General features: G+C 43.8%; 2 protein-coding genes across 2 annotated transcripts; one reads left to right on the top strand and one right to left on the bottom strand.

Annotated features, from left to right (window-relative positions):
- The first annotated feature begins 26787 nt into the window (after positions 1-26787).
- eif2s2 (eukaryotic translation initiation factor 2, subunit 2 beta) lies at positions 26788-65766 on the top strand. Its single transcript, XM_078554852.1, has 9 exons — positions 26788-26945; positions 35824-36007; positions 39681-39775; positions 44790-44916; positions 46498-46598; positions 52225-52373; positions 56623-56679; positions 64076-64161; positions 64814-65766. The coding sequence occupies exons 1-9, from the start codon at positions 26931-26933 to the stop codon at positions 64987-64989; spliced, it is 990 nt and encodes a 329-aa protein (XP_078410978.1). The 5' UTR covers positions 26788-26930; the 3' UTR covers positions 64990-65766.
- A 10258-nt stretch (positions 65767-76024) lies between these two features.
- Positions 76025-121496, bottom strand: raly (RALY heterogeneous nuclear ribonucleoprotein). Its single transcript, XM_078554853.1, has 8 exons — positions 121234-121496; positions 115884-115956; positions 114828-114878; positions 110458-110618; positions 103618-103731; positions 94966-95129; positions 80284-80328; positions 76025-77874 (listed from the first exon to the last, which is right to left on the bottom strand). Exons 1-7 carry the CDS (start codon positions 121487-121489, stop codon positions 80287-80289), a joined length of 861 nt encoding a protein of 286 aa, XP_078410979.1. The 5' UTR covers positions 121490-121496; the 3' UTR covers positions 76025-77874; positions 80284-80286.
- Between the last annotated feature and the right edge of the window lie 3185 nt (positions 121497-124681).

Below are 124681 nucleotides of genomic sequence, written 5' to 3' on the forward strand. Positions count from 1 at the left end.
CAGCCAGTGAAGCCCACATCCCATGAATAAATATTGTGTTTTTAAAAAAAGTAGGTTCTCTTTAAACAGTTCAATACGTCTAGTTAGCTGGTGAAGTTATAGGTAGATCTCACACAGTCACAATTTCCTGGCATCATGACACGGTCATGGCTCAGTTGGTAACACTCTTGCCTCTGAATCACAAGGTTTTGGATTCAAGTCCCACTCCAGTGCTTGTGCACAAAAATTAAGGTTGACATTCCAGTGCAATAATGAAGGAGTGTTACATTGTTGGAGATGAGATGTTAAACCAAACCCCAAACATCCTGTGGCATTATTTCAAAGGCTGCATTTGCTGATGTTGCAACTGCAGAGGTCACATGCAATTACAGTGCCTGTGATGTCACTGACAGCAATGTCCCAGCAGCCACCTGCATCAAAAATGCTGCAAACCTAACAAAGACAGTAAAGAACATACAATGATCTTCTCATCTCTCCTGTTTTCCCTTCTACTTGCTGCAGTGGAGGAAGCAGAAGGGAGTAGCGGTGGGTGACAGACAATGATCGTACAACAATGACTTTAGTGGTGGGAGAAACCCACGTGCACCAGTGAATGGAATGGGTGCCAAGTTCCTGTTCCTGTTCCAAGGCAGTGTTTGAAAAAGAACAAAAAAAGAATTTGAAGGAAAGCAGGGGAATTATCTCCAGTGCCCTGGCCAATATTTATCCCTTGGTCAACATCTCCAAATAAAACAGATAGTCTGGTCATTATCATATTGCTGTTGTGAGAGTTGGCTGTCATGTTTCCTATATTACAACAGTGACTACACTTCAAAAAGTACTCCATTGGCTGCAAAATGCTTTGAGATATCCGATGGTCATGAAATATATTAATACAAGTCTTTCTTTTGTTTTAACATTTTCAGTGACAGGCAGCAGACCAGCACTGAATAGTGGAAATGTGTAGCTTGGTGAATGTTTAGGAGTTTCATTTGATCAGCTTTGGGAATCAGGGATTTTTAATGATGAACATTCCCTTGGGAGGATGGGCTATACTGAAAAATTTATGTCTATATAACACATTACAAGTTTTGCATTTAATGTGCATTTTCTACACATGTCTCATTTACTTCCTATCACATTGCAGACTTCACACTGCACAATGGCACCTGAGATCTGCTCGCATCTAATGTGGATATTTGACAACATTACACAATTCATTTGTTAATTCAGCTGAAATAAAGGGAACAGGTTATAAAAGATCACTTTCCAAAATTCAGTGCAGTTTTCTCAAAATAAATGTTATGCCTCAGTGAAGCAGGTCTGCCTGAAATGATTTTATATAATGCCAATTGATTTCAAGTAAGTGCAGGCCTCAATCTTCTAAACTCAACGGAATACAAGCCAAATTTGTGCAATCTCTCCTAATAATCTAACCATCTAAGCCCCAGTCACAGCCTGGTGAATCTGCGCTGCGCCCCCTCTAAGGCCAAGAAAGCGGCCAGGATTTTCTGGTCCCACCCTGGCAGGAAATTTGGAGAGCAGCCAAAAGTCCTAGCAGGACTGGAAAATCCAGCCTGTTGCTTCCTGAAGTGCGGTTTCCAAAACTAAATGTAGTACTCCAGAAACCAGAGCTTTGTACAAGTAAAACATAACTTCCTCCCTTTGTATTCCAGCTTTCTAGGGTTGAGTGCGTTTTAATTGTTTTTGTACCTGTGTCCACTAGCTTTAAATGATTTGTATACTTGGAGCTCAGAAAATGATGACTGAACCCGCTTCCCACGCAGCTCATGCAGCATGCCATTATTGTAAGAGTGCTATGTCGGGTGTGCCGCCTGCAATCACTGGTGGCTTGCTGAGTGAGCAGATCATGATGTCAAAGCAGGGTTTAACACTGGCTTGGTGAATGACCTGCCATTTTGGACCTCACAGGTCCAGTTGATGTCCCCTCTTAAACACTCCCACCTGAATATGTGTTCAGCTATATAAAGGATGTCCCACCATTTAAAGGGATCACAATGGGGCTTCCAGATGAGGTGCTTTTGATTTCCCTTTACTGCTGCAAAAAACAAGTAGAAGTGTGTTCAGTGCTGTTGGACCAGTTTGAGAAAGTGCTTGGATTCAGGTAGTAATGCAGCACTTTGACAGCAGGTCAGACGTGTTTTGATGCCTGTCAGCAGAAAGCCTGCTTTCACAAAAGAGGGCTACAGTTGCTCTTGAGCTGCAGCATGACAAGGGCATGGAGCACAGGCAACAGAAATGGAAAGCTGTGCGCAGAGGGAAAGGGAGAGGGACTTTCAATAGTCTATCACCAAGAGAGTTCAGGGAGAACCTTTCCTACCTCTACCTCAGCCATAAGCTGTGTCTGATGTGGCTACGTTTCACCAAGGAGGTGGTCACTGAGTGATGTGACCTTCTGTGACTAAATCTACAGCCACACAACGGGGTATGGATGGCACTGCTAGTGGTTGTGAAGATCACTGTGGCTCTCAATTTCAACACCAGGGAAACATTCCAGGTGGGAGCATTGCTGCATCAAGGAGGTGACAGAGGCTTTGTACACGAGGAGAGGGGACTTCAGAGTCTTCTGTCTTACCAGAAAGAGACAGGAGGAGCAGGCATGTAGCTTTGCCAGGCTAGCAGGATTCCCATTGGTGCAGGATGCTATCAACTGTACATGCATGGCTCAGCAGGCCCCGCGTATTAACAGGGAAATATACCTTAACCTTAAACTCCCTGAACTTGCACAGAACATCATTTTGGTGAATGATCAATATCCTGACAGCAGCTACGTGCTTTCAACCTGTGCCAGTCAGCCATACCCGTAATATTTGAGCTACTGTGACAAGCCAGAGGCTGACTGCTTGGTGACAAAGGCTACACCTGGCTCTTGATTCCCCTCTGCCATTGAACTACGTGTGAACAGTGCGCCTATAATGAGAGCATTGTATGTGGTAATGCACAGACATTTCAGTGTGTCGATCAGTGTTCTTAATAATGTCACGCCATCAAAATCCACATCTGAGTCCTCTGCAACAGAATTCATCTGCAACCCCATCATCCGGCATGCTGGCACACAGGATATCTTTCCTTCCTGCCCTACCTGTAGGCCACTCATACCTGGTGACTCATTACGTGCTATATTACCCTCTAAATTGCATGCAGTACCAGTGTTTGAGCTGCTGGTTGCAAGTGTCAGATCAATGACTGTCCTTCTTCGTCGCATACCTGCTGAAGCTTGTTCTCCATGGTGTGTCCACACTGGCAGGCCAGGTGACATTTCTTAGGCCAGAATTTTCACATCGGCGTATGGGGGTGGGCCCCGCACGCTGACACATAAAATGACATGCGGTGACATCGGGCGAGCGTCCCAACATCACCGTGCTCCATCGCGATATTTCAGCAGGCAGGTGATGATCTCTGGCCCGCTGTTAATTAACGGGCCACTTAAGGCCCTTGAGGCAGCAATTAACGCTGATTTTTCAGGGCCCCGTGCGATCTTCAGGTTGTCGCACAGACACAACGGGCAGGCGGGTAGGCCATATTTTTATAAACCTCATCCACGGGCGGGATAAGAGGGGTGAGTGGGGTCGCAAATGTTATTTGTCAGACATTTATTGCTTAAAGTTACTGCTGCTTGCCTGTGTGAGCAGGAATACTTCAAAACTCTTCACAGCTGCTTGGACTGGAGTAACAGGCTTCAGGTCAGGACTCTGGAGGAAACATCATTTCTGGGGCCTTGCTGGTTTCAGGAAGCCTTCCCTTAGCCTGGGGATGGGAGTTATGCTCTCCATTGGAGGCACCTCCTCTGAGGAGAAAGGGAGGGCCAGAAGGGGGAGGAGGCCAGGAGTCCACATTCGGCCTCCAGAGGAGCCACCTTTGGGGGGAGAGGCGCAGGCACAAGGAGCGCAGGGCCAACAGGAAGTCCAAGGTGGAAGGGGCTGCAGAAGACGCCACTATCCTGCTGCCAAGGTTTAGAGGCGGCGAAGCAGCTACCTCAATATGTCTGAGGTCCAGTGCCGAAGGAGGCTCCGTCTCTCAAGGGAGACAGTGACCTTCATTTGTCAGATGATAGGTCCTGAGATCTGCGCCAACTGCGTGGATGAGCACCCCATGCTAGTGGTAGCCTTCAACTTCTATGCCTCCGGCTCTTTCCAGGGGTCAGTGGGTGATCTTTGCGGAGTCTCACAGTCAGCTGTCCACAGTTGCGTCAAGCAGGTGACAGACGCTCTGTTCAGGCTTGCATTGACTTTCATCCACTACCGCTGGGACAAGGCTTCGCAGCAATTGCTGGCTTCCCCCGTGTCCAGGGTGCAATAGACTGTACACATGTGGCCATCAAGGCGCCAACAGGTGAGCCCGGTGCCTTCGTCAACAGGAAGGGATTCCCCTCCATGAACGTGCAGATAGTGTGTGATCACAGGATGCTGATTCTACAAGTCTGTGCAAGGTACCCAGGCAGCTCCCACAATGCCTACATACTCAGACACTCCCAGGTGCCGAGGCTCTTCAGTGCTCCTGCCTGGCTGGCTGGATGGCTGCTGGATGACAAGGGCTATCCCCTCAGAAGGTGGCTCATGACGCCCGTCCGCCATCCAAGAACAGAAGCTGAGCAGCGGTACAATAGGAGCCACGTCTTCTCAAGATGCGCTTCCGATGCTTGGATCATTCAGGGGGCGCACTCCAATACACCCCCCAGATCGTGTGTCACTGATAGTGGTTGCATGCTGCGCTCTCCACAATCTGGTGCTGGAAAGGGGTGACGCAGTGCAGAAAGAAGACGTAGACACAGTTTATCCGGCTGCACACGATGAGTCCAGTAGGGAGTCCGTGGATGAGCACGCACAGGAGAATGCTGAGAGGGTAGACGCTGACCCGGGCATCCTCCAGGAAGGCAGGGACACCTGGGAGGCTCTAATCCAATGAACCTTCAGCTAGCCCACCACAGATGGACCTTCAACTCAAGCAATGGCTGAAAGGCTCCATACTCGACACCTGAGAGCAACATCTGCCTGGTTAGGAACATTAACTATGTGCCTGGTCAATAAAACTCAATGACAAACAAGTCACTCATAACACCATGGGTTCCTGTCCACCTGCAGAAGTAAAGAATCACCCTGAATCATGCTCACACATCAAAATTTAATGAATTAACAAAATGAAGGATAAAATGGAATGAATGCAAAGGTGTAACTCATCACACCAACTTGTCATCAACTAATAGCGGGGCAACATAAAACCACCAGTGAGAAGCCCATGGTGTGCCTAAGGTGCTTTAGGTTTATGTTTCCGGGTGCTACGTCTAGGTGCTCCCCCCTCACTGGCACTGGCATCTGAGACAGCCTGCTCACTATGCTGTCCTGTTGGCCTCGATGACCTTGGCAGGCGTCTTCTGGCCCGTGGAGCCTTTGATGGTCCTGCCTGGGAGGGAGCAGCCAGTTCCATGGCTGGCAGCCTCATCGAATCCCACGGTCATTGGCATAGGGGCGGAGGAGCTGCTACCCTCATCTGGAGCGCCCTGAGAGGAGCCCGCAGAGACAACAGGCAGCTCCTGCACCGACGTGAGGTCACTTTGGACCTCCCTGCTCACCATTGGATGGATGGACACTGAGCTTGGATACTTGGTGCCCAATCCATCTCCCACACTGGCACTTACCAGCTGAGGCCACTGCCGCTGTGAGGGCTTGCAGGTCTGTGGGCAACATCAGGAAGCCCCGATTGTTCTGGAGGAGTCTCTCCATGAGATTCACCACTCTCTCCATGGAGGAAGCATGGTGCTCGGCCATGAGGCTCATTGCATCAGTGATGCTCTGCATGGACTCCTCCAGCACAAGCACCATGCCATGCATTGCCTCATGTATCTCTGCCAGATCCTCCCGCATACCCTGCTGCACTTCCAGCGTCTGCGGCCTCACGGACAACTCCAGAAGCATATTATCAGCCACCGACTGAGCATGTGCCTGGTCCCCAGCAGTCCTCCGACTGCCGGCACCATGGGCACTCTCTGTCTCCGCCTGCACCTCAAGCGAGTATGAAGTGCCCTCACCACTGTGCCCCGGGACACTAGTCGACGATTTAATTCCTACCAAGGTGCTAGTATCTGTGCTGGTGCCCACCTGGCAGAGATGGTGTGATGCTGGTGTGTCCAATTGTTCAGGGCCCTCAGGTGTCAGAGGTGGCCCCTCTGCCTCCTCCTTCCCGCCCTGCTCCGGTGATGCTGAAAGGAAGATCAAGGACATTTGATTAGTTCAAATGGAAACAATGTCAATATGCATGCCTGTCCCCTGGATCAGTATGCGCTCATCCTTCCATAATCAATGGTCGACCCATGTTGGAAGCTTCAATCACTGAACATTCAATAGTGGGATGGCTGCTGGGACACACATGATGACCTCAGTGCACAGCAATCTTACCTCCTTGTGGCACCCCAGCCTCACTGCCACCAGTGGACCTGGGCGCATGGCGCCTCTCCAGATCCATCGTCTCCTGCTCGTATTTCGTACCTGGACTCCATCAGTCCGCATCTGCTTGGCAGCGTTGTGTGCTGACTTCTCCTGAAAAGGAGAGAGGAGCAGTGATTAGTCCACCCTGTAACTGGATTCCCATCGCATCCCTGCCACTGCAACCAGAGCGGGACATTGCAGGGCTCCAGTGAATCGTCACCCTGCAGCTGCCGCACACTCACACTAAGAAGCCAGGGCTGACCCCCCTTGCCCACATGCTGCCTCCATCACATTTGCCACCACATGGTCTAACCTTGCAAAGCAAGGATGCACAAGCACGTGGAACGCCAAGGGCAGCAGATGGACGGGTGCCCCGCCACCTGGAAGCTCCCAGCATGTCAGCAGCCTGATTTTGACATGTTTTGCAGCTCCAGCACTGTACCTAGGTGCAGATCCTTGAGCTTGCCCCCAAAACAGTACTCTGGATGTCAGTCTAACACATGCTGCAGGTGCAGAACCCATCTCAGCACAACCCTCTCGGGGTGAACTAGGCATGAACTAGCAATGAAAGATCCAATGCTGTAACTGCACTCAGAGTTGGGGGGAGTGGGGCTGGGGGGAAAGCTTACCTGCTGTACTAAGTGGCCTTTACCAACATGGTACTCATCTTTCCCGAGTGCAAGAGGTCGTTAAAATGTTTGTGGCACTGGACCCACGTGTGTCGCACCATGTCATGGGAACTGACTATCTCCACCACCTCCTCCCAGGCACGTTTGCTCAGGTGGGGGGGCCTCCTCCTCCCGTCCCTAGGAACGAGGACCTCCCGCCGCACTGCCACCTCCTCCAGGAGGGCAGCTAGGCACTCGTCAGAAAACAGGGGCACAGCGCGCCCCTCTCTCTGCCCTACCCTCCTGCCTGGCCTGCTCTTGAGCAGCGCTCTGGGGAACCCTTCTGTTGGCCATGATCAACAGCTTTTGGAAGGCTGCCTGCGCTCTATATGAACAGGCCACCGGGTTGCCATTGGACCTGGCAGTCATTGCAGTCCTGCTGCCGCCCTTCAATTCCCGCTATCCTTCATGCACTTCACGCTGGGTGGGCCTTAATTGGCCCACCTATGTACAATGGCAGTGCAGAGCTGATCGCGGGTGGTGATCAGTTCTGCGCCCACCCATGCCCGCTCCTGAACGGCCTGCCCGACGGGGAGAAAATTCTCCCCTTAGTATCTGAAAGCATAGTTTGGGATGGGGGATGGAGTGGAAAGCATGAGGTCAATGGTCAAACCATCTGCAGCTTGCACTTAATATTAGATAGCAGGATGAGGGTGGTGAGATTTGAGAAGGTGCAAAAGGAGAGAATATACCATCATCCTAAATGTTCTCAGTGATTCTGAATGCAATGGTTCAGTCACTAGCAGCCCCATAATATGGAGCACTGTCTCCTCCAAAGGGCTAAGGAAATGCAGACATACCTGTTCTCTCCCTCAAGTGCCCAACAAATTTCTTTTGAAATTATTGTAGGCAGCAAATTCCAGGTCATTAGAAATTATCAATTATCAATCTGACTATGCATGGGGTAATCGCACATCACTTGATTAAATTTTTAGCCCCAAAAGGCAAAATCTATGGATGAGACTATAACCAAAATGAAAATTACTTCTGAGACTGACAAATTCAATTTGCACACTATGGTTTGGCAGGAGGTCCCTGTCATAGGAACAGTACTGAAGAAAGCTTTTCTTAATTAATTCATGGGTCATTACAGTCACTGGTAAAGCCATCATTTATTGCACATCCCTGACCTTGAGAAGGTGGTAGTGAGCTGTCTTTTTGAACCGCTGCAGTCAATGTACTCCCACAGTTTTGTTAGAAGGGGACCTGCAGGTTTCTTACCCAGTGACAATGAAGGAACAGTGGTATATTTTTAGGGTAGTGTGTGAAATAGAGGGAAAACTGGAGGTGATGGTGTTCCCATGTACGTGCTGCCCTTCTCCTTCCAGGTGGCAGATTTGGGCAATATTATACAGCTTGTTTCTAGCAGAGCAGATTAACCCTCTCACCCAGCTCTGCAAAGCTGAGTGAAAAACAAGCTTTTGCTAACCTGGCATGCTGACCAATCTGCCTCCATCCCAGTGTTTTCCTGTTCATCAGGGGATAAGTATCCTGCCATACTGTTGGTTACCAATCTGAAATGTAGTCAGAGTGAGGTAGTGGATTATCTGACTGTGTGGTCAGTCAGGTAGGGGATTATCATTGATAGAATCTCACTTGAATTTGTGGCCTGTCTTCTGTCTCACATGATGACAGATCTACTCTACATCTCCAGTATTTTCAGCTTCCATGCCTGACTCTCAGTATCAACAGATTTTATTCTGTTATCCAAAGCCACATTTAGCTTAAGTATTCAGTAGAGTTATGAAGCTCTGCTGAAAGACCTAAAATTGTGAATTACTTGTTTAGGGATTACTTGCTTCCCCTTAGCGAAAACTGCAGCACTTTGCAAAAGTGGTGGCATACATTGCACAAGAACTATTGTTTCTTTCAAGTAATACTTTATAAAACAGTCTTTTTAATTCTCTCGGGAAGCCTTCAGTCAGTGTTGCACAGTTTGGCGGTGAAATTCATCTTTTAACAAAAAACAGAGCCTTAATGTTTTTCCGTCATTCCCAGGATTGTGCGGGTCTGGAACACATGATTTCTGAGAATGTGATTTTGTAGCCAATTGCAAACTATATAAGAAAAATAAACATTCTCCTGTTCCTGATTAAAACAGGAATCTTTCTCCTTTAACGTTAATGGAAACATGGTTAACATTTAGATCAGGACACTCTTTTGCTCTCTGTTTGATGAACCATGGTGACACCGAGGCTGATGGAAGTTGATGAATTGCCCAGACAGACCCAATTTAGTCATTAACCTTGAGTTAACCAGGACCCCGATAGTTTGCAGAAGCTAAATTACCATCAGTCATTAACCTGTCAGGACAGTAATACCTGTGAATTCAGCTCCATTCTCACTCCCAGCATATTTAACTGTTCAACCAGTTTTCCTGAGGAAAATTCGCAATGGGCACTCACTGTTTAAACAAGAAATAGTCAAAAAAGAAAAGACCTTTTTAAATTTAATGTAAAAAAATGAATGTATTGTATCACTGTGAGGTAGATTATGTAGATTATAAAGTCATTTTTTGTGCGGGGATCATTTTGCAACAGTTGATTCCACCTCTCTGCCTCCTATCAGCCAAAGTGATAATCTAGACAGTAATCCTGTCATGTTTGTCAAAATCCAGTATGGTGCCTGGGGAACAGGGATAAACTGGAGATGACTTTGGAACTGCAGTAAAAAAAAATGGCAGCCGTCAATCTGCTTGGAATATTTGGCAAAAAGTCAGCCTTCTAAATTCTGCTGTTTGCAAACTGCAGTGCAGGAACCCACAGCTTAATGGCTTTTTAAAATATATATATGTAATATATATATATATATGTGTGTGTATATATAGATACACGCACACATATATATATATAAACTTGTTTCATGGAAGTTCATTTTTGCCAAACAACCTGTTCCCTTTGTTGGGTAAAAACAAACAAAAAAATACTTATCTTAAATCAGGTTGCAGAACAAAAACAGTAAAATGTGGGGATTTTGAGGGCATTTTGGGGGTTTGTAAAGGCCACTGACGTTCAAATTATTTTTGAAGAACAAAATAGCTGTGCAAAGCGCAGTTCAGTTGTAGCACTCTCAAGCCAGAAGATTGAGGGTTCAAATTCCACTCCAGGGGGTTGAGGACAAAAGCCAGGAAAGGGAGCAGTAACAAAGACTGTTCTAAAGAGTGTATAGGGACAGAGGACCCTGGGCATTCACATGCATGGATCTCTGAAGGTGGCAGACAATTGAGAGGCTAGTTGGCAACATATATGGGACCTTGGGCTTCATAAATGGAGACATTAAATGCAAAAACAGGGAAGTTATAATGAACCTTTACAAAGCTCTGTTTAGGCCACAGCTACAGTTCTGGTCACCACACTTTAGGAAAGTTGTGGGGGTCCTTGAGAAGGTGCAGAGGAGATTTATTAGAATGGTTCCAGGGATGAAGGATTTTAGCTACAAGGTTAGGTTGGAGAAACTGGTATTGTTTTCCTTGGAGCCTCCTTTTGTGCTGTAGGATTCTCTGATACTCCAGTGCAGTCCTGAGGGAGTGCTGCACTATCAGAGGTGACATCTTTCAGTTAAAACTTTAAACATATATTCTGCCTGTTCTCTCAGGTGAATGTAAAAGACCCCAAGGCATTATTTCAAAGAAAAGCCATTATTTTATAGAAGAGCATGGGAGTTCTCCCCAATGACCTGGTCAATATTTATCCTTTGAGTAACATCATTAAAATAGGTTATTTGGTTATTTATAAATTAGTTGCCGTACTTCCTACATTATAGCAGTGACAACACTTTAAAAAATTACCTCATTGGCTGTACAGAACTTCTGGTATGTCCTGAGCTTGTGATAGGATCCAAAAAATCTTGTGATAGGTGCAAGTTCTCCCTTTCTTGTCAATTTACCACTTTTAATTGTGTGTGGGAACAGGGTAGAGCTTTGTTGTGATTCCCTTTATGCCAAATAGTATCCAAATGCTCACTATTGCACAAATACACAGTCTTACTCAAGGAATGGCTATGTGGGGCGGGGAGGTGGTACAAAAGAATGCTCAGATTTGCATTTAGGAGGAAAAGTGAATAAAAGCAACACGTCCTGTTCATCTGAACTCACACACCAAGTGAGCTCAGAGCCAGTATTAAGGCATTTAAAATGTTAAGAGGATTCAATAGGGTAGATACACCAAAACTATTTCCTCTGGTGGGGAATCCCAAATAGAGGGCACAATCTTAAAATTAGAGCTAGGCTACTTAGTGCTCCAAAGACTATACCAGAATGGCCTTTCCTGAATCTTTTTTCTCTCTCTCTTGGTCTCACACACCATAAGGAATTGCCTAACCATTTCCATGGCACCTTCCCACAGTGATGCATTGCGAAGATGGGATCAAAATTTTGTTGATAGTGAAGAGCTAAAATGAAAATCTTCCTTCTGCATCAAATGAGGGAATCAACCCACCATCGGAGGGGTTGCAGCGTAGAATTACCAGGGCCTGGAAGCTTCAAATATGAGAACAGGTTGGCTTGAGTGTAGAAGATTGTTATATTTAAAATGTTAAAAGGATTCAATAGGATAGACACACCAAAACTATTTCCTTGGGTGGGGGAATCCCAAATAAAGGGACACAATCTTAAAATTAGAGCTAGGCTACTTTGGAGGGAAATCAGGAAATAGCTTTTCAGACAAAGGATAGTGGAATTTTTTTTTAAATTTGATCACAGGATTTGGGTGGCTCTGGCTAGCATTAATTGCCCATCTTCAGAGGGCATTTTACAAGTTAACCACATTGCTGTGGGTCTGGAGTCATATGTAGGTCAGCAGATTTCCTTCCCTAAAGGGCATTAGTGAACCAGATGTTTTTTTTAAAACCAATCGACAATGGTTTCACGGTCATCATTAGACTTTCAATTCCAGATTTTTTTTTTTCATTGAATTCAAATTCCACCACCTGCCATGGTGGGATTCAAACCCTCAAAGCTTTACTCCTGAGTTTCTAGATTACCAGTCCAGTCACAATACCAGTACACCACTGCTTCCCCATGGAATTCTCTCCCCAAAAGGCTGTGAATATTGGGCTCAATTGGAATTTTCCAGACTGTAAGGTAAGGTCATCAAGGGATATGGAACAAAAGTTGGTAAATGGAATTAAAGTAAATGTCAGCCATGATTGAGGGGCTGAACAGCCTCCTCCTATTCCGATGTTAGCATTCGCTGAAAACCAGCACTTTTAAAATTGGTTCGATTTAAAGGAGCCCAGAATTTCTGAAAAAGCTGCTTGCCTGACATTTACTTTTTGCCTATTTACTGCAAGTGACATTATAAAAGGTGTCCTGCAAAACATGATTTGTTTGTTTGTGCATTGAGATGAAAAGGTCACCTGAGCAATGAACAAATGATCCTGCCAAGTCAGAGAAACAAGAAAGTGGAAAATAAATTTTGAGGTTCAGCACCAAGAGCCCTATGAATTTTCCCCCAACGATTCCAAAGTTAGTTGCTCAATAGTGCCTTCCCTAAGAGCTAGACAAGAATCACAACCTTTGAGCTGAAGGTTTTCTTTTTGTTGGGGTTTGAGGGTGGTGCAGGGGGCGGGGTCAAAACTCAGTCACTGAGTTAAAAGATAAAAATGCCATGGAATTTTCAAATCTCTTGGGAGGTACTTGAAGCCTGTTTTAACTAATTAATTCCTGAAGTTCATCTTAAAGGCACTCATTTAAAACAAAAATGGTTTTAATTCTCGGCTTTCTTACTTTCCATCTGCACCTTGTGACCCTTGTACCTTATAGCACAATCCATAGGGACTAAACATTAACTTCAACCCCATGGAGAAAGATGCAACCAACGGGCAAGTGGCACTAGGGATTGCTTACAACTTTAATAGACTGTGATAGAACAAAACATTGTCAGCCAAAAGGCAAATATAATTCTCTAACAATCTATTATAAATAACGAGACTTTTGGTTTGTTTAAATGATTGCAGGTTTATATGACTTGAAATATCCGGTTGAGTGCATTAAAAGAAATAAGGTTGATTATCATAGACGAAAGGAAGTACATCACCCTGGGCATTTTTATGTTGGAATAGTCGATAACTTTAAGCATTTGGACCTCATTACTTATGTGGCAGTATGTATTCGGATTGCAACAGATAGCCTGTTTAAGAGACGCAATATTATTGGTACAATGATATTTTCCTTAATCTTTCATATACGGATAAGAGAATTATGGGCGTTCAGCAAAAAAATGGTTAAATATCAGTAAGTCTTCTTAGACCAAAGGGCTTTTAGAATTAAGAGTCAGGCGATTTCTGCAGAACAGCTGCCGTTTTCGTACATATTTATGTCGTGGAATATAACTGATGAGCTTATTTGTATTCAGTACCTAGCCAAATTAAATTAAAGGAGGGCATTTTCTATGAAACTTCTGGATTTTTAATGCACTTATTTTTCCCTCCAAAACAATTTATTTCCACGTATCCCAGGAACCACCCATCGGAGAAACGAGTAAATTTAAGACCTTGCGTGATTCAAGCTCACAAACAAATCCTTCTGGTGTCCAGAAGTGTATTGCATGATAATTGGAAAGTATGGAGGGGGTGATAGCGGAGATTGGCAGAAAGCAGGGCTTAATTGAGTGCAGCTGAATTATGGGATGGGTGTTGTGGGCTGTTTATTTTCATGTCAATATGGGATGAGATTTAAATGATGTTATCATGCCCCTTGATGAATAGATGCAAAATTTTGCTTTAAGAATTATTTTTTAACTCTGTGATATGAGATTATTCACATTGAAAACATAATGAAAATAATAAAATTTCAAATTTGATGATGGAATTCTCCGCTGTGTACTGGTTGGATTCAGCATTATACATCCTTTAGAGATAGGGTCTAGATCCTTGGTTATTACTTAGAGCATTTCAACCTTAAATCTGCAGTAATTTACTGTTCCTGCTTTAAGTTCTATTTTGGCAAAGGACTGTTCAGAGACTAGTTAGATATTATTTATTTCCACAGAGATAATGAGGGGATTGCAGGGAAATTTTAACTGCAACAAGTGATTGGGTTTGTAAGCAAATGGATGGTAAAAAGGACTCGAGGTGCTGGCATGTCACCCACCAAATTCCACCTTTAACCTGAGCACAATCTGCTACACATCTGTTGCCCTGTGAGACAAGTAAGTTGGCAACTGTAATACATAAAGTGCCTATTAAAAGATGTTTCAACATAGGTTGAACTTTAACTGTAGGCGCATGGGTTTCCCAGGCTTCGTGGTATTCGCCAGGGATATCCAGGTGAGATGATAATGAGATTTGAGGGGGATAAACAATGACAGACAAGAAATACTTTAAACGCAGAGATCCTACATCTACTTTGTTACCTGAGAGTGTGCATTCACTGCTTTGGAAGTGATTTCCACTACTTTAGAGGTATTTTCTACTGCTTTGGAGTTAAATAAGAACTAGGAGCAGGAGTAGACTTTCCAGCCCGTCGAGCCTACTCTGCCATTCAATGTGCTCATGGATAATAGAACCATAGAAAAGTTACAGCACAGAAGGAGGCCATTCGGCCCATCTTGTCCATGCCAGCCTGAGGACACCCAGGTGCCCTTTTTAATCCCACCTTCCTGCACCCAGCCCATAGCCCTGCAGCTTACAGCACTTAAGGTGCAGATCCAGGCACTTTTTAAAAGAGTTTAGAGTTTCTGCCTCTACCACCAACTTGGGCAGTGAATTCCAGACACCCACTACCCTCTGTGTAAAAAAGTTCTTCCTCATGTCCCCCTGACACCTTCTGCCACTTATCTTGAATCTATGTCCCCTGGTTCTAGAATTCTCCACCAAGGGCAACAATTTTATCCTGTCCACTCTATCTATTCCCCTCATAATTTTGTACACCTCAATCAAGTCACCTCTCAGCCTTCTTTGTTCTAAGGAAAATAACCCCAACCTATCCAAAACAAAAATAAGAATACCTGGAAAAACTCAGCAGGTCTGGCAGCATCTGCGGAGAGGAACACAGTTAACGTTTCGAGTCCATATGACTCTTCAACAGAACTAAGTAAAAAAGAGGTGAAATATAAGCTGGTTTAAGCTTGGGGGGGGTGGGGGGCGGGTAGAGCTGGATAGAGGGCCAGTAATAGGTGGAGATAACCAAAAGATGTCACAGACAAAAGGACAAAGAGGTGTTGAAGGTGGTGATATTATCTAAGGAATGTGCTAATTAAGGGTAGAAAGCAGGACAAGCAAGGTACAGATAGCCCTAGTTGGGGTGGGGTGGGATGAAGGGAAGGGATCGAAATAGGCTAAAAGGTAGAGATAAAACAATGGATGGAAATACATTTAAAAATAATGGAAATAGGTGGGGAAAGAAAAATATATATAAATTATTGGGAAAAAAAATGGGGGGGATCGGAAAGGGGGTGGGGATGGAGGAGAGAGTTCATGATCTAAAATTGTTGAACTCAATATTCAGTCCGGAAGGCTGTAAAGTGCCTAGTCGGAAGATGAGGTGCTGTTCCCCCAGTTTGTGTTGAGCTTCACTGGAACAATGCAGCAGGCCAAGGACGGACATGTGGGCATGAGAGCAGGGTGGAGTGTTGAAATGGCAAGCGACAGGGAGGTCTGGGTCATGCTTGCGGACAGACCGAAGGTGTTCTGCAAAGCGGTCACCCAGTCTGCGTTTGGTCTCTCCAATGTAGAGGAAACTGCATTGGGAGCAATGAATGCAGTAGACTGGGACATCCCCCCACTGAGGGGCAGAAGTCCCACTCTCACCTAGCTTAGCCCGCCAGCAGCATGTTACGGCTACGTGGCAGGTATCTTTCCGGTGAGTTGGCTGCTGATCGACTTTCCTTTGTGGGGGGGAGGGAGCGTATGGTAAACAGTTCTTGAATTGGACTTTGGGTATGCTGCTGGTCTCTTGACACAGACTACCTCCCCATATAGCATATCCTTGGGGATGCAGCCAATTCCTATCCTGTGCACATGCCCAAGCCAGTGAAGCTGCCTTTGCTTGATTAGTGCAAGCATGCTCAGCATGATTTCCCTATAAAGGGCTGCTTCATTGGTGACTTTGTCAATTCATATGATGCTTAAGATGCATTATATATACCGAAGATGGAAGTTACTGAGCTTTTTCTCTTGGTTGGTGTAAGTTGTCCAAGCTTCGCTGCCACACAGCAATATGCTGAGGATATAGGCCTTGTAATAAGTATCGTGTTCCTGCAGATCAGTTTTTCCATGCCTGTTTTGTTAGTTGGCTAAAGTTGGTGGCTGCCTTTCTAATGCATGTGCTGAGCTCTTCATCTAGAGACAGATTGTCTGCCACTGCAGATCGAAGGTAGCAGGATTTGCTGGCTGCTTCCAGTAGTGTGTTATTGAGTCTGATCACAGTCAGAGCCACAGCTGGACTTTTATTTTATTTATTGGTTCATAAGATGTGGGAGTTGCTGGCTAGGCCAGCATTTATTGCCCATCCCTAATTGCCCTTGAGAAGGTGGTGGTGAGCCACCTTCTTGAACCGATGCAGTCCATGTGTTGTACGAACACCACAGTGCTGTTAGGAAGGGAGTTCCAGGATTTTTGATCCAGCGACAGTGAAGCAACGACAATATAGTTCCAAGTCAGGATGGTGTGTAGCTTGGAGAGGAACTTGAAGGTAGTGGTATTCCCATGCATCTGCTGCCCCTGTCCTTCTAGGTGGTAGAGGTCACGGGTTTGGAAGATGCTGTTGAAGGAACCTTGGTGAGTTGCTGCAGTGCATCCTATAGATGGTACATACTGCTGCCACTGTGTGTTGGTGGTGGAGGGAGTGAATGTGGATGAAATGCCAATCAAGCGGGCTGCTTTGTCCTAAACGGTGTTGAGCTTCATGAGTATTGATGGAGTTGCATTCATCCAGGCAAGTGGAGAGTATTCCGTCACACTCCTGACTTGTGCTTTGTAGATGGTGGACAGTCTTCGGAGTGTCAGGATGTGAGTTGCTCGCCACAGAATTCCCAGCCTTTGCCATATTCTTATAGCTACAGTATTTATATGGCTAGCCCAGTTCAGTTTCTGGTCAATGGTAACCCCCTGGATGTTGATAGTGGGGGATTCAGCGATGGTAATGTCATTGTATATTCAGGGAAAATGGCTAGATTCTCTTTTGTTGGAGATGGCCATTGCCTGGCACTTGTGTGGCACAAATGTTACTTGCCACTTACCAGCCCAAGCCTGAATACTGTATAACTCTTGCTGCATATGGGCACAGACAGCTTCAGTATCTGAGGAGTGGTGAATGGTGCTTAACATTGTGCAATCATCAGCGAACATCCCCATTTCTGTCCTTATGGTGAAGGGGAGGTCATTGTCTAGGACACTACACTGAAGAACTCATGCAGCGATATTCTGGGACTGAAATGATTGACCTCCAACAACCACAACCACTTCCTTTGTGCTAAATATGAATCCAAATAGTGGAGAGTTTTTCCCCCTGATTCCCACTGACTTCCGTTTTTCCAGGGCTCCTTGATGCCACACCCGGTCAAATGTGGCTTTGATCTCAAAGGCACTCTCACCTCACCTCTTTTTTCCATGTTTGGACCAAGGCTTTATTGAGGTCAGGAGCTGATGGCCCTGGCAGAACCCAAACTAAATTTCAATGAGCAGGTTATTGCTGAGTAAGTGCCATTTGATAGCACTGATAATGACACTTTCCATCACTCTACTGATGATCAAGAGTAGACTGATGGAGCGGTAATTGGCCGGGTTGGATTTGTCCTGCTTTTTGTGGCAGGACGTACCTGGACGATTTTCCACTTTGCTGGGTAGATGCCAGTGTTGTAACTGTACTGGAACAGCTTGGCTAGGGCCACGGCAAGTTCTGGAGCACATACCTTAGGTACTATTGCCGGAATATTGTCAAGGCCCATAGCCTTTGCAGTATCCAGTGCCTTCGCCCGTTTCTTGATATCAAATTGACTGAAGACTGGCATCTTTTATGCTGGGGATCTCAGGAGGAGGCCAAGATGAATCGTCCATTCGGCACTTCTGGCTGAAGCTTGTTGCAAATACTTCAGCCTTGTCTTGTGTACCAATGTGCTGGACTCCCCCATCATTGAGGATGGGGATATTTGTGCAGCCTCTTCCTCTAGCCAGCTGTTTAATTGTCCACCACTATTCATGACTGGATGTGGCAGGACTGCAGAGCTTAGAACTGATCAGTTGGTTGTGAGATTAGCCCTGTCTATTGCATGCTACGTCTGCTGTTTGGCATGCCCTGAGTTGTAGCTTCACCAGGTTGACACCTCATTTTTAGTTATGCCTAGTGCTTCTCCTGGCATGCCCTCCTGTTCTCTTCATTGAACCAGGGTTGATCCCCTGGCTTGATTGTAATGGTCAAGTTTTTAAAAAATTCATTCATGGGATATGGGCATCGCTGGCTAGGTCAGCATTTATTGCCTACCCTAATTGCCCTTAAGAAGGCGGTGGTGAGCTGCCTTCTTGAACCACTGCAGTCCATGTGATGTATGTACGCCCACAGTCCTGTTAGGGAGGTTAGGGAGGGAGTTCCAAGATTTTGACCCAGCGGCAGTGAAGGAACGGTGATATATTTCCAAGTCAGGATGGTGTATGGCTTGGAGGTGAACTTGCAGGTGGTGGTGTTCTTTTGTGTCTGCTGCCCTTGTCTTTCCAGATGGTAGCAGTCATGTGTTTAGAAGGTGCTGCTTAAGGGGCCTTGGTGAGTTCCTGCTGTGGACCTTGTAGATGGTACACACTGTGAGTTGGTGGTGGAGGGAATGAATGTTTGTGGATGGGGTGCCAATCAAGCGGGCTGCTTTATCCTGGATGTTGTCCAACTTCTTGAGTGTTGTTGGAGCTGCATTCATCCAGGCAAGTGGAGGGTATTCCATCACACTCATGACTTGTGCCTTGGAGAAGCCAGGTTTTGGGAAGTCAGGAGGTGAGTTTCTTGCCAGAGGAATCCTAGCCTCTGACCTTCTCTTGTAGCCACAGTATTTATATGGCTAGTCCAGCTCAGTTTCTGATCACTAGTAACCCCAAGGATGTTGATAGTGGGGGATTCAGCAATGGTAATGCCATTGAATATCAAGGTGCGATGGTTAGATTCTCTCTTATTGGAGATGGTCATTGCCTGACACTTGTGTGGTACGAATGTTACTTACTGCTTGTCAGCCTAAGCTTGGATATTGTCCAACTCTTGCTGCATTTGGACATGGACTGTATCAGTATCTGAGGAGTCGTGAATGGTGCTGAACATTGTGTAATCATCAGCGAACATTATGATGGAAGGAAAGTCATTGATGAAGCAGCTGAAGATGGTTGGGCCTAGGACACTACCCTGAGGAACTCCTGCAGTGATGTTCTGGAACTGAGATGATTGATCTCCAACAACCACCACCATCTTCCTTTGTGCTAGGTGGTGCAGTGATGTTATGGAATTGAGATGATTGATCTCCAACAACCACCACCATCTTCCTTTGTGCTAGGTGGGGATATGCTGGGCTATGAGGTTATAGATTGTGGTTGAATACAATTCTGCTGCCGCTGATGGCCCACAGCGCCTCATAGATGCCCGGCTTTGAGCTTCTAGATCTGTTCAAAATCTATCCCGATGGTAGTGCCACACAACACGATGTAGGGTTTCCTTAATGTGAAGATGGGACTTTGTCTCCACAAGGACCCAGTGGTGGTCACTCCTAACAATACTCTCAAGGACAGATGCACCCACTACAGGTAAACTGGTAAGGACGAATTCAAGTAAGTTTTTCCCTCTTGATGTTTCCCTCACCACTGCCGCAGACCCAGTCTAGCAGCTACTTCCTTTAGTATTTGGCCAGTAGTCAAGCTACCAAGCCACTCTTGGTAATGGACTTTAAAGTCTCCAACCCAGAGCACATTCTGTGCCATTGCCACCCTCAGTGCATCTTCCAATTGAATTTAAATTCCACAAACCATGGTGGGATTTGTACCCATTCCTCTGAGTATTAGTTTGGGCCTCTGGATTACTAGTTAGTGACTTTACCACTACACCACTGCCTCCCCAATATATGTCCAACAATGTACTGACCCACCCTCTAGCAATAACCCCAAAAAATGCCAGGGACAGTGAGATGGTACCTTGTTTTCATGGAGCAGGTGGGACTATATGCCAATTTTTGCACAGCTTTGGCATCCAACTGTCTTATGCCCAGTAACATAGCTTCCCACTCATAGTGGGGGCTTGGGGAGTAGGCTGAGGCTTCTCCCCTCTTCATCCTCAGCATTATTCTGATTTCAACATATTAAAATTCCCTACCACTACTATTGTGGGAACACGATTATCACATAAACTGCAGTGGTTTGTGCAGGACATGTGACTTTGGCTATGTCACTCATTGCCTGAGAATAACAAGAGCAGAGCTCAAGTTATAAAATCATATCTATTATTTTATATGCAGCCTGGAAAGCTGGTTTGGGTTGTTTGGCTTGAAGTAGTTTTCTACTTTAGCTTCCCAAATTATGGAGCATGTGCAGAACAGTGGATATTTTATTTTGGATATTCACTTTAGATTGCTAAAATAATAATTCTTTCCAAAAAGCATGAATAAGCTTTGACCTACAGACTGCAGATTGAGTGCTACGAATTATAGATCAATCTGAGTTTGGAGAATGTGTTCTCGGGCTAATCCATTTATGCCAAGACAAAGTATTAATTCAAAAACAAAAATACCTGGAAAAACTCAGCAGGTCTGACAGCATCTGCGGAGAGGAACACGGTTAACGTTTCGAGTCTGTATGACTCTTCAACAGAACTAAGGAAAAATAGAAAAGAGGTGAAATATAAGCTGGTTTAGGGGGGGTAGGACAGGTAGAGCTGGATAGAGGGCCAGTGATAGGTGGAGATAACCAAAAGATGTCATAGGCAAAAGGACAAAGAGGTGTTGAAGCTGGTGACATTATCTAAGGAATGTGATAATAAAGGTACAGATAGCCCTAGTGGGGGTGGGGTGGGGGGAAGGGATCGAAATAGGCTAAAAGGCAGAGATAAAACAATGGATGGAAATACATTTAAAAATAATGGAAATAGGTGGGAAAAGAAAAATCTATATAAATTATTGGGAAAAGGGGGGATCGGAAAGTGGGTGGGGATGGAGGAGAGAGTTCATGATCTAAAATTGTTGAACTCAATATTCAGTCCGGAAGGCTGTAAAGTGCCTAATCGGAAGATGAGGCGCTGTTCCTCCAGTTTGCATTGAGCTTGCAATTATATATAATATAAAGTATTTGTTGTGTGAGACAAGATAAGAATCATTTCTCATCAAATGATCCTATATTCAAGTTATTCTACTGTGTCTTTGATCTGGCTTGATTGACAGCTGTATGCAGAGAGACCTCATAGGCTACCACATGTACTATACCTACAATATCTTGCATTTCTATAGCACCATTAATGTAGTAAAATGTCTCAAGGCATTTCACAGATGTGTGATCACACAAAATTTGTCACTGGATCACATAAGAAGATATTAGCACAGGTGAGGTTATGCAGATGAGGAACTTTAGTTACGTGGACGGATTGGAGAAGCTGGGGCTGTTCTCCTTGGAGAAGAGAAGATTAAGGAGTGATTTTATAGAGGTATTCAAGATCATGAGGGATCTGGACAGAATAGATAGGACAAACTGTTGGCAGAAGAATCAATGACCAAAGGATTTAAAGTGATTTGCAAAAGAAGCAATGATGACATGAATAAAATCTTTTTATGCAGTGAGTGGTTAGGATCTGGAATGCACTGCCTGAGAACGTGATGGAGGCAGGTTCAACTGAGGCCTTCAAAAGAGAGTGAGTTGCTCTTGAAGATAGTTGATATGGAGCTGACGGGTCAAAAGGCCTCCCTACATCCTGTAACCATTCTATGATTCTATAATAGAAAGGAGCATACTAATAAGTACTATGGGGAATAAAAGGACAGGTTTAGAATGCATGTATGTAAATGCACAAAGTGTGGTGAGTAAAGTTGGTGAGCTACAAGCACAAATAGCCGTATGGAAATATGATAAAATAGCTATAATAGAAACATAGCTTTAAAATGGTGAGGATTGGGCACTTAATATTCAAGGATATAAAGTGTTCAGAAAAGATAGGGAAGGAAAAAGGAGAAGTGGGGTGGTAGTACTGATTAGAGAAGACATTGTAATTTTGGAAAGAAAAGATATCTTTGAGGAAGCAAAGATGGAATCTGTTTGGTTAGATTTGAGAAACAAGAAAGGAATGACCATACAATGGGGAGTAATCTATAGGCTTTCAAATAGAGAGAGAAATAGAAGAACAAAATCACAGAGTTATGCAAGAACATAGAATGGTGATATTGGGGGATTTTCATTACTCAAATATCGATTGGGATAAGGTTAGAGTAAAGGAAAGGGAGGGGGAGGGAAGAATTTCTGAAATGTGTTCAGGTGAACTTCCTTGACTTCTTGGTCCAACTAGGAAGGAGACATTGATGGATCTGGTGTTGGGGAATGATTTAGATCAAGTGTCTGTGGGACAACACTTGAGTAAGAGTGATCATCATATCATGAGGTTTATGTTGGTAATGGAGAAGAGCAAGGAACAATCTAAAGTAGAATTTCCAAGTTGGAAGATCAGCTAAAATCCAGACTGTCCAGTACAAAACCGGACAGCTGGCCACATTATCCCCTGCCATTGCTGCTACCTTCAGTGTGATGCTAGCATCAAACATGGCTTCCCCTCCCCATTTTCTGTTTTTATTCATATTTCCAGGTTCTGCAGTATATTGCTCTTGTATTTTTAAAGGAATGAGGGCAAAGTTGGCTGGATTGGACTGGGAAAGGAGTTTAGCAGAAAAGACAGTTGATGAACAATGGTAGACATTTAAGAAAATAGTTCATGACTCACAACAAAGATATATCCCAGTGAGAAAGAAGGATTGCAGGAAGGAGATAAACCAACCATGGTTAACCAAGGAAGTTAAAGATAGTATTGAATTGAAAGAAAAAACAGACAGCGTGGCAAAGATTAGTGGTAAGCCAGAGGATTGAGAAAGTTTTAAAAACCAACAGAAGATGACCAAAAAAATGAAGAGGGAGAAAATAAACTTTGAGGGTAATCTAGCAAGTAATATAAAAACAGACAGTAAGGGCTTCTTTAAATATATAAAAAGGAACAGTGAGGCCAAAGTGAACATAGGCCCCTTACAGAATGAGGCTGGGGAAACAATAATGGGGAACCAGGAAATGGCAGAGGAATTGAATAAATACTTTACATCTGTCTTCACGGTAGAAGACACTAATAGCATTCCAAAAATACTAAATAATCAAGGGGCAAAAGTGGGGAAGGAAATAAATACAATAACTATCAGAGAAAAAGTACTAGGGAAACTAATGGGGCTAAAAGCTGAAAAGTCCCCTGGACCTGATGGGTTGCATCCTAGAATATTAAAGGGTGTAGCTACAGAGATAGTGGATGCATTGGTAGTAATCTTTCAAGAAATTTAGGTTCTAGAAAAGTCCCAGAAGATTGGAAAACTGCCAATGTAACACCCTTATTCAAAAAGGGAGGGAGACAGAAAACAGGTAACCATAAGCCAATTAGCTTAACATCTGTCATTGGGAAAATGTTAGAGTGTATTAAAAAAGATGTAATAACAAAGCATTTAGAAATACATGATGTAATCAAGCAGAGTCAGCATGGCTTCATGAAGGGGAAATCATGCCTAACAAATTTATTAGAATTCTTTGAGGATGTAACAAGCAGGATAAAGGGGAACTAGAAGAGGTAATATATTTGGATTTCCAAAAGGCTTCCAATAAGGTACCGCACATAGGGCTACTTAATAGGATATAAGCCCATGGTGTTAGGTGTAGCATATTAGCATGGATAGAGGATTGGCTGACTAATAGAAGACAGGGAGTTGGGATAAGGGGGGCAATTTCAGGATGGCAACCTGTAACTAGTGGAGTGCCACAGGGATCAATGCTGGGGCCACAATTATTTAGAATATATATTAGTCACTTGGATAAGTGAAGTGAATGTGCTATCGCCAAGCTTGTGGATGACACGAAAATAAGTGGGAAGGCAAGTGGTGAGGATGACACAGAGGGATATAGGCAGGTTATGCGAGTGGTCAAGAACTCTGCAGATGGCATATGATGTGGGAAAATGTGAGGTTATGCATTTTGGCAGGAAGAATAGAGAGCTGAATATTATTTAAATGGATAAAGACTGCAGAAAGCTGTAGCACAGAGGGATTTGGGGGTCCTTGTGCGTGAATCACAAAAAGTTAGCATACAAGTTCACCAGGTAATAGGGAAGGCAAATGGAATGTTGGCCTTTATTTTAAAAGGAATGAAGTATAAAAATAGGGAAGTCTTGCTAAAACCATACAAGACCACACCTAGAATACTGTGAACAGTTTTGGATCCCTTATCTAAGGAAAGACATACTGGCATTGGACACAGTCCAGAGAAGGTTCACTGGGTTGATCCCGGGTATGGAGGGATTTTCTTATGACGAGAGATTGAGTACATTGGGCCTGTACTCATTGGAGTTTAGAAGAAACATATAAGATTCTTAGGGTGCTTGACAGGGTAGATGCTGAGAGGTTGTTTCCCCTTGTGGGAGAGTCTAGGACCAGAGGGCATAATCTCAGAGTAAGGGGTCACCCATTTAAGACAGAGATGAGGAGGAATTTGTTCTCTCAGAGGGTAGTGAATCTGTGGAATTTTTTACCGCAGAGGGCTGTAGAAGCTGGGTCCTAAAGTATATTCAAGGCTGAGATAAACAGATATTTAATGACTAAGGGTCTCATGGGTTATGAGGAAAAGGCAGGAAAGCATACTTGAGGGTTGTCAGATCAGCCATGATCTCATTGAATGGCGGAGCAGATCCAATGGGCTGAATGGCCTACTTCTGCTCCTATGTCTTATGGTCCTTTTAGGGCAATAGGAATAATTGGATAAATCTCTCAAAGTAGTAGGCACAGGCACAATGGAACAAATGGTCTGCATGTGTGCTGCGATTCCATTACAGCAGTCACTCTATGACTCAATGACGCCACATAGTGTCTAGACTGCAACAAACAGGCATTAGAGAGGGTGCAAAAAGGATTCACAAGAATGATTCCAGGTATGAGGAACTTCAGTTATGTACTTAGATTTGGAGAAGTTGGGACTGTTCTCCTTGGAGAAGGTTGAGAGGAGATTTGATAGAGGCACTCAAAATCAAGAGGGCACTGGATATTGTAGATTGGTGGAAGGAGTGAAAACCAGAGGGCACAGGTTTAAGGTACTTAGCAAAAGAAGCAATGGCGACCATGGAAAACCTTTTTAAGTAGGAAATGGTTAAGATCTGGAATGCATTGCCTGAGAGTGTGGTCAGGATGACCAACTGTCCCATATTTCACAGGATTGTCCTGTATTTTGACCGTTTGGCCCTCATCCCATACTATGTCACCCCGGGATGTCTATTGTCCTGTATTTCCAGGATTGCAATGTCTGGTGGAAGCAGATTCAATCATGATATTCAAAAGATCATTATCTTAAAAGGAAAAAAATTGCAAGGCCACTGCAGGGGAAAAGCGCCAAAAGAGTTGCTCTTGCAGAGAGCCAATAGGGTCACGAAAGGCCAAATGACCTAGGAACATAGGAATATAGGAACAGGGGTAGGCCATTCAGCCCATTCAGCCTGATCTGTCATTCAATTAAATCATGGCTGATCATCTACCTTAACTTTCCCACTCTATCTCCATATCCCTTGATGTCATTAGTCTCCAAAATTCTATCGATTTCTGTCTTGAGCATACTCAATGATTGAGCTTCTCTCTGGGGTGGAGAATTCCAAAGGTTCGCTCTGAGTGAAAAAAATTCCTCCTTATCTCAGTTTTAAATGGCCAGCCCCTTATTCTGAGACTGTGTCCACTGGTTCTAGACTCACTAGCCAGGGGAAACATCCTATCTACATTCACCCTGTCATGCCCTGTAAGAATTTTGTAAGTCTCAATGAGATCACCTCTCATTCTCTGAAACTCTAGAGAATACAGGTCCAGACTCCTCAATCTCTTAACACAATCCTGTCACCCCAGGGGTTAGTCTGGTGAACCTCTGGTGCTCCCTCCATGGCAATTATATCCTTCCTCAGATAAGGAGATCAAAACCATACACAATACTCCAGGTGCTGCCTCACCAAGGCTCTGTACAATTGCAGCCGACATCTTTAGTCTTGTACTCAAATCCCCTTGCAATGAAGTCCAACAAACTATTTGTCTTTCTAATTGATTGTTGCACCAGCCTCTAGCTTTTAGTGACTCACAAATAAGGACGCCTAAGTCCATTTGGACAACAACACTGCCCAGCCTCTTGCCATTTAAGAAATATGCTGTCATTCTGTTTCTTCTACCAAAGTGGATAACCTCACACTTAACTATATTCTATTTGCCATATTCTTGCCCTCCTTGAGTGCTGTAACCAGTCTTTGATCCATTCTACTAGCCAGGACAAGGGGTTTGCGTGCGCTTGCGCACTAATGCTCTCTCGCGTGGTGCACATGTTTGAGCTGCACATGCGCAGTGCCGGTGGGATGATGCAATGCTCGGTCAAGGGAAGCGTGGGTAGTGACTTCGAGCTGACAGAAAGGGTTGGCAACCAACCAGAGTGGAGGACTAGGAGTTAGGTTGACCAATTGTAACGGGAAGGGGCGAAGGGGAGGCGGGAGTTGAGGGTGTGGGCAGGGCTTGCACTCTGGCAGTGACAGCGGAGTCGGCGAGTGAGCGGGACGAAGCGGCCTTTCAATTAATAACAAAACTAAACCTGTCCAAATATCATAAGCCCAGCGAAGGAAGAGTTTACAACAGCCCGGGAAGCCGCCATGTCAGGAGATGAGGTCTGTTTGAGCTGCTGTGAGGTTTGAATTTTCACATTGAATGGGGACCAGGCCTCGGGCTCCAGTAGTTGTGGAGCCGCGCATGTGTGAGCCGGCGGCCGGTGTAGGGCGGGCTGGGAGTAGGGGGTCTGAGGCCTACCCGGCCCGTCGCTCCCTCTCACGCACTCGCTGTAGATAAGTTTCTTTTGAACTGTTTTACCTAATTTATTTGGTAACAAGCAACGTCTTTTTCCACCGAATGAAGATTTAGCGGCTATAAATTGTCTTTTTGACCTTCCCTCATCCTGATGTTAGTGCCTTTTTTATTTTGCTACGGATTTGGTTTCTTGGACTCCATCCCTCCCCCAACCCTAACCCCCAACCCAAACCCATCCATTTCGCTTAGGCGGTGAGTACCACAGGCTATCCTACCACAGGAGGCGTCACTGTGAGACCTAGTCCTGTCCTCGCCCAAATTAATGTCTGGGCATTGGCTCTGGATGAGACACCCGAGAAATTGCGCGTTCAAATCCAACTCTGCGCAAGTTCTGTAATTTAAATTCAGTAAATCTGGTAGCTGGAAGAAACACAACCACAAAAGACGCAAGATTATTGTAAATATTCCTAAGTGAAGGGAACTTTTTAATGTTCTCTCAAATTCTGCAAGGAGGCATCCCACCATCACCTTTTTGGAGGAACTTGAGTCTTATCTGTCAGTGTTGCCCTTCAGTATTTCCCAGATCCTGGGAATAAATTTTTTAAAAGGCTTTTATAGTTGGAATATGCATCCTGTCTCATGTTCTTTCTCTCCTGTTCTCTCCCCCCACCCCCCTCAAATCAGTTGTAGCGCTTAAAACCTTGCAAAGGATGACTAAAAGAAAAGGGAGAAATTGGAATATGAGAGTAAACTAGCAACAAATGTAAAAACAGACAGTACTGCTACGAGTAAGCGGGTAGCTAAAATAAATGTTGGTCCCTTAGAGGTTGAGACTGGGGAATTAATGGGAAAGAAGCAGACGGTAGAGACTTTGAACATGTCTTCCAGACAGATATAAAATACATGGAATGCATCTCAAGAATAGTAGAAAATCAACGGGCAAAAGGAAGGGAAGAACTTGAAACTAACTAGAGCAATAGTGCTTGGAAACTAATGGGACTAATAAAGGCTGTTAAGTCCCCAGACCTGATGGCCTGCATCCGAGGGTCATGAAGCCGCTGCAAAGATAGTGATTGCGTTGATTGCAATCTTCCAAAATTCCCTAGGTTCTGGATAGGTCTCAGCTGATTGGAAAAATGTATGTGTAACTCTCCTACTCAAGAAAGGAGGGAGACAGAAGCAAGAGCAACTCAGCTAGTCCCACTTTCCCACCCTTTCCCTGCATTATTTTTTTTTATAGGTGCTTATCCAGTTCCTCTTTGAAAGTCATGATTGTATCTGCCTCCATCACATTCTCAGGTAGTGCATTCCAGATCTTAACCACTTACTACATTAAAAAAATTTCCTCGAGTCTCTGTTAGTTCTTTTTAAAATTGCTTTAAATCAATAACCCCTGGTTCTTGACGCTTCCACCAATAGGAACAGTTTCTATCTACTGTCTTGCTTTTGTACTTCATCTCCGTTTGACATCCAGTAGTAAGTGAGCAGAAATTTGCTCCAACTAAACATTGTGGTGGAAATCCAAAACAAAAACAGAATTACCTGGAAAAACTCAGCAGGTCTGGAAGCATCGGCGGAGAAGAAAAGAGTTGACGTTTCGAGTCCTCATGACCCTTCAGCAGAACTGAGTGAAGTTAGGAGAGGGGTGAAATATAAGCTGGTTTACGGTTGGGGGGGGGTGGTTGTAGGGACAAGCAAGCAGTGATAGGAGCAGATAATCAAAAGATGTCACAGACAAAAGGAACAAAGAGGTGTTAAAGGTGGTGATGTTATCTAAGAAAATGTGCTAATTAAGAATGGATGGCAGGACACTCAAGGTACAGCTCTAGTGGGGGTAGGGTGGAAAGACTGACAGGGTATTACAGTTATAGATTTAAAAATAATGGAAATAGGTGGGAAAAGAAAAATCTATATAAATTATTGGAAAAAACAAAAGGGAGGGGGAAGAAACGGGAAGGGGGTGGGGATGGGGGAGGGAGCTTAAGATCGAAAGTTGTTGAATTCAATATTCAGCCCGGAAGGCTGTAAATGCCTATCTTGTGGTGGAAATGTTTATTCATGCTTTGTTGCCTTAAGACTTGACTATTCTAAGGGACTTCTGTCTGGCCGCCCTCGTTCAACTCTCCATAATTTTTGAGGTCATCCAGAACTCTTCTACCCATGTCCTAACTTGCATCAACTCAAATTCACTGATCATCCCTGTATTCACTGAGCTTCATTGATACATTCTTATTTTCAGATCCCATCATGGCCTCACCCCTCCCTAACTGTAATCTTCACCAGCCCGACCAACCCATGTACCCTATTATTTCTGTTTGCTATTTGTGGCTGCCTTGTTATTTATGTGACCCATTTTCAATTGCTGTGCGGCCACACACCCATGCGATTTAGAGGGAACTATGCTACAACCCTCTTGAGATATTGGCGTTCCAATCCTGGGCCTTCAGCTTCCAAAGCTCTAAACCCTGGCATGCCCTTCTTAAGCCTCTTTCTTCCTTTAAGAAGCTCCTTAAATCCTAACCAAGCTTTTGATTGCTCAAGTCATTTATGTCCAGAAGTCTTGGCATCATAAGTGTTATAATCCAGAAAGCCAATTGAAGGATAGAACTGGAGTTGATCTTTACACACTTTAATAAGCATTTATTTACAGGAGTTACATATTACAGACATACGCCTCCTAACCCAAAAACATTTGTCTATTTATAAGGCATAAGAGAATCCATAGTTAATGCCTGTCACCTGCATACAATTTAACATAATGAATGTGCACATAACAAATTCTCGTCTCATTAAAAACAGGTTTATATGTACAATTTGTACGTGCATTTTTTTGTGGAAAATCAATCAGTTTACTTCTGTTAGCTGCTCAGAATCCGAGATTTTGAAATTAATTCTGATTAAACTTAAGAGATGACCTGTAACTATTTAATTGTCATGTTTGACAAGGCCTGTCTCACCATCACGGCCTATGGTCTTACCGGGCCTTTCCATTCCATCTGATGCTCTCTGCTGCCCCCTCTCTTGTGCATAGTGTCTGATGATCCCTCTGAATGTTACCTTGACCCAGCTGGTAGTGCGCTTAGCTCCAAGTCAGAAGTTGTGTTTGCAGTACCTTCAACAAAAATCATGAATGTGTTATCCAGGCTGCCTTTGCAGTGCAGTGCTAAAGGAGTGATGCACTGATGGTGTTCCTATCCTTTGTAGATGCTTTTAAACTGAGGCCCATCTCTGCTTGTTCCATTGGTTCAGCTTGATTTAAGAATTTATTCAAAGAAAAGGAGAGAGTTCTCTGGGTTTCCAGGACAATACTGCTCCTCAGCTACTGTACTGCCAAAAACAGATTTGCAGTTCATTCGTGTATCATTGCATATTTGGGGATCTTCCTTTGTGAGAGTTAATTTCCCAGTAGAACGCTTGCTGCATTTTAGAGTATTTATACATGGTTATTTGAAATGTTTCTGGGATGTGCTAAATAAAAACAAGTGTACACACGAACATAAGGATTAGGAGCGGGAGTAGATCATTCGGCCCCTCGAGCCTGCTCCGCCATTCAAGAAGATCATGGCTGATCTGATTGTGGCCTCAACTCCACTTTCCTGTCTTTCCCCCTATACCCTTTGACTTCCTTGTCAGTCAAGAATCTATCCAACCCAGCCTTAAAAACACTCAATGATCCTGCCTCCACTGCCCTCTGGAGAAGAGAGTTTCACAGAACCATGACCCTCACAGGAAAAAAAAATTCCTTGTGTCTGTCTTACATGGAAGGCTCCTTATTTTTAAATTGTGTTCCCTGGTTCTAGTCTCTTCCACGCGGAGAAACACCCTCTTAGCATCCAACCTGTCAAGTCCCCTAAAAATCTTACATCTCAATAAGATCACCTCCTAATTCTTCTAAACTCAATGGATACAGGCCTATTCTGTTCAACCTTTCTTCATCCCATGAGAGATAACCCCCTCACCCCACTATCAGTTGAACCTCCTCTGAACTACTACTGCATCTATGCCCTTTCTTAAATAAGGAGACCAAAACTGTACATAGTCCTCTAGATGTGGTCTCACCAATCCCGTATGCAACTGTAGCAAAAGATTCCTACTTTTATATTCCATTCCCCTTGCAATAAACGATAACGTTTTGTTTGCTTTCCTAATCACTTGCTGCACCTGCATACTAACTGTTTATGATTTATATACCAGGGCACCCAGATCTCTCTGTACCTCAGAGCTTTGCAATCTCTCCCCATTTAAATAATGAGTTGCTTTATTATTCTTCCTGCCAAAGTGGACACGTTCACAAATTCCCACATTATATTCCATCTGCCAAATTTTTGCCCACTCACTTAACCTATCTATACCTCTTTGTAGACCCCTTACGTCCTCTTCGCAACTTACTTTCCTACCGATCGTTGTGTCATCACATTTAGCAACCATACATTCAGTCCCTTCATCCAAGTCTTTGTGTCTTAAGCCCAAAAATTCGCACATGGACAAAACATTAGAGAAGAAATTGAGAAGTGTTATTTTCTGTGATTGGGGTAGATTAAAGTTGAAATCACCATTTTTATTTGCTTTTGTTGACTTCTGTCCATGTTTTCCTAAAAGTTTTATAGGTATGTAGGCTGTGCGTCCCAGCGAGTGGCTGATTGAATCAAACAGCATGTTCCTTTGGCTGTTTGTAATAGGCAGAGTACAGACTACTCAACCGCCCTGTCCTACAAAATCTAAAACAAAACATCTGCTGTTAGATGTGATTCCATGGTTGGGCAGCACTTGTTACAACAAACAATTTATGATAATCGAGCTCGTAACGTGGCTAGAAGTGTCATAAATGCACTAACTTGTTTGCTGGAAACAAAAGGAATATGTTCAAGCCTTGTGCCTTTTTTGAATTCCCTGGGAGCTTGAGGAGCCTGTAGTTTTCCTGTTGATTTCTCCATGGTAACGTCTCAACCAATCAAAGTTGACTTGCCAAGCAATCAGCATTCTTTTCTTCTGTAGTATAGAGGTGATCGTTTGAAATTTGGCATTCTTGGGTTTGTCCTGATAAGTGCAAGATGAAAAGCAACAAGCCTCCCTTTTCAGCAATATTCAAGTTCTGTACTGTCAAGCAACTGTTTATAAATTTTTATATTCTGCTGCAGTGAAAAATTTTCACTTCCACCCCAAAGCCTACGAATCTGGCTTCATTACATCTTAAATTTTATAAGCACTTCTTGGGGTGTTGGGGGTGGGTGGTAAAAGAGATGAATGTGAAACGGAAACTCTAGTTGACTTGTGGATCTATGGTTAACTATCAGTTTCAAAATGGACATTTGGAATATTCAACTAAATTATTAATACTGCCTCCAGCATCTAAATTCCACATGGAAAGTTCTGAATACATGTCGCAAAAGTAGTATAGGCTGAAGGAATTAATTTAATTTATTTACACTTAATAAATAAAATTTAGCATTTATTAGACTTTTATCCCCTCTGTCCTCTCAGTATTAGGCCAAAAGTCTCTCCCTAGTTCTTCCAAACCAAGAGCTGCTTCACCCTAAGGCACCCCCTCAATGCTCCTGGTTCTCCAGACCCCAGGATCTCTACCTGTTTTTCCATGCTTCAACTTTTCTCCCTGACCAGTTTCAAAGTTGAGATGAATTGTAACATTGTATGTAAAATGTGCTGTTGAGAATTAGATTGAATCATAGAATGATGCAGCACAGAAAGAGGCCATTTGGCCCATCATGCCTTTGTCGCTTCTTTTGTAGTGCTATCCAATTAGCCCCATTCACTGCTCTTTCCCAATAGCCTGGTATTTTTTCCCTATCAAGTATTTATCCAATTCTCTTTTCAAAGTGACTATTGAATTTGCTTCCACCACCGTTTAAAGCAGCATGTTCCAGACTGCAGCAACACGCTGCAGAAAAAAAGTCTGCTTTCCCTCTGATTCTATTGCCAATTATCTCAAACCTGTGTCCTCTGATCACTAATCCTTCTGCCACTAGTAATGCTTTCCCCTAACCAGTTTCAAAGCTGATAATGCATGGTAAGATGATAGTTAAGCTATACCAATTGGAGTTAGCAGCTCTTCAGGCTGAGAGATGGGGTTGGGGGAACAGGGGGGGGTTACAAAATAGTTTAATAGCATTTAGTTTTGTTAGCAATGTGGTGGGATGCTGGAGATTGGCAACATTGAGGGAAGTGGTTGTGGGCTTGGAGGGGAGAGAATCATTTGGTCTGGCATCATTGTGGAAGTGTAATCTGAGGTTTGGCATCACCTCTCTTATTGACTGACCTGTATATTTGCAGCATTTTATTTGTCTAATATTATCAAACGATAATATCAACATCACCTACTGAGTCTTGGTGAGCAATATGAGATCTGCATGTGCTTTAAAGTCATTTTTCGCTAACTGGAATTTATGGCCTCTTGATCTATTGGCTTGACTTGAATTGGAACTCTTAAGTTTGTTTCTCTTCAATTTAATACTTTAAATACCTCAAATACTTCTTCCTTAACCTTTCCTCTAAACTGCAATGCTGAAGCACCTCTAATCTCCTAAATTCTTTTTCCACATTATCATCTTGCTGAAAGTGACAAATCTTGGAACTCCTTTTAAATTCTCTGAGCTAGTTCTGCCCTTTTTGTTATATAACTATTTATTCATCTTTCCTCCCAATATGCTGTACTTCACATTCGTAGTATTAAACTTCATTTGACTCTTGAATGAACAGTTGAATGAACTGATCTGATGTTACTCTCCCACCTGGATGTACTGGATCCTAATTTACGCATCTTCATCATCTTGCCACATAAGTGTCACTAATGTCAGCAGTTGAGAAAAATTGGTTTAAAAAAAATGTGGCCGTGACTTCTAACCATAGCAAATCCAGGAAAGTTAACTTTTTAGTTCATTCTCAGGCTCTGGGTGTCATTGGCAAGGCTGGCATTTATTGCCCATCCCTAGTTACTATTGTGAAGGTGGTTGTGGGCCTGCTCTTTGATCCACTGCAGTCCATGTGTTGAAGGTATTCCCACAATGCTATTAGCTAGGGAGTCCCAGGATTTTCAAAGAACAAGAATATGTTCAAGTTGGGATGGTGTATGACCTGTAGAAGAATTTGGATTTGGTACTGTTCCCATGCACCTTTTGACCTTGTCTGGAGGTACTGCTAGAAAAACCTTGATGATTTGCTGCAGTGCACCCTTTAAATAGTACACATGACAACCAAAGAATGCTGGTGGTACAGGGAGTGGATATTTAAGCAATAGATGGGATGCTGATTAAGCAGACTGCTTTGTCCTGCATGAATCTTTCATGATCCAGCCAGTTGCACGACCTCCCTGACATCACCCCACATGTTTGATGCTCGCTCAGATTTATATATTTATATATATGTATATGTATATGTAGCTTAAATCCTCCTGCACCATCCATCTCTCTTTCAGCATTGTCTTCTAATTTAACAAACATTGGAAAGCAATTCATTTCAGCATTTAGATTTTATGCAGACAAGGAATTAGGGTGCTCAAACACTGTGTGACACTCTATACCTTTACCCATCTGATATTGCACATCTCACAAGCACTCTGTTTCTTATTTTATATGTTTTTTTATCCAGTTCTGTAATGAACCCTGGAATCCTGTAGTTTTGATGTTTTATTAGTTTCCCATATGAGATTTGGTCTAAAGTTTTCCTGAAAGCCAAAATAAACTATCACAGGGAGCTCAAACATAGGCTGTCCCATTGTCACAGCCTAATTTATATGCAACATTTTCAGAAGTCAAGAGGCTTGTGAAGCAGGGCATTTCCTTAATCAGTGCAGGCTGGTTCATTAAAAACATTTAAATTAATTAGGTCAAATTACAAAGTGAATGCTGTGCTGCTTTAAAAGATCTCTTATCAGGTCTTCAAATTTTACGGTGCACTTGAGCTAAGAATTCTGCTCCTCGCGTATTTTTGAACATCAGTTATGATCTTTACGTGAAAATACTGTAGGGGTAATAAATTGGATAAGATAGCTGTCATAAAACATTCAAATTATGCTTTCTTCTTGTATCTAGTTTAAAATGTCAAAAGAACAGAATTTTTTTCCAAAGAAGAGGTCTTTTTCAAAAAAAAAAGCCCCTAAAATTCCCTTTCCTGCTTCCAAAGAAAAGTTTCATGTGACCATGTACTATATGGTGCTTGAAAAATCAATTTGTGTTAACTCTTTTTGTATTTTCTATCAGTAGTGCTGATCAGTTTTGTGCTGGACCCCCGGCTATTTCTCATTACATTTGTTTTGCAGCCCTGCAACCATTCCCTGAAAGTTGAGGGCCATTGAGTGAGCAATGTTACTAAAGGAAGTCACTTGGCACTCCAGGAATGGTGCTAGTGTAGGCCGAGAACAAGGATTGGTAGAAAATGATGAACTGGTTTTGTAATACTTTTAACTATTATAAACATCATTAAACTTTGCCCCATAGTCCTTAACATGGGACTTGTGGGTTGGAAGCTACCATCTGTTATATTGATGATCCAGTTGCTTGTACTAATCAGGATAACTTAATTTGACTTTAAATTTCGATATATATTTAAGAAATAATTCTGTGCTTAAATGCAAAACAAGAAGGATCTTTTGCAGTAGCACAACATTTGCCTTGTGACTCAAGCTTACAATTATATCTTCTGAAAGTGAATGGTCAAGAGTTGATAATATAACTTTAAAATTTTCTAACCACTGTATATGATTCAATGTCTGATATCTCCCTTGAAAAGATGATTTTCGATCCCACAATGACCAAGAAGAAGAAGAAAAAGAAGAAGCCTTTCATGCTGGAAGAAGATGGTGTTGAACAACAAACAGAGGAGATGCCAGCGACAGAGTCCAAGGAAGCTGTAATATCAGAGAACGTGGAGGAGAAGGTTCCAGAGGTAGATGAAGAGGACAGCAAGAAGAAAGGTGGGTTTTTTTTAAACTCGGTATTCAAAATTTTTTAAACTGGAATTCTAACTCACTGATTAGGTCCTAGAGATGAACAAAGCTGATTTGAATCTTGTCTGTTTTAAGTAAGTTTCATTATTGCTCCAGAGGCTGGGCTCCTGTCTGAGTATTGAGAAGTGACTCCAGGAGGAAGCAGCCTCCTTTGACACTGCTGATTCTATAAGGTCATTGTCAAGTCCCTCTAACTTCATGGGCAATTCTAAACTTGCTCTCCAAGTATTTAAACATGCTAAAAATATTGGTTCGTCAGCTCTTCCTTGCCAAATACTTCAGGCTTAATGGCCTGAGATAGAGATCCATGCGTGTGCTGTATTCCCTTGTGACTGAGAGGATTTGAGACAGCCAGTCAGTGTAAACAAGGCACCGTCCAGTTGGAACCTGGGTTCCAGGTACTGGGATGGGATAGTGAAAAAGAGCATAGGTGGGAGGTTTTGTAAGTTGAATTCATATAAAATGCTTTAAAAGACTTTGAGTCTACTCACTTTGCTGTAGGAAGGGAATGATAAGAAATGAACAGTCTGTGGTAAGATGCTATCCAATTTCTACTCTCCCACTCAGAAAGAGAAACTCATGTCACTTTGTGTTTTCTCCTGTCAGAACTGCTATGATAGTTGCCATGCAGAGGATCATGTTGCAAACAGATACTGAAAACCATATTGGTGCACACATCTGATTTGTTTGAGCAGCGGATGGTTGCAGTAGAAAAAGATACACCAAAAAAAATGAAGCTTTGCTTAGTTAAAGCTTCAGGAGGTTATTAATACCAATTGTTTGCCATTCAGCACAGCCAGGCTCTGTAACTCCTCATCCGGAACATGCCTTTAATTGCTTCAGAATCTGATACTTAACTTTTTTTAATGAAAGAGAGCTGTTCAGTGAAATTTCGTTGAGGTATAATCTGCTGCCCATTAGTTAGGTTAAAATCCCTCTTTCATCTCAATGGAGTTTTTGTTCAGAGACAGTGAATAGCGAGGAAAGCTAGTGTGGTGTTTGTTAGAACAGTGGTGAAAGACAGCGTGCTTTGTAACCGGACTAAATGTCCAGTCAGCTTTCTGACCGTTTGAAAGACACTAGGTGCTTTCTGGTGATTTGAAACAAAAGTCAAATTGCCTAACCAACAGTATTTTCTGCATTTGCTTTTTGCGTGGTTCTGTTTAAATATCCTGTGAAGTAATGCAGTGGAGTGACAAAAATATTTTCAAAACTTCATCTGACCCCATTCACTTGCTGTATGCCCAGAAATCCAATTCGCTGTAAATCTATAGTGGTGGAGCAGTATCTCGTTATGTAGTCGCCTAAGAGGTTTCAACCAAGGAGACCCATGGCATGCTCCATTTAACATCAAAAAAAGGCAGGCTGAGCTTGAGGAGTAGAAATATATTTATACTGTTTAAGGAGGTAGAATAGGTGAAGCTATAAAGAAGGCCAGCGATAGGTGGGGGCTAAGGAGAGATTGACAAAGATGTCATGGACAAAAAGACAAAGGAAGTGTTAATGGTAGTGATAAGGACTAAAGGTGCTGATGGTGGCATAAAGGTAAGAAAGCAGAATGTTGAAACTTGAGGGATGGAACTTCAGATGGAATCCGCGTGGGGTAAGTTGGAGATGGAGATGGTCGCTGAGGAAGGAAATATGGCTGTGAAAGTGAATTTTGGTAAACACCTTGCCAAACACCAGGAGGGAAATGGAAACCATGAAGCATTTTTTGTTTTAACTTCAGATTTCTAGCATCCACAGTATTTTGCTTATATCGTAGTGTTTAATTCACTGCCACTTCTCTTCCAGGAATGCCTACTTTGAAGTACTGCTCTTCTCTACGACAGGATTTCCGTTTGTCTCTTTCGCCCTGTTCACCTTCATTGCTTTCCATTTCCCTCCTGGTGTTAGACAAGGTGGTTACCAAAACTCGCTTTCACAGCCATATTTCCTTCCTCAGTGACTGTCTCCGTTTCCGACTTACCCCACGCGGATTCCAACTGAAGTTCCATCCCTCGTGTTTCGATATTCTGCTTTCTTGCCTTGATACCACTATCAGCACCTCCTTTAGCCCTTACCACTACCATTAACGCCCCTTTGTCTTTTCATCCATGTCATCTTTGTCAATCTTTCTTTAACTCCCACCTATTGCTGGCCTTCTTTCTTGATCCACCCCCTTAAACACTATAAATTTCATCATATTTCTATTTCTCTTTAGCACTGAAGAGGGGCCATACAGACTTGAAACGTTAACTCTGTTTCTCTCTTCACAGATGCTGTCAGACCTGCTAAGTTTTTCCAGCATTTTCTGTCTTTATTTCAGATTTCCAGCATCTGCAGTATTTTGCTTTTATTTTAGCCGAGCTCTACAGTAGTTCATATGGTACACAAGGCTTTGTACAGTAAAATTTCTGTTATCTGTCACTCTACCAACCAGAATTCTCTTTTAACTGGAATTCTGCAGTCATGTCTGTTTTGATTGCAGATGTCAAGCTCACCGGCAATAGTTACTGGCGCTTGCCCTCGCTCTGGTCTCAGTGCCCCACTGTTCTGCAGCACCATCTCCCCTTGGCACCACTCACTCAATTTGCACACTCCCATGCCTTGCAAGACCTCAATACCTGTGTTATCATCCTGGAGCTTTCTCATTGGACGAAAATGTAGTACTCGCCTTGCATCTCAGCTGACCGGAATATTTGGTTAACTGGCGCCTCCGTTTCTGGAGCATGGATAACAGAGATTTTCCTGTAATTACAAATTTGGTTGAGTAAATTACCTAACCAGAATTCCAGCATTTCCTAAGAGTGTAAGGAAATGCAGAGCAAGTATTGTTGCTCAGATATGTTGTGGTGTTTAATGAAAGAGATTCTGTTGTGATGAGGATGGTGCTGTGAGTTGTCCCCTTCACACAGCAGGGTGCATTCAGAACACAGTAGCAACGCTGAGGCTACTTCAAGTATGACAGCGAAGGTTACACACAGACACAGCTGAAGTTTCTGCTCATAAAATTTGGGATGTCCATGTATCCCAGCAATGTAAAAGTCATCACTGGCCATATGGGTATGCTGAGAACTGTGCCTGCCAGTAACTCTTCCAACATTGCTAGAGGTACCTTATTAACTTTTGGAACGCTGCTGGAACCTCGGACCCTGGGTGATTCTTTGTGCATTTGGATGCATTCATTTTTCAAAGTTGTTTTGATATAATGAGCAAACAAAATTGCTCCCAGGAGTTTGCATATCAATTCTGGAAAATGTAAAAAGTAAATGCAGAAATCTTTTTGACTTCTGGCCAGCTCCCGTGATTGGGTTAATCTTCCTCTGTTTTTCTGATTGTGTCAAATGGAGAAATTTTATTTCATTAATAACTTAATGCCAGGTTGGATAGTCTATAAAGCCACATGGTCTCACCTATTACCAGACTGTTAAGAAACACTATGCAACTAACATAATAGCTCCAAAGAACACATCCTGCTGGTAAATGACTACCTAAAGAATCAGTATGCTGCTGCAGCCTATCCAGTTTTATGGCTAAATCCTAAGGGTAGCCTCGGGCAGTTCTGCTTTAAGTGTCAAGCTAGTCACCTATAAATATTGATTTATTTTATCTATATTATATATACGTATGTATGTACATATTTTTTTCTTCTTCATAGATGCAACAGATGATTTAGATGACTTGGACTTCTTTAATCAAAAGAAGAAAAAGAAAAAACCCAAGAAACCCATTGGGATTGACAATGGTGTAAAGGTTAGTATTAAGGGTAAACAAGGGACTCAGTGAGACCCTTTGGGCTTCCCTGGAAGTCCTTGTAAACCTTTTTACTTTCAAACAAAAATCACCAACACTTAATGTAATTTTTCAACTATTAACCCAAAGGTGCAAGTTGTAATGTGTTTGTAGGTTGGCAATTTACTTCCCAGGTGTTCCTCCCATGGGGACAAGGATAATACTTTTTTTATTCATTCGTGGATGTCGGTGTTGCTGACAAGGCCAGCATTTATTGCCTCTCGATAACTGACCTTGAGAAAGAGCTGGTGAGCTGCCTTCCTGAACCATTTCAGCCTGTGGGGTCCAGGTACTTCAGCAGTGCTGTTTGGTAGGAAGTTCCAGGGTTTTGATCCAGTAATGAAGAAGTTACTATGATATATTTCAAAGTCAGAATGGTGTGTGACTTGGGGATGTTGATTTCCCCTTGCTCCTGCTTTGCTTGTCTTGTAGTTTTCTACCTTGTTATCTTGTATATAATGAAGCAAAATTATAAGTAATCTTGCTGCATGTGGTATTAAGCAAAGGTTTCATGAGAGAATAGAAATCTACTGATATTTTGTTTAACGTAGAATATTGCTGTGACCCAGGTTTTGGGGACAGTGAAGAAGAGAAAATATCTATTCAAAAACAGTCTTGATGATCAGTTTCTATCACCTTTTGAAAGTCATGTTTTATTCTGATTTGTGTGTGGGTATCTTTCTTTAGGAAAAACGTTCAGACAATGGAGAGGGTGCAAAAGAGATTCACTAAGATGATAACGAGGAGGATAGCCTTGAGTTATGAGGCAAGACTTCTGAAAGTTGGGTTCTTCATTGGGCAGAGAAAGTTAAGGGGGATCTAATAGATGTTTGAAAATTCCGAGAGGGTTGAGAAAATGAATTAGTAACTAAAGGGCATAAATTTACAACAAAGGAATGAAGAGAGAATTTAAAATATATAGCTTCTGGGACATGAAGTACCTTAACAAAAATGAAACTGAATTCATAATAACCTGCCTAAGAGAAGGACGAATAATTGAAAAAGAAATACTGGAGGCCAGGGCTACGGGAAAGAAAGCAGAGGAATGGGATGAAGCAGATAGCTCTTCCTGGAAGCCAGTATAGGGACGATGAGCTGAATGGCAGCCTCCTTTGCTCTAAAGTTCTATGGATCTGTTTTGAATAGTTTTGTTTTGCACTTGCTGAAGGTTTGTTACTATATCTTCTGAGTTTACTTTATGAAGCAATCAGGCGTTTTGATTGTGTGGCATTTGCCGTGAGTGGCAATCGATAGTTTGCAGCTTCTTGGCATGGTCATATTTGAGTTGTTAACAATCCAGATTGAAGACTTAAAGTAACTGGCTCCTGGTTTTGGTAATTATAATCTAGGTAGGTTAGGAAGCGAGGGGGCCATCGGCAAGCACAATGAACCCAATCAATGGGTGGGTCACAGTCAATTGATCCTCCTCCTCCCCACAGGAGGCAGTTTGAGTTGGGGAAGTGGAGTATCAGTTGAGTGAGCGAGCTCCAGATTGCTTGGAATTTCCCTAGTTTGAGGCAGAGGCCAAAGGTCACAGATGTAGATGGGTTTAACTACAGATCAATTCCAGCAGTGTTTTAGATGGTTTATTAAAATCGATTTCCACTTAATGTTAGTAGACATATTACCACCTTGAAATGGTTTGTGTTTCTTTGGCAGATTATCCATTTTGCTCAGATAAGGGTCCCCCTCTTTAATTAGGGAATCCCACATGTAAGAATTTTACAGGTAATTAAATAGAAGGAATCCCGAGTTGATTGGCACCCAACATTATTCTGGTGAATGTAACCATACCTACGTGCGAAGATACAAATTAAAAGCAGGAGTAGGCCATTCAGCTCCTTGAGCCTGCTCCGCCATTCAATAAGATCATGGCTGATCTGATTGCGGCCTCAACTCCACAATCCACCGACCCCCGATAACCTTTGTCTCCCTTGTTAGCCAAGAATCTTATCTATCTACCTCTACCTTAAAAATATTCAATGACTCTGCTTTCACAGCTCTCTAGGGAAAAGATCCAAAGACTCTCAACCCTCAGGAAAAAACATTCCTTCTTATCTCCGCCTTAACTGGGAGACCCCTTATTTTTAAACGGCATCCCCTTGTTCTAGATTCCCACAAGGAGAACATCCTTTCGGCATCCACCTGTCAAGTCCCCTCAGATTCTTGTATGTTTCACTAAGATGTGGAAGAAAGAAATTTATTTTAAAACTTATAGAATTCTGAGAAATTTGTGTAATTTCACTCTGCGTGCTGGCACAATGGCCTGGAATTTGTGGCACTAACGATATGAAACTATAGGTATTCAGTATCATTACTTCTCTGACACTGATGTCAGGATTCTGCATATGTACAGTGATTGTGGTAGTGATTCTGCATTTCTCCAGAGTGTGCACTGTTGAGGGTTCCCCACACTCTAACTGTAATGAATGGGACATGGTTGAATGTCACCCTTAATGTTCTTAGTCTTGCTGTGAGCACACTTATAAAAAGTTACACCATGTTGATTGAGGAGTTTTTTGTAGTATGCTAAGTTCATAATTACAGCTAAACAGCCTAACTGGTCCTGAAAGAGTTATTTTTTTACTTCTTGTTATGATCAGTTAGGGACCAGTAACTTTTTGTTTAAAGTAGACAAAGTTTGAAATCCCAGTTACCCACTAGGAGAATAAAGCCACAAGATTCCACAGTTTTAATCAAACAAAATAAACTTTACTATACAAAGTCATAAAAGTAAAACATTTACAATACCTATCTTATACTTTAACGTTCAGAACTAACATGGGGGTAAATATGACTTACCAGGCAAACTGTGGTTGAACACACCACACTGAACATTAAATGGCAGATGCGATCAACAGAGTTCCCACAGGTTTCTCAGCAACCCACCCAGATGACAGTGACCACTTGGATCACAAAACCTCATTCAAATTCTGTCTCCCTCGTGACAGATCTATGAGGGCAGCTTTCTTTGAGGTCAGCAGTGAGCACAGTCACTTCACTGCTGACTGCAAAACCCGGACCAATCACTTCTACTCAGTGTCCAAATAAAAAGCTTTATTGATGAAATAATAAATAATGTAGGGAATTAGATGAATGTGTGAGATAAACCATTCCTCTACTAAGGCTTGAGTTCTCTTCAGGGTGGCTGCTTCAGCAAAACAATGCAAAATACTGCAGATGCTGGAAATCTGAAATAACAGAAAATGCTGGAAACACTGAAGGTCAGGCAACATTTGTGGAAAGTCTCCTGATGGAAGGTCATCAACCTGAAATGTTAAACCTGTTTCTCTCCACAGATGCTACCTGACATGCCAAGTTCATAATTACTGCACAACAAAAACAGAAACAGAAATACCTGGAAAAACCCAGCAGGTCTGGCAACATCGGCGGAGGAGAGCACAGTTGACGTTTCGAGTCCTCATGACCCTTCAACAGAACAGTTTTTCCAGCATTTTCTGTTTCTGTTTCTGTTTTTCTTTTGGATTTCCAGCATCTGCAGTTTTTTGCTTTTATCTCATAATTACTGCATTCTTGTTGTTATTTGGAATTATAATGTGCCCTTTTCTCTTCCAGCGAATTGGGTCAAAATCAATTGGTATAAATTCTTATTAAAATGTGTCATTTTCTTTCCCTTCAGGACCTGAATTGCTCTGTTTTATTGTTTTGTGTGCATGTATGTCTCTAGCCCTCTGAAGAAGGTGACAAAAGGTGATGTGGGGCTGATTGCTTGTGAGACTTTAACTCGTTCAAAACCCACCCACTTACGTAGAGATGAAACCAGATCCCCTAGTGTCAGATAAGCCAATTCGTTATCAGGATGATTGGTGAAAGCTGGGCCTTTCAGATAGGGAAGGTAGTGGCTTAAGAGGGGACCTTGTAGATTTATATGAGGGATTAAAGGTAAATCCAGATCATTTCTTCAAATTTAATTCATAACAGTAGGGCAAAGGGGTGCAGGTTAAGATTGGCATATTTAGGGAGTTGATGTATGGAGTTCTTCAAAGTGTGATCAACAGATGGAATAGATGCCTGGCTGGAATGGTTAAGGCAAAACACAAATCATTTCAAAAACAGTTGAGTGCAGTGTTTCCTCTAAGGCTGCACAGCAATCTGGAATGTACTCTGTATTGAAATAAACAGGTCGCTCACAGCTTCACAAAAGTACAATATCTTTTAAAATGTAAGCTGCACATGGCTAAAAACTGTAGCACTCTGGAATTTGTAGACACCCATTACAAAGAAAATTTAGAGGGAACATTGCTTTATTGAAGGGTATTTTTTCTTGAATGAATATGAAGTAGGCTGAGAACAATGGCCTTCCTCGTCCATATTGAAATGACCTTGTAAGGCTCATGTATGAAATGAGTTGATGGAGATTGCACTCCCATAGTGGAAATTGCCACCTTGCTTCAAGCAATTAGTGTGCTAGTGACAAGGGGAAATTTCATAGTCTTAGGGTTCTTTTCTGAGGTTGAGGTTTGTGACAGAATAATGTGAGCTTTATTCTGTATCCAGCTCATGCTATATCCAACACTGTTTACTCTATTGTTCATACATTATATCCTTTCTTCCTTTGTTTCCCTCATACTATTCAAGAAAGTGGGCAGCAGGATTGTTTATGGCTCTCCAAGTGTGCCAATTAGAACAGGGTCTCTAGAGAATCCAGGGTGGGTTGCCATCCAGTGTATTTCCTTTCTTCTTCAGTAACACCTGGCTACTCCTGGTGCCCAGCAGTTTGTGTGAGTGCATCCTGTTTTGCTCACAATCATCATGCTGTGCCTTTTGACTATAATGTTCTGGTTGCGTGCAGGGCCAATGTGCAACAAGCACATATTGCTTACAGGTGTTTTCCAAACTACTTTATACTTGTGAACTATTTTCAAAAAAAGACTGGTCAAAGCTGTTTTAACCAGTGTTGGTTTTGTCTACAATTGTGAAAAGTTTGTAATTTACAGGAGCTTTGGTATTGCAGATTGAAAATGAGGTGACTGAGCAGGGAGAGGGTGACGATGATGCCTTTGACATGAGCATGATGAAGAAGAAGAAACCAAAACCTGTAACCTTCATGGTTGAGGAATTAAATGAAAGGACGGATGACAGTGAGTATTTCATTCAGAAGCTGACCATCTTTGGTTTTCTCTGACACTGACAGAGCATTGGGTGAAGTATGAGTGTGCTAGATTGGAGTGGCTATGTAGTGCAGTAGGTAAACAGAGCCTGGATTCTTTGAAGTGTGGCAGGAGTTGGGGGGTTACTCTGAGTAGGGGGGGCAGAAGTCACCTAGGGAGCATGGACACTGAAGTGTGTGATATTGCAGATAGCCTCGGTATAGGTTATACTGGAAGACTAGGGAGAAAATTTCCCCACCCCCCTTTTTAATAAGCTATATTGTATGCATAGTTTTCTTCTACCTTATGAATTATTTTTAGTGTTATTGTCACACCATTTTATTTGGCGCTGCAAAGTTGTTGGCAGCTTATGAAGTAGTACTGATGTCTGTATTCCTGTACTTATGGAACCAGGTTTTGGAGATCAAAGTCAATCTGTGCAGTTGTCACCTCCCTGATTCCTTTATTTTTAAAAGGATATAAGCCCTCAAGGGTATCTAATGAGACTTCTAAGAGTAGACTGATTTAATGATACTTTGAAGGATATAAAAGGAGAGAAATGAATTTCATAAAATTATTTTGGGATGCTGAGAATTAGAGTAACATATTTAAAATTGTTGCTCATAAATTTATTTTTCTGGCGTTGCCCGACAGGCTTTTCATTGAACCTTTGCAGCAATGTGTTTTGTTTGAATTTGCAGCTCCACATGTGGTTTGAAGCACACGGCTGCCCTGCTACGCCTTGCCATAAGCAAGTTTATTGCTTTAAATATTGAGACCGTTTCTGTTGGTTTGGTTCCCTCTCCGTTGAGGAAGGAAATTAGAACCTTCGTTGCACACAGGTTTGGAGGCACTTTCTGGACCACCTTCCTGTGGCTATCCTTTGTCTGACAGTGACTGACAGCTGATTGCATTAACCGTGCAAGGCATCACAGATGGACTTGACTGCATTCCTGCTTAATATTCACCTGCATACATAAATTACATAGAATGTTAAAATAAGCAATGGGCCATTCAGCCCACTAGCTCTAAGTTAGTGTTTATGCTCCACATGAGCCTCCTCCCACCCTGCTACATCGAACTCTTACAGTTACCGCTTAGCAATCGGGAACAGGAAGTGTCTCTCTTTTTTGCTCTCCTCAAGCCCAGAAATGTTGAGGCTAACTAGCATTCCACTATTGCCTGAGCTCTGATTACCTAGCTTAGCATAGTGTGGATTGAAGCTGGCTGTGCTATGCTAGGGAAGCTGACTTTTAGCATGACACCTACTGCGGTTAGAGCAATGATGTCCTGCTTTGCAAGACAAATCATGTGTCAAAAAGCAGTTTCAAACAATTCACTGGTTTAACAAATGTTCAAGAATAAAATATATATTTTATTTTTACGCATATGTATAATATATACACCAAAATTAGCATTATACCTCCTGATGCCTTTGCCCACGTGTAGGTAATCTGTAAACACTTCCATCATTTTGTAGGTTATTCATTTGCATAAACTTGGATGAGGATATATAATATGTATGTACGTATGGCTGCATCTTGTCCTTCTTGATATTATTTATTCCTTCAGAACTTGATGATGATGAAGGCAAAAGGGATGATGGCATCACTTTTTCCACTCAGAGTGGTCCAGCCTGGGCAGGATCTGAACGAGACTACACTTATGATGAGGTAAGCGTGAAAGTTGCTCATTTGTGCATTGGATACCCATTCTCTCTCTGTAGTTCTCCTTCTTATCTCCCCTCTCCCTCTCTCCCCCCATCTCCAATTCCTGTAATTAGTGGAATGAGAATGGAAAGGAATATTTTCCCAGCAAGGGCCCATTACAGACATTGTTAAGTAGATGGGGTTTTATTCTTGGGTTTTCTTGCTGCAGAAGGCTTGGCCCCTGAATTTCCGGGCCATTTCCCATTCCAAGTCCTGAACTGCAGTACACAGCTGAGCTTATGTTAAATTATGCACTGATGTAAGTATCAAATTAAGATATTTATTCCATCAAAGTAATGGCAAGAACCATGCCCCATTACTCCTCTTTTGTAGTCCTCCAGGCAGACTTTTGCCATGCTCATGTCACTGAAACACACTGGTGAAAGTCTCCAGTGACCTCTTCTGTGGCTGAGACTAGTCTTGACCTCTCTGCCCTCCCTTCTCGAAGACACTTTTGCTCCTGGTTCTACCTCTGTTTGTTGTACTGAGGCATCTCAACACATCACATCAACTGTTTTTTTCTACTGATTCACTATGCCACCTCAGGCATATTGCAGAATTTCACCATTAATATATACTTGCCAATTGTGGCAGGTCTGATGCAGTTGTGATCTCATAGCTGTCCTTTTAAATTAGACACACTAATAGAAAGAGACCTGTATGCTCCATTATGCATTGTTACAGACGTTGTGTACTTTACCATTATTTTCCAACAATTGTGTCAGCTTCAATATTAGCAGCACTGTGACATTTCTGTTTCTCATTTGCCAATTGGGAACAGTTTTGAGCTTTGCCATTTGCCAATTAGTCCAGGCTGTATTCAAAACTATGTTGCAGAGCTGTAAGTGCCGAATCCACAGCACTTCCCAGACTTCTGACAGGTTTGCTCTTAATAGAAAACGTTATTCCTGAAATAAGGATTAACAGCACTCTTGGCAAATGATTCAAATATTCTCAATTATAGTCACTTAGCAGTGATTGTGTCCTACTTTATTCTCATTTGTTCATAAGTCTTTATAATTTATGTGAATACCTATGGACATAAACTGAGAAATGCACATTATTACCACCACTGCATCTCTCTTCCCACACAATGAACCAGTCCACCACTTATTTTTGACTTCATTCTCGCTGTGGTAGATGATAACCTTGATGTTACTCTTTTACTTCTGACATTCAGAAATGTTTTTTTAAAAAAAACAAATTGATTCTCACCAGTTGTTGCAGCACTTGTCCAATTAGTACTCCTCCATGTTGAGCACCACTTGGAGGAAGCACAGGGGGTGGCAAGGGTGCCGAATGTACTTTGGGTGGGCGGGCTTCAATGCCCATCAACAAGAGTGGCCCAATAGCTCCAGTACTGACACAGCTGGCTGAGTCCTAAAGGACATAGCTGCTAGACTGGGTCTACAGCAGGTGGTGAGGGAACCAGCAACAGGGAAAAATATACTTGACCTCATCCTCAGCAATCAGCCTGCCCTAAATGCAGCTGCCCATGACAGTATCAGTAGGAGTGAACACTGCACAGTTCTTGTGGAGATGAAGTCCTGTCTTCACATTGAAACTACCATCCATCGTGTTGTGTGGCACTACCACTGTGCTAAGTGGGATAGAATTCGAACAGATCTAGCAACTCGAGACTAGGCAACCAGGTAGTGCTGTGGGCCATCAACAGCTGCAGAATTGTATTCGATCACAATCTGTAACCTCATGGCCTGGCATATTCCCCACTCTATCATTACCACCAAACCAGGGGATCAACCCTGGTTCAATGAAGAGTGCAGGAGGGCATGCTAGGAGCAGCACCAGGCATACCTAAAAATGAGGTGTCACCCTGGTGAAGCTATAACACAGGACTACTTGCATGCCAGACAGCGTAAGCAGTAAGTGATAGACCTAAGCGATTCCACAACCAGTGGATCAGATCTAAACTCTGCAGTCCTGCTGCATCCAACCGTGAATGGTGGTGGACAATTAAACAACTCGCTTGAGGAGGGGGCTGCACAAATATCCCCATCCTCAATGATGGGGGCGCCCCTGTGTGCAAAAGATAAGGCTGAAGCATTTGCTACAATCTTCAGCCGGAAGTGCTGAGTGGATGATCTATCTTGGCCTTCTCCAGAAGTCCCCAGCATCATAGGTGCCAGTCTTCAGCCAATTCGATTCACTCCACATGATATCAAGAAACGTCTGAAGGCACTGGATGGTGCAACGGCTAAGGGCCCTGACAATATTCTGGCAATAGTACTGAAGACTTATGCTCCAGAACTTGCCACGCCTCTAGCCAAGCTGTTCCAAGCAACAACACTGGCATATACCCAACAATGTGGAAAATTGCCCAGGTATGTCCCATACACGACATACGGGACAAATCCAACGCAGCTTATTACCGCCCCATCAGTCTATACTTGATCGTCAGTAAATTGATGGAAGGGGTCATCGAAGGTGCTATCAAGCAACACTTGCTTAGCAATAACCTGCTCACTGACATTCGGTTTGGGTTCCGCCAGGGCCACTCAGCTCCTGACCTCATTACAGCCTTGGTTCAAACATGGACAAAAGAGCGGAACTCCAGAGGTGAGGTGAGTGTGACTGCCCTTGACATCAAGGCAGCATTTGGCTGAGTGTGGCATCAAGGAGACCGAGTAAAACGCGAGTCATTGGGTATTGGGGGAAAACTCTCCACTGGTTGGAGTCATACCTAGCACAAAGGAAGATTGTTGTGGTTGTTGGAGGTCAGTCATCTCAGCTCCAGGACATCTCTGCAGGAGCTCCTCAGAGCAGTGTCCATTTTCAGTTGCTTCATCAATGATTTTCGTTCTATTATAAGGTCAGAACTGGGGATGTTCACTGATGATTGCACAATGTTCACCATTGATGACAACTCAGACACTGAAGCAGTCCATGTCCATGACAACATCCAGGCTAGGGCTGGCAAGTGGCAAGTAACATTCGCACCGCACAAACACCAGGCAATGACCATCCCCAACAATAGAGAACCTATCCATTGCCCTTTGACATTTAATGGCATTACCATTGCTGAATCCCCCACAACCAACATCCTGGGGGTTACCATTGCCCAGAAACTGAACTGAACTAGCCATATAAATATTGTGGCTACAAGAGCAGGTCAGAGGATCGGAATCCTGTGATGAGTAACTCGCCTTCTGACTCCCCAAAGCCTGTCCACTGTCTAAGGCACAAGTCAGGAGTGTGATGGAATACTCTCCAGTTGCCTGGATGAGTACAGCTCCAACAACACTCGAGAGGCTTGACACCATCCAGTACAGAGAAGCCCACTTGATTGGCACTCTACCCACAAAAATTCACCCCCTCCACCACCAACATTGGCAGCAGTGTGCGACATCTACAAGATGCACTGCAGAAACTCACCAAGGCTCCTTAGACAGCACCTTCCAAATCCATGACCACTATCATCTAAAAGGACAAGGGCAGCGGACACATGGGAACACCACCACCTGGAAGTTTCCCTCCAAGCCACTCACCATCCTGACTTGGAAATATATCGCCGTCCCTTCATTGTCGCTGGGTCAAAATCCTGGAACTCCCTCCCTAACAGCACTGTAGCGGTACCAACACCACAGGGACTGCAGCAGTTCCAGAAGGCAGTGCACCATCACCTTCTCAAGAATATTGTGTGCAGTTTTGGTCTCCTTATCTGAGGAAGGCTGTTCTTGCTATAGAGGGAGTGCAACGAAGGTTTACCAGACTGATTCCTGGGATGGTGGGGCTGACATATGAGGAGAGATTGAGCCGGTTTGGATTATATTCACTGGAGTTCAGAAGAATGAGGGGGGATCTCATAGAAACCTTTAAAATTCTAACAGGACCAGACAGGGTAGATGCAGGAAGGATGTTCCCGATGGTGGGAGTGTCCAGAACCAGGGGTCACAGTCTGAGGATACGGGGTGGACCATTTAGGATTGAGATGAGGAGAAATTTCTTCACCCAGAGAGTGGTGAGCCTGTGAAATTCGCTACCACAAAGTAGTTGAGGCCAAAACATTGTATTTTCAAGAAGAAGTTAGATATAGCTCTTGGGGCGAAAGGGATCAAAGGATATGGGGAGAAAGTGGAAGCAGGCTATTGAGTTGGATGATCATAATGAATGGCAGAGCAGGCTTGAAGGGCCAAATGGCCTACTCCTGCTATTTTCTATGTTTCTCAAGGGCAATTGGGGATGGGCAATAAATGCTGGCCTAGCCAGTAAAGCCCACATCCCTTGAATGTATAAAAGAAAAGGTCAAGTTGCATGTTAACAGTGCAACATCCTGTGACACTTGCTGCAAATTTTCCCACTTGCTGTGTGATGTGGTTTTTCTGCTTGACTGGCACAAACACCCAAAAGCAGTTTACAATGCAGCAACAAACCTCTTGCCCTAATCATTGGTTCTCGACTGATTTGCAAAACATGCAAAAATTCATAAAAGGAGCCATATGTGTACATACAATTTGATTTACAAAAACAAACTCTACTTTTTTTTGTATAAAGTGATTCCTAATGTAAATGTAGAGCTTGTTTTCAGTATTTAGTTGGCCAGTTTTTAAACACTGCTGGCAATGCAATTCATCGCCTGGCCAAAAGGTTTAGTCAAAAGAGAAAACCTGGATGCTATTTTAGGAGTTAGAAATTTTTCCCATGTGCGGCCAACAGTTTTATGTCATTCTGTCCTGCACCCATAAATAATATAACTGAAGACAGCTTGGCTGTTTTATTGAAGAATTTGTCATATATATGTGTCTTCACGGCAGGAGTGCACTGTAGGTGGAAGAGTTTACACTGTGCAATGATTGAATTGACTAAAATGTTTCTTTATACGGAAAGTTTTTGTTGGTATTTTAGTAGACAACCCCTCAATTTACCATGATATGTAAAATATATATATTACTATGTGAAAAAAATCATTTGTTTCAATACATTTTCTATCATCTTATTCCACTCTAAATTTTCACATTCACATTTATAATATCAAGTGCTCCTGTAAGCTCTTGATGTGGCAGTTACAGGGACCTACCTTGGCGCCAGTCAAGCAATGCCCCTCCCATTCTCTGGAAATAGCTGCAACCCTACAACCTCGCAAGTTATCTGCATTGCTTCAATTCTGACCTCTTGAGCATTGTCAATTTTAATCCTCTCCCCCCCACCGACGCCGTCTCCCACCCTCCCCTCCCCTCCCCACCCCTCCTGCCGCCGCCCTCCCCTCCCCACCCCTCCTGCCGCCACCCACCCCTCCCGCCCACTCCCCTCCTGCCCTTCCCCTCACCTCCCATTCAGATTTGGCAGTCGTACCTTCCACTTAAGGCTACACCTGGCCTTGACTGCCTGCAGTGAAGGTAAGTCAAGAGCTAGAGAAATCAAAATCTACAGTGCTTTCTATCCCTAATGAAATAAACTTCCATTTATACAGTAGGGCCTCAAGACATCTCAATGCTCTTTTACTGGTGTAGGAATTGAGTGTACACTTGTCGGTTTTGCATTTCTGGCCAGTTGTTTATCTTGCATGCTTCTATCCACAAGTCAGGACGTACTAATTGTTTTAATATGAATTGTGCCATTTCTTGTTCTTTAGTTGCTGACTCGTGTGTTTAATATAATGCGTGAGAAAAATCCTGACATGGTGGCTGGAGAGAAGCGAAAGTTTGTTATGAAACCACCTCAGGTGGTCAGAGTGGGAACAAAGAAGACGTCGTTTGTGAATTTCACAGATATCTGTAAACTGTAAGTTCGCAACACTGCTTCCTCAGAGCTATGTTTTATTATAGATTTCCAGAGATCATTTCCTCATAATCAATTCCCCTTTTCCTCTGATCACCAATATCAATCCAAATCTGGGAGTCTGCCTTTTATTAATGAACCAGTTTTAATTTAATGTAGAAACATCCACTGAATGTCAGGTTCTGGAGTCTTCTGTGTGTTAGATAAAGCCGCCTTGTTTATTTTCCCATTACCATATCCTTTCTTTCTTAAATCCAAGGAAGTTCCTTTCCTTCACCTTTTTGACTTCCTTGTACTGCTGGTATTTTGTCCTCGTCCTCTACAATGAAAATTGATACTTAGTATTCATTTAACATCATCTGGTATTTTTCTTATACTTTAAAATGTCATGTTTCTGTCGCACATTCCCCCTACTTACTATTTTTTAATATACGTATGAAAACCTATACTGTTTGTTTTGATATACCTTGCAATATATTTTTTAACATGCTTTCTTGCACTTCCTGCTTTCTTGGTATCCCCTTGTTGCTTCTAGTAGCTCTCCGACTCTGCTAGTCTTCTTTTGTACCTCACATCAATTCTGATTTGTTAGCATCTTTTAGCTCAGTTCTGCCTCTTTCCTTGTTTGTGGTTGTTTAACTCAGCATGTGTGGAGCCTTTACCTTTTAGGCATACAATAGATTTGTATTGCATCAAATGCTTCTTTTGAATGCTTCCCACATTTTGAAAGCCTATGGCATATATAGGTAATACATTATGAAGACGCTCAGGATATATTGATAAAGTCCTTGAAGTATATTTGAATGTGTTCTGAAAGCTTGTAGGATACAATTTCAATCATGAGTGAAGTGAGATCATAGCTTCCCGGTGAATTATGGTCAGCATCATAAAGGGGTAATGTTCTCTGTAAAGTTTCATTGTTATGTGTGGCCAGTTATGCACGGCCCCTTTTTGCGTGTGGTATTTATCCTGTACCTTCCAGACTGCTGCATTGTCACCCACTAGTGCAGCTTAGCGGGAACATTACAAACATAGATATTCCATGTACAGTTTGTCTTTAAATTAAAAGATTGAAGGGTTTAATGGCATACAGTTTGTTTCCAGCATAACGAGGGGGCTTATGCAGTGGGAGATGTGGCATGGAGTTAGTTTGTTTATGATTTGAGTGCCATCTTCAAATGAATCTCTAAAGAACATTGATTCTTATACACTGAGGTATAATGATGTAACTCCATGGATTGGGATTTTCTTTAAGTGGAAATTGCATCAGATTTTCAGACTTCATGCAAGCAAAGCCCTATTTCACCTGAATCATATTGAGTATACCATTATTAGACGCCATGATATGACTCATTAATTCGTGCATGCTATAGCTTGGGGAACCAAATAGACCACGGCACCATGAATATGGTGTTCTAGTCCTTGCAAGCAAACACTGGGTGCATTTTGTTCTGTCACAGCCGCCTTGAAATCATAGTTTGCTCTCTTTTAAATTTCGGGATATGGATGTTGCTGGCAAGACTGGCAGTTATTGACCATGTCTAGTTGCCCTTTAGAAGGCAGTGCTGAACCACCTTCTTGAACTGCTGCAGTCAGCGTAGTTTAATTACACTGGCTGTGTCCCAGTAATGTTGAAGGAATGACCAATGTCCCAAGTAAGGATGCTGTGCGACTTGGGGCTGGAGTCCCCCTGCACCTGCTACCCTTGCCCTTCTAGTGGTGGAGGATGTAGCTTTGGGAGTTGCCTCTACCCCCAAATGTTTTTTTTTCAATTTTTCTCCTCTGCCTGGAGGCCACCTTACATGGATACAGTTCCGTTGCACCTTTCAGCTCTCAGCAGGGCATTTTGCATGCCTGAGCTTTGAAGCTGGATGTCAGCAGGCTATTTGACAGTGGAGGCACTGCAGTCAAGCCCAATCTATGGTCATACAAAGTAGGTGCATCTGTGCTTTGCAAGAGCAGTTGCTCTTTTTCCCCCTCTTCCTTAGCTCCTAGGTATTGCAACCAGTTCCTGCATTTCAATTACTGTCCTGGCTAAGATCGTGTTAGCACAGACAAGGGTTGCGAATTTGGGATCTTCCAGTCTCCATGTCAAATGCTTCAACCGTCCATTTCAAAGGAAGCATTTAGTAGCTGGCGTTCTTGCATTTGTGCATTCCACGCTGCGATTTTCTGTTTTGTTTGTGCTGTTCACCCTATTGCTATTCAAAGCCCTGTCTCCCCTGCATTCCCCTTTCTGCTTAAGTGCCACGCCGGCGTCCTTTCTTTTGTCTGCCTCTTCCTTTTAGTGCTTTGATCCTGTAAGGGCTTCTGTCTTCATCTGCTGACTCTCCTCTTTGATTTTGTAGCTAATAAAAGATGATGGAAGAACAGATTTGCACAGAAATATGTAATGGCTCTAGAATGTTCTATACGCTGGCTATACGGGAAGTGAACCCTTACAGCAATTTATATGGTAGTAATTCAACCAAGTGTGTCTCATAAACTATTTTAATGCAGCTGGAACTTTTTCTAAACCTGAGCAGAATCTCTGCATTGAAATTGTGAATCAGACTTATTGCCATATGATAGTTGCAACATTTTATTTTCTTTAAAATGTCCAGTTTTTAACTTGCCTATTTTATTGCAATTCCTAAGATTCCTGTTTGATTATTAACATAGGATTTCCCAAAGAGCTCTGCAGCCAATAAAGTGCTTTGAAGTTTAGTCAGTATTGATGTGGGCAAGCATGGCAGCCAAATCGTATGCCATATAACTCCACAGTCAGGTTAGAATACGGAGGGTGGCACCAATCAACAGTTGATTTTCTCTCCAATGTGACGTGAAACCAGTTGTAAACAGTGCTGAAGAGGTAATTGTGGCTCGTGTGGAGCACAAACACTGGCAAGGATTTGTGGGCCATATGGCCTGTAACTGTGCTGCAAATTCTATGTTTAAAACTTATCCAAAGCAAAATCTAAATGTATTGAGAATTTGCATACACTGCCCTAGAACTGAGCCTCTATGTGCCTCATGTGTGCAAAGCTTTCTTTTGGCAGGAGAATTGGAATCTGAGCAAAACAATATAAGCAAGGTACTGCTTGGCTGACACCTACAAATATTGTTCAGACAACATCACCTTTTTAACAAAAAACATTTATCTGGGTTGTCATCTCATTGCTCTTTATGGGAGCTTGCTGTGCATAAATTGACTGCTGTATTTCCTACATTACATCAGCGACTGCATCTCAAAAAGCACTTCATTGGTTGTAAAGTGCTTTGGGAACCCCTGAGCTTGTGAAAGATGCTATGTAAGTGTAAAGCTTTCTGTGAGTCTCGGACTGTAGCTACATGGAAATGCAAATTTTGCTACCTTTTTGGAAAACGACATCGAACATCATTTGCCTGTTCTGTCAGTTTCTTTTAAAATGTTTTTGTTTAAGCAGATTTAGTTGATGGCCTTATTGGGACTCTGGCTAGAAGGAGTTAAGCATGACCTATTAATACAGATATATAAGTCGAGGGATCGTTCAGCGTTAACTGTTAATTTAGATCCTTCATGCTCCTGCACCTCTAAGATATCATCAGCTCTTGTTTAAACAAGATTTCCTAAACCAGTTAAATCAAGAAAGTGTAGAGAATATTAATAGTTGAACAATCTTCTAGTTTTAAATAAAAGCAAAAAATGATAGAAATATTCAGCAGACCTGACATATCTGTGGAGTAATGTTTCAGACATGATGATCTCTGAGCAAAACAAACTTCTGATGAATGGTCATTGACCTAAAATCTATCTTCAATATTTCTGTTGATGATTTGTAGAAAGATTTTCTAAAAGTAACACAAACCACCAGCAAATTTTCCCCACTCCTTTAATATGTCGTGAATATTACAAAGCAAACCTGATTAATCGCTTGTTTCTCAGATGGTTATTTTGGAAGTTCACTGACTTTTGATAAAAGCAGTTGGACTATTCTGATATTGTGTATAATATCCTATAACACAGGAGCTTTAAACCCTGTTGGCATTAATTATTGGGGCAGGAAACCATTAATTTAAATATTTTGTCAAATCATTTCACTCTGTTCATGAAATAGATAATCACCTTTATAATAGATCTTACAGTTTAACTGGTAAGACCCAGAAGAATTCAGTGGCCCTTGTAATAAAACATTGTTACCTCCTAGGTTTTAGTACCTAGGTAGAACAGAAACTTGCAAGTTTGTATTTGACATTAAAAAAAGTCAAAAATCTTTCTCTTCTCTGCCTTTAGGTTACATCGCCAACCTAAACATCTTCTGGCATTTTTATTGGCTGAGTTGGGTACAAGGTAAGAGGGTGCTTTAAGAAATATATAACTTAAAATATATATAATATGAAGTTTGAAACACTTCAGTTCAACATTGTAGGAATAGTTAAAATGTTAATGGAGCTTCACACCAATTGAATCTGTTTTCAAAAAGATATATTTTAACTCATGCCGTTTACTTTATCCTTGTGAACCCTTTATAAATTTGGAAAATTGTCCAACTGTGTGTTAAAGGCCTTTTTTTTGATGAGATGTGGGCGCCACTGGCAAAGCCAACATTTGTTACCCATCCCTAATTACCCTTGAACTGAGTGACATACTAGGCCATTTAAGAGAGCAATTAAGAGTCAACCACATTGCTGTGGACCTGGAGTCACTTGTAGGCCAGACCAGGTAAGGATGGCAGATTTTCTTCCCTAAAGGATGTTATTAAGCAATTTGTTTTTTCATGGCCACCATAACTAGCCTCCAATTCCAGATTTTAATAATTGAATTTAAATTCCACCAGCTGCCATGGTGGGATTTGAACCCATGTCCCCAGAGCATGAGCCTGGGTCTATGGATTACTAGTCCAGTGACATCATCACTATTCCACCATCTCCCCAATTCATCATTCAGTTTGAAGAGGGTTACAAGGCTCATGACCAATCCCATCACTGTTAGTTCAGTTACTGACATCTCAACCATCTAGTACACCACTTCCTCCAACTCCCCTCACCCTTTCACTAGCTCCTACCTCCCGAATACTGCCCATCCACTCTTCTGCTTATGTGATGTGTGATCAAAATTAAACAAGCAGAAATAACCAAAACAAAGCAAACTAATATAATAATGTCATTCTTTTTAACATGGATCATACCCCATTTGTATCCATGGTATGCCTTACAATTGCTAACATCTTGATCAGACAATTATTCAGTGGTTTAGATATAGTATATTTCCTTGGTGCCAACTTTAGCGCTCCAGCTGCTGACCAAATTGAGACAGCTAATTTGGCACAGGTTTTTTGGTACATGCTATCTCTGGTGTGTCACAGTTGGACGAGGTATCTTGATTTCATTTTATTTTCCCAAAGAAATTGAAGTACTGATGTGCATTACCACTGTAGAATATAAGTGAATGGGTTCATTGCCCCCTTTAGCTGATCTCTGCCATGCTTTTGGGGGCAGTGCTAAGAGATGGAACTGATTCCTCATTTGGCGAGCAGGCAGGGTGGGTCAGCAGTCTCCTCCATGTACTCTGATTAAATAAATGAAGACAGAATCTGCCTGCATCAGCAGTTCAGGTCACTTCCCTCATGTCGCCATTTGAAGAGGAGCAGGGAGTCCCTCTGGTACGCAAACAGCATGCCAACCAGTGTCTGTGGAATGCTGCCAACTTTCACTCCTCAATACAACTTTTTTTTAAAAAAAAGACAATCCTGTTGCCCCTTGTGGAATCTTGCATATGGCTTCACATGTTTGCTTACATTCTTTGCCAGATTTGAAAGCAGTTTGTTTGATGTGAGGTCCTATGTAAACACAAATCTTTTTAAGAAGGGATTTCAAAACAAAAAAAAAATCTGTTTTACCCTAATTATTACATTTACAGCCTCATTTCAGTGACATTAGCAGTTAATTCTATTTTTGAAACCGACGCCTGAGTTTAGACTAATAGCTTTCATCCACAGGGGGCATGAGGCCTTGGGAGAAAATGTAGCGATTGGGTTTACCAGAAAAAACAAAAATTGCAAAATCTACCATGAAATATTGTTTCCTTGAACTGCCAGGGAAGCACGGGCATGGCCTCTCAATTTAATACTTTTTCTGAACGGAACATGTTTAGGGTATTGTTCCTTTTGGTGCTTGGGTATTTTAATAAAAGAATATTGTAATTTTGGTTAATGATGGCATCCAGCAACTGCCAATTTTATACAGTGCTAATAGGTTCCATGTTATTGCCCAAAGTGGTTGCACTATTTTATAAAGATGGTATGCTCAGCCGCTGCAATGACAGTGTCCCCTGTTAAGGCCACAAAGTCTACCATGAAGTGCGTAAATTGTACATTCGTCTTGTGGCCCTTTTTTTAGATGGGTAAAATTTATCTTGCTTCCACTGCTGAATGTGGATTCAGTAATGTTTTCACATCTGTTTGTTATTCTGTTTGTAAACAATATATTTCAAAAACTAATGGATGGGTTTCAATTAAATTTGGTACATAGGGTATATATCGCCCAAGGAAGAACTTAGCGAGGATCCAGATCCTGGAATTTTTTAAAGGACCTGTTAACATTGTGAAATGGGGCGAATTGACTTCTTTTAAGTGTTATAGGTTGTTTTATTTAGAATGTTGTGGATTATCTCAGCTGCTGTCAAAATGTGAGCAGTGTTTTCAGAGTAAGTCGTTGGGTGTGGTTTAGCCTGAAGTCTCGGCAGTGAAGCTCTGAATAAAAAGATTTATTTTTTCAGCTTTATAGTTACAGAGCATCAACCAGGTAGGGAAGAGCCTCAAAGAGGAGCTGTATAATTGTAATAACGTTGAGTTAACACAATGTGATGGAGGTATGCACTCTATCGAGTGCCCTCTTCACTTTTTTAATATATATTTTGACCTGATTTCAATGCCTTAATTGCCCTAGTGGAAGTTGATTGAGAACTGATATTCAACCAGTGGGTGTTGCTGTACTTGCAGAATATGATCTCCTTTCATTCTTAATCTGCATTCCTTTTCCCAACGCCTTTATTCTCCTTGTGCCACATCTTGAAATTATTGTAGACAGTGCAATTATTCCCAAACACTGCACCCTTAATTCTGTACTGTGGAGACTCGATAGCCCACAGTACCTTGCCTGATTCTCCTCTTGGCCTGTATAACAGGTGTTCAGGATTCATGTCCCAAGGATATGAAGCAAAAGCGATTCTACTTGCGCTTGTTGGTCATGATAGACAACCTTTATACTTTCTCCTCTTGTCCTTCCTCCCCTCATCATGCGTCTCCATATAAACATTTACATCATTTTAAGCTCTTGGAATGAGTAAGCAAAGTCTTCTACAGTTTTGTCCAAGCAAATCTATTCTCGTTGACTCTTGATGTAGGATTGCCGTTGCTTTGTATTTCAAGACCACCCTGTTTGTACATCATACCACAATTGGCTGAATGGTTTCACCCTGTGCTGCACCAATCTACATACTATAGCATTCTCTATATTTAGTTAATGTGCTATGACTTAATGTTAGCTATTTACAAAAATCAAATAGTACCTTTTTATGTATTCATAAAATTAAACTCTAGTTTGTGGTTTCAACTGCTGTGCTCTGAGATGCATCAAGTGGAGATCAGTACGATCCCTACAAGGAGAACTTTCTGTGACAGCTGTTGTGGTTCAGATGTTAATAGTAAAGGGGGTAGGGTTTTGTTTTATTCTCTTCTCGCATGGAATGTGCGCGTTGCTGGCAAGACCAGCATTTGTTGCCCATCCCTAATTGCCCTTGCTTTGAGAGGTTTGCTGGGCCATTTCAGAGGGCATTTAATAGTCAACCACACTGCTGTGGGTCAGGAGTCATTTGTACAGGTAAGGATGGCAGATTTCCTTCCCTACAGGGTATTAGTGAACCAGATGGGTTTTTATGACAATCTACAATGGTCATTATTACTGAGACTAGTTTTTTAATTCCAGACTTTATTAATTGAATTTAAATCCCAGCAGCTGCTGTAGTGGGATTTGAATCCATGTCCCTGGGGCATTAGCCTGGGCCTCTGAATTACTATCCATGACATTACCACTGCGCTACTATGTCCCCTTGCGGAGCAGAAATTTTTCTAAATTAAACGTAAATGTAAGTTTCGTGAATTAAACAATTAAAATTTCAGGAAATAGTTAAGTTTAGAAAGTACAAAGAAAATGAATATAATGTTTACATGTAATTAGGCAGTAACTTCATGCATACCAGCTGTGAACTGTCAACATTTCAGCCTAGTTTCACCGGATTTATTTCTTCTTGTTAAGCAGCAATACACATAGAAGGATTAAGACATCGTAAGGACCAATTCCCATAAACTTTATACTATTGACCAGAAGCATCTTACTTGTGTCCTGTGAACTTCCTTGACCGCTGTTTCTCATTTCTCGGCAGTCTGTTTTGCACCAGAGTACTTCAGAGCTTCCTGTCTAGTCTCAGAACTTAACAGCCTGGTAGACATTTTCATGACCACAACATAAAAGCAGAGTGACCACTTGGATTCCTGCAAGATTCCTTTTCCCTTGACAGCACTCTGGCCACAACCTTGAGCTCACCAAAACAGTTAATAACCTATGCATCCTGTTTGACCCAAGCTGAGCATCTAATCCCACATCCTCTCTTGCTACGATTGACTACTTTCACCTCTGCAATGTTCCTTACCTCCACCCCTATCTCAACTTTACAACTTCTCAAATCCTCGAAGGTGCTTTCATCATCACCATTGCTCTAATGTTATCCTTCCTGGCCTCCCCACTCCACCCTAAAATTTGTCCAAACCCAGGTGCTTTTGAGTTTGCTGGAAGTTGTACGGCAGATGATAATATACTTAACGCCCTTTCATTTTTTAAAAGTCGGAGATAAAATAAAGTAGCACCAGTGAAAGTAGGCTTAATGCAGCCAATGTACTGGTCATTAAAACAAATTATTTTCTAAACCTCTCCATGATGCAGTGTGCTAAGTTTCCAGTGTGTTTTGCCTCAGTCAATGTGAAATCAAAAGCAACTGTAAGCCTCCAACTGTCTCCAGAGGAACCAAAGTGAAAAGAACCCCATTTTGAATTCATAAGGTGAAAATGCTTTGCCTGGTGTCTGTTTAAGTCAATGAATTGCTGTTGCCTTAATGGAGATTAGTTTGGGAATTTGTTAAAAGTTATGATCGTAGTAATTTGTAGCCATATGTATATATTTAACTTGTGTAAATTAATAAAAGGTTTCATTTAGCTTAAAATAAAACCTCTTGAGATAAGTTGTAATCTTAAATGCAAAAATGTCACAAGGGAAGAGATTTCTGCTTTTTTTATATGTAAGAACTGATATTTTTTCCTTCTTTGTGTGGTTGACCTGAATTAAATATTCCTCAGAGTAGCAGTGAAACCTGTTGTTATGTAAATTGAGTACTGTAATCCCATGCAGGCTTGCCTTGTGAACTTGTCTGATCTTCTGAAAGGCAGAATGATCAATACTTTAGTGAGACAAGGCAAGATATAAATGAACAGGCTGGTTTATTTTGTAAATCATACATGGAAAGAGTAAGAATGATCCTTATTTTATAAGGTTCCTTACGCCTTGGAAAAAGGCAAAATGTGACACACTGACCCTGTTAATCAGTTAGCTTTTCTGACTAGAGAATTCTCATCAGTACTATCTTAAGGAGAACATTCTCAGTACCTATGGCTGTGTCAGCTTTTCCAAACTGGAAGTCCCAGACCATGTATTCTTTATGCACCTAGTTGGACGGGAAGCCACAGTCTTGACCTCTAACCAATTCTTTCCCTCCCTTCAAAAAAAAGCTTCTCATGTCTGTTTGTCGATTTGCCAGTTCAGCTGTCAATTAAGCAAGCTGGCAGCCTCCTATGGTGAAAATCTCACCCAGATAATCTCATGCCTCTCTTTAGTTGTTTACTTTCACTGAACCAGTGTTAATACCCAGATAACCAGAAAAACATTGATGCATAAAGCATTGAAATAGCTCTGGGCGAAAGAGTTGCAAGAGATTGCCCAGTGCTCATAAAGGAGATACGTCCTCTGGAGACAATGAAGTTTGCTGCTAGTTTCATCTCCCTGGTGTTTGATATCCTTCTCAGTAAAAGCAAAGTTAAATGATGGCACTTATACTGAACAGCACTGATGAGGAAATGGGCCGTTTCATCTCTTTGTGCTTTCTGTTCAGCAGTCGTCAGCTTGCAGATCAGAAAGTTGTCATTCAAGCATCACTTGAACACATAATCCATTCCAATATTGAAAGAGCACAGTGGTGTTAATAGTGCTGCTCAAGAGGCCCATTGCTTGGTTTGGATGAATGAATATCCCCTGGCATTGTTAAAAGGGTAATAGAATCCTACATTGCAAAAGGGACTTTTTGACCCATCACATCTGTGCTGGTATTTTTTCAAGGGCGGCTCCCTAGGCTAATTGGAAACTCCTGCTTACTTCCCATACTCTTCAATCTTTTTCCAGTAATTAATCCCCCTTTAAAATAATTCATCAACTCTGCTTCAACAGTGGCAGAGAATTCCACATTTTAAACATCCATTGTGTAAAGAATTTTCTTTTCTCATCTGTTTTAATTACTACTTCCCTTAAATTTGTGACCTCATTACCATCCCTACTGTCCAGTGGAAACAGCTCTATTTATCCCTTTGTAACTCATCACAATATTAGAAGCTCTTTATCAGTTTCTCTCAACATTTTCAGCTCCAGAGAGAGAAGCTGTAACTTCTCAAATCTTTCTTCATAATAACATCCTTGTGGAACTGTACTATGCCTTTCCGTTGGAAGAACAGAAGAAATAGGAGCAGGAATAAGCCGCATGACCCCTCAAGCCTGCTCTGCCATTTAATAATATCATGGATGATCTACCTCAACTCCATTTTTCCACCATATCTCCGCATCTCTTGTTTCCCCTCATGCCCAAAATTCTTACTGATCTTTTATATTCCTTCTATCATGAGCTGTCCAAACCTGTGCATACTGTTCCAACTGCAGTCTGATGAAGGCCCTAAGAGCAAATACAGCATTGACTCATTGCTTTGGTATTGTTTTTTATGACTAATCTTCTTGCACTGCTGCTACTGTACTCCATTCAGAATCTTATAATTTAAGTCCTATCTCCTTATTCCTACTTGCAGAATGTATTTCTCTATCCATAGAATTATGTAGCACTAAAGGTCATCATTTGGCCCATTGTGCCTATGTTGGCTCTTTGAAAGAACAATCCAATTAGTCCCACTCCCCTGGTGTCAGCTGTGGCTCAGTCCATAGCACCCTCGCCTTTGAATCAGAGGGTTGTGGGTTCATGTCCCACTCCCGGAAACCAAGAACTGTGATTGTACTCGAAAGAGTTGCAATCTGTGACTGTTCATAACTCGAAAGAGTTTCCCCTGCTCTTTCCCTATAGCCTTATGTAAACAAAAAACCCCATCAGTATTTGCCCAATCAAACTTAATTGAAGCATTAAGTGGCCCCAGGTGCTATCTGTCGATCCTGTTAGCCTGTTTATAGTATCCTGCTGCCTTTTAAAGTCCTGGAATGATGAGTTGTGCCTCCCTCGACTGATTAGTGCCAGAAGGAGGTGGGCTGGTCCTTCATCCTGCCACTGACTTGCAATGACTGCTGCATTTGTCTAAGCAATTGAATGTTTGTGATGAATTTAAATGCAAGAATTTTACTTGTAATACTGAGCTTTTTTATTTTAACAGTGGATCCATTGATGGCAACAACCAGCTTGTAATCAAAGGGAGGTTTCAGCAAAAACAAATAGAAAATGTGTTAAGGAGATACATCAGTGAGTATGACAGATAATGCACTTTATCTAATAGGTGAGCAGGGTTGGTAAGAAATGGGGTTATCTCAGGGTAAGAACCTCAATGACCAACCAAAATGTAAATGAGGCTTTGGGGACCTTCACTAATCTCCAAAAGGCTAAAGTCCAAATTGAAAACATTTTATTAATTATATTTCCCTGTAATTCCTCCTGATTCTGTCCCTTTCGTTTCCCCAACCTCCTGGTTTTCTGGTCTGTTTTCGTTTTTCCCCTCTTCCTCAATGTGGTGTTGGAGGGTGGACCTTGGCACCTTGTTACAGGATTTATCCTCTTTTTCTTCAACATCTTTCTAAGTTAGTTTTAAAATACCTTTAATTTTTCTCTTCAGCTTCCTTGCATCCCTAACAGAGATTGGCTGCTAAATGGATTTTGTTTCTTTGGCCTTGCTGACAATTATCTGGACAATTAAACATTTATTACAGTCTTGTTTCTCATTGTACCTCTGCTTCTAGTAAATTCTGATGTTTCCATCATACCTAAGTATCTTTGACATTTAGATTTTTTATTTCAAGAAGAAAGGATTAAAATTGTATTGGATTTCCTATGAAATACATTATAAATCACGTCTTCATTTTTATTCTCTCTCCTTTTCCCTCCCTACCCCAATACACAGAGGAGTACGTAACCTGCCATACTTGTCGGTCGCCAGACACCATCTTGCAAAAGGACACACGGCTGTATTTCTTGCAGTGCGAGACCTGTCATTCACGCTGTTCTGTGGCCAGCATCAAAACTGGATTCCAGGCTGTTACTGGCAAGCGTGCACAGCTCCGTGCCAAAGCACATTAGCCTAAACCTTAACCACTGGAGAGAACAGGAACTGGGAGTTTAATGTAATAGGGCTGTTTTACCAAACAAGGGGTGGGTTTTAATAAGCGCATTAAACTATTAAAAAAATTAAAATGCTGCTGACTCGGCAAAGCAAAAACGAGAATGGTGAGCATTGTTCCCTGAAGCCTTCCCAAGCCACAAAGTTTATTGTAACAACAGTACTGTTGCACTGCTCTCTGTTCATATCCTGTCCAGTCAGCAGTATAAATGCAGGAAGAAAATTGCCTTTTATACCTTGTAGGCTGCTGGAGGTACAGCTCAATTTCCTGGAGCTTGGGCATGATCCACTGAATGTTTGAATGCATAATTTCTTGTTGATTATACCTCACCCTGGCTGTTGGTTATTCCACTGTCTGGCTGCTGTATTTTTTTTACTGGAGGGAGGGTGGGGCGGAGGGGGAGTTGGCCAAATTGTGCAAAATAAGTTTGGAAATTTATTAAACGAATTCCCTGAGAAATATTTAAAATTGTTGCATTTTTTAATTAATTCCATCATTCTAAGTCACAACTTTTCAGATGCCAGGGTGAGGTCTGGGCTACAAAGCATAACCTATGCTGATTTTTGCAGTGGTAATGAAGGTTTATCCATTTTCAGCCTTGGAAAATCTTGGAGAGAGTTTTAAAGCAAAACACTTTGTGTTGAACTGATTACAGGCTCCCGACTGTACACCAACGGTGACAAGTGTGCAAGAATAAGATGTAATAAAGTAGTGATAATAGTGGTTAACACAGTCATTTTCCTCTGCTTCTGGTAATGTTTGACACTGCGTTTTTCTGCAAAACTCTTGAGTCAGCTGTGACTGGCAGCCACTTAGCATATTCAAAGTGCAGGTGGCAGCAAAGGTATGATTTGCTTGAGGCTGGCAGCAAAAGTAAGATTTGCTTGCAGCCATCTACTCCAATCTGCAAAAAAAGAAAGTCAGCTTGCCTTATTTAAGCAACATAGGATATGTGCTGCTTGTAGGGTGGGAGAGGGTAGTAAGGAGAGTATTTATGGTGGTGCTCTTCAGAAACCAATGCAATGTTGCAAAAGCACCCACTGGATGTCACTAAATCAGCTGGTATTTTGGCTTGAATCTTATATGGACCATTCCCCTCCAGTAGGGCTGAACAGCTTCCCATTTCAGAACCAGTTGAAAGCAAATATTTGATTGAGAGATTTTATATAATGGGTAGAAAACTTCACAAAGAAATTTGGCAGCATAAAACTTGACCTCAACAAGGATTTGATCTTTGGTGCCTGGGTTATTTAATAAATTGCCTGCTCTGTGATATTTATCTGCTCTCCACACTCTCATTATGCCAAATCCTCCCATTCATACATCACTTCTATTGGATGCAGTTTTTATTTTAGATTGGGTTGGGTTATAGGAAGGATAACCAGGAAATGTCAATTATCTAAGTCTGCTCACAATAGAAACACTCCAAAACCATGACCAGGAAACTTGTGAACAATATTGGACGTCTGGTGGTAAGTTAGAAGATGAGCCTTCCCCACCCATCCTTCCAACCTCCCTTAGAAATATGTCTGTATAATTATCCGGTGGGAAAATCTAGATGAGTTTGGCCGCTTTTCAGATCAAGCCCGCTGAATGAAAAGCATATGAGCGTGCTTTAAAGCTGCACAATTGCCGGGTCCCAATAAAGTCAAACTCCTCCAGCCTCTTTGGTGTGAGAGGTTGGTGGAATTGAAACCTGTCCCTGTAACATACACTCCCTGCAACCAATACAATATAATCGGCTTGGTGCAAGCTAAGTTGCGTTCATCTTTCTGATTACACCAACAATGTTTCACCAGTAATCACTGGTGAAGAAAGCATCCAACTTCTTCAATGCTTTGTCAGCTATTGAAAATTGGCAAATATTGGGTTTTTTTGTTGTTGGGAAGGAGATAAAGAGAACAAACCAAATCAAAACCTGGGGTGGCAGAGATAACCTTGAGTACATTAGTGAAGTTGATTATTTCACAGTGAGTTTGTGTGAGCAGACTGAATGTGTATACAGTATAATCAGTTTAAGTTGCTCTAAAATAGAGATTGTATCTCTTCTGTATTAGCTTACAGAGTATAATCTTCTGGAGACCCAGAAGTATTAATATACTTGATGTGAGGCAATTAATATGGACAACTTCCCTGTTCAGAATATAAAAGCAAAAAACTGCGGATGCTGGAAATCCAAAACAAAAATAAAAATACCTGGAAAAACTCAGCAGGTCTGGCAGCATCTGCGGAGAGGAACACAGTTAACGTTTCGAGTCCGAATGACTCTTCAGCAGAACTCTGTTGAAGAGTCATACGGACTTGAAACATTAACTGTGTTCCTCTCCACAGATGCTGCCAGACTTGCTGAGTTTTTCCAGGTATTTTTATTTTTATCCCTGTTCAGAATTTGGAGATCTTTTTGAAATTAAGAATGTTAAGATCAGAGAGCAGATATAGTAGATTTGTCTCCATTCATTTTAGTATGAGTGCATAGGAGTGCTATCCTGACTTTTTAAACTGATGTCTTTGCCTTTTTTTTTCTAAAAGTGACACTAAGAAATGTTGTAGGTGCTGAATAAAATGGGTTTTTGTAACTACAGCACAGCACACTGAGTTCAATTATTTTGGAACAAGCTGCTACCTTATTCCCAAAGGTCACATTATACATATTCAGAGGAGCCCACATGGAGAACAGTGGAAGGCATTTGAAAATGAAGTGAAAACCCCCTCTAATATAAACTGGTCTGGTACAATTTAAAATAACTCAAGCTACACCAGAGTTTTCAGCTTGAAGGATTTAGATTGTACTGGGGTTGTGGGTAGGGTTAGATGGAGCGGAACAGCCCTTATATGATGATCTCCCCTCCCTTTTTCTTTTGGTTGAGATTTAAAATTGGATTGGCATATGTCAAACTATTTTAAGTTGTGTACGCCAATGGGAATCATACATCTGGAACACATTGTAGAATGTAAAGCTTATACAGCCCTGGGCAGGGATTAATTTAAATCACCTATAAACCCAGAATCACAGAATGGTTATAACACAGGAGGCCATTCAGTCCATCGGGTCTGGGCTGTTTCTCTGAAGGAGCAATTCACCTAATGCCACACTCTGCCTTCTTGTAACCCTGCGCATTCTTCCTTTTCAGACAATAATCCAATTCCCTCTTGAATGTCTCAATTGATTCTGCCTCCACCACTCTCTCAAGCAATGCATTCCAGATCCTAACCGCTTGCTGTGTGAAAAAGTTTTTCCCTCATGTCACCATTGCTTTTGCCAATTACCTTAAACCTGTATCCTCTAGTTCTCAGACCTTTCATCAATGGAAGCAGCTTTTCCCCTATCTGCTCTGTCCAGACACCCCATGATTTTAAACAGCTTTATCAAATCTCATCTCAATCCTCTTTTCCAAGGAGAACAGTACCTACTCCAATTTATGTAACCCAAGTAAATTAATTTCCTATCACTGCTATTTCAACTTGCAGTTTGTTAATAATGCATGCTTCAATATTCATTCTTTTCCTGTTTACTTTCTTGCCCAATTTTCCCTCACCTGTGTATACTACTTCCTGCAATTTTTCATTGTCGGAAAAGCAGAGTACTACTTAAACGGAGAAGGACTAGAATTCTGAGGTGCAGAGAGTTCTAGGTGGATAAGTCATAAAAAGTGCAGCAAGTACTTAAGGCTAATGGAACACTATCCTTTATGACAAGAAAAATTGAACTTAAAAGTAAGGATGTTATGCTTCAGTTATGCAGGGCATTGGTGAGACTGCATCTTGAATAGTTTGCAGTTTTGGTCTCATTTAAGGATGTAAATGCATTGGAGGTGGTTTACTAGATTGATACCTGGTATGAGTGGTTGTCTTATGAGGTTGGACAGACTGTTTCCACTGGAATTTGGAAGAGTGAGGGGTGACTTTATTGAAGTATATAAGATCCTGAATAGTCTCAACAAGGGGACACTTTTAAACTTAGGGGTTGCCCTTTTGGGACAGAGATCAGGAGAATTCTTTTCTAAGTTGTGAGACTTTGGAACTCTGCCTCAGAAGGTGGTGGAGGAGGGGTCATTGAATATTTTTAAGGCAGATGTAAATAGATCCTTATTAGGCAAGGGAGTCAAAGGTTATTGGGGGTAGATGGGAATGTGGAATTTGAAACGCAAACAGATAACCATGATCTTATTGAATAGCAGAGCAGGCTCAAGGGGCCAAATGGCATCCTCCTATTTCGTATATTGTGGCAGCTTTGAGTCCTGCCAGGAACAAGTCTGTATCAGTACACTTTCTGGCTGTTCTTAACCCAATTTGAGATTTAATTTTTTTTTATTCAACTAGGGATATGGGCTTCGCTGACTGGGCCAGCATTTATTGCCCATCCCTAGTTGCCCTTGAGAAGCTGGTGGTGAGCTGCCTTCTTGAACCGCTGTAGGTACACCCACAGTACTGTTAGGAAGGGAGTTCCAGGATTTTGACCCAGTGACAGTGAAGGAACGGTGATATTTTTCCAAGTCAGGATGGTGAGTGACTTGGAGGGGAACATCCAAGTGATGGTGTTCTCATCTATCTGCTGCCCTTGTCCTTCTAGGCGGTAGTGGTCGTGGGTTTGGAAGGTGCTGTCTCAGGAACCTTGGTGAATTCCTGCAGTGCATCTCGTAGATGGTACACACTGCTGCTACTGTGTTGGTGGTGGAGGGAGTGAATGTTTGTGGATGTGGTGCCAATCAAGCAGACTGCTTTGTCCTGAATGGTGTCCAGCTTCTTGAGTGTTGTGGGAGCTGCACTCATCCAGGCGAGTGGGGAGTATTCCATCACATTCCTGATTTGTGCTTTGTAGATGGTGAACAGGCTTTGGGGAGTCAGGAGGCGATTCACTCATGGCATGATTCCTAGCCTCTGCCCTGCTCTTGTAGCCACAGTATTTATATGGCTAACCCAGTTCAGTTTTTGGTCAATGGTAGCCCCCAAGTTGTTGATAGTGGGGGATTCAGTGATGGTAATGCCATTGAACATCAAGTGGTGATGGTTGGATTCTCTCTTGTTGGAGATGGTCATTGCCTGATACTTGTATGGTGTGAATGTTACTTGCCACTTGTCAGCCCAAGCCTGGATATTGTCCAGGTCTTGCTGCATTTGGACATGGATCACTTCAGTATCTGAGGAGTCGCAAATGGTGCTGAACATTGTGCGATCATCAGAACCTCCAACAACCACAACCATCTCCCTTTGTGCTAGGTATGACTCCAACCAGCAGAGAGTTTTCCTCAATTCCTATTGACTCCAGTTTTGCTCGGGCTCCCTGATGCCACACTCTGTTGCCTTGATGTCAGGGGCATTCACTCTCACCTCACTTCGGGAGTTCAGCTCTTTTGTCCATGTTTGAATCAAGGCTGTAATGAGGTCAGGAGCTGAGTGGCCCTGGCGGAGCCCAGACTGGGCATCAATGAGCAGGTTATTGCTAAGTAAGGATTGTGAAAATTTAAGGTTGACCTCTTTGGAGCTCTTGTTCTTGATGTTTCCAAAGTCACCAGGAGGCTACCTGTCATGAGCCACATTAGTAATACCTGCACAGGAGCAATGGAGATGGTTAATAGATCAGAATCAAGGTACCCAAAGAAACTCCTGTACCGGTTCTATTGTCATCAACCCTAGGTCAAATTCAGAAGTTAGTCCCCCCACCACTTTCTCAAGGGCACTTCAGGATGGATAATGAACACAAACCTTGCCAATGACACTACCTCTGAGATTTTATTTCAAAGCCTCGAACTTTGAGTTGCACCAACCCTGGATTGCACTTGCAATGAGCATAGTTCTTGAGAATGGCTCACCTAAAGTTCTCCCTCAAAATCCCTATGTGGTAATGAAGAATTGAGGATATTTGCTGGGTGTTGGCTTTTAAGAAGAACAATTTGGATATAGTGAGAGATTTATTGAAGATCTCTTGTTGAGATAGGAAACTTTCATGTCAAACCTCCAAAGTTCACCCCTGGTGAGAGTTGTAGTTGGTGTTTTATGATCTTTTAGCGCCTGATTGTTGGCCACCTTCAGAACTGGGCATAGTATACTAGGAATCTGATACTTTTTATTGATGCATATGCATTCTCCAAGGTGAGATTTTTGGGATGACTGTACTATTGTGTCTCAGGAAGGGGTCTATTATGTTCTTAATCAGCACCCAAGTAGCATTTAGCACATTTGCAGAACAACAATTTATACAGAACGTTGGAATTGATTTAACACACTTGGCACTTGTCTGGGTTAATGTAGCTTCTAGAGCTTTGTACTGGGCAGTTGAATTCTGATAAACAAGCATTGGATCAAAAAAATATTGAGGATATGGAACTATACAGTAGTCACTAGAAGGTTACCAAAATGAGTGTTAGAAGGACAATAGAAAGGGTTGTTAGTAGAAAAAGTAATGTTTATATTTGTTTAATGGTTCTGTATGGAGTTTGTGGAGTGCTAAAGACCAGATAGACCCTTTTAAATGATGAGGTGGGCACGAATGGCATAGTCCTGAAGAAAATAACAGGTGTTGAATTCATTCTTGATTTAGTGTGGACAAATTCCATGTTGGCAGCACTTTTGAATCATCTGGTATTTCATTAGAGGGGAGTCCTTTGTGCACATTTTTATTTGGGTGACAATGACATTGGTTTCGTTGTCACGTTTCAAAATAAATTCACAAGTAATCCTGTGTTCCTCAGTTGCAAGCCTTGTGTTCATGAAGCTGGGTAATATGAGCCCTGCCTGTTTCTTCAGTCAGAGCCTGATAGACTAAGTGACGCTTCTGTGGTGTAACCCATTTGCTTCAGCACACATATACATGTTAACCCTAGCTATACCAAAATAAAAACACTGCTGGAAATACTCAGTAACTCTGGTGGCATTTGTGGGGACAGTAATAGTTAAAGAGCCAAATTTCAGGACAAATTCAATAAATCAGGAAATGGAAGGGAGAACTCAGGAAAAGTCCAACGATGTAGTATTGAGCAAATTGTTGGAGCTGTGGGCTGACAAATCCCTGGGTCCTGATTGACTTCATCCTAGGGTCTTAAAAGAAGTGGCTAGTAAGATAGTTGATGCAAAAACAGAAAATGCTGGAAAACTCAGCAAGTCTAACAGCACCTGTGGAGAAAAAAACAGAGTTAACGTTTTGAGTCCGTATCATACTGGAACCCATCGTGGCTGCAAGTGATAATTATAAGGGGGGTGCCCCGGAGAGGTGCTCATGCATTGGTACACAGTTGCAACCATAACAAGTGCTTTATTCCTGTGTGTGCACACTATCCGGCAGTTGCCATGACAACTTCATCCTTCGGTAATCACAGGTGCCAGAGCTCTTCATGGCACCAGTCTGAATCTGGGTGGCCACAAGTGATATCTATTATAGACATGGCTTCTGACACCTTTGCGTAAGCCTGCAACAAAGGTAATAAAACTCATGCAACCTGTTCACAAGCACCATCATTGAGCAGGCCATCAGACTTTAGGAGATGCGGTTCTGGTACCATAGCTAGTCAGCCAGTGCCCTACAGTGCACCCCCTCAAGGCTGTCGGGGATTCTGGTGGCCTGCTGTGCTCTCCATAACATGGTGCCCCCAAGAAGGTGTGAACTTTAAAGAGGGAGAAGCACTGGAATGACACAGTTCCATAGAAGAGGAAGATGCAGTAGAGACAGTAATCATGCTTTGAAGGGAGTTTGCCAGACTGCCTCAGTAGTCAATGCTTTTGTCTGGATGGAAGGAACACACGAGCCACTATGATCCAGGCATATTTCATCTGAGCTCTACTCATCCTGTTTGACAGTTGCCTCTGTGAGTTAGCTACTTCTCCCCACTTTTGCCTTATTAAAGGTTGCAAGCAACAACATGTCCATTGTTTGCTACAGTGGCCTGTGCACACAGCTGCTCCTATTGGGTGCGTCCTCTGTGGCTGGGTTGAGGTGGAAGCAGCCTGCTCACTTGTTTCTCCGTGTAGTTGAGATGCTGGTGGTGATTGTCTTCGGTATGGCAGTTGGGGAGTGGGGAGCTGAATAATAATTCTGTGCAAGGTTGATCTCACTCTCAATGGAGGACTCAAAATCCAAAACATAGCAGTTTTGGCAGAATGCACTGCCTGGGAGGGTGGTGGAGGCGGGTTGCCTCACATCCTTTAAAAAGTACCTGGATGAGCACTTGGCACGTCATAACATTCAAGACTATGTGCCAAGTGCTGGTAATTGGGATTAGGTAGGTAGGTCAGGTGTTTCTCACGTGTCAGTGCAGACTCAATGGGCCGAAGGGCCTCTTCTGCACTTTGATTCTGTGATTCAGGGCAGATGTGATGAATGAACTCCTCCATTTTTAGCCCATGACACTGCACTACCTCAGGGAACTCTGACGTGAGCATACGTCTCCCGCCATGTGACTCCTGAAGCTGTGCAGCACCGCCTGGCTGAGCCTAGCTTTGTCTAATCTCCGTCCTCTCATCGGGACTTCTCCCAGCTGCCTCTGCCTTCATCATCTCCTGCTGCTCACTGATTCACCCTGTGCCACCACTTGTTCTAAACCGATTGAGGAGCAGCCAAGGTGAGTGTATTGACACTGGTGGAAGGTGCATTGAATATGCGGCAGTGCAGGATCTGGTGCTTCATCTTCCGTGAACAATCCTCATGATATTTCTCTTGCAACTGCAGGCTCCCCATCCACAACTGACCCTGTGGGAGATTATAGGAAGGTGCAATTTGACAGTAGATGTTTCCGCAGAGCTGAATCATAATATTACAGTTGATGCATTGGCATGGCAAGAAGTGCACTCCATCCCCATCCCAAAGATTTGGAGATGATTTCACTCTATCCTGGATGGAATCCCTTCTCCATTGGTCACTCCTTAATGTGATGCCACTCTCGTCATTTTGTGGACTGCTTCTTCCATGGAACTAAACAGCAAGTTGGGGGCACGTCACCATCTGAGTGAGCCCTCTGATGTTGTGCATTCTATTCTCCTTTGAGGTAGAGAAAGATAGTTGCCGCCCTCCCTCAGCTCTTCCCATGGAAAAGTCACAAGAAGCTAGTGTGCAGTGTTGCCTCCGCCACAACAATGCAAGAGTTACAAGCTTTGCTAATGGCTCATTAATGCTCCTGGACATACATTTCTTCTATGTTCAGAAGCACTATGCAGCACTCTCAGATTGCTCAGCTTGTGTGTATGCTGGTGACTAGACCTGGAGGCCTCTCATCCGGGTGTTGCATTGCACTTACCTTACCAGTCCTAAGGAGGTCATTGAAACACTTGTGGCACTGATGGAATCCACATCCTCCTCAAAACGCTGTGGCCACTCACAGCATAAGCAACCTCCAGACCTCCCCACTTCAACTGGCTGATTGGCTTTTTCCTGCCGCTGTCAGGAAGTAGGAAATTTCTCCTGGCTTCCACCTCCTCCAAAAGAACCTCGAGGGTGGCATCTGAGAAATGTGGGGTTGGCCTTGCACAGGTGCCTGACCTGATGCTGTCCCGCTGCTCTCCCACCTCTTTCCATTTCAGTATGAAACAGTCACCACAATACTGATTGCTATTTGCCCTTTAAATCAGGCCTGCAGAGTGCAACTCCCAGCTCCTCCTCAGGCCTGTCACCCTTAGACTTGGACAGCCACCTCTGCCCATGTAATGGCTTTTCTTTTCAAAATTATGTTGTGCATCTAAATGGTTCAGGCCCTGGAGCTAGAAGTTCTCCAACTCCAGAAAGAAAATCCTGCCCAACAGTTCAGATCGAACCCAGGTAAACCGTGCAGTTATTGCTTCACTAGAATACAGAAACGGCTCAGGTTAATATAGCTTTCTGGATCTGAACTTTGCTCTAAAGAAGGGGAGATTTATGGTATTCAACATCAAACAGTAACTTGCATTTAAACAGGACCTTTGAACAACCCCAAAGTACTTCACAGGAAAGCTATCAAACTAAATTTGACAGTGAACCACAAAAGTAGATTGGTCAAAGTGGTAAATTTTAAGGAGCGTCTTAAAGGAGAAGAACAAGCACAAAGGGGTTTAGAGAGAGGTTCCAGAGCTTTGGGTCTGGTCTTCTGAATTTATGGCCATCAATGGGGACACAGTTAAAATTGGGAATACACAAGTGGCCAGATTCTGAGGAACTTGGAGGGTTGTAGTGGTTGCAAGAGGTTACAGAGATAGGGAGGGTGAGGCTGTGGAGGAATTTGAAAACAAGGACAAGAATTTTAAAATCCAGGTATTGTAGGACTGGGAGCCAATATAGGTCAGTGAGTGCAGTGAAGAAAACTTAATGCAATTTAGGACATGGGCAGCAGAGTTATGGATGAGCTTGTGTTTATAGAAGATGGAAGATGGGAGGCAGTCCAGGAGAGCATTGAAATAGGTCTAGAAGTAGCAAATTTCTAGAGATGATGCAACTGGTTAAAAATCCATTTTCTGATGTTGCAAACTGTAAGAGGGCCAATTGCCAAATGGTCTCCTTCTTTGTTGTGCTGTTCTATGATTCTATGAATCTATAAGCAAAGAGAGCCTGGAAGTTTGTCATCTTGACACTCTTCAATAATCTCCTAACCATTCTCATTGGGGTTCAGGGTGCAAAAATCCCTGATTTCAACTGGCCACTATCAGTATATGTGGGGAGCTTAGGCTCTGCATTATAGTGTCAGAAGAGCTGGATGTTAATTGTTTAGTTTTTTCACTATGACGTTAAACCAGGCTGTCACATCATCTGGAGACAGTGTCTAGATAGACCAGCAGTTGCTGTGAGTCTCTGAAATTCAATTCCAGTTACTAGGTTTCTGCTTCATACCTTATCATCACCTGCACACACTCGCTACTGGGCATAGTTTACTTCTTGTAAGAGTAATCACCAACACCCACACAGTGGTCTACAGTTACTGTCTCCTTTAACACACAGCTCAGGCTCCTAACATGGTCTTGGAAAATTACATTTAATTAGGATTTAATATCGACCACAGCAAGATATTGAATTACTGTGTCAATTAAATTTACAGCACACACCCTTCAAATTGTTTTTTTATTTATCATTCACGAGATGCAAGCATCATAGACAAGCTCAGCATTTATTGCCCATCCCTAATTACACGTGGATTGGTGGTGGTGGTGGTGAGCCGCCTTCTTGAACAGCTGCAGTCCATGTGGTACAGTTAGGAAGGAAGTTCCAGGGTTTTGACCCAGCAGCAATGAAGGAACAGCAACATATTTCTAAGTCAGGACTGTGCTTGTTCTTCTTTAAAGGGCCACAACAACTTGAAGAAGCAGAGGAACCTGTTAGTTTGTCTGAAGTGGATTCTCTCCTGTCAATCAATGGTCAATCAATCCTCTGGTTGTTCCCATAGCAATCACAGTTTAATTTTCTTGTCATTTTTTTAACACTGAAGAATACTTCAAAGAAAACAAAATACTGGCAGCTTAAAAAAAAAATGAAGTAAGATACAACTCACAAGTCACGGTAGATCGACAATAAACTTATTCAGAACAATGGCAGGATTTGAAAGGTCAAAGAGTAGAAGTAAAGACAAAAACACATTTCAGCTAAACAGGTCTGAAGAGAGCGATGGATCTTGCAATTTAGCTTTTTTTTTTAGTATCATGGTGCATAAGGTTTCATTTCCGATTCCTGACTCTGCCAAATTGCTGAAGCCTCAGAGTTTCTTTGCAGAAAGAAAGGAAATATCAGACAGTGACCTCTTGCTGCAGCAGTATCTCCAATTTTGTTCTGATCAGCTGGGAAGTTAGGGTTCCCAACCCTCTAGGATTGCCTCGTTGTCTCCAGGAATTGAAGATAAATCTCCAGGAAACTATGGTGAGCAACATCCCAGAGAGAGAAAAACAAATGTTTTTTTTTCATTTTCTTTTGGTCACTTCTGTTTATTCATTGCAAAAGAATTTGGTACGGAAAAACAAACGGGCTGTTTTGAGAGTTTATTTCCGATTGGATGATTTTTTAAAGAGTCTGCTTGTTTTCCAATTGACCAGAAGATGGGACACTGTGAGAATAGACATGGCAGGTGACCAATGACAGAAGTGTGAGGATGGGGGAAGTTGGAAGTAAGTCATGTGATGAAACCACCAGGAACACATCCAACCAGCATTGGCAGCGCTATGAGAGTGTGTGTTAGTAGCTGCCTAGTGCCAGATCATACATCTACCCTGCTGGTATATGATTCCTGGGAGCTGGGGTTGGTGGGAGGGGAATGGCAACGGAACAATTCTGGATTCATTTAAACTAGAAATAAATAAAATGAGAAAATAGTCTCAAATGTTATTGTGTGGGTGGTGGGCTCCGTTCAAGGTTCTTGAACACTCAGCTGGCAGTGAATGTCTGGGGCAGGACAGGGTTGAGCTCTTAAATGGCACTGACAACATTCATTCATGGGTAAAATGGTTGGCGCTGAGTGTCCCAGGAGAGAAGAGAAAAACTTGGAGAGTGGAATTAGTTTTTACAAAATATGTGACACAGATTTGTAATATTCTCAAGCGTGATGAAGGTCGACAACAACATTTGTACATATTAAGAAGACGGGAGCAATGGATCAATCTGATACTTGTCACAAATCCCAGAGAGTCTCGCTGATGCAGTTGGCCAACAGTCTTGCTCATGGTGTGTGGTGATTTTTTTTTGTAGCAACTTCTGTGGCACACCAGCAGGTTTTAACCTTTCTGCAGTGATACAGGATCAGATGCCTAAATGTTTTACAGATGTCCCCTCTTCCTCTTGGTATAGTTGAGCTGAAGGTAGCAATGGCCTGCAGTTGTTTTTCTCTAAATTATGTGTCGAGCTCCTCAGAGTTGATTTCATGTGATCTCCCCATTACTCATAGCCTGCTGGGAACCACTAGTTTGCAGTCTGTAAAAAAGAAGGATAAATGACTGGCACTGATATACAAGGCAATATGGCTCACCTGCCAAAGGCTCACTGAACACAATGGGACAGTTGGAATCAGTGGGAATGGCATTAAATATATTAACCTGAAGTAACCTCAATAATGATTTATTCTCAGAAATCCTGATCAAATAATGATTCAGGGATGCCCCATTCTGCTTTCTCCTACTTTGAACCTGTTTTATTGCACCACTTCTGCACTCTAATAAAATTAATATTCCAGATTTGTTCTTTTCAGTCCCTTAACTCTGTGCATCTCATTAAGATCTCATATTTAATAACCTGTCATATTTCTTCTCTCCATGTTGATTCGCCCAAATCTCTCCACTCTCTCCTTAAAACTCACAGTTCTGACAGTGGAGATTAGGCTGGTGATGCTTCTCTACATGGTCCCCAGCACTTAAATATCTCCCTGGTGTTTCAACAGGTTACTCAAGATAGAGTCTAACCTCCGCAATGGACAACTGAGTCACAAGCTTGTCTCACTCGTACTCCACTGTTTTGACAACGGAGTTCAACGCATTGTGTCAGCTTTGCTGATTTGTGCTGTATGTTGGACGGACTGTTAAATGTCAAATTTACCAATTGCCTAGACCTCTTTCAGCTTCATCTACAGTCATTTCAATAGCATTCTTGAAGTCTGTGGGCCCTTTATCTTTTTCTTCCTTTGTGCTGTGTTCTGCATTTTGGACCATCTACACAAAGTTATAGCAGCGCACAGTGACATCACTATTCCTAACCAGACTGGAAATGATTGAATAACTCCCCTGTCAATCATGCCTGGGAACTACACTGCTGTAAGTGACGAGGATGGATTTTTATGCACACGATTTGGACATGAACGTGGGGGGCACGATTGGGAAATTTGCAGATGACACAAAGATTGGCCGAGTAGTGGATAGTGTAGAGGATAGCCATAATCTGCAAAACGATATAGATGGGTTGGTGGAGTGGGCGGTAAAGTGGCAGATGGATTTTAACATAGAGAAGTGTGAGGTCATACATTTAGGGAGGTCAAATAGTTACAGGAATTACACAATAAATGGGAATATATTAAGAGGGGTAGATGAAGTGAGAGATCTTGGCATACAAGTACACAGGTCCCTAAAGGCAGCAGTTCAAGTAGACAAGGTTGTAAAGAAGGCATATGGAATGCTTTCCTTCATTGGCAGAGGTATAGAATATAAAAGTAAGGATATAATGTTGGAATTGTATAAAACACTGGTGAGGCCACAACTGGAGTATCATGTGCAGTTCTGGTCGCCACATTACAGGAAGGATGTAATAGCTCTGGAGAGAGTACAGAGGAGGTTTACAAGAATGTTGCCAGGGTCAGAAAAGTGTAGCTACGAGGAGAGATTGGATAGGTTGGGGTTATTTTCCTTAGAACAAAGAAGGCTGAGAGGTGACTTGATTGAGGTGTACAAAATTATGAGGGGAATAGATACGTTAGTGGACAGGATAAAATTGTTTCTCTTGGTGGAGAATTCTAGAACCAGGGGACATAGATTCAAGATAAGTGGCAGAAGGTGTAGGGGGGACATGAGGAAGAACTTTTTTACGCAGAGGGTAGTGGGTGTCTGGAATTCGCTGCCCAAGTTGGTGGTAGAGGCAGAAACTCTAAACTCTTTTAAAAAGTACCTGGATCTGCACCTTAAGTGCTGTAAGCTGCAGGGCTATGGGCCAGGTGCAGGAAGGTGGGATTAGAAAAAGGGCACCTGGGTGCCCTCGGGCTGGCATGGACAAGATGGGCCGAATTGCCTCCTTCTGTGCTGCAACTTTTCTATGGTTCTATGGTTCAATGATTATTGTCTAACCATTCTCCACTCACTGCAGTTTGCTGGAGAAATGGAAGCTGGAATTTAGCGTTAGTGGCAGGGGTCTCATCGATGGGCCCAAAAGATGACAGACAGTGGGACCCAGGGCCGCGCCTTGTCATTGGCAGCCAATTAATTATTATTAAGGAGGACTGCCTTCTCCCAAGAGCTGCCCACCAATCAGAGAGCTGGCAGCACAGCAGCCTCACCATTTCAGGGATGAGTTCTGTTTGGTGTGGTTTGTAAAAGTTCTGTTTAAATAGACTCCTTGCTGTAAAGTACTCAGTTTGCTGTAAAATAGACTGTTCTAAATTCTGCCCCGCCCCATCTCTAACTCATTGCTGACACTGTGGTTCCAGGAACAGGAATGTGGGGGAGAAGAGGGAGTTGACAGGGGATGGGTGTATGGGTGGTGCAAAGGAATAGCTCCCTGTGCACAATCATAAGTTGCTAGTTCCTCACTAAAAGCACGCACGCAAGTTACTCAGTGAGGGCGATTCTGAAATACAAGATGGATTCGAAGAAAGAGGGATTGGAAAGGAAGCAAATGGTATACCTTCTATTCTAATGTTCCCTCTGTTTCTGCTCTGTGATTGGTCTCCTGCAAATAGAGAAGGGAAATAAATTAACATTAGTGATTCCCATGTTCCTATTATCTTTGGTGAGTCATCTCAGTTCTTTAAATTCTGCAGTGTTTCAACAGCAACAACTGACATTATATAGCACCTTTCACATTGTAAAATCTTCCAAGGTGCTTCACATTAGACAATATTTGACACCAAACCACATAAGGTGATATTAGGACAGATGATCCAAAACTTTGTCAAAGAGGTAGGTTTTAAGGAGCGTCTTAAATGTGGAGGGGGATTTTTTTATTCATTTAAGGGATATGGGCATTGTTGGCTGGGCCAGCATTTATTGCCCATCCCTAGTTGGCCTTGAGAAGGTGGTGGTGAGCTGCCTTCTTGAACCGCTGCAGTCAATGTGGTGTAGGTACACTCACAGTGCTGTTAGGAAGGGAGTTCCAGGATTTTAACTCAACGACAGTGAAGGAACGGTGATATATTTCCAAGTCAGGATGGTGAGTGGCTTGGAGGGGAACTTCCAGGTGGTGGTGTTCCCATCTATCTGCTGCCCTTGTCATTCTAGATGGTAGCAGTCGTGGGTTTGGAAGGTGTTGTCTAAGAAGCCTTGGTGAATTCCTGCATTATATCTTGTTCGCGGTACACACTGCTGCTACTGTGCGTCAGTGATGGAGGGAGTGAATGTTTGTGGATGTGGTGCCAATCAAGCCGGCTGCTTTGTCCTGGATGGTGTCAAGCTTCTTGAGTGTTGTGGGAGCTGCACTCATCCAGGCAAGTGGAGAGTATTCCATCCCACTCCAGGCGATGGACAGGCTTCGGGGAGTCAGGAGGTGAGTTACTTGCCACAGGATTCTTAGCCTCTGACCTGCTCTTGTAGCCACAGTATTTATTTGGCTAGTCTAGTTCAGCTTCTGGTCAATGGTGACCCCCAGGATGATAATGAGGCGGAGAGGTTTTGGCAGAGAATTCCAGAGCTTAGTTCTGGGCAGCTGAAGGCATGGCCACCAATGGTGGGGTGAATAAAGTTGGGATGCACAAGAGGCCAGAGTCAGGAGAACAGATCGTTCTCAGAGGGTTGCAGGAGGTTACAGAGATAAGGAGGGATGAGGCCATGGAGGAATTTGAAAAAGAGAATGAAAATTTAATGTTTGAGGGGTTTCTGGACCAGGAGCCAATCAAGGTCAGTGAGCAGAACAATGTTTGGTGAATGGGAATTGCTGTGAATTAAGATAGATTAGAGTTTTATTGAGTTCAGGGTTTGCGGAGGGTAGGATATGGTAGGCTGGCCAGGAGAGGACTGGGACTGTTGGACCTGAAGGTAACAAAGGAATGAACAGGGTTCGAGCAGTAGATGAGATGAGAAAGGAATGTAAAAGGGAGATGTTACGGAGATGGAAATAGGCAGCCTTGGTGATAGACAGGACATGGTGCCTGAAGCTTCTTTCAAGGTCAAGTGGGGGTGTTGGGTTTGCAAACACCCTACTTTAGCTTCAGACAGTGATCAGTAATCAGAGAGTCAGCTGTGAAATGCAACAGACTATGACTGAAGTTGGATTAATATTCTGGTGAATGAAATGTTCTATTGACAACTCGAATTTAAAAATTGTGATGAATGTAAGGCAGCGTTTTTTACCCATTTGACATTTTCCTGAACTAAAATTTTACAGATGTTGTTTCATATCTGGCCCCTAATCAGTTTTTATTTGAATGATTGACGTTAACCATTGGACCTTAGGAAAAAATTTCAAATAATATTGTTGGATCCTTGTCGCCAGTTTGTTGGCTGAGTTGGTACTATTGCTAGAGTTGATCAGGAGACACTTCTTAGGTGGAAACTCTTAGTTTATTTACAAAGGTACTCAGCAGCAACTAAACATGTGCTTTCATTACAAACTCTATCCCTACACTACTGACTACTGAGGAAGCCCACTCTACTCTCCTATTGGATACTAAGATCTTCCTTTATGACATTCTCTTAAAGGTATATTACACCTCAGACAAAACCATAATTACCACAATTATCATCCTCTAACAACACGTGTTATGCTCTGTCCCTTGGCTGGGAGTTCATGATAAGACAAATGATGCTCGGATAGTTGACTTTTCTTTGTCCTGTTGCATCTTAAGTCACTTTGTAAATTCCTTGGAAGAATACGCCAGGCTGAATCTCCAACTTCCCACTCCAGAAAATACCTGGTGTAGTTGGGAACATTGTTCAAGGACAAGAGAAAAATCACAACAATCCAGTTGTTGTGTGCTCCAGAGGCAATATTGCAAAGGGATAGTTCAGGTGATAGTCACACATGAGATTTGAAAGTGTAAAGAATTTTTTTGTTTTTACACCTTCTTCCAGAATGTCTCTGAGTTCAGCGACTGTTGCTGTGCGGACTGATGTATCCATGTTACCAATCAAACACAGGTGAAATAAGAGAGTCACAGAATAAAACAGCAAAGGAGGAGGCCTTTCAGCCCATCATGCTTGTGCTGACTCTTTGAAAGAGCTATCCAATTAGTTCCACTTCCATGGGAAAAAGCCAACGCTCTTATGAGTGATATTGGTTATGGAATGAACATTAGGCCAGGTGCAGGGAGAGTTCACAGTTCTTTCACTGGAGCCTTGGGACTTGTAATGGCTCCTTGGACTTCAAGGTTAATGTGACACAACTTGTAAAATTACTGGAACACAACAGAGCTTCCTACAGGAAGCAAGCAGTGAGGGTGGGTTTAAGCTTTTTTGCTATAAAACAATTTTCACCTCTTTCCTGAATTATGTAATCTTTTAACAGCCCATTCAACTCCATACAGGTGGAAAATATTGGGAATGCTGGAAATCTGAAATAAAATCAGAAAATGTTGGAAATACTCAGCAGGTCAACAAAATCTGGAGAGAGAGAGAAAAACACAGTTAACATCTCAAATCAGTGCAGGTTTTAAAATTTTTTTTATACATTCACGGGATGTGGGCTTCGCTGGCTGGGCCAGCATTTATTACCCATCCCTCATTGCCCCTTGAGAAGGTGGTGGTGAGCTGCCTTCTTGAACCGCTGCAGTCCCTGTGGTGTAGGTACACCCACAGTGCTGTTAGGGAGGGAGTTCCAGGATTTTGACTCAGTGACAGTGAAGGAACGGTGATAAATTTCCAAGTCAGGATGGCGAGTGACTTGGAGGGGAACTTCCAGGTGGTGGTGTTCCCATGTGTCTGCTGCCCTTGTCCTTCTAGATGGTAGTGGTTATGATTATACTTCATAAAACGCTTTGTGACAGCTTTGTATCATTAGCAAACTTGGATACATTACCCTCGGTCTCTTTTTTTACTCTTTCATGGGATATGAAAGCATTTGTTGCCCATTCTTAAATCGCCCTTGAAAAATTTTCAAATCATGAATATAGATTGTAAATAGCTGATGCTCCAGCACTGATCCTTGCAGCACTCCAGTCCTGTCAACTAGAAAATTCCCTCTTTATCCCTACTCTTTGCTTCCTGTCCATTAACCAATCCTTTATCCGTGCTAATATATTACCCCAACTCTATGAGCCCTTACTTACCTATTAACCTTTTGTATGGCACTTTATCAAATGCCTTTTGGAAATCCAGGTGTATTACATCTGGTTCCCCTTTATCTACTCTACTAGTTACATCTTGAAAAAACTCTAATAAACTTGTCAAACACGACGTCCCATCAAAAAACCACATTGACTTTGTCTGATCTTAGAAAATCATAGCAAGTGCCCTAATAAAAGATTCCTACATTTTTCTGAAGACTGATGTCAGGCTAACTGGCCTGTAATTTCCTGTTCTCTCTCTCTCTCTCCCTCTTTTCTTTGCAGTACCAAAGAATGTGGATGGCAACTCAAAAATACAGGTTCTATGTTTTTGCTTTTCCATTTTTAAAATAATCTTATATATAATTCCTGAAATGAGCACAGACGTGAAACAACTAGTGTGGGGCTATTTGGATCGGGTGGTGGAGAGATGGAGTGTACATCCTATCGAAAAGATAGGCAGGTTGGCAGAGGGGGTGGGTTTGCTTTGTTAGTAAGAAATGAAATTAAATCGATAGCAAGAATTGATGTAGGGTCAGACGATGTAGAATCTGTGTGGGTAGAGTTGAGGAACCACAAAGGTAAAAAAACCATAATGGGAGTTATGTACAGGCCTCCGAACAGTAGTCAGGATGTGGGGCACAAGATACACCAGGAGATAGAAAAGGTGTGTGAGAAAGGCAAGGTTATAGTGATCATGGGGGATTTCAATATGCAGGTAGACTGGGAAAATCAGGTTGGTAGTGGATCCCAAGAAAAAGAATTTGTGGAATGTCTGCGAGATGGCTTTTTGGAGCAGCTTGTGGTGGAGCCCACTAGGGAACAGGCAATTCTAGATTTAGTGATGTGTAATGAGCCAGATTTGATAAGGGAACTTAAGGTGAAGGAACCCTTAGGAGGAAGTGACCATAATATGATAGAATTTACCCTGCAATTTGAGAGGAAAAAGCTGGAATCAGATGTAACGGTATTACAGTTGAATAAAGGCAACTACAGAGGCATGAGGGAGGAGCTGGCCAGAATTGACTGGGAGATGAGCCTAGCAGGAAAGACAGTGGAACAGCAATGGCAGGAGTTTCTGGGAGTAATTTGGGAGACACAGCAAAAATTCATCGCTGGGAAGAAGAAGCGTACTAAAGGGAGGACGAGGCAACCATGGCTGACAAGGGAAGTCAGGGACAGCATAAAAGCTAAAGAGAAAGCATACAATATTGCAAAGAGCAGTGGGAAACCAGGGGATTGGGAAGCCTACAAAAACCAACAGAGGACAACTAAAAAAGAAATAAGGAGGGAGAAGATTAAATATGAGGGTAAACTAGCCAGTAATATAAAAGAAGATTGTAAGAGTTTTTTTTAGATATATAAAAGGGTAAAAGAGAGGAAAAAGTGGACATTGGGCCGCTGGAAAATGACGCTGGAGAAGTAGTAGTGGGGAACAAAGAAATGGTGGAGGAACTGAATAGGTACTTTGCGTCAGTCTTCACAGTGGAAGACACGAGTGACATCCCCAAAGTTCAAGAGAGTCGGAGGGCAGAGGTGAGTATGGTGGACATTACCAAGGAGAAGGTGCTAGGAAAACTGAAAGGTCTGAAGGTGGATAAATCATCTGGACCAGATGGATTACACTCCAGAGTTCTGAAGGAGGTAGCTGAAGAGATAGTGGAGGCATTAGTGGTGATCTTTCAGGAATCACTGGAGTCAGAGAGGGTCCCAGAGGACTGGAAAATCGCTAATGTAACCCCCCTGTTTAAGAAGGGAGTGAGGCAAAAGATGGGAAATTACAGGCCGATTAGCCTGACCTCGGTCGTTGGTAAGATTTTAGAGTCCATTATTAAGGATGAGATTTCAGAATACTTGGAAGTGCATGGTAAAATCGGGCAAAGTCAGCATGGTTTCATCAAGGGGAGGTCATGCCTGACAAATCTGTTAGAATTCTTTGAGGAGGTAATGAGTAGGTTAGACAAAGGAGAGCCAATGGATGTTATCTGCTTGGACTTCCAGAAGGCCTTTGACAAGGTGCCGCACAGGAGGCTGCTCAGTAAGATAAGAGCCCATGGTGTTAGAGGCAAGGTACTAGCATGGATAGAAGATTGGCTGTCTGGCAGGAGGCAGAGAGTGGGGATAAGGGGGTCCTTCTCAGGATGGCGGCCGGTGACTAGTGGAATTCCGCAGGGACCACAACTTTTCACTTTATACATTGATGATCTAGATGAAGGAACTGAGGGCATCCTGGCTAAGTTTGCAGATGATACAAAGATAGGTGGAGGGACAGGTAGTATTGAGGAGGTGGGGAGGCTGCAGAAGGATTTGGACAGGTTAGGAGAATGGGCAAAGAAGTGGCAGATGGAATACAACGTGGGGAAGTGTGAGGTCATGCACTTTCGTAGGAAGAATAAAGGCATAGACTATTTTCTAAATGGGGTGAGAATTCAGAAATCTGGAGTGCAAAGGGACTTGGGAGTCCTAGTCCAGGATTCTCTTAAGGTTAACTTGCAGGTTGAGTTGGTAGTTAGGAAGGCAAATGCAATGTTGGCATTTATTTCGAGAGGACTAGAATATAAAAGCAGGGATGTGCTGCTGAGGCTTTATAAGGCTCTGGTCAGACTACATTTAGAATATTGTGAGCAATTTTGGGCCCCGTATCTATGGAAGGATGTGCTGGCCCTGGAGAGGGTCCAGAGGAGGTTCACGAGAATGATCCCAGGAATGAAAGGCTTAACATATGAGGAACGTTTGAGGACTCTGGGTCTATACTCGATGGAGTTTAGAAGGATGAGGGGGGATCTGATTGAAACTTACAGAATACTGAAAGGCCTGGATAGAGTGGACGTGGGGAAGATGTTTCCATTAGTAGGAGAGACTAGGACCCGAGGGCACAGCCTCAGAGTAAAGGGAAGACCTTTTAGAACAGAGATGAGGAGAAGCTTCTTTAGCCAGAGAGTGGTGAATCTATGGAATTCATTGCCACAGAAGGCTGTGGAGGCCAAGTCATTGAGTGTATTTAAGACGGAGATAGATAGGTTCTTGATTGGTAAGGGGATCAAAGGTTACGGGGAGAAGGCGGGAGAATGGGGTTGAGAAACGTATTAGCCATGATTGAATGGCGGAGCAGACTCGATGGGCCGATTGGCCTAATTTCTGCTGCTCCTTTGTCTTATGGTCTTTTGTTGGGTTCGGTGATCAGCCAAGTCACTGCAGTTTTAAATTAAATCAGATGGATGTGGATTCATGCTGAGATTCAGATATTAAGACATGGTTAGCATGAATCAAAAACAGATTCTGTGTTCACCTCATTACAACACAGTGCAGGCGAATAGTTTCATGTCTTAATGAGATTTGTATGTGCCAGAAAATGGCATAAAATTGAACATAAAAAGCCAGGTTTGGAGGTCAAACAATTCTATCACAGTAGTGGTATTCTAACTGACACCTGTATAATGATAGATTAGAATCAAGGAGACAGGTTCAGCAAAGTTGATGTACTCAATATAATTTTTACCTCCCAGCTAAGTATGAACAGTATCTGCCCTGAATGCTGTTCTGTTATCTCAACATGCCTCCAATTCACCTGGTGTTGCTCTGGATCTGATGACCTTATTTATGAGACCACCCACTCCACCCACCGAAACAGGGTTTTCATGCTTCAATTAAGCAGCCCCACACTAGTGTGTAGCCCAGGGAATGTCACCTCGATACAGGTGCCAGCCTTAGCTGACTTGGTAGCATTTTCACTGAGTCAGAAACCTGTGGGTACAAGTCCTACTGCAGAGATTGGAACACATAATCCAGGCTGAAACTGCTGGTGCAGTACTGAGGGAGTGCTCTACTGCCAGAGGTCCTGCCTTTTGATGAGACATTAAACCGTGCCACCATTCGTGCTCTCCAGTTGATGTAAAAAATCATATGGCGCTATTTTGAAAAAGAGCAGCAATGTCCAATGTCCTGGTCAATATTTACCTCTGAACCCATGTCACTAAAAGAGATTATCTGACCATTATCAGGTGCCTGTTTGTGTGAGCTTGCTGTGCGTTAATTCGTGGTTGTGTTTCCTCCAGTGAAAAGTCTTGCATTTCTATAAAACTTTTCACAACCTTAGGACCTCCCAAAGCGCTTTACTGCCAATTAAATGCTTTTGAGGTGCAGTCGCTGTACAATGTAGAGAGCAATTTGTGCATAGCAAGACCACACAAACAGTGACATGATAATGACCAGGTAATCTGTTTTTTTTTAGTGATGTTGGTTGAGAAATAGATATTGGCTCAGAACATCTGCTGGAACTCCCCATCCTTTCCTTTGAATATTCTCGAAGGATCTTTTACATCCACTTGAGAGGGTTTGCAGGGACTTAGGTTTAACATCTCAACCAAAAGGCTTAGCTGAAAAGGCACCTCTGACAGTGCAGCACTCCTTCAGTAAAAGCTCTTGTCAACCTGGAATTTGTGCGCTAGTCTCCAGAGTGGGGCTTGAACCCACAACCTTGTAACTCATAGACAAAGGACTGTTATCCACTGAGCCACAGGCAACTGCTGAAGAATAGGGTGGGGCTCAGCTGTGATGCCACATACAGTTGAATAGGCTGCCGATGCTTACTACCAAGGCTCACACAGGCAAAATGGCCTCTGGGTATAATATCAGTGGCCTGTTGAATTACCTCATCACACAATGGAGGGGGGTGGAGGTCCTACGGTGCAATGGGTGGTGTCTCTGCCTCTGAGCCAGAAGATCTGGGTTCAAGTTTGAGTCAGGTCTTGATGGCCAAATAAGGTTCATAATGTGGCCAAACAGGTTGAGTATCAACTAGTAAATCCTTCCGACACACGCCAATGGCAGGTGGTGAGAGCAGGAGTGATTCCTATACAGCCATGTGATGCCAAGAAAGTTCAAGCCTCTCCCCATCACTGTCCATAGCTCCAGACTACAACACGTGTGTAAAAGCAACTTGGACTCCTCAGGGCTGGTTGGCTCAGTGGGCTGGATGGCTGGTGTGGGTCAGATTTGATGCTAACAGCACGGGGTTCAATTCCCATTCTGGCTGGGGTGGATTTGGGACTTGCCTCCTTACCCTACCCATGGTTGAAATCGCGGCACTGTGGGTCAGACCTGCCTTCAGGTAGAACACCATGGAGGGGATCAAAATAAACAATACTAGAGGAGTCATGTCAAACTTGTTAGACCACACTTGGAGTACTGTCCACAGGCCTCATCTCCATATTACAAAAAGAATACAAAGGCGCTGTAAGGGAGACTCGTAACGGGAGGTTCCATAAATATAAGATAGTCACCAAGAAATCTAATTGGGAATTCAGGAGAAACTTCTTTACCCAGAGAGAGGTGAGAATGTGGAACTCACCACCACAGGGAGTGGTTGAGATGAATACCACGGCCAGAATATTACCCTGGGCGTGCGGGCACACGCCCAACACGCCCGAGTGTGAAATGTCGCACGATGATGTCGGGCGTGCGTCCCGAGATGTTTCGTTCGGCAGGCGCACAGCCGATAATTAAAAGGCCCGTTAACAACCTCATTAACTTGAAATTTATGCTGCCCGTCCAAACAACGGTTGGTGAGCAGGCGAAAAGGCCAAAGCGGCCTTTACGTTTTTTAGGAAACCTCATCCACGAACGGGATGAAAAGCAATTAGAACGTTAAATAAAAACTTTATTTTGGAATTTAAAACACATCCCATCACATGTGACACACAAGGGGACATGTTTTATTATTTTTTTTACTGTCTTTATTCATTTTTTTACTGAGCTCCGTGCCTCAGGGAGATTGAAGCGCTCTTTCAAGCACATGAGCAAACTGTGCGCTAGGTCCGACTCTCGCCCCTCCCCCCCACCCGCACATGTAGTGGTCAGCGCTGTTGCTGGTGATCCACTCTGGGTGGGCCTTAATTGGCCCGACCACGTGAAACCGCGGTGCGGAGCCAATCGCGGGTGGTGGTCAGCCTCCCGACTGCCCCTACCGAGCCCACCCGACAAGCGAAAAAATTCTGGGCCGTGGATATATTTAAGGGGAAACTAGTTAGGCAAATGAGGGGGAGAAAGGAACAGAAGGATAGGTTGATAAGGGGGGGATGAAGAGGGGTGTGAGGAGGCTCCTGTGGAGAAGAAACACCAACATGGGCTGAACAGGCTGAAAATTGCGTGTAAACTGCAGAGAGTTTAACGGTCATGTTGTTTCTTTTCCTGCTTGTAGATTCATGTCCAGAAAATGCATTCAGTGGAATCTACACATCCCCCATCTAAGCTGCATGTTTCTCATTAACATACAGCGAATACTGTGCTTTGTCCACATTTTACCACATTCTCGATCTGAGGTGAAATCTCCCACACACACAAGTGTGTCTTACAGCACAGCTTTACTCCAATGTAAATACACCCACTGCTCAGCAGCAGATCCACAATTAAAACCCCCAATCATTTGGAATTCAATCACAATGACAAAGTACACGGATGGTCTCCCATAAGTCTGTCGGGTTTGTTAATTTCATCTAAAAGACTGAGCCTCACTTTTTAAAGGCCACTGGAAACTGAGCGAGCTCGGTGTGGTTGTCACTTTCTAGAATATCCATTGGTTGCTACTCAGCAACAAGGGCAACTGCGGGTTGGAAACCGTAACTGTTTTTCCGAAATCACTTTGGGGTGGGAGTTTACTCCAGTTTCACAGATTCCTGCCACACTGGTACAAAAGGTCGTAGAATTTCAAACGTCAGTGAATGACCCTTTAGCCACTCATGCCCGTGTTTTCTGTCGTCTTTTACTCTGACTCAAGATTCAACTGACCTGGATCAGGCCCACTACCACCCCCCTCCACAAAACCAGTCGCACCCCAAAGTCGAAATTGCGAGACTTCTGCCCATTACCCTGGTTTGAAGGCTGCACTCAGTTCAGCTGCACAAGTATTAATTTACGTTTTTCTACATCAACAAAATATTTAAATTACTCAGAAGCTGACTAGTGTACACTCATGAAATGATTCAATGGTTCAGTGTAGCCCTTGTAAAGTAATTTTCACTGATTTTAATTAGTTGGACACTCTTATTAAAACGTTTTTATCTTTGTGGAATGTTTCTGCCATTTTAATAAAACTGCACCAGGACTCCAGATTTAAACACGTCAAGGAATCATTACGAATGCAAAGAGGAGAAAAGAAGCAATTATGATTTATTACACTGCCCAATTACACTGGTTTATCGCAGGCTTTTATGTCTATGATTATGAATTTCGGTAGAAACTTAAATTGGAATCTAATCCAGCACAAGTTAAAAATATTTTCATCACAATTTCCTGATTGTTGCCTAGGCAACCATTGTACGAGTCAAGCAACCAACAAGATAAATGGGATCGCACTGTCGGAGGGTCAGTATTCAGGGAGTGCTGCACTGTCAGAGGGTCAGTACTGAGGGAGTGTTGCACTGCCAGAGGTGCTACCCACTGAGTCGCAGCTGACACCTGTGCTGAAATTATTTTTTAATCAACACATTGGGATGTGGGCATCACTGGCTAGGCCGACATATATTGCCTATCCCTAATTGCCCTTGAGAAGGTGCCTTCTTGAACCGCTGCAGTCCATGTGGTGTAGGTACACCTACAGTGCTGTTAGGGAGGGAGTTCCAGGATTTTGACCCAGCGACAGTGAAGGAACGGCGATATATTTCCAAGTCAGAATGGTGAGTGGCTTGGAGGGGAACTTGCAGGTGGTGGTGTTCCCATCTATCTGCTGCCCTTGTCCTTCTAGATGGTAGTGGTCGTGGGTTTGGAAGGTGCTGTCTAAGGAGCCTTGGTGAATTCCTGTGTGCATCTTGTAGGTGGTAAACACTGTTGCTACTGTGCATCGGTGGTGGAGGGAGTGAATGTTTGTGGATGTGGTGCCAATCAAGCGGGCTGCTTTGTCCTGGGTGGTGTCAAGCTTCTTGAGTGTTTTTGGAGCTGCTCTCATCCAGGCAAGTGGGGAGTATTCCATCACACTCCTGACTTGTGCCTTGTAGATGATGAACAGGCTTTGGGGAGTCAGGAGGTGAGTTACTCGCCACAAGATTCCTAGCCTCTGACCTGCTCTTGTAGCCACAGTATTTATATGGCTAGTCCAGTTCAGTTTCTGGTCAATGGTAACCCCCAGGATGTTGATAGTGGGGGACTCAGCGATGGTAATGCCACTGAATGTCAAGGGGCAATGGTTAGATTCTCTCTTGTTGGTCATTGCCTGGCATTTGTGTGGTGCGAATGTTACTTGCCACTTGTCAGCCCAAGCCTGGATATTGTCCAGGTCTTGGTGCACTTGGGCATGGACTGCTTCAGTATCTGAGGAGTCGCAAATGGTGCTGAACATTGTGCAATCATCAGCGAGCATCCCCACTTCTGACCTTATAATGGAAGGAAAATCATTGACGAAGCAGCTGAAGATGGTTGGGCCTAGGACACTACCCTGAGGAACTCCTGCAGTGATGTCCTGGAGCTGAGATGATTGACCTCCAACTACCTCAACCACCTTCCTTTGTTCTAGATATGACTCCAACCAGTGGAGAGTTTTCCCCCCAATTCCCATTTACTCCAGTTTTGCTAGGGCTCCTTGATGCCACACTCGGTCAAATGCTGCCTTGATGTCAAGGGCAGTCACTCTCACCTCGCCTCTGGAATTCAACTCTTTTGTCCATGTTTGAACCAAGGCTATAATGAGTTTAGGAGCTGAGTGTCCCTGGCAGAACCCAAACTGGGCATCAGTGAACAGGTTATTGCTAAGCAAGTGCCGCTTGATAGCGCTGTTGATGACTCCTTCCATTACTTTACTGATGATCGAAAATAGGCTGTTGGGGCAGTAATTGGATTGGATTGGGTTGGATTTGTCCTGCTTTTTGTGTGCAGGACATCCCCGGGCAATTTTCCACATAGCCGGGTAGATGTGAGTGTTGTAGTTGTACTGGAACAGTTCAGGGCATGGCAAGTTCTGGAGCAGAAGCCTTCAGTACTATTGCTGGAATATTGTCAGGGCCCATAGCCTTTGCAGCATCCAGTGCCTTCAGCCGTTTCTTGATATCACATGGAGTGAGTGAATCGAATTGGCTGAAGACTGGCATCTGTGATGCTGGAGACCTCCGGAGGAGGCCAAGATGGATCATCCACTCGGCACTTCTGGCTGAAGATTTTTACAAATGCTTCAGCTTTATCTTTTGCACTGATGTGCTGGGCTCCCCCATCAGTGAGGATGGGGATGTTTGTGGACCCTCCTCCTCCAGTGAGTTGTTTAATTGTCCACCACCATTCACGACTGGATGTGGCAGGACTGCAGAGCTTAGATCTAGTCCATTGGTGGTGAAATCGCTTAATTCGGTCTATCACTTGCTGTTTATGCTGTTTGGCACACAAGTAGTCCTGTGTTGTAGCTTCAAGTTGACACCTCATTTTTAGGTATGCCTGGTGCTACTCCTGGCATGCCCTCCTGCACTCTTCATTGAACCAGGATTGATCCCCTGGCTTGGTGGTAATGGTAGAGTGGGGGATATGCTGGGCCATGAGGTTACAGATTGTGGAGGTTGAGTACAATTCCTTCATTGTCGCTGGGTCAAAATCCTGGAACTCCCTCCCTATCAGCACTGTGGGTGTAGGAACACATGGACTGCAGCAGTTCAAGAAGGCAGCTCACCACCACCTTCATGGGCAACTAGGGATGGGCAGTAAATGCTGACCCAGCCAGCGACACCCACATCCCATGAATGAATTTTAAAAAAATTCTGCTGCTGCTGATGGCCCACAGGGCCTCATGAATGCCCAGTCTCGAGTTGCTAGATCTGTTCAAAATCTATCCCGTTTAGCATGGTGGTAGTGCCACACAACCAGATGGAGGGTATCCTCAATGTGAAGACGGGACTTCGTTTCCACAAGGACTGTGCGGTGGTCACTCCTACAGATACTGTCATGGATCTGCAGGTTGGTGAGGATGAGGTCAAGTATGTTTTTCCCTCTTGTTGGCTCCCTCACCGCCTGCCGCAGACTCAGTCTAGCAGCTATGTCATTTAGGACTCGGCCAGCTCGGTCAGTTGTGGTGCTACTGAGCCAATCAAGATGATGGGCTTTGAAGTCCCCCACCCAGAGTACATTCTGTGCCCTTGCCACCCTCAGTGCTTCCTCCAAATGCTGTCCAACATGGAGGAGCACTGATTCATCAGCTGAGGGGGGACGCAATATGTGATAATCAGCAGGAGGTTTCCTTTCCCATGTTTGACCTGGTGCCATGAGACTTCATGGGGTCCAGAGTCAATGTTGAGGACTGTATACCACTGTGCTGCCATTGCTGCTGGGTCTGTCCTGCCAGTGGGACAGGACATACCCAGGGATGGTGATGGTGGTGTCTGGGACATGGTCTGTAAGGTATTATTCAGTGAGGATGACTATATCAGGCTGTTGCTTGACTAGTCTGTGAGACAGCTCTCCCAATTGGGCACTAGCCCCCAGATGTTAGTAAGGAAGATTTTGCAGGGGTGACAGGGCTGAGATTGCCATTGTCATATCCAGTGCCTAGGTCGATGCCAGGTGGGCCGTTTTTTTTGACTTGTTTTTAATAGTTTGATACAGCTCAGTAACTTGCTAGGCCACTTCAGAGGACAGTTAAGAGTCAACTGCATTGCTGTGGGTCTGGAGTCACATGTAGGCCAGACCGGGTAAGAACGGCAGATTTCACATTAGTGAACCAGATGGGTTTTTATGACAATCAACAATGGTTTCACAGCCATCATTAGATTCTTAATTCCAGATATTTTACTGAATTCAAATTCCACCACCTGACATGGTGAGATTCAAACCCAGGTGCCCAGAGCATTTCCCTCAATCTCTTGCACTCATCAGGACAATACCACTATGCCATCACCTCCTCCAACATTGATATGTTGGCAATGTAGGATAAGCAAAAAAAGGAAGTTAATATGAACAATGATATTATTAACATCAATAAAAGTGAGCAAATGGAGGTTGACATCTTTGGTTTACAGTCCCGGGCTACCTAACAACAGCCACCACAATTCAAACTAAATCAGAAAACTTCAAATCCTATTTGTTGTGAATGATTGAGCTATTATTCCTCAGATTCAAACTGTTGCTCAAGTTTCCAGTCTCACCATTTCATCCTCACACTCATTATCTTCTATTGCTTCACCCTGTTCGAGCTCATCACAGTCAGCTTCCTCCCCCAGTGGCTCCTCTGTGACTGTGTCAGCAGTTTCTGAAGCAGAGTCTGCGTGGGACAGCTCAGTCCTGACCTCGTCAACTTTCTTCCTGGGCTCTGTGGAAAGATCCATGAAAGGAAACTTTTGTTACAAAAGTAAGAGAGAACTTGCTTAAATAGACCAACGTCCACATCCTCAAGACCAGCGAATGCAATCCCTATTGTTTTACAGATGCAGCAATAATGCACATAGCAACATTTCACAAAGATGAGTGACCACATCATCTGTTTGGTGTTGGTTAAAGGAGTGTTGGCCCAGGCACAAAGAGAATTCCTACTTCATTTTTGACATGTCCCGTGGGATCTTTTACATTCACTGAACAGGTTTATTTTCCAGGAAAGGATTGACAGGCTGGTCCTGGGGAAAAAAAGAAGGCTGAGGGGTGACCTAACAGAGGTAATTAAAATTATGAGAGATTTTGATTGAGTGGATACGGAGAGAATGTTTCTTCTTGCGGGGGAAGAGCAGAACTAGAGACCGTCAATGTAAGATAGTCACCAAGAAATCCAATAGGGAATTCAGGAGAAACTTCTTTTCCCAGAGAGCGGCGTGAATGTAGTTGAAGTGAATAGTATGGATGTAGTTAAGGGAAGCTGGACAAGAATTGAGGGAGAAGGGAGTAACGATGGAAGATTTTGAATCTCACTGAAAAGAGAGACATGTTACTGAAGCTTTTCATCTTGTACTTATCAGGACAAATGCCAGAATGCCAAATTTCAAACAAACACAACAATTTATACTACAGGAGAAAAGGGTGCCGATTGGTTGGATAGTCGACTCTGGTTGGCCGAGGCGTTGCCATGGAGAAAGCAATGAACGATATGAAACTCCCCTTGCTCCCAGGTAATTCTAAAAAGCATGCCACTATCGGACCTCAAAAGTGTCCGGTCTACCTCAAATCACCCTGGAAAGGCAAAGTAGCTGAAAGATTTGAACAACAGTTTGAGCAAGTTGTTTCACACTGTTATTATGCAGTGATATTTTCCACTAACAGGAAACTGCCATCAGTCCAAACAGATTTCTACCTACCACACAACTGAGCAATGTTGAGCATGAATTTCTGTACATCCCAGCGACTGGCTGATGAAATCAAACGATGTTTCTCCGAAGCTACCCTCCATTACTGTAGCAATTGGCAGCATCCACTATGTACGTGAGACGGGGTTAGGGCAGCTCGATCTCACTGCACCTTACCCTCCTTCCCAGGGAGTCAGCCAGGGGCATTCGGGCACCCATAGGGGGGGAAGACCAGCAACTAGGACACCCTGGGGTCATCCACCCAGATGACTCCAGGACTGTCCGGCCAATTCCAACCCCCTCTTCCTGTGACCCCATCACCTCCAGTTCCACAGGTCGAGGAGGGTGCATCAGCCCCACAGCGGGACACCCAAAGCAGGCTCGGGGGCCCTCACAGGACGCCCGTCAAAGTCATCACAGACAACAGGGCGTAGCAGTCAGCAGGCTGCATCACCTCCCCTGTGGATGTCAGGGATGCACCCAGACGTAGTGGTAGTGTTAGGAAAGTTACAACGGTGGTACATCAGGTGTTCACAGCATGTATATAATGTTCACAAATGTAAATAGAATCGCACCCATTTCACATCTCCTCTTGTGTAATGCCTTCTTTGTATGATGAGCTGTGTTGCTGTCAAACAGGTGAGATCCCCTGGTCCCTCCCCCCACTCATCGCAGATGTCGCTACCATGGGCCTCTCGTCTCTGTAACCTGCTTCCAAGTCACCTCAGTGTGTGGCCCTTTTCCAGATCATTCTCGACATCAGTGATGCCTCAACCTTAATGTTAAGTGTGCTTGTGGAACCTCATTCAGATGCTTTGCAGGCCCGTGTCATGTTTATTCTTGGCTGCGTAAGATTGAGGCAGAGGTGTTAGTCTGCATTCCTGAAAGGTGAAGGTGCAGTGTACAAGGAGAGATGTGCTTATGCACGGAGAAGCATCATATATTGTGCAACTCCATGTGCTCTCTGTCTCTCGGCATGGATTTCACGCTATGAGTCCATACTCAGAGCTCGTGTGCGTTCCTGTCTGCCAACCGCGTTTCCGAGCGTATATTTGTTGAACTCACCAGTAAGTGGGAGCACCCGATCACCTCAATGTGCTGAGGCTCTGCCCCTCTCAGCCACAATTGCCCTGATGCTCAACCCTACAACTTTGATTGTTCCTCAGCCTGTAATTGTCTGGACTGTGGCCACAGGGCTCTTGTCACAATGTTGGGATGCAGCGCTGTCTGTCCCATCACCTAAACACTCGCCGAGATGAGTGATGCTAATCGCAAAAAGTGATATTTAGCGGTTAGTAGAGCTTTTGGGCATGCTCTGGAAACGCACATTGTAGTTTTAGACAATGTTGAGGGGAGCAATGGGATAGGAGTGAGGATGCACTGAAGCTGAAGACTGCTCTTTATCTGCAACAACTCATCACCTTGAGGGCCTCATGGTGTCTGAGAATTTTGAAGTTCGCAAGGGCCAGGACTGGCCATGAGGGCACAATGTGTGTCTTAAAGAGGAGGCATTTTAATGCCTGGCACGTAAGTGGTTGAACGTTGTCATATTCAGGTAGTCCACATGCAGAGTAAGGTGAGGATAAAAACAGGTCAACATCTCTAACTGAGAGTGCTGGATGTTAATGTGATAGAGGAGAAGGTGACACAGAAGATGGAGTCATCTCTGCCCACCTGAGGAATGTCCTCGAATGCTATGGCCCAAGTGTCACTGATCAGTTTCACCATCGAGATTACACAGAATGTGTTGTCCTGTTGCTGGAGATGGATCACTTTGAGGAGCTTTGTCAGATTGAAGGAATATAGCTATGAGCCCACAGAGAATAGTGGAACAGTTCCTGGCTCTTGTAGTTGCCACTGTGATTGGGATGCTGGAGAGACGTTTGAAGATGCAGCATCTTCTGATGTCTGATGCTGGGACTCCCTCCTCCAGTTAGCGCCTCATCTCAGTAAGGACACATCTCCTGCGGCTTCATCATCTTCATAGGATCAGGACAATGTGAGCCTGAAGTGTAAGTTATTCACTCTCATACTGAAGTTCCTGTTCGAAACGAGAGGAAAAGCAAAACTCTGGTGTTTAAGCTGGTCCATGATGGAGGCCACTTGTCCACTCACTGCAAATCATCACCTTCCTCATGGAATCTGGTGGCTATGAAGGCCTCAGGCACACGCCTGCCTCGTCTGGCCCGTGCAGCCTCAGCTTCCTCCAACTCAACGCCCTCACCCCCTTTGATGTCCTCCTCATGCTTCTCTGTGCATCCTCCTCCATATCGACATCTGGTAAGTCCTCCCCACTTTGCAGTGCGTAGCAAACCACGATGATCCCCAAGAGGCTCTGGGCAGCGTACCGGAGTGCCCCGCCAGACTGTTCAGGTATCAGAATCGCATCTTTAGGATCCCTCTGGTCAGCTCCACCCATGCTCGGCTAGTGCACAAACCTCCTTGTACCTCCTCTCTGCAGGAGTCTGAGGCCGCCGCGCGGGTGTCTTCAATCATGTCCTTTGTGGGTACCCCTCGTCACCGAGGAGCCAACCCTGCCTGGATCCTGTGTGGTCCCTCAAAGGTGTCCGGGATCTGCAATCTACTCAAGATGTCAGAGTAGTGGATGCTTCCTGAGTATCTGGCGCAAAGCAGCATGATAAGTTTCCTATGATCGTAGAGCAGCTGCACATTGAGCAAGTGGAAGCCTTTCCAGTTTATATACTGGGGTGCCTGGTGCCAGGAAGCTTTTATAGCCACACGAGTGCAGTCGATGGCACCCTGCACCTGTGGGAATCCAGAAATTTCAGCAAAGCCTGGTGCCCTGGCTTGCCTGATCTTTGATGAAGTTGACATAATTGTGAGCCTTAACAAAAAGGGTGTCTGTCACCTCCTTATGCATTTGAGCATGGACACTTGAGAGATCCCCCAGAGGTCCCCAGTGGAGCCCTGGAAGGAGCAACTGGCGTACAAGTTCAGGGTGGCTGTTACTTTCAGAGCCACTGGCAATGGATTCCCTCCCAGTCCCTGTGGCGCCAATTCCTGGAGAATGTGGCAAATGTGAGTCACCAGATCCCTGGACACGTGCAGGCGTCAACAACACTGCTTCTCGCTCATCTGTAGATAAGACACGCGTGTTCTGTAGACCATTGGTCTTACCAGGCACCTACGAGTGACTTTTTTGTGAGCCTCATCCCCTGTATCCAGAGGAAGCTCTGCTGCCCCCAGCCTTGAGCGTTTTGTTCCTCTCTTTGATGAGCCAGAGGCCTCTGTTGTAATTTTCTTCTCCCCAGCCTGCATGCATTGATGCAGGCAGCAATATGTACAGCCACCATCTTCCTGATAGTCCTCTCTATCAATGAGAAACAGACAAGAGTCAGCATTAGTCTCCAAAGATCCTCTTTCTGTCAATAACCCGTCAGCGGGTTCAAGGGCTTTGTTTCCGTGTTGGCCCCTGAAATGCTGCCCAGTGTGGAGTGTGTGTCCAGGTCCTCCCGCACCCCTTTACATGACTGACTGCTACGATTTGGCCAGGCACTTCCAGCCCAGACGCTGAGAGTCTCATTCACTGCACTCTAATACTACACCCTCTGGATTAAACATGAGGGTAATGTTTGGTCAGGAAATGACATTTTTTGAGGGGAGCCTGAGGCTTCTTTTCTGTGAGGTGTCCAGCGCTATGATTCTAACACTCTTCTAAAGCTCGTCCAGTCACCCAACTGCCCTGGAGTTTGTTAGCATTCTGGGGAATTTCCACACTGCGAACAAGGGCTTTAAACAAGGAGATCAATCAGTGTCACTTTGCCAGATTAGTCTCACATGAATGCGCATCATTGCTTCACTTTCCTGATTCCCTGCAATGTCATTGAGAGGCTCCTAACATGTCTTGGCTGTGCCTCTCCGCTCGTTTGCATGCAACTGCCCTCCGATCGGCCCTCAGCGCCCTCACCAGCAGAGTTTCTCCTCATTTTAATTTTGTAATGTGCCACCACTGCAGTTGGAAGATGGTGGCGCTGAGCTCTCACTGCCAGACCAGCTTGGAGCCCCCTGTGAGAGTATGGAAACCCCACCCATTGCCACAGAGAGGATTAATGTTCAGGTTTCCCTCCCTCCAAGACCTCTCAATCCTCTGCCTGTATTGCTTGATCCCATTGTGATTGGGTGGATATCCCTTCGTTAGCCCCTGGACGTTTTGAGGTGGATGTGCCTATGAGTAGACCTCACCCCTTCCCATCTTGAGGCCACTTGCATAGTTACCCCATCCTGGCACTGAGGACGCTAAACCTCACATCCTCCCCCATTGAGGACGCTAACCCTCACATCCTCCCCCAGTCATGTGTCTGAGTGCAACCTTCCCCATTCGTACCCCCAGTACAGCCCCAGCTCTGCAGTCCCGTCCCAGGCCTGAAGCCAGCTTCCCCCTTTCCCCTGTGCAGCCCTAACCCTGCAGCCCATTAAAAGACACCCCCGCCTTACCGCTGGTCTGGTGGGTAGAGACTTGCCTCTGACACCACCCCCTGAAAGTGATGTGCTTCTGCCTGCAAAGCCTGGCACTGATTACCGCAAGCGCTGCGCGATGCAAGGTAGGTGAACGAGCCTCAAAGCCGTGAGCAAAGTGTGAGTTGCCAGGTGCACGTCCATTGTGAAACACGTTGTTCTAATCGCGCACCGACTTGCCCGGATGATCCAGCGTCGGGGGGGGATGATTCCGGTCAGGAGTCCTTATAATGAGATGCAAATATTTTGAAATTACGTTCCCGATGTGCTGTGGAGAGAAATGCAGCCACCATTGAAGACGGCAGCAACACAATCACGAACTGGCTTCATGACGCTGTAAAACCAATTTTTGACCTTCTTGTGATATTTTCTGCTCCCGCCCACCATGACACCCACTGTGAACAGCAGTGGAAGATCCCAGCCAATAAGTCAAACTCAGAATATGACTCATTTCCATTGGCTGGAAGCGAGGTATATTCACACTCAGGGACCCATTCTCTGCAAACTAAAGGAATATGTTCAAGCCTTGTACCTTTTTAAAATTTAACCAAGCTTGGGGAGCCTATAGTCTCCCATTGCTTTCTTCATGACAATGTCTCAGCCAATGAGAGTCAACGTGCCAACCAATCAGTACTCTTTTCTCCTGTAGTATAAATTGTTGTGACTGTTTGAAATTTGGCATTCTTGTGTTTGTCCTGATGAAAAGCTTCGGTAACATTTGTCTCTTTTCAGCAAGATTCGAGTTGTGTAAGAACAATCAACCGTCTGATAGATTAGATGAGGGAAGATGGGAGGAGGCAGGCGTGAAGCATAAATTCCGGTATTGACTGGTAGGGAATGGCCTCTTCCTGAATATCCTATGGAATCCTGTGCCAGCAGACCCAGGCCTCAGTTTAACATCTTATTGTAAGAAACTGATCTGCTTTTACACTATATTCCTAACAAAGACAGAGCAGCTATGTAGACTGAACTGGTTTAGTGATCTCGAAAAGTCTGCCATTTCCCTTAAAGATGCTCGAGGATTAGAGACAGGTGTATTTCAGGACCAAGAATATATAAAACCAGGCACAGAAAGACTTACGCCAGGTTGCGAAATATTCGGCTTATAGAATTATTAAGATTAAAACACACTTTTAAAACTGACGGTTGTGTGAGAGCAAGAGTTTGCTATTGCATCAAAGGTTGTTTACAAAAAATCTACAGCTTGGAGAATTAGTGACGATAGGAAGTAACAGTACAATGTGAAAATATATGGAGTCTTTCATCTCTGTTTGGCAATTATTTAAATGACAATAAAAAGAGTAGTATTGAGAAGCAATGTAGTTTTTTACTTGGTTTATTTGCTTGTTTATTTGCTGCCTTTGGGAGTTCATTGTGAAGCCATCTTCACAATGAAAGTTTCCAGACTTAAATGACAGATGTGAGGCTAATGTGTAGTACTCAATGTGGTGGGTCTTTCAGTTGTTTAAGGTTAATGGTTTGCTGAAGTAAATTATCAGACATATTACTAACTCCAGCTTTGTTTAAAGGGTAAACAACTTATCGAACCCTCATCTGATAGTGCAGAAACCTCCCAATCATTAGCCTGTGTTATGGAATCAAGTCCCAGGGCAGAGTTTGAAATGCAATTGTCCCAAAATGCCTAAATTTGGGACCTTTGGCATTAGATGGGTTTTTTAAAATATTCATTCATGGGATGTGGGTGTCACTGGCTGGGCCAGCATTTATTCCCCATCCCTAATTGCCCTTGACAAGGTGGTTGTGAGCTGCCTTCTTGAATCGCTGCAGTCCATGTGTTGTAAGTACACCCACAGTGCTGTTAGGGAGGGAGGTCCAGGATTTTGACCCAGCGACAGTGAAGGAACGATGATATATTTCCAAGTCATGATGGTGAGTGACTTGGAGGGGAACTTCCAGGTGGTGGTGTTCCCATTTATCTGCTGCCCTTGTCCTTCTAGATGGTAGTGGTCATGGGTTTGGAAGGTGCTGCCTAAAGGAGACTTGGTGAGTTCCTGCAGTGCATCTTGTAGATGGTACACACTGCTGCTACTGTGCGTCGGAGGTGGAGGGAGTGAATGTTTGTGGAAGGGGTGCCAATCAAGCTGGCTGCTTACTGAATGTTACTTGCCACTGTCAGCCCAAGCCTGGATATTGTCCAGGTCTTGCTGCATTTGGACATGGACTGCTTCAGTATCTGAGGAGTTGCGAATGGTGCTGAACATTATGCGATCATCAGCGAACATCCCCACTTCTGACCTTATGATGGAAGAAAGGTCATTGATGAAGCAGCTGAAGATTATTGGGCCGAGGACACGACCCTGAGGAGCTCCTGCAGTGATGTCCTGGAACTGAGATGATTGACCTCCAACAGCCGCAGCCACCTTCCTTTGTGCCAGGTATGACTCCAAACAGCAGAGAATTCTCCCCCGATTCCCATTGACTCCAGTTTTGCTAGGGCTCCTTGATGTCACACCCGGTCAAATGCTGCCTTGATGTCAAGGGCAGTCACTTTCACCTCACCTCTGGAGTTCAGCTTTTTGTCCATGTTTGAACCAAGGCTTTAATGAGGTCAGGAGCTGAGTGGCCCTGGTGGAACCCAGGCTGAGTGGCAGTGTGCAGGTTATTGCTAAGCAAGTGCCGCTTGATAGCACTGTTAATGACTCCCTTCATGATTTTACTGATGATCGAGAGTAGACTGATGAGGTGGTAATTGGCCGGATTGGATTTGTCCTGCTTTGTGTGTACAGGACATACCTGGGCAATTTTCCACATAGCCGGGTAGATGCCAGTGTTGTAGCTGTACTGGAACAGCTTGGCTAGGGATGTGGTAAGTTCTGGAGCACAAGTCTTCAGTACTATTGCCGGAATATTGTCAGGGCCCATAGCCTTTGCAGTATCCAGTGCCTTCAGCCATTTCTTGATATCACGTGGAATGAATTACAACGATTGCCATCTCAGTTCAAAGCCAGGCCACGGAAGGTCGCAGAGGTGAAAGGTCATGAAGGTGGAAGGTCAGCAGCCATTTGCCAGGATTGCATTTGCTTTACTCACCTGTGTGGCCCACTTTCTCCCTTGCGATCTCCTCCAGCCTCCCGAGGAGTGAGTCAATGTTGGATTTAATCTGCGTGAGTTCTACTTTAATCCTCTGAAGCTCATTGGATTTTACTGTAAAGACAGAGAGGGACAGAGGTGACTGTGAACTCCTAAGGAGGTGACCACCCTAAGGAACATTTTACTCTCCCAACAGAAAAATTCACTTTTCCACCTGTGTTTTTAAGGCTTTGCTGCTCCACAGTTTAAAATATTTTTCTTTTGCGCCAAGCTGTATATGGGAACCAATGAAGGCTAGAATAGTCTCCCCTCCTCCCCTCCTATGGGCATATTTTTGACTGAGTTTCAACAAATAATTCACCCCCACCCCCGCTGCCCTGGCCTCTGCACAAAGACCCCATCTCCCATCATAAAATGGTGAGGTGCCTCTATAAGGATTCCCTAGGTCAATGTTCTTCAGATAGATACTCAGGTTTGACATTATTCTTATTCTCCTCCTTGCCCTGGCCAATCAGGGAGACAAATAGATGCTTCATTATCTGATTGGAGACTTGTTGATGTTCAGTCAAACAGCCTTTCCCAAATATTTACATTATTAAAAAGCGAAAACGAGAAGAAAATACTCAATTTTATTTAAATGACTTGTTGAGTTTGCTCCCCGGTTTACTCACAGCAGTATCTTGGAAGTTAATCCCAATTCCTGGAAACTCCGGATAAACCCTGGAGAGTTGACAACTGCAGCAAACCATCCCAAGGTGCTTGAAAGGAACATTATCAAACAGAACTTGACATCGATCCGTATAAGGAGATATTAGGACAGGTGACCAAAAGCTTGGTCCAAGAGGTAGGTTTTAAGAAGCGTCTTAAAGGAGAGAGAGGAAAGGAGGTGGAGAGGTTTGGTTGGGGAGGGGTGGTGGTGGTGGGGGGAGTTCCAGAGCTTTGGGCTGGTAAAAGCGCAGCCAACAATGGTGGAGTGATAGAACTCAGAGATGTACAAGAGGCCAGAATTAGCAGAGGGCAAATATTGGAGAGCCATAGGGTTGGAGCAAGTTACAGAGATGGAGTGTACGGGGCCATGGAGACAGTCACACAATTTAAAGGTGAGGTTGCAGATTTATGGTTTGCGTGCCATTAAGTAGAGTGAACTAAACAAGAATCCTGTGATAGTGAAACAACTGAACCAGGAGCACAGGGAGAATAAGTAAAATTGGTTTTCAACCAATTAGTGACAGACCCAACGAGAGGAGATGCAATTCTAGACCTAGTCTTGGGGAACAAAGAAGGGCAGTTGGTGAAGTGACAGTTGGCGACCATATCGGGGACAGTGATCATAATTCAGTTAGATTTAGCATTACCATGGAAAAGGACAGAGATAAGGCAGGAGTAAAAGTCTTGAATTGGGGAAGGCAAATTTTGCAGAAATGAGAAGGGACTTGGCTGAGGTGGACTGGACAGCGCTTCTGGAAGATAAAACAGTGGAAAACCAGTGGGAAACACTAAAAAGCGAGACCCTAATTGTACAAAGTAGACACGTCCCCTACAAAAATAAGAGTGGTACTGCCAAATCTAGACCCCCCCTGGTTGTCTAGAGGAATACAGGGGAAGATCAAACAGAAAAAGAAAGCGTATGATAGGCACAAAGAACTAAGCACTGCAGATAGCCTAGACAAATATAGGAAGTGCAGGGATGAAGTATAAAAGGAAATAAGGAAAGTAAAGAGAGGGCATGAAAAAAGATTAGCAAGTAAAGTTAAAGATAATCCAAAGATGTTTTACCAATACACTAATGCTAAAAGGTTAGTTAAGGAAAAAGTGGGACCTATCAGAGATGAAGATGGAAACATGTGTGTAGATGCAGAGGCTGTGGGATGGGTTTTGAATTAATATTTTGTCTCCGTATTTACAAAGGAAAGGGAGGATGCAGATATAGTAGTCCAGGAGGAACACTGCGAGATATTGGACGGGATAGTCATAAGGAGAGAGGAAGTACTCGAAGGGTTGAAATCCTTGAAAGTTGATAAGTCACCAGGGTCAGATGGGTTGTTTCCGAGTCTGCTGAAGGAAGTCAGGGAGGAGATAGCAGATGCTCTGAGGATGATTTTCCAATCTTCACTAGATACAGGGGAGGTGCCGGAGGACTGGAGAAATGCAAACGTAGTTCCATTGTTTAAAAAGGGATCAAAGGAAATGCCAAACAATTATAGGCCAGTTAGTCTTACATCGGTGGTGAGCAAATTAGTAGAATCAATCCTGAGAGATAGGATTAACTGTCATGTGGAAAGGCATGGACTAGTCAGGGATGGTCAGCATGGATTTGTTAAAGGAAGGTCTTGCCTCACAAATTTGATTGAACTCTTTGAGGAAGTGACAAGAAGGGTTGATGAAGGTAGTGCAGTGGATGTTGTGTACATGGATTTTAGCAAGGCATTTGACAAGGTCCCACATGACAGATTGGTCAGGAAAGTAAAAGCCCACAGGATTCAGGGTAATGTGGCAAACTGGATAAAAGGTTGGCTTTGTAACAGGAAACAAAGGGTAATGGTCGATGGATCCCCTTGCAAATGGAAAGTTGTCTCAAGTGGTGTTCCACAGGGCTTGGTGTTGGGACCCTTGCTGTGTGTGTTATATATTAACGATTTGGACGTGAACGTGGGGGGCACGATTGGGAAATTTGCAGATGACACAAAGATTAGCCGAGTAGTGGATAGTGTAGAGGATAGCCATAATCTCCAAAACAATATAGATGGGTTGGTGGAGTGGGCGGTAAAGTGGCAGATGGATTTTGACATAGAGAAGTGTGAGGTCATACATTTAGGGAGGTCAGATAGTTACAGGGATTGCACAAATAATGCGAATATACTAAGAAGGGTAGGTGAAGTGAGAGATCTTGGTGTACAAGTACACAGGTCCCTGAAGGTAGCAGTTCAAGTAGACAAGTTTGTAAAGAAGGCATATGGAATGCTCTCCTTCATTGGCAGAGCTTTAGAATATAAAAGTAAGGATATAATGTTGGAATTGTATAAAACACTGGTGAGGCCACAACTGGAGTATTGTGTGCAGTTCTGGTCACCACATTACAGGAAGGACGTAATAGCTCTGGAGAGAGTGCGGAGGAGGTTTACAAGAATGTTGCCAGGGTTAGAAAAGTGTACCTACGAGGAGAGATTGGATAGGTTGGGGTTATTTTCCTTAGAACAAAGAAGGCTGAGAGGTGACTTGATTGAGGTGTACAAAATTATGAGGGGAATAGATAGAGTGGACAGGATAAAATTGTTTCCCTTGGTGGAGAATTCTAGAACCAGGGGACATAGATTCAAGATAAGTGGCAGAAGGTGTAGGGGGGACATGAGGAAGAACTTTTTTACGCAGAGGGTAGTGGGTGTCTGGAATTCACTGCCCAAGTTGGTGGTAGAGGCAGAAACTCTAAACTCTTTTAAAAAGTACCTGGATCTGCACCTTAAGTGCTGTAAGCTGCAGGGCTATGGGTCGGGTGCAGGAAGGTGGGATTAGAAAGGGCACCTGGGTGTCCTCGGGCTGGCATGGACAAGATGGGCTGAATGGCTTCCTTCTGTGCTGTAACTTTTCTATGGTTCTATGGTTCTAAATAACAAGGTAGCAGAAGATACAATCCAAACTGGGAGAGAGATGCAACCTGTTGATAAATAATTGAAGGAAGAGGCAGGGAGTTTAATCTACTCAGACAAGCAGAGAACCCCAGTTTGCTTATTCCTCTGTTCTGTTGCTGAAGTGATTGCATTTCCTTTACTTATTCCACATCGATAGAATCATCATCCAATCTCACTCAGATGCTTGCACAATTAAAGAGAAGGCCTGTCTGGCACAGTCAGTGGCCAATGGCAGTCAAATAAAGTCTCCAGTTAAACCTGACTCAATACAATCTTTGAACCTTCTTCCCCTATCTAAAGAGGAAAATCCTGTGGTAACGTAAGAAACCTTCTCTTTGCTTTGGATTGGATAAAGAGAAAAAGGGAGGCTTATGGCAGATACCAAGGGCTCAAAACAGCGGAAGCTCTAGCGGAGTATAGAATGTTTAGGGGGGAACTTAAAAAGGAAATTAGGAGAGCAAAAAGGGGGCATGAAAAAGCATTGACAGGTAAAATAAAGGAAAATCCAAAGTTATTTTACAAGTACATTAAGAGTAAGAGGATAACTAGGGAAAGAGTAGGGTCCATTAAGGACCATAGTGATAATTTGTGTGTGGAGCCAGAAGGCGTAGGTAGGGTTCTAAATGAATACTTAGTGTCGGTGTTCACAAGTGAGAGGGACGATGTGGGTATGGAAATCAGGCAGAAGGACTGTGATATAATTTAAGAAATTAAATAGAAAGGGAGGAGGTTCTAAGTTGTCTGGTAGGCTTAAAAGTAGATAAATCTCCAGGCCCGGATGAAATGTATCCCAGGCTGTTGAGTGAGGCAAGGGAGGGGATAGCAGGGGCACTGGCAATAGTTTTCAATACCTCTCTGGCCACAGGAGAGGTGCCAGAATACTGGAGGACAGCCAATGTGGTACTGTTATTCAAGAAGGGAGGAAGGGATAAACCAGGGAACTACAGGCCAGTCAGTCTAACCTCAGTGGTGGGGAAACTATTGGAAGCAATTCTGAAGGACAGAATTAATCTACACTTGGAGAGGCAGGGATTAATCAAGGACAGTCAGCATGGTTTTGTTAAGGGGAGGTCATGTCTGACCAATTTGATTGAATTTTTCGAAGAGGTGACCAGGTGTGTAGATGAGGGCAATGCATTTGACGTAGTCTACTTGGACTTCAGCAAAGCTTTTGATAAGGTCCCACATGAGAGACTGATAACGAAGGTAAGAGCCCATGGGATCCAAGGCAATTTGGCAAATTGGATCCAGATTTGGCTGAGTGGCAGGAAGCAGAGGGTGATGGTCAATGGGTGTTTTTGTGACTGAATGCCTGTGTCCAGTGGAGTTCCACAGGGATTGGTGTTGGGTCCCTTGCTGTTTGTGGTGTATATAAATGATTTAGATTTGAATGTAGGAGGGTTGATCGGTAAGTTCGCGGATGACACAAAAATTGGTGAGGTGGTAAATAGTGAGGAGGATAGCCTTAGATTACAGGAGGATATAGACGGGCTGGTCAGATGGGCTGATCAGTGGCAAATGGAATTTAATCCAGATAAGTGTGAGGTGATGCACTTGGGCAGGACAAACAAGGCACGGAATACACGATGACTGGTAGGACCCTGGGAAGTACCGAGGATCAGAGGGACCTTGGTGTGCATGTCCACTGGTCCCTTAAAGTAGCGGCACAGGTAGATGAGGTGGTTAAGAAGGCATATGGGATACTTGCCTTTATTAGCCGAGGCATAGAATATAAGAGCAGGAAGGTTATGCTGGAAGTGTATAAAACACTGGTTAGGCCACAGCTAGAGTATTGCGTGCAGTTCTGGAATCCACATTATAGGAAGGATGTGATTGCAGTAGAGAGAGTGCAGAGGAGACTTACCAGGATGTTGCCTGGACTGGAGAGTTTTAGTTATGAGGAGAGATTGGATAGACTGGGATTATTTTCCCTGGAGTAGAGGAGATTGAGGTTGGGACATGATTGAGGTGTATGATATTATGAGGGGCATAGATGGGGTAGACAGGAAGGAACTTTTCCTCTTGGTAAAGAGATCAATAACCAGGGGGCATAGATTTAAGGTAAGGGGCAGGAGGCTTAGGGGGAATATGAGGAAGAATTTTTTCACCCAGAGGGCGGTGAGAATCTGGAACTCACTGCCTGAAAGGGTGGTAGAGGCAGAAACCCTCATAACATTTAAGAAATATTTGGATGTGCAGTTGCGATGCCATGGCATACAAGGCTATGGGCCTAGTGCTGGAAAATGGGATTAGAATAGTTAGGTACTTGTTTGACCAGTGCAGACTTGATGGGCCGAAGGGCCTTTTTCGGTGCTGTAGACCTCTATGACTCGATGACTTTTCCTTCATCAACCTTCTCTGTTATTTCATCAAAAAAATTCAATTAGATTAATCAAGTATAATCTGCCTTTTACAAATCTGTGCACACTCTCTTTAGTAACCCAAATCTCTCCAAGTGCCAGCTGATTTTTTTCCCCTGATTATTGTTTCTAAAACCTTACCCCTGCTGATGTTAAACTGACCGGCCTGTAGTTACTAGGAATGTCCATACACTATTTCTTGAATAAGAGTGTCACGTTTGCTATTCTCAAATTCTCTCGCATCTCCCCCAGGGAAGATTGGAAAATTATGGCAAGCCTTTCCACTATCTCCACAACCACTTTTAAGTAACCTGGGATGCAAACCAACTGGACCTGGTGACTTATCCACTCTAAGCATAGCCAACCTTTCCAGTACATCCTGCCTATCAATTTTCATCCCATCCATTACCTCTACCATTTCCGCTTCTACAGCTGTTTTGTCAGCATCCTCTTCCTTAGTAAGCATCGATACAAAGAACTCATTAAGTATTTGAGCCTTGCCCTGTAGTCCCTAATAGGACCCACCTTTCTACCTGCTTGCTATTTATATGCCGGGAGAAGATTTTGGGTTCCCTTTTACGTTAACTGCCATTCTATTTTCATATTTTCTCTTAACCAGCCTTATTTTCCTCTTCACTGCCCTTCCCAACTTATTGTAGGGAGTGAAAAGAATGTGGACCTGTTTATCACACGGAGTATTTAAGGTGATCCCTTTAAGGGGAAGCTGGGGAGAAAGGAATGGATGGATATGTTGATGGGTTGAAATGAATGAGGAAGAGTGGGAGGAGGCTCATGTGGACTAGTATTGGCTTGTTGGGCCGAATGGCTTGTTTCTGTGCTGTGATTTAACTCACGTTTTAATTTTGCAGCACTTTTTGTCACGGCTGTGGAGCGCGCCATTAATTTCAGGGGGATCCCAGACTTCCCTCTGCGTAGCACAGGTACAATCACCCGTGGGCGTTTCACTGGAATAGCCCTGGGAATCAGCGATGGCCGACTTGAATACTCGTGCATCCTGGAGAAGACAGAATTAGATCAGATACCACAGCAAGCGCCGCCTGGCACAATGTCAAAACCCAAATTCCATGGTGTTTAGAAAATGACAAAATAAATCTGTAAATGTGGTAGAGAGTAAGGATGGCAACAGACCTCAAGTGGAAATAGAGAGGCTGGTGGGAAGACACGGCAAATGAAATTTAAGGCAGGGAAATGTGAAGTGATTTATTTTGGTAGGAAGAATAAGGAAAGGCAATATGAATTAAATGGTATAATTTGAAATGGGGGTGCAGAAACAGTGTGTCCTGGAAATTCAAGGACACAAAATGTTTGAAGGTGGCTGGACAAGTTTTCAAGGCTTATATATATATATAAAAAAAACATACAGGACTCTGGACTTTATAAATAGATGCATAGAGTTAAAAAAGGCTAGGGAGAAATGCCAGGCCTTTATAAAGTGGTTAGGCCTCAGCTGGAGCACTGTGTTGAATTCTGGGCCCACACTGTAGGAAGTCCTGGAAAGGATGACATTTACTGGAATGATGACTTCAGTTACATAGAGAGACTGGAAAGGCAGGAGCTGTTCACCTTAGAGCACAGAAGGTTAAGGGGAGATTTAATTGAGTTGTTCAAATTTATGAAGAGGTTCGGAAAGAGTAAAGAAGGAGAAACTGTTCCCAGTGGTAGGAGGTCATTAAACTGAGGACAAAGATTTATGATCATTGGTAAAAGAAGGGGGATGAGGAGAACTTTAAAGTGGAAGTTTCTTGCTCACATTGAGTGCTGTTAGGTCACCAAGCAAATAGTTCAATCATCTCACTAGAGCCAATAGGCAGGGTCAATAACCCTGCCCAAAACCTACCCAAAATAATGCTCCATTTAAAATGGCCTTTCCCATCTATTGCCCTTTATGAACATAAGAGGAGGCCATTCAGCCCCTCAAGCCCATTGTACCATTTTTAAAAATGTATTTTTTGCCCATCCCTAATTACCCTTGAGAAGGTGGTGGTGAGCTGCCTTCTTGAACCACTGCGGTCCATGTGGTGTAGGTACACCCATAGTGCTGTTAGGGAGAGAATTCCAGGATTTTGACCCAGCGACAGTGAAGGAACGGCCGATATATTTCCAAGTCAGGATGGTGAGTGACTTGGAGGGGAACTTGGAGGTGGTGGTGTTCCCATCTATCTGCTGTCCTTGTCCTGCTGGGTGGACTCAATTATTAACTCAATTAGTTAATGTTTGATCTGTATCTCAACTCCATTTTCCCATCTTTGTTCCACATCTATTACCTCAGTCTTGACAGCACCAATTGCCCCCCAGTAATCGCAGCCTTTTGCACAGGGGGTTCGCCATTTCTACTACCCTTCATCATTTCACTTCGGTATTGTCTGGCTCTAACTTTAAGATTCTGCCCCCTTGTTCTGGATGCCGCCCACCAGAAAACAGTTTCTCTCTAGCTACCCTATCAGATCCTTTAATCGTCCTCTTGGGCCTGTTCCATCATTCAGTTAGAACAGTGTCCCTCCCTAAACTCCTGGGACAATCTGTCCACCTGGCTCTCAGCTAACACCGAGCAGGCGAGGGATCAAAGTGAGATCTTTCCTGAGATTGTAGGACTCAAAACCATAGGCCTTCACCAGGAAGAACAAGATTAACAAAAAAAAAAGAGGGAAACAAATGAAAGTGAGAGAAAATGTATGAATGTCATGTAGGGAAACAGATACAAACCCACGAGTCCCGCAGGGCCTGTCATGAGGCCTTTTATGTTGTGCCTGAAGATTTTGGGCGGAATTTTCTGGACCATCGTGGCGGGGGCGGGGCCATAAAATGCCTCGAGCCATTCAAAGTTCCATCGACTTTGACGGGCCCGGAAGGTCCTGCAGGCGGGAGGGCCCAGAAAATTCCGGCCTTCATGTTCACTTTCGCAAAATCCTGACAATGATTATCTCGATGTCTGGTCTAGTGAGGTCAATTGGTTCGACTTTCAACTAGATATCTATCATCATGGTGGATCTGAACCAAACCTTAAGAACATTTGACAGAAAGGAGAAGGGAGGGAAAACAGCAGGGGAATGAATAACCTCCAACTGAACAACAGGGCCAGCTACCAATCTTGGAATTTTGTGATCCAAGTGAGAGATCTCCACGTCGGAATCAACCCCCTAAAATGCCTCATTTTATTCATAAATAGAACATGATAAGAGGAGACGACAGCAGTTAAACAAATTCTCTAAGTTACTAAACTGGTACTAACTGGCACTAAGTTATATCGGATCAGCTCCTGGTGAAAACATCGAGGTCAAGTCCTCGCAAAGTGAGCTGGAGATGGGATTACAGGTTTTAGGCAGGCGTTGGGTTTATCAAACAGGATGTGGTGAATCCTATTTAGTTGGGCTGGTTGACGGGAGCATTTGTTGTGGGGGAATCGCAGACCAAAGTTGAAGAGGAGAACATTGATTTTTCGGGATATGAGGGTCGCTGGCAAGGCTGACATTTATTACCCATCCCAAGTTGCCCTTGGGAAGGTGGTGCAAGCTGTATCCTTGAACCATTAGTTGTGGGCTGACACAACTTAGTGACTTGCTGAACCATTTTGGAGGGCAGTTGGATAGTCTTGAACTTCAAAAGGACATAGACATGTTGGTGGGTTTGACGGACAAGTGGAAGACAAAGTTCAATATAGAGAAGTGTGAAGTGATTCATTTTGGCAGGAAGAGTGTGGAGAGACAGTATAAATAAAGGGAGAAATGCTAAAGGAGGTGCAGGAACAGAGGGACCTCAGTGTATATGTACATAAGTCATTGAAGATGGCAGGGCATGTTGAGAGACCAGTTAATAAAGCATATAGTATCTTAGGCTTTATTAATAGGGACATTGAGTACGAGAGTAAAGAGGTCTTGTTGGACTTGTGTAAGACACTAGGTTAGGCCTCATCTGGAGTACTGCATCTAGTTCTGGGCGCCATACTTGAGGAAGGATATGAAGACATTGGAGGGAGTACAAAAGAGGTTCACAAGAATGATTCCCAGGATGAAGAACTGTAGCTATGAGGATAGATTGGAGAGGTTGGGACTCTTTTCCCTGGAGAAAAGAAGGCTGAGAGGAGACTTAATAGAGGAATTTAAGATCCTGAGGGGTACGGACAGGGTAAATAGTGAGAAACTGTTCCCACTCAAGAGAACATCAAGAACCAGAGGGCACAGATTCAAAATAATTGGCAATAGGAGTAAATGTGACGTGAGGAAATTTTTTTTCACCCAGAGGGTGGTTGGAGTCTGGAGCAGACTTCCCGAAAGGGTGGTGGAGGCAGGTTCGATCGAGGTATTCAAAAGGGAATTGGATTGTTACCTGAAAAGAGAGAATGTGCAAAGTTACGTGGATAAGGCAGGGGAGTGGGACTAGGTAGAATGCTCTTTCAGAGAACCAGTGCAGACTTGATGGGCCAAATGGCCTCCTTCTGCACTGTAAAGATTCTGTAAAGAGTTGACTGTGCTGGACTCACATATGAGGTAAAGGCAACAAGTTTCCCTTCCTAAGGGACATTACATATTGATAATAAGGTGAATATTTGAGAAAATTTATTGGATTATCTTTGGGGAAATCAGGGAACATTTACCAAGAACTGTGCTGCAGGAGATTACAGTTGGGTAGAGCCTATGATTAGGTTGGTTGTAAAGGGTGAAGGAGCAGGGATTGTAGGAGAACACCCCGACTTCATCAGTGTAACTGTTTCCCCTTTCCCACACCTACCACCCTAGGATAGGATCGTCAAATTGTGCCAATGACTGATGAGTTAGGAATAGGTTCTTGCCGTGTGTCTATGACACGAGCGAGAGCGTATAAATTAATTCCTTATGGTATTATACATGAAACTTTCATGTCATCAGTCTGGACTGGATTTTAATCGTGGTTGTGGCATGGAGAGAATATAATTGTGTTTACATTAGCAGTTTCCATTATAAATGTGGAACAGGAAATTTATACAAGTTGTTGGAAAGGAGCCAGCAGATGTAAAATTTTTAATATTACTGATGGTTTAACCCTGTGGAGATTAAAGATGGAGGACGAATTCCTCTTCTGTTCAACATAATCAAATCCCACTCAAAACCCTTTAACCAGGAATTCAAAGTTTGTGACTCCTCGTGAATTATGAGGAAAGGCAGATGTGTTTCATAATCTAACCTCAGACCCAAACCACAGGAGAAGCGAAACAAATCACAGCCCTTACCTCTCATAGAAATCATCCCTGAAGTAATCGTAATCAAACTCGTAGCTGGAGCTTGGGGATAGGAAAGAGAAAAAAGATTAATGATGTTTATTGGAAATGAGGATGTAAATGATCTGGGTTTTAGCAAAGGTTAAACAGGAATATTTCACATCATGTGGACTTGACTTAAACACGTGATCAATGGCTTATCAACACTGTAGACAGGGCTGAGTGAATCCCAATGTCTCACCTTTTCCCAGCTACCTGTATCCCAAAACCTCACCTCCCGCAACTTGCCATGCTTCAATATTTCATCTCATTCCACATCTCCATGTTCCAATGCTCCATCCTTTCCCCACCCACTGCAATGGGGGTGGGAGGAGTGTCATGGGAGGGAGTCTCCAGGTTTCTTGTGCCGGAGAGATTAGACCATTCGGATCTGTCCTTCCCCACCCCCCACCCCCACCCCCGGTTGCAATCTCCTACCCTCTGAAACAAGGGTGAATTGGTGGGTAGCTCTGTGGGCAGCGCCAATGTCAGCCTATCGTCAACCGCTAGAGAGGTAAATGACAAACAAGCCAGAAAAGGGACAACTGAGGGGGTGACCTGATTGGGGTCTTGAAAATTATGAAGGGGTTTGACAGGGTAAACATAAAGAATTTGTTTCCACTTGTTGGGGGTGGTGGGAGGGGACCAGAACTAGAGGCCATAAACGTAAAAGAGGCACTAATGAATCTAGTCAGGAATTCAGGAGGGAGTTCTTTACCCAGAGAGTGGTAAGAATGTGGAACTCACTGCCACAGGGAGCTATTGAGGTGAAGAGTATGGAAACATTTAATAGAAGCTAGATAAACATAAGGATGAATGTAGAAAGAAATAGAAGGATATGTTAATGGGGTTAAAGTAAGTTGGATGGGAGGAGGCTCGCGTGACATAGACCAGTCAGGCCGAATGGCCTGTTTCTGTGCTGTGAATACCAGGAGTTATCATCCTCTCCAATTTGAAAAATTGCAAATGAGAACATGAAACTAGTGGAGTTTTAAAAAAAAAAACCCATTTGCAATTGGTGGAGCGTACCTGTACAGAGCAGAACTCGGCCTCTTCAATCCCTTGGGTCTGTTGGGCTTGGGTTCACCGGCCATGTTAATATCTGTGAGAGGATTGAGAAAGAAACGAATAAAAATCAATCCAAACCTTAATCAGCTCTTTCCTTGGGCTCATACTCAGCTTGCCTCCCCTTGCTCCAATGTCCCTGTTTTTTTTTTCAAAACCCATTATTTCCTGAAGAAGGGGTACCTGCTTTGCCTGGATGTTGGTAGCTCCTGGTGACTGCCCTTTGTGTGGGAGCTCGATTCAACTGCAAGCTTTAGTGGTCAACCACCAATCCGCTGTCAGCCTCACCTACATAACCATAGTGACTGTGGGTCAAAGGTGATTTATTGGCTGCCAATAGCTGCGATTCTCCTAAAGATGTGAAAGGCGCTATAATAATGCAACTTCCTTTTTTTAAGACGTGATTGAGCTGTGAATGAACTCAAGCTTTCCTCTCCCTTTCCCAGTTCACCCGGCACAGATCAAGGGGATGATCTATAATCTTTCCAAATTGTCCGATTCAGCAACAATGGATGAATTGGTTGAATCAGTATCAGCCATTAAAACTCGATGGCCCTCTAATTCAGTAACAGAAGTTGATGATTGTCCTTCATTAGCACACATGGACATTCATAAGGCTGACATTTAAAGGGACCCCCAGTAGCGGAGCTCATGTGACCAAGATGCCTCATAATTGTTTGAGATAAGGGTCTAAAAGGTGTAGTGATCATGTGACCAAGATGCCTCATGGTTGTTTGAGATAGGGGTCTAAAAGGCTTATGCTGGTGTAGTGATCATGTGACAAATCGTGCAGAGACATTGAGTTTATAACCACCATGAAAATTCGATCGCTGGAAAGTAATAATAAGCTGGTATCAGCAAAAGTGACTTTTATTGGACTGTTGTTAAAAAAAATGGGTTTATTAATAACCTATAGAGAAGGAAACTGATTTTCCTTATCTAGTCTAGACTATACATAACCCCAGTTCAACTCCCTTCCTAACAGCACTGTGGGTGTACCTACACCACAGGGACTGCAGCGGTTCAAGAAGGCAGCTCACCACCACCTTCTCAAGGGCAACTAGGGTTGGGCAATAAATGCTGGCCCAGCCAGCGAAGCCACATCCCATGAATGAATAAAAGAAAACACCAATGTAGTGACTCTTAAGTGCCCTTCAAAATGACCACTCATATATCAAGTTGCTGCCACCATCTTCCCAGGGCAACTAAGGATGGACCTTGCCAATGATGCTCACACCAACAACAACTTGTATTTATTTAGGGGTTTTTATGTAGCAAAAACACCCTAACACCCCAAGGCACTTTAGAGGATCAATCAACAAACAAAATTTGGTGCTATAAAGATAGGTTGACTAAAGGTTTGTCAGTTAAAGAGGCAGGTTTAAGAAAAAAAAGGAAGAAAGGGAGTTAGAGAGGTTTCGGGAGGGAACTCCAGAGGTTGAGGCCCAGGCAGCTGAAGGCGTGGCCACCCAATGATGGAGCAATTAAAACCAGAGATGCTCAAGACGCCAGAATGGGAGGAGTGCAGATATCTGGGAAGATTGCAGGGGTGGAGGGAGGGGCGAGGCCATTGAGGGATTTGCAAACAGGGATTAAAATTTTAAATCAAAACAGAGGAGCGCTAGAAAACCTCAGCAGGTCTTCTTTGGAAGAAGAAGGAGGAGGAGGAATTCTGAAGAAGGGTCATATTGGACTCGAAACATTAACTCTGTTCCGCTCTCCACAGATGCTGCCAGACCTGCTGAGTTTTTCCAGAATGTTCTCTTTTTATTTCAGATTTTCAGCATTTGTGGTACTTTTCTTTTACTACAATTTTCAAATCGAGCATTGACAGAGAGGGCGTCACTGTAGTCAGTAAGCCCAGGGGTAATCAGCGAATGGGACGTACTGCATTCAGACAAGAGCAGCAGAATTTTGGATGATGGCGTAGAAGGGTCTGGCACATAGAGGGTTAATGTGGGACTAGGTAAAGCACCGCTCATACAGTGATGTGAGAGAGAGCACATGACCTGCACACAGAGACTGTTGAGTGTTGGACAGAGCAGTGCGTACCAGCAAGCATGGAGACAGCTCCTAGCTTGTACTCTTTAACGTATATTTGTGAATGGTTCTAGGAGTCAATAAAGACTTACAGTTAACCTACATATGACTACAGGATTTCTTCAGATCTATGGAGCTGTAACCAACACCCTACAACAGATGAGCTCAAATTTAGAGAGGGCACAAAGTGGGAGGCCAGCTAGGAGAGCATTGGGATGTCAACGATATCATCCATAGACACAGTGTTAGTTTCCACATTGTAACGGGGCTAAGACCGTGTAGTATATTAAAAAAAATATATATATAATATGTATTTATTATCATGGATAAATTTTAAAATTGGACAAACCTTTTAAAATGACTGAAGTCATGTCTGGCTGTGACCTTTGAACAATAGGAGCTAACCTGGCAGTATCAAAGGAATCTATGCCTTGTTATCTCTGAAGAGGCACTAACAATCTCTGTAGGCTAGCAGAGACCAAATTCAAAGGGAATTATACAAAAGCAATCTACATTTCATAAGCTAGGCTTGGCCACCCAGAGTTTACTAGTCTGCTAGGACAAAGAGCCCTGCAACCTTCCTTTTAAATTCTTAATGGATGGAACATTAAGAATCTCAGGAACCCAGACAAACAAAGTCAAGTGGAGAGATGGGAGTCATGTGCTATGACCCCCTAGCTGGGAGAACCAGTTATACTGTCTTGCTGTACTGCTAAGCTCAGTCTGCCAATACCATCTACCAAGCAGCAGCTCAGGACAAGGGCTCTGTCCATGTTCAAATACCTGACCTCCAACTACACTGTTTCTACTGGAACTTCTGTACCATTGCCTACAAGAATAGTTAATCTCTGCATGCCTATCTCATTGTGGAAGTCACTCTACTGAAAAAGTGAATTATCTAGCATTAATTCTGCCTGCTGACCTCTGAGAAGGAATATACCATCGAACCACTGATTCTGGACTCTGGGCTCACGTGAAACAATAATTCTTTGCTCTGCAGTCTTTGCCTGTAACTCTTTCCTTCTCTTATCCCTCTTTTAGCGTATGAATGCTCTGTAACAAGCCCCCCTCTCACATTTTGAGTGTGTGAATAAACTAACCCTCTGAGTTTACCCTATCTCAAGTTTGCCGTGGAGTTATAAATAAAAATTGGATCAGACCAAAGGTGAGGGGTTGGGAAATATGCTGCTGCTTAAAAAGGGGGAAACAAATCGAAACACCTTTCTGTTTATGGGTGGGAGGCGAGAGGAGAAATCAGAGCTGTTTCAATTAAACCCCCCCTCCTGTCTGTAACATGTATGCTGATGACACCAGGCTCTACCTCACCACCACCTCTGTCAATCGCTCCACTGGAAGGAGGTTGTTGAGGTTCTGGTGGATGGAGAGATCACAGAATTGTTACAGCACAGGAGGCGGCCATTCGGCCCATCGTGTCTGCACCAGCTCTCTGAATGAGCATCATGACTTAGTGCCATTCTCCTGCCTTTTCCCCATAACCCTTGCACATTATTTGAACAGAAACAATCATCCAGTGCCCTCTTGAATGCCTCGATCGAACCTGCCTCTGCCACACTTCCAGGCAGTGCAAGTTTTTTCTCCCTTGATTCGGGTCTGGGCTGCCCTGCAGGAAGTGTGCAGCAGGTTCGGTTCGATGCATTCAAGGCATTCAAGAGGGCACTGGAAAGTGATCTAGTGCCCTGCAGCGTTCAGTTGGACATCAACAAATGAAGTGTGGCTGTTCTGGTCCATTCCAGTGCACGGTACTCAGCTACTAAGTTATACAAGAACCAGCCACTGATGTCTTAAGCACTGACACTCCCAGCTTGTGCTCACTATTTCTTGAGCAGGTTGAACCTTGTCTTCATACTAGCGGCTCTCCTCTTCAGCTGGTTGTAGAAGGTTAGTGTGTGGTCCTGCTTCACTCAGATAGGTCAGACTGGGACCATGTTGCACAATATAACTTCAGGAGATCTACGTGTGCTCCTGTTAATGAGACCGAATGCAGCAACTGGGTGATCGGAACTGAGCCTCCATCATGTTTATTGACTGAAAACTCAAAATTGGAGCCTCATGTTCCTCAAAGTTTTACCTCACCCATTAGGACAATTAAATATTCAATCCATTTGTCCAGCAGCCATTACAAACCTGATTAACAGGTTTCAGCTGTGTTGCCTTGTCATAATGAATAGGGTACAGGTGTGCCCTGGGGGATTGTCAATAGACATGTTGCCAATGTCCTGGCTTTTCTTACAAGTTCCATGAGTAACAGTGCGTGAAATTACAAAGCTCAAAAAATAAAGCATTTCATTCAGAGCTTCCTCTAACTGAAGAGGCTTCAGGACAACCCACATCCAACAGCCTGCTCTGAAAACTCTGCTCACACTTTGGCAGCTGTGACAAATTTTGCCACAGCAGCTGAGACAATCCACAACATTCTAAAACAATCAACAACATTCGAAAAGAAAAGTCAATTTACCCCATCTCCCAATGTTAACGGGATCCTTCAAAAAATTCCAGGGTCCAGATCCACATCTTCACCAAAAACCAATCAGGGCTTCATTGAGCCATGCCCTACTTGTGTGCTAAGTTTCGTAGAAATCCATCCATTAGTTTTTGAGATATATTGTTTAGAGACTAACAAACAGAGGTGAAACCATGAGCTCCACCCACCTTCAGTGGAGGGGTAGAGTTCAATCTGACTATTCCAAATTGAGAATTAACTTCAGTTAGAAACTTCTAGAACCATTTCTTGAGCTGTGAGGGAGGAGTGGAGGAGTGTGACTTATCTATGTGGCTTTCTTCCTCCCATTCCCTATATTTCCAATGCAGATAAGAATGGAGAGAAGGGCTTCTGACTTGACATCACCCGCCTTACACAACTGCACAAAGCTGAGATCTACTTGTGTGTGTGTGTGTGTGTGCGCGCGCGTGTGCATATGTGTATGTGTGTGTGTGCATGTATGTGTGTGCGTGTGTGTGTGCATGTATGTGCGTGCGTGTGTGTGTGCGTGTGCATGTATGTGCGTGCATGTGTGTGCATGTATGTGCGTATGTGTGTGCGTGCGTGTGCATGTATGTGCGTGTGTGTGTGTGTGTGTGTGTATGTGTGCGTGCGTGTGTGACTGTAACACACTTCTGTCTCTGTGAGGGAGACGGGAGAGTGAAGCTGTTTGAGGAATTTGGCGCTAGCGCCAATTCTCTGGGGAGTAAACGCCCTGATTTTTAATTACCGTTTGGTTTGCCAAACCCCTCCTGCAGCGGCTGACGGTCTTACCGAGCGTCTGTCCGGCAAGTACACGGCGATTCTCACCGGCCACCGCCACGCGTGCCGTCCTCTCGTTTGTGTACTGGACGAAGGCGTAGCCCTTGTGAACAGAGCAGCCGACCACTTTTCCATACTGTCCGAAGATGGTCTCAACATCGGATTTCTTCACCACTGCTGTGTTGAGGTTTCCAATGAAGACTCTGGAGTTGATGGACCGAGGGTCATTCTTGTTGGTGATGTTACTGGTCTGAAGTTTGGTTGACATGTTCGCGGCCTAGAATTTAAAAAAAAAGATATAAGTAATTGCTGGGTACAGTCAAATTCTCCTATTCCTGCAGCAGAACCATGATAAAAGTACTTGAATGGTTATGTCCCTGACATTGTGGCAGCCTAGTTATACAAACCGGAATAGAGTTACTATTGAATCAGGAAGGAGTTAAAGACGTATTGGGTTAGAGAGAGGGGATTGAAGGATATGGCGAGAGGCTTCATCAATCAGCTACGAGGAGACCTTTAGGGCCAAGCACCTTTTGCAGTTATTATTTTCTGCAGGGAGTGGAATTAATATACAAAAAGCAAAATACCGTGGATACTGGAAATCTGAAATAAGAACAAGAAAGGAAAACTCAGGCAGCACCTGCAGAGAGAAACAGCGTTAACATTTCAGGCTGATGACCTTTCATCAGAACTGAAGTAGGTGAGAAATGTAAGAGGTTTTAAGTCTTTTTGGGATTAATATAAATGCTGCAATACCGGATTGATACCACCAGATGGTGGTGTCGGCCTGTTTCCCCATTGTTCCACTGATCCTGCACTGACTGGAACTCTCAGTCCCTCAATCACTGTGACTATTTAATCTGTGCTTCATTTCAGAGCAATTTCAATTCCATTTCGGTAATTATTCAGTGAGGTTTGGGTTGGAGCCGTCACACACGGGCCCACAGAGAGACATTCCACAAGGCGTTTTCATTTTAAATTCCAACAAATAAACCTGCGCAGAACAAATGGGACAGATTCTCATGGGAGAGGGGATCCCACACGGTGGGGGAGGGGGGGGGGAGGGGGGGGGGGGGGGAGGGTGGGGGGAGGGTGGGGGAGGGTGGTGGTGGTGGGGGGAGGGTGGGGTAGGGTGGTGGTGGTGGGGGGAGGGTGGGGTAGGGTGGTGGTGGTGGGGGAGGTGGGGGGAGGGTGGGGGAGGGTGGTGGTGGGGGGCGGGTGGTGGTGGGGGGAGGGTGGGGGGAGGGTGGGGGAGGGTGGGGGAGGGTGGTGGTGGGGGAGGGTGTTGGTGGGGGGAGGGTGGTGGTGGGGGGAGGGTGGGGTAGGGTGGTGGTGGTGGGGGGAGGGTGGTGGTGGTGGTGGTTGTGGGGGGAGGGTGGGGGAGGAGGGTGGTGGTGGAGGGAGGGGGAGGAGGGTGGGGAGGTGGGGGGAGGGTGGTGGTGGAGGGAGGGGGGGGAGGGTGGGGAGGTGGGGGGAGTGTGGGGGGTGGGTGGTGGTGGGGGGAGGGAGATGAAGTACTTTTGAGTGGGTAATGCTTCAGCCAATTGGCACACAGCCAGACCAGACAATAATATCATTTTTAATGACGTTGGTTAAGGGATAAATATTGGCCAAGGCACTGAGGCAAACACTCCTGCGACAGTGCGGCATTCCCTCAGCACTGACCCTCCGACAGTGCGGCGCTCCCTCAGTACTGACCCTCCGACAGTGCGGCACTCCCTCAGTACTGACCCTCCGACAGTGCGGCGCTCCTTCAGCACTGACCCTCCGACAGTGCAAACACTCCCTCAGTGCTGACCCTCCGACAGTGCGGCATTCCCTCAGTACTGACACACCGAGAGTGTGGCTCTCCTTCAGCACTGACCCTCCGACAGTGTGGCACTCCTGCAGGACTCCCTCAGTACTGCCCCCTCCGACAGTGCTGCACTCCCTCAGCACTCCCTCAGTACTGACCCCTCCGACAGTGCAGGACTCCCTCAGTATTGCCCCCTCCGACAGTGCTGCGCTCCCTCAGCACTCCCTCAGTACTGACCCCTCTGACAGTGCGGCTCTCTCTCAGTACTGACCCTACAACAGTGTGGTGCTCCCTCAGTATTGACCCTCTGACAGTGCGGCTCTCCTTCAGCATTGACCCTCCAACAGGGCAGGACTCCATCACTACTGCCCCGTCTAACAGTGCTGCCCTCCCTCAGCACTCCCTCAATACTGACCCACCGACAGTGCGGTACTCCCTCAGTATTGACCCTCTGACAGTGCGGCTCTCCTTCAGCACTGACCCTCCGACAGTGCAGCACTCCCTCAATACTGACCCACCGACAGTGCGGTACTCCCTCAGTATTGACCCTCCTACAATGCAGCACTCCCTCAGTATTGACCCTCTGACAGTGCGGCTCTCCTTCAGTACTGACCTTCCGACAGTGCGGCTCCCCTTCAGTACTGACCCTCCGACAGTGTGGTGCTCCCTCAGTACTGACCCTCCGACCGTGCAGGACTCCCTCAGTACTGCCCCCTCCGACAGTGCAGCACTCCCTTAGTACTGACCAGAAGTGCGGCACTCCCTCAGTACTGACCCTCCGACAGTGTGGCACTCCCTCAGTACTAACCCACCGACAGTGCGGCACTCCTTCAGCACTGACCCTCTGACAGTGCGGCACTCCATTAGTACTGACCCTCCGACAGTGCGGCACTCCCTCAATATTGACCCTCCGACACTGCAGCACTCCCTCAGTACTGACCCTCCGACAGTACGGCTCTCCTTGAGCACTGACCCTCCGACAGTGCAGCTCTCCTTCAGCACTGACCCTCCGACAGTGCGGCACTCCCTCAGCACTCCCTCAGCACTGACCCTCCGACAGTGCGGCACTCCCTCAGCACTCCCTCAGTACTGACCCTCCGACAGTGCGGCACTCCCTCAGCACTCCCTCAGCACTGACCCTCCGACAGTGCAGCTCTCCTTCAGCACTGACCCTCCGACAGTGCGGCACTCCCTCAATATTGACTCTCCGACAGTGCGGCACTCCCTCAGTACTGACCCTCCGACAGTGCGGCTCTCCTTGAGCACTGACCCTCCGACAGTGCGGCACTCCTACAGCACTGACCCTCCGAAAGTGCAGCTCTCCTTCAGCACTGACCCTCCGACAGTGCAGGACTCCCTCAGTACTGACCCTCCGACAGTGCGGCACTCCCTCAATATTGACCCACTGACAGTGCGGCACTCCCTCAGGACTGACCCTCCGACAGTGTGGCTCTCCTTGAGCACTGACCCTCCGACAGTGCGGCACTCCTACAGCACTGACCCTCCGACAGTGCAGCTCTCCTTCAGCACTGACCCTCCGACAGTGCGTCACTCCCTAAGTTCTGACCCTCTGACAGTGCAGCACTCCCTCAGCACTCCCTCAGTACTGCCCCCTCCGACAGTGCAGCACTCCCTTAGTACTGACCATCCAGAAGTGCGGCACTC

This window comes from Cetorhinus maximus, chromosome 13 (genome assembly GCF_964194155.1).
Source record: "Cetorhinus maximus chromosome 13, sCetMax3.hap1.1, whole genome shotgun sequence".
NCBI lineage: Eukaryota > Metazoa > Chordata > Chondrichthyes > Lamniformes > Cetorhinidae > Cetorhinus > Cetorhinus maximus.

Bases quoted from the DNA above. Each gene is read 5' to 3' on its own strand.
- raly (XM_078554853.1), bottom strand. From the start codon at position 121,489: ATGTCAACCAAACTTCAGACCAGTAACATCACCAACAAGAATGACCCT. The intron at 110,619-114,827 runs GTAAGGGCTGTG...TGTCTTCTCCAG, and splicing joins AGGGATGATTTCTATGAGAG to GATGCACGAGTATTCAAGTC. The intron at 95,130-103,617 runs GTGAGTAAAGCA...ATCTTTCCACAG, and splicing joins GGAGAAAGTGGGCCACACAG to AGCCCAGGAAGAAAGTTGAC.
- eif2s2 (XM_078554852.1), top strand. The intron at 36,008-39,680 runs GTGGGTTTTTTT...TCTTCTTCATAG, and splicing joins AGAGGACAGCAAGAAGAAAG to ATGCAACAGATGATTTAGAT. The intron at 56,680-64,075 runs GTAAGAGGGTGC...TTATTTTAACAG, and splicing joins TTGGCTGAGTTGGGTACAAG to TGGATCCATTGATGGCAACA.